Here is a 121,896-nt window from a genome sequence, read left to right as displayed (position 1 = left end):
TTAGCATAATTATAGTTTTTTTTTCTTCTTCGCGGCAACAATTCTTAAGCTTACATGACGTTAAGACGACAAAAGTTTTACCTCAGAATCCGATGCAAGGCACTGACTCGTGTTAGTTTAGGTAGGCATGTGAGACGATAGATTAATACAGTTTGTGATTACACAGAACCATGATCCCCTTTAAACATGGTTGTATGTAGGAATGTCACAAGTACCGGTACTTCGGTACCAAGTACATACTGAAATGTTAAAAATGTGACGATAGTATCTGTATCTGTATAGCATCGACTCACAAGTAGACTATATTCGGTCCCGCAGCTGAGTTCGCGTCACGCAGGGCTCCAGACTGTGTCTGTGTGTATTAAATACTATTTAAATATTACTCTTCCATGTTTTGCGTCTCTGTGTGAATGACGGGGGCGCGTGTCATATCATGAACACAGAGACTCAAAAGTCACGGCAACCCGTCAAAATAAAAGTTTGATTTAAACGTTAATACATTGACATAATATATTAGGTTTGTAGTTGTCATTGTTGCTAAGTTTAACCGATTTGTGTATTATACCATTTGTCAAGCAATAAAAATGATTGTTTTAACAGTCTAAACATGCATTCTTCATGGCACAGGAGATTTTTTAAGAACAACCCAGCAAGAATAACCCAGAATAGCAAATCCATTAATGGTAAAAAATTGACTACATTTTGGGTTTTCTCAACAGCCCAGCCTGCTGGGTTAAAATGCAGCATGTGTTCTGTCCGATATTTACCCAGCGCTGGGTTGCCAATTGGGTTGTTTTTAACCCAGCCATTTTTAGAGTGCTGGATTAGCTGGTTCAGGTGTGTTTGGAATGGAGCTGAAGTTTTATGTTTGCAACAGTTTTAATTTTTTTGGGTGAACTATCTCTTTAAAATCATACCTTAGCAGAAGTGCCTCAAACAAACTCTAGCCGTGACAATCATAATAAACAAATCTGCCATATCCTGCTGCTTTTTTCGTGTGATGTCCCTCTAGTCGGGCTTGTAACAGACTAGAGGTCAGCTGGGACTGTCCTGCTTGGCGGTTCCTGTTCTCCTCTCAACAGTGACAAGCAAGGCTCCAGTGTGACTCTGTAATCCATTCATCCGTCATCCCGTCTCGCTCCATGTGCACCACCATGCATCTCTCGGCTCTCTGCATTACTCATTTAACTTCCCCATCCATCTTCCACTGGCAACTTTCTACATTTAGGCCTACGCCCAACAACACGATTGTCCGATTCACCCAAGGTAGACCGAGCGGGGTGAGCCTTCATTTTAACTTTTGATTCAGCGCATATAGCATTGAGTGATTTCCCTCTCAGAGAGGAGATTTGAATGAGATCAAAGGCTGTGCATTAATGGGGCTGGGATGAAACAGTGGAGGGTGCCTTTGTAAGAGAGAAGTGAAATCAAGAGCGCATTAGCGCGATTCATACGCATCACCCGTGGCGGTGCAGGAGAAGAGGCAGGGGATCTATCTTTGTCACTGCACTGATGAGCGCGCGTGATTAACAGGCCTCCGCTCTCTGCACAGACCGCAGAACAGTGGGAGCAGCTGATGAGCCAACTCACAATTACAATGCTCTTTTCTCTCTCCCTCGCGTTCTCTTCTTTCACATGTGTACGCAAGCATGCCTGCTCTCTCTTTTGGTCTATCATTCCACCACTCCCACTCATGTCTGCCCCCTTGTAACAAACAAATAAAAACAAATCAGACCTATTACAGAAACCCCTCATCACAGAAAAATGAATACAGTGTTTCAGATTTTAATTAAAGAGATAGTTCCACCCAAAAAACAAAACTAAACTACAATAAACAGGAATGCATTGTTTTGCTAATAATTATGCAAGTGACATATCAGTAGTATTTCAGTATAATAAACAATTTCTCTTTGTGAGCTGTGGTTAAAGGTGGCTGAAATGCAACTTTACGCACAACTGCCAGCCTGCATGGAGAGGTTCTTGAGACTCCAGCAGCTTCAAATTGCCGTTTGCTGCTCAACAGTGTTTTTTCCCCATCGCGGTCCTTTTAATACAATTACAATTTTTTGACAGAAACTTTCCTTAATAAGCCTTTTTTCGACTGAATTCTCTTGTGCTTTACTCACAAATCTTAGGATAGTTTGATGATCTCAATTCAGTTTTTACGCAATATAAAGTGTTTTATGCCTTTTGCATAACACAGCAAAATTTTCATCTGTAGAAAAATTGTTCTTTCTCCTCATATTGCATGAGAACTGCGACTTGCTTAATAAAGTGGAACAACCTCTTTGGGTAGCGCTTCTATTTACCTAAGTAAACCTGGCAAACTATTTAACAAACCTGTCTAAGATTGATGGTTATCTAAAGAGATATCGAGAAATAAATCAAAGAAACACTTTCTTTGAAAAACTAAAATCTGAACATTTATTGTACTGAAATCCTACTGATATGTCACTTGCATCATAATGTAGAAACACAGTGTAGATGCTATAAAGTGTCAAAATCACAATACAATTTGTCTAGATTACAGTACAAGCCTTAGTCATATGACTATGAAAGCCTATTTCACTACAAATTTTTTTTTTTTCCGTAAACCAGTCAAAATTAGGAAGTACTACGTCAATGAGTCATAATTGTGAGATTAAAAACTATAATAAACATATAACATTAAAAAAAGCCTAATTATGGCAAACATCTTCAGCATGTCATCATTTCAGATCTTTATGTCGCAATTATCTAATAATTTTGTCTATTAAGCATCCCCTTTTTTTATGTGGTACAAATGGGCTTCCATATACAATACAGACATTACAGAATTTCGAGTTCTCGTGGACACAACTATCCAGTCAGCTAATGGCTTACTGGAGAGGAACATGAACAGTGACTTAAATTTGAGTATTTCCTCCCACAAAGTAAGAAGCCTTCGACTTATAATTTTTCGGTGCTTTTGCTTTAAAAAACCCAAAAGCTTCTAACCCATGTAATTGCATGGAAAAAAGCATGGAGTATGATTTGATCTAAAGGGAGATGACTTCATGTCATGTTTCATGCATGTTTTCTTCCTCAGACCACGTTTATCCATCCACCATGTACCGTGTTGCTCCGAGCCATTCTGTTTCTCGATGATGGGATGGTAGTGTCAGATCAGTCCCGGATCAAACATTCTGCCCCCTTTACTATTCATGATTAATATCAATCTCCGAGTCGAGAAGCTTATAGGCAGAAGACGACATGTCACTTAAGATATCCTTTGCTTGTATTTTTCATAGTACATCACTGCGGGTAATACATCTATACATGTTTGTGTCTGTATTTTATTGAAAATCTGGATGTAATGCCCAATGGTCTGAGACCCTCTGCTCAGATAAAAGTGGCTGTGACTGACTCGGCTATGGCTGGATTGTGCAGCTAAAAAGAAGAGAGATATATTGATGGGAAATAAATAATAAAAATCACAGGGAGGAGTGTATGAGAAAATAGCAAAGAAAGGCAAAGAAAGAGCGTGGGATTGAGGCACAGTGGCAGGTGTCATGGATCCTCTCATGGCGTCTCACACACCCACACCGTGTCTTCATTATGTATGCTGTTCATGCCCACACAATCACACACATTACAATGCCACAGTCACAGTGTGAGCAATCAAACATCTTAGGCTATCGGGAAGCATTCTGCTATTTTAAACTGCCTTAAAATTGAGGTTTTCTTTTATACTCTATGCTTTTTGATGAGATTTTTATTGCAGATGCAGGGGACCAGATAATATTTCTACATCAGTCAATTCCGGTCCTTCAATCTGATTGACTAAGCAGCATTCCAAGAGTGACTTTTCACTGTTTGTGTCACTTCGTTTGTCTGTGTTTGCGAGTTCCACAGACTAGAGAAATTGACTTTTCAGTGACAGGTGCTGACAAGCTGACAATCTTTATGAGTGATATATTAAAACATTTATTAAACCACCAATTTGTTTAAATAAACTGTAATTCAGGAATGAAACAAGACTGTCTTTATCTGTAAGCCACTGAATCATTCACTCAATCGATTTCTTCAAGTACGCTGACTCATTCAGGAATGAAACATGAATGTCTTTATCTATCCATCCTATTATATCTTTATTTAAATGTTTTTTGGCCCGGGTGGTTACAACAGTGCAGAGGATTGTGGGGAATCCACATCTAGACTTGGTGTATGCAGAACACCTCCAGAAGAAGGCCAGAAACATTTGGGTAGATAGCACACATGTAAGGTCTTGTTGGTTTGTTCCACTGCCCTCAGGGTGGAGATACAGGACTATGAAAACATGCACAAACAGATTGAGAACCAACTCTCTAATATTTTGAGTCTGCAGCGCCCATTTCAACCACTAGCTGTCAATATTATAGACTGCACCTTTAAAGGTCCCCTAGAATGAGTTGAAACAATATGTTAAATTATTCTCTGATATCTACATTGAGGGTATGTGGCTTATTTAAGGGCAAAAATTGTCCAGATACAGTTTTACAGGTCCATTTACAACCCTATAAATTGTCCCTTGAATGTAATGCTCTGTTTTTGCCTTATTTGGAAGAGTTGTGAATATTAATGTTTAGCTCTGCTCTGATTGGTTTATTTCAGCAGCTCACAGCTCACAGCAGTTCAGTTGTTCAGCGAAGCGGCTCGTGAGTCCTGGCTGTCCTGACAGAACACAGACCGACTGAATGACACTTTAAGCAGAACATCTCCAATGGAGATTGCTAAAATGCAGCCTACTTGTTTATTGGTGTTTTCAGATCATCCGCGCGCGAGAGAGAGAGCTCGCCGGCTTGCGGTTACCGGATTTCAGTAATTAAATCCCCCAAACAGAGCTTTTCTGTGAAAAGAATACATATCCCATCCAGTGTTTTACCTAAACATGTCCAATCTGGCAACCATATGCACGCGAGCTCTCTCTCGTGCACGGACGATCTGAAAACACCAATAAACAAGTAGACTGCATTTCAGCAATCTCCATTTGAGATGTTCTGCTTAAAGTGTGTCATTCAGTCTACATTTTAGACTTGTCTTTGTTCGTCAAAGATATTGCATGTATATATAAAGTTAGTCACAATGTAGGCTATGCAGTGACTGTGATGTACTCTGAAATACAAGCATGCAAAAACATCATAGGCCTACTTCAGTTCTCAAAAATATAAATATATAACTTGAATAACAAAATGAATAGCCTTGTCAAATTACTGTCATTTTAACTTATATGGTGACATTTGCTAGAAGGATCGAGTGAACGATCTGTAAGCAACGTATCTACGGTTGTATTTTGTAATACAAAATAATATTACCCTTTGTCATTAGACACACTATTTAGTTTTGTATGGTACTTGGAGTTTCCTGTTGTTCCTGTACTAGACTCTTGCGTCATCTAGACAATGCGGTCTCTCTAAGAAACTTTAATTTAATCAGAAATTGTTTAAACAGCTAGTCAACAAGTGGATAAATCACTACTTACTGCTTGCAAGAATACAGTTGCCACTTTCTTCAGTTTAAGACGCTGAGCGAAGCTTGCTTGAAATGGGCCGAACAAACGAACGATTTTGAATTAAATTGTTGTGGTATCCGATTATAATAAACCTCAACCATGACTGTTGACATATGAAAAGTCCTCACGTCCCCTGCATAGCCTGGAACATGACATGTGTCCATGATCTGCCGTTTTTGCTATCCTCAAGTGTCTTGTTTAAATGCAGTCCCGATTCGGCTCCGTCAGTCCCGCCTGACAATGAGCATGTTTGGACATATGCAAATGTTGGGGGCGTACATATAAAAGATCCCCAACGCTTGCGTCACGGTTGGCCTTATGTTGAGAATAACTTATGTTATTCATGTTTTTCATGCATGAGATTTACATATGAAGTAGGAGGCAATGGTGTTTGAGACTCACAGTGTGTGATGTTCATGTACTGAACTCTTATTATTTCACTATGGCAAGGTTAATTCAATTTCAAAAGGGCACCTTTAATGGATTAGTTCATTTCAAAATGAAAATTTCCTGATAATTTACTTACCCCATCTCATCCAAGATGCTCATGCATTTCTTTCTTCAGTCGAAAAGCAATTACGTTTTCTGATGAAAACAATCCAGGATTTTTCTTCACATAATGTTTTTTATTTGCAACCGACGGGTTGAAGGTCCAAATCAATGCAGTTTCAAAGGGCTTTGAAGGGCTTCAGAAGCTTTGCACGATTCCAGCCAAGGAATAGGGTCTTATCTAGCGAAACCATCTGTCATTTCTTCTGTGTTGTTGTTCTTCACTGTGTATGACGTTGTCGCGTTAGAAAGGTCACGTCCGTGGCGTAGGTGGAAGAACTGACTCAGTGCCATCTCATCTCATGTTATCCTTTAACTTTAAAATTTCCCGACATCGTTGGTTTACCTTTACTTTATTTATAAGGGCATTTTTGATTTTTGTCTTTGCACACTTGTTTAAACACTGGGTCGGTACTTCCACGTGCGTCCGGTACTTCCACTTCCACGTGCATCACCCTTTCTTAGGTGATGACATCGTACACAGCGAAGAATAAAAAAGGTTAAAAAGTATATACATTTTTATGTTTTATTTTTTAGAAAATGACAGATGGTTTCCCTAGATAAGACCCTATTCCTCAGCTGGGATCATGCAGAGCCTTTGAAGCCATTCGAAGCCCTTTGAAAGTGCATTGGTTGCAACCCGTTGGTTGCAATAGACTTGGCATTACTAGGAATGGCCACAAAAACGTCATAATGCCGCGGGGGAAAACAACCCATTCGAATGAATGCATGTAGACTGTGTTAGACGCTTTATCTTTACTTTTTGAAATGATTACGATTGATTTTTCCTTGGTACAAAGTTGCTGTGTGGTGTTCTTCAACTCTAATAAGTTAAATCAGAAGTTTTATACTGCCGAATAACAGACGGAGCCATTCGTCAATTCCGAATGCCTGTGCAGTATGTCCATTGCAATTAAACATTTACACTACATGATGCTGGTACTATTGTAAATATGAAAACGTAATATATTTAATTACTGCAATCGCAAAAATTTGTTCAACAAAACCGGCAATAAGTTTGTCATGGGACTCTCTCATTAAAACGGTTTTCACACAAAGCTATCACATAGTGTGTGAGGTTATTAATGTACAATACATTCAAAAGTTTTCTTTATTTTATTATGGGAAGAGATGGGCTTATGTTTGTGCTTCAAGCTTACAAGCTCATATAGTTGCATTACATTGCATGACACTTGAATATCATTTTCTCGTCAGAATGCATTCTGCTCCTCTGAATATAATAGCTTAGTTCATAAATCATCCAGTCTTTCAATGAAGACGATTGCTATAAAAAAGCAAAAAAAGCGTTGCTATTGTCAGTATATTTGAGAATAGTATTGTGACACTGACATGTCAACTCCAAATTTGCTTTGTAAAATGTAAATGCTGAACTAATTCATTTGTACATGGCTGTACTAACAACAACAAAAAAACGAATAAATAAACTTTATCTTAACCTGAAGTCAACAGCTCATCATATCACTGGATTTTAGGCTTTTGACAAATATTTAAATGTGGCACTGTGTTTGACATTACTGCTCATTTTACTTTCTATTCTAGCCCAAACAAAAAAGTTTTATGATAATTTAAAAACTTTAAATGTATATAATGTAAATGTAAAAATTCAGGAACAATGAATAAACGTCTTCATCGTAAGACTACATGGGAGACTTATAAACAGGCAAGCAATATTTGTGGGAGCAGGATGCATTTTGACGAAAACGACACCTCTGACCATTGGATTGGGTCGGTTTTCTAGTCACAGACACTGTACGGAAAATATGACCCAATACGGCTCAGTTTGTCTATGTATCTTGCTCTGTCAAGCAGCAGAAGTGATTCTACACAGGCTATACTGCATGGTTAACCCCATGCATTTCCATGCAGTGTGGGGGAATGGACTTTTTTCCCCAACGCCACGCCCCCAGCAATACCACGAGTCCACGACGCCTACCAAGTCTATATAAAACCATTATGTGAAGAAAAAAAACCTTACAAAATAACCCCTGTTTAAATCAGTAGCACCACTACTCTGTGTTGCTTGAAGACTTGGTTATTTTTCGGTGTCTTTGTATGGAATTATTGACAGAGCAAAAACAAATAAAGTAACTGAAAATATTGTTTCTAAACGGTCAGTTACTTAAAATACCTTTGTGTTCATTGAACTGTTGTAGAAAATCACTCTTCAAACCACATTTTTCCAAACATCAGCATGGTTATCATTACATGTGTCACAGCTTGCTGGAAATAAAAATGAATGAAAAGGTATATAAATGCAGCTGCCAGACTTTATTTAAACAGGAACTCGAATAAACACGAGGCAGGAATAAACTCAACTAAGCTAAACGTGGAGACAACAGACAAAGAAGTGAAATGAACACAGAGCTAAACACCAACCAGTGAACTAAATGAGAATCAGGCGCAAACATTAATTAACCCAAGAGTAACCATAGCAACTAATGAACACAGACAAAGGAAACCAACTCAAAGTCAAACTCAACCAAACACAAACACATAAAACGAGACATAACTGACAAAATGCAGTTTCAAAATTTATTGCTTATATTTTTTATATTCTCTCTCTCTCTCTCTCTCTCTCTCTCTCTCTCTCTCTCTCTCTCTCTCTCTCTCTCTCTCTCTCTCTCTATATATATATATATATATATATATATATATATATATATATATATATATATATATATATATATATATATACTCACCTAAAGGATTATAGGAACACCATACTAATACTGTGTTTGTCCTCCTTTCGCCTTCAGAATTGCCTTAATTCTACGTGGCATTGATTCAAGAAGGTGCTGAAAGCATTCTTCAGAAATGTTGCCCATGTTGATAGGATAGTATCTTGCAGTTGATGGAGATTTGTGGGATGCACATCCAGGGCACGAAGCTCCCGTTCCACCATATCCCAAAGATGCTCTATTGGGTTGAGGTCTGGTGACTGTGGGGCCATTTTAGTACAGTGAACTCATTGTCATGTTCAAGAAACCAATTTGAAATGATTCCAGCTTTGTGACATGGTGCATTATCCTGCTGGAAGTAGCCATCAGAGGATGGGTACATGGTGGTCATAAAGGGATAGACAACTGGCACTAAAGGGCCTAAAGTGTGCCAAGAAAACTTCCCCCACACCATTACACCACCACCAGCAGCCTGCAGTGGTAACTAAGCATGATGGATCCATGTTCTCATTCTGTTTATGCCAAATTCTGACTCAAATGTCTCAGCAGAAATCAAGACTCATCAGACCAGGCAACATTTTTTCAGTCTTTAACTGTCCAATTTTGGTGTTCTCATGCATATTGTAGCCTCTTTTCCTATTCGTAGTGGAGATGAGTGGTACCCGGTGGAGTCTTCTGCTGTTGTAGCCCATCTGCCTCAAGGTTGTGCATGTTGTGGCTTCACAAATACTTTGCTGCATACCTCGGTTGTAATGAGTGGTTATTTCAGTCAAAGTGGCTCAAAGGCATTTTTCGCCCACAGGACTGCCGCATACTGGATGTTTTTCTCTTTTTACATCATTTTTTGTAAACCCAAGAAATGGTTGGGCATGAAAATTCCAGTAACTGAACAGATTGTAAAATTCTTAGACCGGCCCATCTGGCACCAACAACCATGCCACGCTCAAAATTGCTTAAATCACCTTTCTTTCCCATTCTGACATTCAGTTTTGAGTTCAGGAGATTTATTTGACCAGGACCACACCCCTAAATGCATTGAAGCAACTGCCATGTGATTGATTGATTAGATAATCGCATTAATGAGAAATTGAACAGGTGTTCCTAATAATTCTTTAGGTGAGTGTGTATATATTATTATTATTTTTGTCTCCATGGCCTAGAGAAAAACCTTGTAATGATGTTCTGGAGGATCAAAGAAGTAAAGGAGGTTAACTTGTGTCACCCACCTCTGGGGAAATAAGAGACAAACCCAGATTTCATTGCCTGAATGCAGCTTCCCGTGCAAACGACTTTTCTCCAGTTTCACAATGGATAACAGGACTATGCTGAAAATGCCACATCTGACACTTTGCACAGTTTTTTTTGCACAGCTTTCATACTAAACTGTCCTACTTTAAAATGTAGCAGAACTGATTATAAATATGATATGCAAAACATTAAAAAAGAAAAAAAAGAAAAGAAATTCAGTCACAACAGAGGCGTGCCTATCATGTGTGGAAATACACAACAAGTAATCTTGACATAATTTCACAAATGAGTCCCCGGAGCACACATCACACATGTTTGTGAATAATATTGGCTACAGTGATAATGCAGTTGTGGTAAAGGAGTTTAGATTTCGAATGCCTTGATGAGACTTAAAATGCGATGTATGGCATCAGACCAAACAAAGAATTAGCGAACAAACACCTGTTTCTTTGTTCCATATTTTGTTAACATCTCCATAATTAGAGCCACGAGGCATCCCAATTAAGTCCTTCCGTTATTTCTACAGGGGAGCTCAAATTGACGAAGATTAAAGAATTAATAATTCCTAAAATGAATGGGTTTAAGGCAACATGTGCTCACTGGTTAAACATCAATAATTATGCTCGGGATGCACCTGTAGGTAATTAAAACACTCTACAGTGAGTCAAGCTCTAAAGATCTACAGTGGGAAATATATTAAACACAAATCTTTCAGGACTTATCAAGTAATGAATGAATAATCATCCTGCTTTTAAGCAAATAAAATAACATTCATAGCAATACATCTTTTTCTAAACTGAATGCATTCAAAAATAAATTCACACCTAATTAATTAAAAAAACAACAACATAAAACTAAAATGTAATTTATTTCCCATTGTTGAAAAGCAACGACCCAGCTCTTGATGATTGTGATTAGAAAAGTTTTATTCATTATTGATTGAATGTATTTCCAGTAAAATTTGAACCACACCTCTCCTTTACGATAAAAAACAATAAGATCCCAAATAAAAGGCTAAAGTTTGTGGAAAAGTATGTGAGCATGAACAATACATTTTGCATTAAAATAAAATACCCCCAAAATAAGAAGTATCAACATTGTTAAAGCAGAAACACAACGACTCTCAAAGACCAGATTTCTGTCTTAACTAATCAAAATCATCATCCTTATCTGTGAGAATATCCGTCACTAGAATATGCGTCAGCAATGTGTAAAACACTAGTTCAGTCAACTCTTCAAATCCTCACAGCGGTATAAATGGTAAATGTCTCACTTGAACTTTACAAATCTTTTACTGCTTATAAAATACTGCTCTCACACAGGCCATAAAGGACCGCAGTGTTCTGTGCCTAATAAAACACGTCAAGAAAACGGAAAGAAAAAGCCAGAGAAATATAAGAGTTTCGATGGCCACACAGTGTGTCATGTTTCACGGTACAATGGCAGTGTGCAGGGGAAGGCTGAATAGGTAGAGCTGTTTATGTCGAGCTGGAAGCCACGTTCTGAAAGCCTGCAAAGACGAAGCCAAGAGCTCTGAAAGGTCAGCTTGGCCCCAGAAGCCAATCAATGATATCTCCACAAACATCATCTCATGAGGAGCCTTGTTGCACAGTGTGTGTATAGGACAGACCAGCTTATGCTTGGATCATGCCTAGCTGATCTGCTTTGTTCTATTAACAGATAACTACTTAAAAGGATAGTTTACACAAAAAGGAAAATCTATTCACCCTCAATTTTTTAGTACTAAACCTGCATGAATTCCTTCTGTGAATGTCAATTTTTTTCTCCATATAATGGAAGTCAATTGAGTCCAAAGTAATAATTTGTTTCATTTATGAAGGGGGAAATCTCCTCATCCACCACCAATGTGCAGAATCCACCTGGATGATGCAATGGCAGTCAAAATGGGAAGCCATGATGATGGACAGACGCCAATGGGCAAATTTGGCCTGCTCTTTTTTTTGACGGACATACTGGGATTTTTAATGAACACAGAAAGTCAGGGCTACAGGGAGGAAGGTGTCAAAAAAAGTTTTTTTTTAAAAGCATTTTAGTACATGTCTGTGATCTACAAATTGTGTCATTTAGAATGACATGAGGGTGAGTAAAAGATGATCATTTTTGCATGAACAATCACTTTAGGCCATGTCACATGGACGCCCAAAAAATATTTTTATTTATTTATTTATTACAATTTCTGCACTGATTGAGGGGGGAATGGATTTCAAATTAAACCGAGAGTGTTACACTCTTAGCATTATTAAATTAGCCAAATTTGACAGGGGATGTGTAAAAAACTGATTTGGCAGGTATCTCTGGATATTCAATGCAGGCCTAGTACATGAACGGATCATTAACGAAGTATCATCATAAGTCCCTTTTTGTTACCGCACCACCATTCAAGAATAACTCATAATGTAAAGTCAATGGCTTCACTTCAATGAGATCCGGGGGTTTGTGTTGGGGACAAACTAGCTCATTAAAGCACATTTTGTCCATAACTGAGGTCAAATTTTCATCCTTCCTGGGAGAGCTCCCAATGAAGTGGCAATCTAAACATGTGGCGGCTCGCTCCCAGGACTCCAGTGAGGTACGGTGCCTGAAACGAGGCGTAGCAGCTATGCGAGGTCCATGAGGTGGGAAATCACAGAGCAAGATTATCAACAAGTTCATTTCAGCTATGCTATACCAATCGACGACAAATCAAATGTATCCCTCACTCAGTTTCAGATTTACATCCGAGTATTTACACTATCGACAGGTCTCTAAATGAGCTGATATGTTTCTTCAATATGCAGAGTGACGGAGAGAAATAAGCAAAGTTGGTCACGGGGCACTGGATCCATATAAATGAGTGTGATCTTGCTCAGTTTACTCTAACTTTTTTCTAGTAAGTATAAGGAAAAGGAACTTACAGGAATGCTGTATTTGTCATATCGTAGAACGTATCTGTGCAACAAAAAAAAAAAAAAACATCTCTGTGAGCTAATCCTTTTAAAGAAAACCAAGTTAGAGACAACATTGCCAAACACTGATATGAACTAAAATATTGCACACTCAGACAGAAGTAAACAGGTTTATAATATTGGCACAGCGCGAGTGTCGAATTGGACACGTGACTTCTCTTTTTGTTTTCTAAATTCATGACATAAACGAACACTTTTTTTCCCCAAAAGAGTCCCACAGGCTTGTTATTGCAGCACTTTTTTTTTCTTCCTTTTTAAAATGTTTCGTCTTTCTTTAGAAAAGAGTTTTATTGGTGGCTATTCACTGAGAAGTGTCTTCGAGTGCATTTTGGCAGTACGATGCGTCTGTTGCGGGCGGGCAGACAGACATAGGGGCAGACGGCAGGTGAACGGGAGGTCCGTGCGTTACATGTGACGCGTGCCGCTCCGTCAAGATGGTCACATGCCAGAGGCTCCCAGGCCCATGCTGGCCGCGTGGCTCATGCACGGCAGCGTCTGCACAGCTTTGGGGAAGTCATGTGTGACGATCCGCCCGTTCTCCCCGCCGCTACCGTTCCCACTCATCCTGGTCAGCGTGGAGCAGCGCATGGCGTCGTTGATGGATTGCTGGGATGGAGACACAACAGCGTTAGACAGGAAAATGGGAATGTTTAAAAGATGCTCAATTTTAGTAGGAGACAGTAAAATATGATTTAAGCATCTGCCTAATGGAGTATGCACATAAAATGTTTTGTCATGTGATGACTGGATCATTAGTGAGACAACATTTGTGAGCTGAACTAATCTGCAGATTTCCATCTTTTGGGTTTCCTGACTTAATTGATCAGCACGGTGGCTTGGAGGGCGCGACACGGCGCCTTTAGCAAAGCAAACAGATGAAACACTAATGAAACTTTTCTGATAATGATGCATTTCAGAAAACAAGCAATATTGTTATAATAAATAACAATAGTAGCTCTCTATCCCATTTGAAACCCTACCAATTCCACAACATACTATAGGCTTATTGAAAAAAATTGCATTGCAATTCGTTATAGTTAATATAAACACTAGTGGCAATAAAAACAACAATTTGAATTTCTTTTTAAACACATATGATTACAGTGGCAGATTATCGATTAAAGACAGGGGTTTTCTTGATCATGTTATGACATTAAAGGGTTAGTTCACTTAAAAAATGAAAATTCTGTCATTAATTACTTACCCTCCGTTCATTTTCAAAACAAGATATTTTTGTTTAAATCCGATGGCTCAGAAAGGCCTTCATTGACACCAGTGTCATTTCCTCTCCCAAGACCCATAAAGGCACTAAAGACGCAGTTACAAAGTCCATCTCACTACAGTGATTCTACAATCATTTTATGAAGCGATGAGAATAGATTTTGTGCGCAAAAAACCCAAAATAACGACTTATATGGTGATGGACCGAATTCAAAACAAAGCTTCGATCTGTTGTGAATCAGTGTATCGATTCATGATTCGGATCGCCAAAGTCACGTGATTACAGCAGCTTGGCGGTTTGACAAAAACTATTCTCGTCATTTCATACAATTATTCTAGAGCCACCGTAGTGAGATGGATTGTAACTGTGATTTGTGATGTGTGATTTGTAACGACGTCTTTAGTGCCTTTAATGGGTCTTGAGAGAGGAAATGACATTGGTGTCATGGAGCCATCGGATTTTGACAAATTATCTTATTTAACAAAATATCTTAATTTGTGTTCCGAAGACGAACTGAGGTTTTACGGGTGTCAGACGACGTCAGGGTAAATAATTAATGACATCATTTTCATTTTTTGGTGAACTAACCGCTTTAAACCACTTCTACCACAGTGCATGATTTTAAACTAATACATATTAATGTTTACATCACATAACAAGCTCCATATGGCTCTTCTGATGTAGTAAACTTGCTCGATTGCTCACCTGGTCCAGCATTGCACTTGCGATGCTGAGCACTCGGGTACAAGTCCCGCAATACAATAAAAGAACTCAGGGACATGTAGAGCAATATAAAATGTTAAGCAATTTGATATCTTGTTTGCTATTGTTAATTGTAGAGTTCAGTGTAGGTGCTACGTTATATTCAAACACATTAACCTTTTAATACCGTAATGAAAAAGGATGGTCAGATTCTCATTCATCTGTTTTGAATAAAACTGAGTGCACTTTTGGCGCCACTCACTGGACATTTCCCTTTGAAAGTGTTGCAAAACGTACGAGCAGCAATGTAACATCGTTTTGCAGAAATTTCACCACAGGCGCGTTTCTCCCATGAGCCTGTGTTGCAATTCAATGCTGTGTTGTGAGCTAATGCTGTTGTGTTCAACTTTTAATTGCTTTGCTCATGTCGTTGCATTGTGCCCCCCAGGACCACCGTATTTAAGCCCTCAAAACCAAAGCTGACACTGTAAAGCATCTCTGACATATGAGTAGACAGTAAACAGTCCTGATAGGCGTGTAACATGAGCTTAATTTGCTACGGTGGTGGGGAAGTGAGAAATGTCATCGTTTTATTGCTGCTGTTGTGAAGAGCAACCCGCTATTGTAGTCGCAGGCAGTGGGCCTGAAACCAAGGCTAATGATGTGTCCCTTTAAATCGCATTTTTCCAATCTAGGAATGATTTCATTGCCCTACACTTCAGCGCGTTGGGGGATGAAGCTATACGCCTGATGCAGACTAATTAGTTTGCCCATAATGACTCAGATTTCTGCTCGCCTAGAATGAAAAATGGACAGCTGTGAAATGTGACTCCTGTCAATTGAATTAACAAAGCAAATCAATATTAATCTGTGCTATTATAGTATTACACGAGTGTGTAATACCCAGCTAAACTTACTACAAATCCTACTTTGGGTAATTGTCTGTCATAAAGATAGTTATTTCAAAAATCACACTGCGGTATCTGTATATTCAACAGTATTTGTATATATATATATTAACAACAGTATTCAACTGTATATATAATTTTTTGCAACAGTGCTTTGATTTGTCATTTTGGCCTGAATAAAATAATTTATTACCTGATAGATACTTTTAATTAACTATACATTAGCAAAAGTACATTTGGTAAGACCTGATTTGGGTTTATGAGGGAGCACACACGTAGAATGATGCAAAATCATAAATCTAAACGGACTATTTTTGGAGTCATGGAGGAAAACAGAGACCTGCAGTGTCTCCGGGAAACACTTGCTCTGTTTCATGAATGAACAGAGACACGATGCGTATAAACAAAGCTCTAGTCTATGGACAGAGAGGCTAGCAGCCAACCAGAAACTGGGGGAGCAGGAAATAGAGACAGAAAAAAAAAGAAATAAAGAGAGATTAGATTAAAAGTATTAAATAGGGCTGTCAAGATGCTGTCTGCATGTTTACATACACTAACAATTAAAAATAAATGATTAAAAAACTCAAATTAAACATAGTAATAAAAAGTGAACTATTTTACAAATATTAAAATAAAGTAAAAAAATGATGCATGATTTATGCAGTCAATTTTGATTATTATTCTTATTAAATAATCATAGCAATTTTTTCTTTATCACTGATTTTTGTGTGTGACAGCCCTAGTATTAAAATAACAGTGTAAAAGAGACAGAAAAAGAAGAGGTGGAGGAAAAAAGGATGATATTGAAAGTGGGCAGCAGAAGCTTTGATTCTGGTGACGGTTAGATGGGGGGCAGCTTAGGCTGCTATGTGGGCAGGATGTGGCCTAGTTCTCCGCGATACTTGAGGTTCCTACCCCAGAGAGCTTTATATCTTAACAGTGTCGGCACCGTACAGGCCGTAACTCTGCAGCTCAGTGTAGCTGCTGTCTAAGGCGGTGCAGTGAAAGGCCTGAGCGGCCCGCGCAGACACCTTCATTCTGTGGGACTCGGTTCTGGACTTGTAGCAGAACTCCACCAGGGCCACCAGCATGGCCAGACCTAGACCGCCGATCAGAATGTAGAAGACCCCAGCCACATTGCTGAGGCTAAGAGCACTGGTCTTGTCCTAAAGGAGAAGGAACAGCGTCTTAGATGAGAGTTTCTGTATACAAAGTTAACAAATGTATATGGACAAAGACGATACAAGCATTCCTGTACATTACATATACTCTTGCATCCATCCAAACATATAAACACATACATTGAATATAAACGCTAAAATAAGAACTCATTAATCTTTATCATTAATATATAGATTCATATATTTAGTTTTGACAGTTGAACTTATCTTGTATATCCAATTATATTAGTAGTAGCTAATATAAATAATATACTATATTAAACATTAACAAGTAAATTATTAAATAAATGTTAATACGATTGATATTAATTTGATATAAGCAACATAATAGTAACTGTTTAATAATGAAACATCTTAAAGTATACATAGCCTACATCTTAAAATATGGCACAGATTGTCATTTATGACTTTGGAACATGCATTCATGCATTAACACAGGCAGTCTGTATTAACCTTTGACTAATTTAATACGAATTTAACTTGCTAGTTAGCATCTCCACTATTGTAATGTATCATGTATCACAGCTGCAGAAGTTTATATTAGTGGTTGGCACCCATGCAGCCCAGGCCACGAATCTAAGGAGATTTGGATTTGTAGTTGTTTAAAGGAGATATATTTCCTTTATGAGGACAATAACAATCTAAGGAGCTTAATTGGCATGGAACCGGTTCCCTATGAAAGGCATATAAGGGAAGTGTGATGTCGTCTGTGTGTGCCATGCAGGTGGGTTTGGTGCGGTGGGGGTGTGTGGCGGCCGGGGCCTATGACAGCACAGACAGCTGTCCACTGGGTTTGCATCCAGATACATGCACACTCCAAGGGCAGACAGAAGGGAGAACACAGAGGCTGAGAACCACAAGGGGGGCTTGACTCTTACGGATGATCAGATCAATATGACCAGTCTCTCTCCAGAGCTCTATTCACCACCAGACAATTTTAAACAAAGTGAGTGTATCATACAGTGAGTCATCTGGTCTATAATAATGGCCTTTTTACCTCACGACTCCTGGATAGACAAACTATTTCCATACTTACACTTTGAATTAATAATATAAAAATCATATTATAGAGTATAATTTTTAAATACATTTCCTCACTAAAAAACAACAACCCCCCCCCCAAAAAAACAATATGCTTAGTATTTAATCTAATTTAAGATTAGTATCTAATCTATTTTACAAATACACAAGCTTGTAATTTCTGACAGGACAAAAATAATGGTTGGAAATATTTGGAATATTACACTAACATACTACTCTTAAAGGGTTAGTTCACCCAAAATTGAAAATTCGGTCATTAATTACTCACCCGCATGTCGTTCCAAATCCGTAAGACTTGTGTTCATCTTCAGAACACAAACACAAAGCTCTTTTTGATGAAATCGGAGAGTTCTCTGACCCCTCTATAGACAGCACTTTCATTAACACTTTCAAGGGCCAGAAAGGTAGTAAAGACGTTGTTAAAATTGTCCCTATGAATCCAGTGGGTCAACCTTAATTTTATGAAGTGACACTTTAAGAATACTTTTTGTGTGCTAAAAAAAAAAAAACAGTGCAGTAGTGTGAACAGAGCAGCGCTTCCAGATTGCTGGATTACCATTGGCCAACGTTGTTTACGTGAGCACCAGGACGCATGTGCACGAGTCGTTCTGCCATAGAACTATAGGACTATAGGCACTGTTTACACTGCTTCAGCGGCGTAACAAACGGACACAGACTAGAAGAAATTGTTGAATCAAGTTATTTTTGTTTAATTTTGCACACAAAGTATTCTCGTTGCTTCATAAAATTACGTTTGAACCACTGGGGCCACTATAAAAAAATACAACTTATGTTTTGTATGACAAATTCAAGTTTATTTCAGTTTATTCAACTATTTAACATGAAAAAAGTTGTGATAACTCAAACGAAGTTTGTACAACTAATTGACCCTAAGTTGAGAAAACTCAAAAATGTTCTGCAGCTGGTTTCCTTTAACTTTTAAGTTTTCTCAACTTGATCCAAAGATGATTGAAGGTCTTACGGGTTTGGAATGACATGAGGGCGAGTAATTAATTACAGAATTTTCAGTAACGCTTTTGATCACGGCCCGGAAAGTACCACATAATTAAAGTGAATTTACAGCATAACTTTCGTTAATTATAGTGTAACTATAAAGTAAGTACGTGTAGGTATATGGGAACGCCATGAAAGCTTGAAGCGTCTCATGCACGCGCTGGTAACAGCTGATCGGATACGAAAAGATTACTAAATTATGACAGCATTTCTTGGCGTACTACTTTTTCTTTTAATAAATAATAATAAAAAAATTCAAAAAACATGGGATTCCCCTGAAGATCCATCAATGGAAATAACGAAAAAGAAGAAGAGAAAAAAGAAAAGAAAAGAAAAGAAAAGAAAAGAAAGAGAAAGGGACAAAACGTGCCTCTTTCTGTCAGGACATTATATTTATATTATATATATTTTTTAATTGTTATAAATAACAAGTGTTATGAATCAGTTTTGAATTAAGTTGTTTTTCAAATAAATATTTCTGAGTGATATCAGATTGTATTTGTGTTTTTATTGTACTTACCCTGTAACTAAATGAAACAGTATAAATAATTTTTTTAATTTTCCTAATAGTTACCCCTTTATTCCCTGAATATTACATATTGTTCCCATATACCTACACGTACTTACTTTGTAGTTACACTATAATTACAGAAAGTTATGCTGTAAATTCACTTTAATTATGCAGTATATTCCGGGCCGTAATCTTAAACAAATTTTTTTTGTTGTTGATTGAACTAACCCATTAATACATCTTTTGGCAGTGGCTTTTTACACTTAGTGTAAATAGAATTTAGTTGCTACTTACACTTAATGCAAATAGCGAGAGATGCTATTTACACCAAATGTTAACAGCAACTAAATACTATTTACACTCAGTGAAATCAACATAATTTCTTACCGATAGATGATATTTACACTAATTGCTAATAGCTGTAGATTATATTTACTAAGTGAAAATAGTGATATATTCTATTTACACCATATAAAAGTTGCAGTTCTTTGTAATATAAATAGTAATTACATGTAATTTATCATTTATTTTGAAAGATACATATTCTTTGCACCTTAGTATTGTTGTACATTAACAGGATGCAATAATAACAGTGTAAATTATGATTTTTATTTTAAATTATTAAATGGATGTCGCCTTAAAGGGCCAATAAAGCCCTCCCTACACCTATCCATAGCCCTACTCATGCCCAATGAATGATTTTATTATTATTATACATTTTGTTAGGCACTTTATTTCCACATTTAGAACATTTTCTTAATTTTTTATTGAAAATAAATGCCTTTCCGATGTTATTTGTGATGAGAAAGGAGAAAAGAGCAAGCTTTGCAAAAGGTGGATTCAAACCCATGTTGATTGAGATAAAACAGTGATCTATTAGCTATACATATGCTTTACTGAGGATGGTGAGTTATGGGCGTTTTTAATCTTGTTTGGCACAGCCAGGCATTTTTAGGTGGAGCTAGTGCGAAAAGCACTTGCCAACAAGTATTGTTGGCAAGTGCCAACAGTATTTGCACGGTGTAAATAGACACTCTGTTTGTTTTTATAAATTTTTTTTTTTAACAGTTTTTTTTTAACAAATAAATGCATCATTTGTGAGCAAATTCTTTCCACAGCAAACTTTTGATGGGTAGTGGATCACACTTCAGGGTGTTTAGTGTCTACTACCAAAATGCTAACTGAACACCAGACACAAGAACAAGGACAGTGCTGTGTACTTCAGTACTAGCATTGCCATTTTAAATCTGTAAATCAGAAAGTAGTGTTCGAATATTCTAGTCTGAAGTATTTTTAAAGTATGCACAACATTCAAAACACCATGTATAAATTCTAAAGCCTTTAAATTTGTCATCTGCCAGCCCAAATGAAAGAATACAACTCTGGAGAGAGAGTAAGAGCCGCCCATGTCCAGATTCCTTACTGAACCTCCTGAAAGGGTTCTGGGAAGGCTTAACTGAGGGGAACAGAGCAGGACCAAATGTGTGAACTGACCTTTCTTCCGGAGTCCTTGCTTCCACACTCCCCCTTATCGTACCACCATTTGTTTTTCAGTTTGTCTAAGACGGCTTGCTCACTGAGTTTCAACACCGCTAGGTTAACTGGGATTCTTCAACCAGGGAAATAACATAAATAACATTATCCATGTTATTTTATGTTATTCAGCACACATTAAACACATACCCATCAAAATCAACTCAACTGTTCTGTGTTTTTTTAATTGACTGCACACATATCAGAAACATGTTGGTAGTTCATTGTAAAAGTGATATGGGTTAATACTCCATCTAGCGATGCTTCCTTGCTCCCTGCTGCGAGATGTGCATTATTATATCACTTTGGGTAACCGGCAGACCGCAAACACTCCGCCTGAAATAACTTGAATGCGGTTGGCTGTTATTGACTATTTGCCATGGTACGCCATAATTTGATCAAATATTTATAATTGCTATTAATCTAACAAGATTTGCTAGTAGTAAGCTCAATTTACACCAGATTGTTTTCGTTTAGAGTGTTTGGTCGGCGTGAGTTGCCGGTTACCCCCCCATGGTAGTGGTGGTTTTACCCGTTGGGTTTGTCACATTGGGGCTGACCTTGGAATCACCTCCTCCGCTGCCACACTCTCCTTTGTCGTACCACCATTTGTTTTTCAATTTGTCCAACAGGCCTTGTTCATTCAGTTTTAACACTGCCAGGTTTACTGGGTTTCTTGAAACGATAATGAAATAATACTTTGGTCAGTGTCAGCCCAGATAAACCATTTCAGAGACAGTGTAATGGGAGAACAGACTCAGACCGGTTTGAACACAACAGCCACTGCTCTATGTAGGTTGAAATGTTAAATGCATGGCATTCGCAGTGGTTTTGACCTGAGTCTGTATATAAAGTATGTTAACATGTGTTTTAATGGAGAGCAATGCTTTTGTTAGTGGCCTTTGTGAAAATCAGGCTTTATAGAGCCAAGAACAAGACTTCTTCAGACAGAGGAGGAGAAAAAAGATGTCCTTGGCTTTTGCTGTCTGCTTTTTGCTCTTCCCTTTTGGGGAATTGTAATGATTTTAATCGAAAACAACTAGAGACATTAGATTAATTCTTAAAGTGATAGTTCACCCAAAATGTCATTTTTGTCATCATTTACTCACCCTCAAACCAAACTCTTTCCTTTTATTTATTTATTCTGTTCGAATACAAACAACCTTTCTATGAAATTGCTCTTTCTAGTGAACGTGAATGGTGAAAAAGGGCTGTCAAACTATAAAAACAACAAAAAGTGTCATAACAGTGGTTACAGTATGTATGTATGTATGTATGTATGTATGTATGTATGTATGTATGTATGTATGTATGTATGTATGAGTATATGAAAGAAAATTTTTATATATAAAGGAAAACAACAAAATAGCGAAGTATAGCTCATAGGTGCCATGCTCATTATTTACAGGAATTTTTTTTTTAACATGAATTTGTTCTGATTAATTGTTAAATCGTACTAATCCATTAGCAGTAAGTTATTAGTTTAATGACAGATCTATATCATTGAATCAATGAATGTTGAGTGACAATGTTACTACGATTTTGGAAAACTGGCCTGCTCGTTCATTCCACCAGCAGTGCAATGTGCCATTTTTTAAAAAATGCACAAATGTAAAGTAAATATAATATTTTTAGAGCTGCAGATAAGATTATAAATGACCAATGACATACATTTTTGAGCTGGGTCACCATTCACTTTCATTGTTTGGAAAGGAGCAGCATGGACATTCTCCTAATCTTCTCCTTTTGTGTTTTATAGATTCAAGACCAACAAGAGAGAGTAGATGATGATAAAAATATTTTTATTTTATTTTAATCCCCCTGCGGCCCCCTGTGACTGATATCAGGAACCACATCTGAAGCATGTGTCTCTTTTCATCTTCTCCTTCATCCTCAAGTCTTAAGCACCCCATACAGTTCAAAGGCACAACTATACATCTCCTCACAACCTACAGAATCGGCTGGCCGATCTGCGTTGTGAGCAAATGACGTCTGCAGCTCTGCATCCATAGGGAGTGATTCTTTGGCTAGATAAAACCCAGGAATTCTTTCTAATCCCAGAAGTACCAGACAGAAAGAAGTCAGAGAGTGTCTCAGGAATGAGGAAACAAACAACTACATTCACTTTGATGAGCATTTGCTTCAGGAGGTGGCAGTGCTTTGGGTGAGATGATTTCATTAACTAAACTCAGAGAATGGCACAGATGGATAGAGATAAAAGGGCACACACATCAATCTTTAGGGCTGTTGCATCTTGACTGCAAAACAAACTGATTTAAGTTATCAGTTTGAGATAAGACAAAGAAAATGCGGAACAGCTGTTGAAATGCACCGAAACAACTGATTATTCCATCAGTTAGTAAATTAACCTAAAGTGAATTAAGAGGTAAAACAAGTTCAAAAGCTCAATTAACATCTTTTTTGTTAAAAAATACCTGATCATTAAGGCAAGATGCAGTTAGCAGACCGTAACATATGAGAAAAATCATCTCTATTAAAGGCTTTGATCAGTAGCCTATAATTCAAGCTGCATTTATGTACATTTATACACAATGCACAGAAATCCCCATCTAAATCTTTATCCTGACTGTTTGCTGACTTATGACTTGATTATGACTTGCTATGACTTAACTGATTAATAATTCACCAAATGCGGTAAAAAAAGCAATACAGTTTTTGCATTTAAAATGTATGTATAATTTTTTTTCATTGTTTCAACTACATTTGAAACATTTACGCATAAATACGGATGAATTACGCATGAATTACTATTTGTCCGTTTGAAAGGTGATTTTTTATTAAAATCACAACAAAACAAATATATTTTTTTAAATTAGAGGATTCATTTTAATTAATACATGCTTAAAAAAAAGATTTAGATGTAAAAAAAAACAACAGTTTTTGCACCTAACAATATCTGATCTGTATGGAAGCTTGTTTCCATCACTGAATAAAAAAAAAAAAGAAGATAATTGTGACTTTTTATCTCACAATTCTTCTCACATTTTTTTACTTGCAACAGCGAGTTTACTGCATCTTGTAATTCAATTTTTTTCCCCTTCAGAATGGCTGGATATAAACTCACAATTACGGGTTATCAAGTCAGAATTGTGAGATATAACCCAAACCCCAACTGCAAGTTTATATGAAGTAATTCAAGGAAAAATAATTAAATAATAGTATTCTGAGATAGAAACAAGCTTTAATAGGTCAGTGCCAGATGTCTATAAATGATACAATTTGTTGGCAGTGTAAATAAAGCCATAACATGATAAATTTAGTATAGATACACAGGAGCATTATTACATTTCAACAGCTGCACCACAAGGTTAGTTCAGCAAATCACAAACAATCTAAAAATATCAGCTTTTCAGCATCTACCGATTTTAACAGAGAGCGCAAAATCTTCCATTGTCTTTCACATGTTGAAATCATGCAGCAGATGTCCATATAATCTATCAGCTCATGTAAACCAAGTAAGTAAGGGAGTTGCTCTCTCTCAAAATCAGATATACACCGCACAGCTGGTAACTCAACAGACAGAGAAACACATTTATGAATTCATTTCCGAGCCTCTTTCGCTCTTGCTGTCACTGTAATGGCTAGCAAGTATTGAATTTAATTTGAGTCCTGCCCTAGGTAGCAAGATGGAAGTCAGTCATTAACATCTTGTATCTGATGTCTCTCTCTCCCACTTCATCCACCCTCTCCCCCTGTTCGCTTTGCTATAAGGTGACCCAAAAAAATGACTGTACAATTGCTATGAGGTCGTTTCCCCAAGGAGCTTATCTTATTAGAGAGAGATGGAGTTATTGAGGTTATTTCAACAGCTCCAAATTGCCCTTGCGAGGCCCTTTGCACTGCAATGAATGTAATATCATGTGGGCCATGGTGTATTAGTCAGATGGGTACATTCAAGCACAATAAATGTGATGTTAATGATGGCGGCATACAATTGAAATAACAACTGTTCACCTTATATTGCAGAGAATATAAAAGAAACATGTTAATGTCGACATTCATCTTTTAGAAGTGGCTTGCATAAGAATAACAACTGATTGCCCAATTTCTTTCATGCATGTGACTCCACTCGGTGAGGATAGAGCTTTCGTAATTCGGAATGAAGGAGAGAAACTGAAATTAGCATCCACTAGACCTATAGCTTCAAAGTGTCAGTCGTGAATAATGTCTGCGGTGTCTCAATGGGCTCTGCAGAGCAGCGCTGCTGTTTAATGATAGGACGGCCAACACGCGCTTCCTAAAGAGCTCCTGAAGGGAGCGTGTCATTTTTCCTGTCGTTTCTTATGCAAGTACTTCTGGTGGAGCATGTGAAAAATCCTTCAAGCAACATGAGGTATGGGAGGGATTTTGACCAGCTCCAAACACACATATGTACACCCACACAACAACAGCATGTTCTGTTATAGCAGAGGCTGCTTAGCACTGCGCTTCTACCCTCGCCCTTGGTTCAAATGATCATGTACAACATCATTAAAAAGTCCTTCAAAAGAGAAACCAGAGGAGTTCACTAAAGTCCAAAAACATGCACCTTATTCAAAAACCACCTGAAATACAGGCGCTAAATATGCTTTTCTTTTGCATTTAATTATGTTACTAACATTCTCATGCAGCACAGACATGTTGTTTTGCTTTAAATGCGTCCTATTTGCAAAACTCAGCAATTTTTTTCCTGCAATCATGTCAGCAAAAAATCATCAAATGATGGAAAAAAGCACATATTGACTCAAGCACACTTGGCATTTTAAAGAGCTCATTTAGGTGCCTGGACTGCAGTGATGGAGTAACGCAACACATTTTAAGTAAAGTATAGCAGATTGCATTAGTTTGCTGAGTCCTTCTTAATCTAATACTCAGAACTCGGTTGCAAACATGCAAATATCTATTTACTAATTTTTTGGCTATATTTGTGCTGTGACCTCATTTGCATACTTATTTTAATGAATTCCCCTCAGTTTCTCTTTTTCTCTTTTCATTTTTATTCATCTAGTAGATGATGTAAACTTAGATGTGAAGTTATCCAAGGTGATCATAATCCCTTTAGTTCTCTATCCAGCCTCTACTATAACTGAACCACCATCTGATGTTATTTTCGTAATAGTCAAATACAGTTAGCATGCAGTGGACAGCTGGTTTACCTGAGAGGCGACCCTTTGGGGGTGGCGATGCCGTAGCCTTTGGAGTCCAGATTCCCTCCAACCTTCATAGTGTCACAGGGTTTGCGCTGCTCGATGTACTCGTTCATGGTAGACTCCAGCAGATAGGCATACTTCCCCTTGGACTTCCTCACACGTATAACTCCTTCATCTGTGGTTTTTACAAACACTGAGGGGTCTGCTGATTTCATATAGGACCACATCTTCTCAAAGACCGCAATCTTTGACCTCTAAAAGAGGAAAAAAATTTAAACATATGCATTTGCACACTGTAAAAAGTGGTAACGTGTAATTGTTACTTTATAAAGCTATTTCTTTCAGATCGAACCTTAAAGTGCTCTGTTGCGGTTTTTTTGAGATATTATCTTTTATGCAGTGTTTAATATAGCTGTTTGTTTATGTAGAAGGTCTGCAAACTGTCAAAGATCAAAGTACAATAAATGGAGTTTTAAAAAAGCAGATTATGAACTGCCTGAAAAGAGTTGTCAGTAATTCTACGTAGGTTGATATATATATATATATATATATATATATATATATATATATATATATATATATATATATATATATATATATATATATATATATATATATATATATATATATATATCAACCTACGTAGAATTACTGACAACTCTTTTCAGGCAGTTCAGAATCTATTTCATCGCGATTAATTGCATGATTGTCATGACTTAACTCGCAATTAATCGCAACTTAATCGCACATTTTTATTAGTAGTAAATGTATCTTAAATTATTTTTGTTTCAAGTTGTTAATAATCAACATGGGTATGGACAAATATGCATGCTTTATGCAAAGTGAAACCATACTCAGAGCATGAAGACTTGACATGTATCAAAGGTCACAGATGTTTTTCAAAGACCTTGTTCATGTCTCTTAAACCTAAGCTTAAAAATTCTGAATAAGCAGTGATTTCTCTCATTTTAAGAATATAAATAAAGGGAGTTTTTACACTGACAGTTTAGTTCAGAACAGGGCATAGTTCATATGAATTTTTTTTTTATGTGAAAGCTGTCATGTGGACTCGGGAGCGCTCTTGTTCAAAAAAATAACCTACACATTTGTTTTAGCTGATTCTAAAGTTTTTAGTTAAAAACCCCACATGTACTGTAAGTGGTGATGGTGTTAATGATTTACATCGGACATGAGCAGGAGTGAGCTTGCAGTGCATTCGTGCATCGCGCTCGGACTGCAGAGAATGTAAGCTCAATGTAAAAACACACTTTTCTTTCGACCTGGAATCTAATAAAAGTTCAAAAGAAAATATGGTAGCTTATGTGGGCTATAACTGCACTTGTTTCAGAATAGTAATGTTAATGTTAACCTCTTTTTTCCCTATTTCTATTTGTTGCTGTATCCTATTTATTGCGTCTATGGCTTATCTCAATTTCTTCAACTACGGGCTAGGCCACGGATCAAACAGAAAATGCGCACAAATGCGTTAATTAATGCGTACATTTTGCAACCCAGGCTCATTGGAAATATGTGACTCTGCCTACATTTTTGTTACACCCAAATTATGTACCTCCAGGTACGTTTACCTGCACTTTTTGGGTGAAACGTCCACCAGAGGCGCTAAGTGGTAATATTTTTAAATATAAAATATAAAACCATCATCTCCACATATATATATATATATATATATATATATATATATATATATATATATATATATATATATATATATATATATATATATATATATATATATATATATATATATTAGGGCTATTATCTGCCATCGCTCTCTTTCTGTTCTTGCTCAGCCAATGTCCTACCTTTGTTGTGTCTTTTGAATAATGACGTGCACTGAGCGCTCTCTTCTCACCATCATTAGTAGACATGCCTAATGTTTATTTGGCCTGTGAGACTTTTATAAAGGGTATTTATAAATCATTTTTTAAATAACACTTTACCTATAGGTATATTCAGTTATGGAAATAGATGTTTCATTTCAGACATGCACTTCATGTGGTAGACCAATCCATCAGACTGGGCCATCTGACCATCAGAGCAGAGTAGGCTCTTGGAAATGATGGGTTTAATGAGAATGAGGTGATGTGCAATGTATTTTATGAGAAAATGAAAGTGTTTTTTGACCTTAGATGTAAAACTATCAAACGCACCTCCAAAACAAAATTAGAAACTTTAAAAATAGCATAATAAATAGCATTTTTTGTTGGTGCGATTCAATGATGCTGAATAATATTTAAGATGATGTGAAAAAAACTATATGTAGGTTAACATTTCCCCTCGCTCATTGCTCCTCTCACCCTAAAGAACTCTTTGGTGGAGCCGGCGTCTAGAGTCCCATAAGCAATCTCAGTCTGTTTGGCCAGATCCTCTGCACTCTCGATGGGTGACACCATCCTCTCCACTGTGAGAAAAGCAGCTAGGTTGGCTGTGTATGAAGAGATGATGATTAAAGTGAAGAACCACCACACACCACCCACGATACGGCCAGAGAGAGACCTGTGGAAACATACACGGATATGTGAAAAATGGTTTTAGTTTATAGTGTTTTATTTTTAATTAATTTAGACTCCACTACTTAAAAGTTTGGGGTCAGCACAATTTTTTTTAAATACTATAAGTATTGCATTTATTTTTAAAAAAAATACAGTACAGGCAGTAATATTGTTAAATATTATAAAATAGCCTAACTATTTAAATATATTTTTAAAGGCAATTTATTTATGTGATTGATTATCAATGTTGATAAAACTTGAATGGTAGTGCATATAGACAAAACGGTAACACTTTAGTATGGGGAACACATTCACTATTAACTACGACTTTTACCTCAATAAACTCATAATTTACTGCTTATTAATAGTTAGTAAGGTAGTTTTTTTTGTAGCATTTCAGTTTAGGTAGGTTATTGATTAAGGGATGTAGAATAAGGTCATGCAGAATAAGGCATTAATATGTGCTTTATAAGTTCTAATAAACAGCCAATATCCAAGTAATATGCATGTTAATAAGCAACTAGTTAATAGTTCATAACTGAACCTTAAAATAATGTGTTACCGACAAAACCTTAGAATATTAATATCAGTCTTTATTGTAAGTAAACAAACATAATTATCAGATTATGAGCATTAGCCAGCATTTTAATCAGGAACTGAATATTTAGTATTTTTGCTGCTAAATAATTCAGAAAAACTAATAGAAATCACATGCTCAAATGGAGATCCATTATGAGTTCATCAAGTGTACTCATTCAAAAAAATCTCATTCTGTGGAGCACTGAACATTTTCTAAACCCTAACTGCATTACAAATGCTGGCCCGCATGCAGCTTCTCCATGCACACATTGATGCTTAAAGTGGTCGGTCTAGTCTGTTTGATACACTCAGCCCCACTCAGTTATAAACTCTTAGTGAAATGTGCTGAAACCAGATAAGGACCATCACAATACAACTCACCAGGAGAGCATTAATCTCACTTTTAGAAAGTTGCCTGTATGTTAAATGAATATATGCATATGAATGGTCAGGGATTAATGGTTATGAGAGTACTTTAATCAATAATAATATACTACTACTAATACTACTAATAATAATAAAACCTAAAAAATATCTAAACTTATCTAAGCAGTACACAACAAGCTAGAGTGTGTGAAAAAAAGGTTCTAGGGAAAATAGCTGTTCGATATGTGTGGTGGATCAGAAAAAGCTGCTCTGATGAAAACACATAAACAAAAACAAATGCACGGTTTAATCGTTTAAGCTGCGAGGGAGGCGAAGCCCATCGTGATGAAAGGCTGTCGAGATTGCAACAAACAGAAATATAAAGGCAAGGACCCGTGAACCCTTTCAAAGGGCAGAGATTGTCAAAAGGGTGAATAAATATATATATTTAAAAGAAAGAGCATAACGGATACTTGATTTTATTCTTCAAAGGCTGGACTGAGATATCTCCGGTCACAAATTCCAATTTTACAAGGTTAAAAAAAAAGGAAAAACAATTTCACCCCTGGCTAAATCCGGGCCAGAACACAATGTGACAAGAATATTTTTTAAACATCTTAGTTTCTGCCAGATCTCTAGGGGTCGTCGCTAATCCCATGGCCTGAATGAAGCTCAGACAGGCATATGAGATCAGTTTAATGTCTCTGAGGGAGTTCTTAATGGTCTACCTGCAGGAGAAGAAGGCATAAACTGAGTTCCTGGCAGCCGGGCTGCATAATCTTCTCTCTCTGCTGGAGTAAAGAGCAGGGTTAACTGTCTACATGGTGAATCCACCTTGATAGAAGATGGCTAGGATACACTGAAAATATTAGGATTTCCTTTGAAAAAGTTTTCACTCAGAAATGTCTAATGCATTTAAAAAATAATAACAAAAAACAGTAACACATGAACTCAGTCAGTCAAGCTTCCGTCAGCTGACTCTCAGCTGTGTACCTATAGGAATTTGACGCCTATCACAGCATCCCTATATATGCAGCAGCTTTATCAGCAGCTTTATCATGCCACTCAGGAGCGTATTGACCTCCTCCATCACCTCTGTTCCTCCTCTTGTCCAGTCAGGAATTGGCCTTCTGACATTCCTCTTTAATACATTTTTCTTAAATTATGTTGTACACTAAATTACTGAACAATTATGATATCTGCGTTACCCTAGGGGGGTTATCACTGCTTTCCCTGCTCTTATCTATAAAGGAGATTTTTTGCCCAGAATAGAACCACTAATCCAAACTATACGTGAACTGTCAGTCATCTTTGATGATAGTATTATATACTAAATAGTATTTTTTGTATGTAAAAATCTATTACATTTATAAATGTAGAATATACATATTTTGCACTGTATATAAAATGTTGTGGTGAAAATCTAAATTCACTTCTAATATTTAAAATAATTTTAGTTTATAGGGTTTTATTTTTAATTGAATCCACCATTTAAAAGTTTTGGGTCAGCACAATTTTTATACTTAATTAATTTAAATACTTTAAGTATTGCATTTATTTGTTAAAAAATACAGTAAAAACTGTAATATTGTTAAATATTATAAAATAGCCAAGCTATTTTTAGTATATTTTTTAAATGTAATTTATTCATGTGATTCTGTGATTATCAATGTTGATAAAACTTAAGGGGGGGGGGGGGGGTGAAATGCTGTTTCATGCATACTGATCTTTTTACACTGTTAAAGACTTGGAATCCCATACTAAACATAGACAAAGTTTCAAAAGTTAAGGTGGACGTTTGATGGGAGTATTTCTTTGTCAAAAATACTACTTCCAGTTAGTCATAAGTTTCGGCAAGTTTTTTGCGATCATGCGTCCACTTGACGTTAATGGGGGCGGAATTTCCTTGTATGGGCCTTACGGACAATTCTACCGGAAGCGCGTGAGAGAGAGAGAGGGAGAGAGCGAAAGTAACAGGCTACGCCCATCAAAGTGCTGGCTTGTAGAATGCGCTGCACAGGTGATGTGCACAATTAACAATGACATCAAAAAAGTGCGTTTTTGGTTGCCAGACCAAGACAGTCCTGCACAGATTCCCCAAAAACCCCGCGTTAAGGCAACAGTGGATGGAATTTGCTTTTCCGGATCAGCAACTGAGTTGCGCGAATGTTTATATCTGTTCGCTGCATTTCGGTGCCGACTGTTTCATAAACAAGGCCCAGCTCGACGCCGGATTTTCCGATCGCCTAATGCTGAAGGATGGAGCAGTCCCAACGATAAAGGTCCCAACGTTAGAACCGCAGGCGGTGAGTGAGACTGCTTCAAATGTCTGTGATTTGCCTATGCTCATCAAGTAGCCCAAACATGATCACGTATAGTTAATTGATCAATGGAGCATGCGATGTGTAGTGCGTGTACATTTGTTTAGCTGGCCACTATATGTGTAACTTTATGTTTGTGTATTGTAAAAGCACTCCAAACAACAATACACAAAGAGTGGGGAAATATGTTGAATTAAATAAGCACGCGTCTTCATTCAAATGCGCTCCTATTCCGTGTCTTTCTATGTAAACACTAACTTAGCCTGCCGTGCAAAACCAGTCCGCTTACTAACGTTACAATTGTCTACACAAACCACGCGTAAACACACACACACACGTGCACAACTGCACTTCCCACATGTACACCTTCAAAGACAAAAATACGACGATATAATTCAAGTATTAATATGTAAATAACACAAGTCGCTAAGCATATTATATAGTTAGTGTATAACTTGTACCACATAGAGACGTCCTGCTCTAGTCGTTTTTGCTGCTGCTCCTGTTCAACTGCAGCCTCTGGGTCTGATTCCGGATCATAGATGTATGGCTGTATCTGATTAAAAGCCATATTTTTATTTTGAATAAAGTTTTTTTCCCGCTGTTAGGGATGACACAGCTTTACGACGCACTCAACACAATAACAGCGGCGCGCACACGTCATTATTTAGCTCCGCTCACACGACACGCCCCCACCCGCTCGGCTTTTTTCGGAAAGACTCGGAACAGCGCATCTTTCTTATATAATTATAAAAAAAATAAAGACTTTTCGGAGATATGCAGGATGCAATGCTACTCTATAGGTACTCAAGATTGACATGACACTGACTGAAACTGAGTGTTTCACCCCCCCTTTAACGGTTATGAATCAGCGTATTGATTCACGATTCGGATCGCCTGTCAAACTGCCAAACTGCTGAAATCACGTGACATTGGCGATCCGAATCATGAATCAATCCACTGATTCATGACCGTTTGAATCTTTATTTGAGGATTGAAAACAAACCAGGAATAGATAATGACAATGCTGAATAAAGTCGTAGTTTTTGTGATTTTTTTGGACCAAAATATATTTTCGATGCTTGAAGAGATTCTAATCAACCAACTGACATATGGACTACTTTGATGATGTTTTTATTCCCTTTCTGGACATGGACAGTATAGTGTGTATACACTTGCATATGCTCTCAGACTAAATATAAAATATCTTAAACTGTTTTCCGAAGATGAGCGGAGACTTACGGGTGAGGAACGACATTAGAGTCAGTCATTAATGACATAAATTTCATTATTTGGGTGCACTAACCCTTTAAGTACACAGTTTTGTACATTTGCATTTCTGTCCGATTTTCAAACACTTCTGCACTTCAAATCAAAGTTTGTTGTCTTGTGACTAACCTTGTACCTGATTGGCTTGGTTTATGGCTATTTTAAAATCCCTATGGGGAAAAAAAATGATTGCACTTGTTGCACTCTATTGAGATTGATTTAAAAATACGAGACTCTTACTCAACTCTATATTTCATTTCCATGTGCTCTCATTGCGTGAAATGTGTTTACAAATCTAGCTGTGTACCGAAAGCCATGTAAGCACCTACTGTAAGATGGGAAATTTATTAGCTGAATGGTTTAGTACACAGCAGTATTATAATGTAATGATGCTGGTTAATCAATATTCAGTGTGACTAGGCTACACCATAAAAATGATTCACAACAGGACTTGCCGAAGTGTGTTGAGTTAATGCTAAACTGGTCTGATGAATATGATGATGTGTTGTGTTGCTGTTTATACAGCGTCATAATTCATATTAGCTAATTACCCTATACTTTACCAGTACACTTTACCATATACACTTTATATTATGACAAATACAGAATGCTATATTTACAACACCAAGTAACGAGAATCAAATGTGGAGGCATACTGAAGAACATTTATTTGAGAAAATAAAGTGGATGATGTGATTTTAATCACAGCTTGATCATTGAAACACTGCAGAATGCTGCACACAGTAAATGTGAACCATCTTACTTTACATGGACAAATGAGGAACTAAAGTAAAATATAAATATTACATAAAAAACGTAAGAATTGAAAAAATTAAAGGAACATAAGAAGTGTCCGCTAACTGACAATAAATGTAAGAACTAACATTATTAAAACTAAAACTGAAATGAAAATAAATCTAAATAGAAATAAATGTATAAAAATTAAATCTAATAAAACTTAAACTAAAATTAAAAAGAAAACAGAACAAAAAAAAGCTATTTCAAAGTAATAATAAATATTATAATAATATTTTAATAATACTAAAATTAACATTGCAACTATACTATTGTATGCTATATACTGTTTAAATAATAATAATTAGTTATTGCTTATTTAAATAGTTAAAATGCATTTCAAATTAAAGAATATTTTTCCTCTTCTTTACCTACATAAGCACATTTATACTGAGTTTAATAGACACACCATTTTTTTTTGTTTTTGTTTTTTTGGCAACAATCATTATTTTTAAAGAGCTTTGTTTTGCTTGGCCGCAGTGTAAAGAAAAAAAAATGTAGCTTGCGGCGTAAAACAACAGATTTAAGCTCAAGCAGAAGCCTTTGCCAACTGTCTGTATCAGCATTCGACTGAATGAACGAAAACACATTCAATAAGTGCTAATCCTTATATAGCCAGCTAGTGCCCACTTAAAGTATGTGCACATAAAGCAAATCATTTAATCACTCAATTAATATTCACGAGCAAAGCTAATAATATGCATTTTTCCTTCCCAGTTTCAGATAATTCCTACACCCCTGAAAAACACCAGCAGGCTGTGAAAAATCCCCAAGTCAAACTGCAAATATACCACAGGGAAAATGTGCACAGGAGGCTCGGGCACCAGAAATCTGACGCTGACAGAGGGAATTGCAGCTCAGTGCTCTGATGTTGTTTGACATCTTTTGCCGGGCACCGTTTGAGGGGTGTGAAGCTGACACACTGATCTCATTCCTGGGCACATGTCAGAATCTCTTCTTGCTTAAATCCACGCTGCCGCTCCTCTTTCTCACAAGGTCAGTATTTACGCTCTGAGATGATTATGCAAATGTAGTTTACAGCAAACGACTGCAATTAAATGAGAGTGATTTGCCTAATGTCTGCAAAATATGCTCACTGCAGAGCACATGTATGCTCCTCAATGCTGTTTTTTAATATGTTGTGCACTTTTCCTTTCATAAATCTCACAGATCTTTATAAAACACACTTGGCTCAGAGTCTCTTATTTAGATGGATGTGTAAGTGTCTTATGAAATCCATTGCTGAGCTAGAACTGCCCTCCCGTGTTATATAAATTATAGCCATAATCTTTTGCTCTGCCCTGTTCAGATAACTCACTACTGAAGGTGGCCCAGATATTTGTGGCTATTGACTCTCTCTGCACCAACAAACACATCTAGAAGCAGCATTATACAATATGCATCTAAAAAAACACAAATAACCCCTCATAAATCATTACAAGCAACGAAACCATACTTTCTTATGCAAATGATCACTTTACAGACACCAATAGGGCACACAGACCAGCTTAAAACACACATGGCTTTCTATAGTGGGGACGTTTCATTTACATAAGCGCTAATTACATTTTCTATAACGAAACCTATCCGTCACATAAACCTTTTTGAATTTGACATATTTATAATGAAGGCTAAGCCCCCCCCCCCCCCCCACACACACAGAAGCGGATGGCGGTACTCAGTCAGCAGCGCTCTCACACTGTGAGCTGTGCCACTCCAGAGGAAACACCCATGTCTTTCAGCGTTGCCATGGCAGCACTCTCTCCTCTCCAAACAGGCGGCTGAGATTGGTTTTGTCACCGAGCAGCTTTCTCTCGACACTCAAATGACTGAACCCCGTCTATGGCCAGCATGCTTCTGTGTAGCTTGGAGAAGCCCACTGTTTGTCCGCTGCATTTTTTTCTTTTTTCATCTGTCTAACATTGAATTGAATATCTTTTATTCTAAACTCTAAACTGTCTCTACCCATCTGACTGAATTTCGCCTGCGGATAAAGTAAAGCAGACGACAAAACTGTACATCTAAAATGTGTAACACCATCCAACAGAGGAACAACATTATTGTAGCTCTGAATTATGTCATTAAATAAATAAATAGCCAATTTTGGGGGTAACCAGCTTAATCTGTGCCATAGCAAGCCGGATCCAGCACCTCTGAAATCCAATCCGGCATTTCGTTTCTGTGATCCGATCCCCCAAATCATACACCATAGAAAGATATTTATGCTGTGTACATTTGTTCAGGGAAATGATAACGATAATGTTATAATCATTTGATATATGCATTTAAAAGTGGAAGAAATGCCCCAGCAAAAGTGGTCCATGCCATGTTTTGGCAATGCTCTATTGGATTTGACTGCTATCCGCATATTCACTAGTGAATAAAAATAAAATAAACAATACTGGGTCTTTATCCAAAATGTTTCACATTTTGTATGCTCTTTTCTGAATATTCGACTAAAGAAAAGGTAAATCATTGTGCGTTTAAATCTACTGCGTTATGCGCATTGAAGGAACATCTTTTTATAATGGATCATGGAGCCCATTTGGTTTTAGTTGTTTGTGTTGTTGGACGGCGTTTTAATAAATGCTGTGAGTCGTCACAGAAGAATTGATGAAATATCTCATATGGGGGCTTAAACCGCTGCTATGCCTATTCACTGCCTCAGCAACCTCCACCTGTAAGCGCCCACGCACAAATTACTATGGCTTGAGCTTTCCGGGCTATGTTGGAAGAATCCTAAAATTCTCAAAATGTGCATTGCAATAATTGGACAGAAACCCGACTGAGATTGTGTATATATAGGCCTTACAGTATAGGTATATGTTCTGTTATCTTTCCCTACCCCACTAACTTGCCGGATCTATCCCTTCCCGTTGTTCCAGGGTTTCGGGACTGGGGGTAACACATTTAGCTGTTTCTTGGTTCGGTTCTGTTCCTTGCCATTTGTATGTTGACCCAGTTTCCCAGTGTGTGCCTGTTAGTCACTAATTAAGTTCATGTTGCTCATTTAGTTTCCCCATTTCCCCCTGTGTATTTATACCCTGAGTTCTGTCTGTTCATTGTTCCGTGCTGTCTTTAGTTAAGTGGTTGTGTGTTTTCTCCTTGCGTCATTCTCCTGTGTATACCCGTTTTTTGGGATTATTATATTAAACACTGTTCGTATCATCTCTGATAATTGTGCAGCTCATTACAGCCACAGTTTAGCGTGAAAATAATAGCATATAGTACGTTATCAGATTACCTTTTTAATATAAAATGTTTTTTTTAAAGTAATGCATATTACTTTTTACTCTAAATGCATATTACTTTACTCTTTTACTCTTACTTTTTACTCTTTGCATACTAATAATTATACTTACAATACATTTTCATTATTATATCTTTAAAGAGTATAATAAAAACACACAGCAAACAACAAAATGTATGTGTGTAATCATGAAAGTAAGTATTAAAATAAACAAGTATACTTTTTTAAAGGGATAGTTCACCCTAAAATGAAAAAGTCATAATTTACTCACCCTCATGTTGTTCAAAATCAGTTTGAATGTCTGGTCTCACTTTATATTAGGTGGCCTTAACTATGTTCTTACATTAAAAAATATGAACAATGTCCTTATTGTGTTTATATTGTATTGTAAAACTCTTCTACTGATATTGAGGTGGATACAGGTGTGCTGGTATGGGTAGGGTTAGGTAAGGGAAGGTTCAGTAATTATAAATGTAACTACATAAATTAGATGTAATTACATGCAGGTCATTTTTAAAATGTTGGCATAAGTACAATGTAAAAACATGTATGTACACAATAAGTGCATTGTATGAAGTGATTAATTTAAATGTTAGTATATAGTAGTTAATGCCACCTAATATAAAGTTGGTCTGTATGTCTTTCTATTGTAGAATACAAAGAATGCCAATGCCAAACAAACAACATTCGGGATGACATGAGGGTGAGATAATAATGGCAGAATTTTCCTTTTTGGGCGAGTTGTCCTTTTAAGAATTTATATAATATTCTATTACATATCGTTTTGTTAATGCTACATGGAAAATATAAAATGTATTAGGTAAAGGAGGATCTTTAATAAAGCCATAAAATCATACATTTTGCCCATGTCTTCATGTTATTTCCGTTATTTCAATAATTGAACAAAGTTAATAGAGCAGGAAGACAGTTGTTTCGGTGGAAATAAATGAGCTGATGTGAGGCAGATCATGAAGTTAACACGCAGAGCGCTGGACAGTGACTCAGGCAGTTTCTCTAAATAACTAATAAGCGATGTAACTCCTCAGAGGAAACGCAGAGAGAACTGCAAAACAAAGTCTAAGTGGGACTGCTCTAGGGACTGCTTCACTGAAGATAATTAAAAAGAAAACTGTTGCTGCTCCTGCTCTAATGTTTGTTCTTTTATCTTCAGGAGGACTGTTAAACAATGCATTAAAAAACAGACCTCATAAAACTTTTATCTTCTCCTAAAAAACGTTTGATAGTATCTTTTAATTTGGTCTGTAAGGGTATTTGACTATGATGTAATAGGTGTAACTAAAACATAAAGAATGACACGCATGTTGGCAAACAAAGAATAGTTGTAAAGGAAACATCAAGGAAACTTAAACTTAAGCGTTTAAACTAAAATGACAAGCTGAATTTAAAACATCAATCTGAATTGCCAAGCATGGCTACAATCTGACGGCAGGCAAAAGTAGCCCAAATCCAGTTTCTTTGTGCTCTTTTTTTTCACTCCGATGTTTATTTTCATAACCGTGTGAACAGGACAAACCACTAGGAATCGGATCTTTTCAATTCTGATTTGGGCCACTTCCAAATGTGTTCAATATTTTGCAATGTGACCTCAGTCTGAACATTCATATCAAAATTCATGCAACTTTTATGCCACTCTAGATTGCAGTTCTGTGCTGATGGGAGTCACTTTCAAATGTTTGCATACTGGTAGTTCTGTGGTCACTGTAAATATGGGAGACAGTTGTGAAGGTGGTCAGTGGAGGCACAGTGAGGTGTTAAGGCCCTTACATACTTAAGGCACAGTTCTTTTTGTTCTTTCAACAAAATTGAGAAAACAGCAAGCATTTTAATAAAGCAAAAGAAAAGCATCTGTTCATAGCAACGTGGATATGTTTGCACAAGCTACGGCATTCCAGTAGTCACGCCAAGTTATTTATATATCACTTTATACAATAGATAGCTTAAAATCAAGCAGCTTTAATGTTTTAACATGAAAAACAGTGTCAGTGTTTTGTTTCTCGTTTGATATAAAGTCACAATTGTGAGTTATAAAGTCATAAATCTGAGAGAAAAGTATTTTTCCACCCTCAGAATTAGACTTTATATCTTGCAGTTCTCACTTTATAACTTGCTATTGCTATCTCGAAATTCAGAGAAAAAATTCAGGTAGTGTAATGAATGGCTGTGTAATTTAATGTCTTGTGTCTTCAAAAATGTGTCTTTAATAAAATGTCAAACTCAGGAGAATAACAACCACGTTGACCACACACACAAAAAAACAGACACATAGCAAACTGAAGAGGGAGTATGTATGCAGGCAGGGGACAATCAGAAACTAAATAAGATACAGCTGATGATAATTAATCACTGGAACAAACAAGAACCTAAACAGAAAAGAACATAACCATGACAGGCTGGGGATTTTGGTGCGCAACAGATGCTGAGTATCATTGACAAATATCTTATCTTCTACTCCATAGCCTTTGCATCATTGCACATAAAAAAAAATAAAAATACTCTCAAAAAAACACTGGTTTACAACGTGAATGCCGCAAAAAAACATATAAATCCAGGACCCGCGTCATGTGCTGGGGATCAGGAAGGCTTGGTCACAGACACCATGGGTATCTCTGTGCCCCCCTCTGGGCCGAGGGGGACAGACTTCATTATAGCGTGCAATTTTCTCACTTAAACCAATGCCGCCTGCTGCAAAAATACACAAAAACTGAAAATCATGAAAAGAGCAATATTTTATCCTCTAAAAAGTTAACCACTGTAGCAGGTGTGATGTGGGCCACTAAAGTGTAGCTGTGTGTGTGTTGGTGTAATGACACTAGATGACTTTTGATATGCTACTGTGGGCAGAGCACTGGGAGATATGGGATCCTCGTCCTGTGAGAGCCATCATCAGTGTAAGAGGGTCCATCAACCACTCAACTTTAGGTTCTGCTGAGTACAGACCACCTGAACCCACCCACTGCGTGATTCTAGAACACAAGAAACAACACGAAATAAAGACTAAAGGATCAGGAGTGAAGGAGGCACAGCAGACGTCAGAGGAGTAAACCAGAGGAGTAATGAATAGCATCTCAATAGATTTTGAAGGCTAAAAAAGTGCACCCATCCATCATAAAAATATTCCATACGACTTCAGGGGATTAATAAAGACATTCTGAAGCAAAGTGATGGGTTTTTGTAAGAAAAACATTTACATTTAAACCTTTACAAACTAAAATAAATGGCTTCCGTCAGCGTGCCTAGGCAAGTCGACGTACGCCAAAAGAGTAACTCCTGACGCGATGTATGTAGGATGTAGGATGTAGGAGTAGTAGCCTGACAATGCAGAATCACATGAGATGTTTGGTCTGGAAACTCACCATTGACAGGGCTCAATCCGAGGGGCGGGATAAACGGTTGTCCTTCAATGTCCCTCTGAATGCGATAGGATAGCGCTACAACCAACCAGAGCAACGAAGGTGAAACGGAGCTTGTTGACAGATTAAACATTCGCCATATCCGGTCAGCAAAACTCCGAACACATCTTCCCTTCTTAAGAATGACTTTATTGCCGTTCTTTGTTCTTTTCTCAGAGAAAAGCTTAACTCCAAGTCTTCCAGAGTCGCGGTCAAAGCTGATTCGAAAGACCGCCGCCGTTCGCCAGTTTCTGTCTTTACTAGAAGCACGCAAAAGCGACTCGGCCGTCGTCATTATGGCCCCGCCCACCGACTCTATACACGATGTGATTGGCCCGACAAGAGTTCGGCGTTTACAGCTCAGAAGGGTATTGAGATTTGCTAGACGACACTCGCTGGCAGATTAGATTTGCTGCCGCTAGGGTGCATCTAGATTTCTAGGCTATAGGAGTAGCATAAGTTTGATGCCTCTCACGGGTTCAAACAAATAGTGCTGGGCAACAAACTCAAGCTCCTCCACTCTTATATTGAAATCCTCCGACAATTCTCTTTAAACGTTCTCGTTTTAAACTTCTAATTGGTGATCAGTGTTTTGTTTTGCTCTATCCTCTGTGCTTCCGCGTTTATTAATGTGTCATGTATGCGGTCAAAGGTTACTCTTCTTCTCTGTAAAGCGGCTAAGTGAATACACATTTTTATAAACTAAAATAGCTTCCTACGCATTTGTAGGCCATCTGTCAGTAGCTAGTCATTTTAGTTTATACAATTTTAAATATGGATATTTTTTTTACACAAACGTATCGCTACAGAAGGCCTTTATTAATCCCCTGGAGTCGCATGGATTACTTTTATGATGGATGGATGGACTTTTTTGGGCTTCACAATCTCAACCCCATTCAGTGCCATAATAAAGTTTGGAAGAACGAGGACATTTTTTAAAATATAGCTCCGGTTGTATTAGTCTGAAAGAAGAAAGTAATATACACCTTGGATGGCTTGAGGGTAAGTAAATCATGGGGTAATTTTCACTTTTGGATAAACTATTCTTTTAAGGATCATGTGACTGAAGATTGGATTAATAGCTGCTGAAAATTCAGCTTTGCCATTGCAGGAATAAATTAATATAAAGTAGTTCCATTTAACTGTAATAATATTTCACAATATGACTGTTTTTCCTATTTCTGATCAAATAAAGCAGCCTTACTGAACATAATATACTTCTTTTAAAAACATAACAAATCATACAAATCTTACAATACATATAATTTCATTTATAGAGGAGAAGAGTAGCGATATGAGACGGTGAGCGATAAGAGACTGCGGGCCCACCTGTGTTAGGAGATAAACATTATCTTGAGTGGCTTGCATAAATTAGGCCGATGGGGAGGTTTGAGTGACGGCTCTGACATTTGAACAAGGATTTTTTTTCTCCCAAAGAATAAATAGCACACGAAGGGGCAAACCATAGTCTGACTGTAACCATCGAGCGGCCAGACCACTCACTATTCAATCTATCAGCGCTCATTAGACGGGAGGAGTAAGTGTGTAAATTCAGATGCAGATGATCACAGAGGAAAGGGGCTCCGACTACCCATGATTAAAGAAGCATAATGGAAGTCGTTAATGCTGCTGCCGCACTCGCTCTATCGTCCACTTTCTCCTTTCGCCACTAATTAAATGTCATCACACAAACAGAACCGGGAAAATCCAGTCATGCATGTCTGCTCATACAGCAGTGTCTAAGGTGACGTGTTCTAGACGGTGAAACATGTTCAACCGCAATGGAGCATGCCATCCATAACCCGTCCTCTCGTTTATATAACATCAGTGACATGGAGAGAGAAGGTATAATCACTACAACATTGTCGATTCCACTCTGCAGAGTCTGAGTCTCAGCCGAAAAAAAGGACATGGAGAAATGACATAGTCTAATTAAGATCCTCTGATGCCGCTCTGTGCCCCATCACAGGAGAAATCCACAGAAAAGTGAATGCTGCTCTCTCTCACACCGCTGACATTTCAGCAGCACTGCAAAGACAGTACGATCAGTTCATAGGAGCTCACAGAGACATACATTGTGTGTAAGTTCTGACATGCTGGATGACAGACTGTACACTGCAGGATTGTACACAACATCACTTTGAATCAGTGTAGGTTAAGGTCATTTTCCATACCAACTCAGCAAACTACCTGTCAAAAATATAAGTAAATAAAAAAACATAAATAATAATATTGCACTGCATTGTGGGACAAGAGTGTAAATAGTTGAATTGAATAATGCCGATTAGTTTTCCCTTTGGCTGGAATCTTAGAGCTTTCATACTTTTAATCCTTTTTCATACTTAAATTAATCTTTTCATTTATCAAAGATCCTGAAAATAATGTATCAACAACTATTAGGCAACCCTGTTTTCAATAATAATATTTGATTTTAATTCAGTATATAATATATATTACATCAGCATATGAGAATCAAATTGGACTACAGGGACTCATCTCAAGATCACTCATTTAACAGTTCATCTATTGCCAAAAGTATGAAAAAAAAAAAAAAGATAAGCCAAGAATAGAAAATGATTGAACATATTAAAATCAGCAATGTCAGAATCAGAATCTGTAAGGGATAATCTGAGTTTGTTTCTGTTTTGGGTTGGTTAGTCAGGCGTTTTAGTTTTGAGTCCTAGATTTCATTGTTTGATTAATTTGCACACCTGTTATTCATTTCGTTGTTTGGTTTGTTCTGTGTATTGTTAGTTCTTGTTGCGTTACATTTGGTAGTTCTGTTTCTAGTTCCTGAGTTCGTTGTAATTAAAATCTAAAGTGCCTCATTTAGATCTGTTAATTCCTTGCTGACATAATCAAAATGTGTAGTTTGTGTATAAAAAAACATCCATCAAAACCAATACATTTAATGATGTTCACTAACCTGGCAACGTTTTTCAGTTGGATTGGTGTTTATTCTCTTTAGTAAGCGGTGTGAAGCACGCAGTTCCCTGATCATTACGATTCCATTTCAGTGAGTGAAGAACAAATGAATTCTCACCTGTTATGCATTATGCATGTTATAAGTCTCTGACAGACAGAATGTTGAAGTCACTCAGAGTACCATTTTCACCCTCTACTAGGAAATCGTGGTCAAAAATTCTGGTAGTGTGGGTTTTCCACAGAACCTCTGCTTCTTGTAAATGCTATGTTGTGGACATATTTTTTGACAGACATCGATGTTGTGATATTCAAATGATGTGGATTTGAAAATAGATGGACTGTAGGGTAAAATTATTTATTTATTAGCTGGCAAGTATTCAGTGAAGAGACTAATATCTTCTAAAGTTCTAATATCTTGATAAAGTGTGTAAGGGGAGAACTATGTTTCTGGAGATGGTTTTAGCTTAGTTCATTATACTAATTTTACAGAATGTTTATTTTGTAGCTTAAAGACGTGATATGTTACTCAGAGACTGATACGTTTAGAAAGTGGAAAGCAGTGGTTTGGATGCATGAAGTTGATTTTACTGTCTCTTAAAACAAAAGACTTATTTGAACTTATGAAAATGGAGATCCTATTAAAGGGATAGTTCACCCAAAAAATGACATTTCTGTCATCATTTACTCACCTTCAAGTTGTTCCAAACCTGTATGAGTTTCTTTGTTCTGCTGAACACAAAGAAAAAAAAAAGAAGAATGTTTGTAACTAAGCAGAGAGAGAAACCACTGACTACCATAGAAGGGGAAAAATACCATAGTAGTGAATAGTTGCTCTCTCTGCTTTGTTACAAACTTTCTTCAAAATATCTTCTTTTGTGTTCAGCAGAACAAAGAAACTCATGCAGGTTTGGAACAACTTAAGGAGGGAGTACATTTTTGGTGAACTATCCCATAGTAAAAACTATTTAAATATAGTTTAAAACTACTGTTTAATTATTACCCCTTAGCAGATTTTGAGTACCATATGTGTGTGTGCGTGTGTGGACAGTGACACCCAAACAAACTAGCTTGTGCAGGGCAGTCAGTTATAAAATTTTTGGGGAAAATCTGCCTTTGAGAATTCAAAAAAAGAATCAACATAATTGCTCTCATTTTTTCTCTCTCTATCTCGTATACAAATCAACTTAATAATAATAATAATAATAATAATATTAACACCAAAAAGCAAGTACTTATGGTACGTAAAGTGCGTACTGCCATACAGATGCTGCTGAACATAAAACCCATGTTAAAATGTGTGTGAGATGTTACCTATAAAACTAAACTCATGATTTACTCTTCACATCTCTTTTTTTAATAACTCCCTGCCAACATACCTATTTGTAATTATGCTTATAATAGTAATTGTCAGCTCCAAAAAAGGAAAGGTACAATTATTGCTATGTTGATGAAATGACATCCACAGGCAAAACTGAAATTACAAAAAACAAAACAAAACAAAAACCTACAAAAAAAAAAAAAAGACCTCCCTTCCAAATCACAATGAGTTCCCTTGCTCTCTATGGTACACAGACAAATGCTTTTTAAGGAAGAATTGTAATTAAAACCCAAGTTCCAAAGTGACCAAAATGTCCAACCTAGGCCCCAATTTCATGTCATACAAACAGCTCCTCACATAAAAGCGCATATAATTGATCCCAACACAGTTTGGCGTTAAATTTTGCTAGACTAATGTGGCGATATATTTGAAGTCTTTCAATTAGCCTTCTACAACACTGAACTATTTCTATTGATAATTTTCAATACTGAATGAAATGTGTTAATTAACAAATCATTATTTCTTCCACATTGGCCACCAACTGAAATTGTTACAATAACAATGACAGGAGGATGTGATATGGGTGATCCTGCCTCCGATTTTGACCAAAATTAGATATCTTAAGAGGCAAGTTTAGAACAGTCTATGATACATAGAGTACATACATGAATGGATCAAACAGGCTATATATCTTGAATGCAATTTAAATCACTATATGTTGGAACAGAACACAGCCACACATTTTAAACCCTCTTCAACTTTTTAAAAGAGACTCACAGATCAGACAGACGTTTAATTATATCTCAGAGCCAGGAATCTAGGATATCCATCTGGAATGTATAGCTTTAAGCATCAGCGAGACTTCAATGTGTTGCCCACAGGTGCAAATGCTGTCTGGAGCCTGAACTCAGCCGTTGACATTTCTCTCTCTGAGACATGCTGCACTTTCCCCTCCCTATGCCCTTAAAACCCACAGCCATTGACCTCATGTTGCCAGCTTCACCCCCTATTAATTAGGTTTTTAATTGGTGACCTTTGAGAGTCCAGCAACTGTGTAGAGAGAGGCACTTAATTTCTGGCCCTGCGCACCAGCAGCACAGAGTGGAAGGCTCCAACGTAGCACTCACAGCACTTTAATCTGCCTTTCAAAGAGCTGCTGTCTTCCTCTCATTAGACACTGTGGCATTAGGCTTGCTGTGTCCAGTCCAAGTGGATGTGCAACTGATCTTCAGAAATACTGCCATATACAACAACCCAGCTGTGCAAATGAGAAATTACTAATCTGCAAACACAAATCAGTAATCTAAGAGCTACACAGCAGCAGCGCCACTGAGAAATCACTAGACTCCAAACATTTAAAAAATATTCAGCAAGGGAACCTATAAATACGATTGCTGTGAACCGTTGAGTCATTTGAAACTGAAATCGAAACATAAAATGAGACATGATGAAGAAATCATTATAATGAAATGCAACTAACCATATAGTAATGTAGCAGAGCAAAATAAACAGCTTATCAAATAATAAAAGGAAATTGCTTTCCCTTTCATTTTCTGCTGATGTCAAAGGCTGTGTGTGTGTGTGTGTGTGTGTGTGTGTGTGTGGGCATGCTTTTGTGACATATGAGGACACAAATGTGTATGATATGGATTTAGCATAGGTATTACAAGGAGAGGGTTAAATATGAGGACATTGGCCATGTCCCCACTTTTAAAAATGCTTATAAATCATACAGGATGAGGTTTTTTTGAGAAAGTTAAAATGCAGAATGTTTCCTGTGATGGATAGGTTTAGGGGCAGGGGCAGGGGCAGTGTAAGGGGATAGAAAATACGGTTTGCACAGTATACAACAACCATTACGCCTATGGAATGTCCCCATATGTCACAAAAACAAACATGTCTGTGTGTGTGTGTGTGTGTGCAACGTTATGGTATTTTGCCAGAATTCATCTGTCACTTGGTACTTGTAGAAGCCATAATATGCCCTTATACTACAAGGATTATAAACAAAATTAAGCAAAAGAAAAGAAAATACAACCAAATACGACACAACAGGTGTTAACAGTGCATGAACCAAATCAATTATAAGCCAATTAACAAATATCTAGAATACAATTTTATTGATCTATTTTACTGTTTTTCCTCAGGTTCTGGAAAGTTTTTGAGTGACTCAGCTGCTGTAAATTTGAATGACAATACAAATGATGAACCACCTCACACATTAACCCGCTGGGTCTGTGTAACACAAAGTTAAATAATTGCCGAACCTGTTAAAACTTCATAGATTTGTCAACAGTCATTTTGTGTTCTGTTCTGAGAGAAAACTTCCAAAGGAGTTCAATTAAGGTTTGTATTAAATTGTTTTCAATTGTGTAATCAAATGATCACTGTAGAAATGTCTGTATAGTCTTAAATCGTAGTCTTTTTTTTGTTTTTGTTTACGTGTACTTCGCAGCTATCACCTGCTTGGAATGCTAGCCTTTATCAAACTCAGCATATATACTTGATTTACACCCCATAGACATGTCATGACAGTGTAAATCGTTGATATATAACAAAGTTGCCAAGCACATGCAATGAATACAGCTCTATTGACTACAATAGAAGCTCTCTATTGATCTAGATTGTCATTTAATGAACTGGAACGGACGTATAGCCTATTATATTTTATCAGTTTTCTTCCCACAGATTCCAGAAGGTCTGCTCTTTCTGCTTCTGCCACTTCATAAAATATTTTTCTAAATGAGTACTTTATGAGTAACACTAAGTTATTAGTTAAGGATGAACTAATCATTTACAAATGACTACACAGTCATAAATAATAAGTAATATTCTTACATTTTATAAATGTTTTGTTAACTATATAAATATACTATAAATATACTATACATGACTATATAAATATAACTTACTAAGTATGTTAACGATATACAAATTTGCTGTTTTCTTAAAAAAAACAGTAGTAAATGGCTGATAAGTTATTAGTTAATAAACTATTTATTACTTATAAATCAATTAAGTATTTATGTCAAACGTTTTTGGATCATCTCAATAAACTTGCTGTTAAGATGCTAATCTTGAACAAATTATGAACAGACCATTAGTAAATGATCCGTATAAGCTGGTCTGTGTTCAAAAGCACGAACATGCAGGAAGCATGTAAGAAGAGTAATGTATTTGTTTTCAGGAGGATAATATTTATAAATGGCTTACAGTCAGGGTATATTCCAGTGGGTTTAACATCTGGAATATTTGACCTGTGATAAAGTGAACCAGTTCCACCTTCTACTGAAGATCACATCAGCTGCAGCGATTAAAGACTTTCAAGACTTGCTAAAGATTCATAATTTCCTAATAACATATAAGTGACTTATAACTGAAAGTTATTATAAAGTGTTGCAATTGTCAAACAGTGACCAATTGAATAAAAAATATTTTACATGAAATGTACCTTTCATTATGTCCAATATAAAATCCTAAAGCAAACCCAGTCAGAACTAAAACGCATATTGCCATCTCACCTGGGGGAGATATCACAGCCCTGCTGCATGAAAGCTCCCAATGAGAACCAGAGGCTGTTGAAGATGCCAAACTCGTTGGTCTGCTCCTGACTCTGCTGGTTCTGGTTCTGTTGGCCCTGACCCGGTTGGGCAGATGACGAGGAGTGCTGGTTAGGGTTCTGCTCGGTTCCTTCCTCACAGTCCTCTGCGTGCCACTCGTAGGGACTGAAGCGACTGACTAGGAAAAGCACCACGCTCACGCCGATGTAGGCAAACACAATACACATCCAGATCTCATAGGCCAGAGGGTCCAGGAAAGAGAACACACCAGGCTTGGACTTGGTGGGCTTTTTGATCATGATGGAGATGCCGAGGCTCATGAAAGGCTTGGAGAAATCAATGACTTCCTCCCTGACAAGGGTTATGGTCAGCGGGGCCACAGCTACGTCAGCTTTCTGCAGAGGAATATATGATGTTAATGAAGTATATATTGTTAAATATGTTATTACACAACAAAGTTGAAGAAGTCAATCTGGGGCAAAGTAAATGAAGAGCGGACCTGCTCTTACCTCTCCTCCATCTTGTTACTATTCTGTTTAGTTTTGTTCAGGGACTTTCAGTTTGTTTTCATTTTTCACATGTTTTTTTTTGTTCTGACTCCTACCATGTTATTATTAGTTCATATGTTTCAGCTGTGTGTAATTGATCAACCTAGATTGTGTTCACTACTTAAATTGTTCCTTCTTCTGCACTCCTTGTCCAATGTTTACATTAAGTGTGTGTTGCTCCTGCCTGGATTTCAGATATTAAATTCGTGTTAGAACTATAATCTTCGTTTTTGTCTGCCTTCCTGCAACAACCCGTGAAACATCTACAGTAAATGCCTTTCCAAGAGGATTTTTTCTCTCATTCTGTGTTATCATACTTGAGGTGAAAATATCAGGTCTTTTACTAAATTACTAAATTACTAGTAATTACTCAAACTTTTCTAACGAGGTCTGGGTTTCTCAGAAAAACTGGTAAAAACGCTATTGTGTTCTTTGGCATTTGTCCTTAACACTCTGATATTCAGGTCTGGATTTATGTAGCAAGAAAATAAGATGTAGCACTTACACCATAGACAAGCTCTCCCACCATCCCGTTCCACATCATGGTCTCAGCATCTCTGGCTCCATATTTCCCATCAGCCACTATCTTGAGTATGTAATGGTACCCCACATGTTTGGCTATCTCTGCTGCCAGTTCAACACAGTAACCTTCATATTTATCATTTCCTGTAAACTGCTCATGGTTCTTCTTCAGCATGACATATGGCGATTCCTAGTCAGGACACACAGGTAGAGCGACATATATAGTGAACAACAAAAAATAACATTATTTTTGTGAAATTGACCTGATATTTCTTTAACCATTGGGGATTCAAGAATATAGAATAACTATATCCTACAAAAATCCTATGATTTACAAATGAATGTTTGAATATTTTACATTATATATTTTATACAATTACATTTGAATATTAAATATACATATTATGTCTGTAAAAACACTTATTTTAAGACAGACAAGGCAAATAAGATAAAAAAGACAGAACTGAAGGCGCACTACACCAAATGCGAGAACTTCTGATGTCGACAGCTCCATTGATTATAACAGCAATTTAGTTTTAATCTAATCCAGTAGACACGGTGTAAGCACTATGTAAACCATATTTTAAGACTTTGAGAGCTGGGGAGAGAAATAGTTGACGAAGCAAATAAGAAATAGTGGTTTGTTAGAACTTGACAGGTTTATTTTCAGTTGACTTTTCTTGAGCATCAGGGACAGACTTGGCAATCAATTGTGTAGAAAGTGTAGGGTGATTCTATTTGTGGAAAGTCTGTAATATGAGTTAGCAGTTCAATTGTGATATTTCAGAAAGATTGGACATCCTGAGGAGATTACAACACAAATGGCACCTGAGGCCCTTCTGACAGCTCACTCAGTAACAGGACTTTCCTAAGGACCTCACAATGAAAAAGCAAGGGGAAGAAAAATAGACAATAGAGGTGAATAGAAAAGAACAAAGAATAGAAAAGAACCCCTTGACACTAAAAGCAAAAAGAGGCACTATATATATAATTTGTTTTTATATATATTATATTATTTGTTTTTTTTTCAAACACTTTTCCAGAAACAAACCTCAAAATGCTTGAAAACTGTCATATCTGCAAATATTTCAGTAAAACAAAACATTTGAACCCAACTGTGCTGCAATGCAGCTTATAAACAGACCTGAACAGCAACACCACATTACCTGCTAATGCAGACCTCTAAAATGGCCTACAGTACATGCTGTCTTTCAGAGAAATAGATGATTCTTTAGAGCACCCGTGGTGATGCCACTATTCCCAGCCTCTCTGATAAACAGTCTCTGTAGGACAAACAGCATAGCTCAGACTATTTCCTGCAATCCATCCTAAACCCTTGTGAGCGCTTAGCCCCTAACCCACACGCTGATCCATTACTGTTTTCCCCCCTCTATCACCTATTCCCCCAACATCCTTCCATCAGGAGGCCAGTCCACTCACTTTGCCCTTTCTCTGGCTGGGAAAGAGATAGGCAGTCCACATATGAAAGGTTAATAAATGCCCTCTGAAGCCTCACTTGCGACAGAATCGCTAAAACACAGTCTAAGCCCAAAGATCTCTGCCGAATGGATAAAGAAAAGGAAAATTAATCTTTTGTCCACTGCAGGCAATTCAATCCACGGGTCGCCTTTAAGTATAAGATGAAAACACTGTGGCTGGCAGAGCAATAATGTCTCATTTATAGACAGAGAACAGAAGAGCCGTCACGCTTTTATCAGCACAGAACAGCATTACCATCATCATACTGAGGGATAAAAACATGGAGGTGATGCATCAGCCATTGTAAGATATAAACAATGGAGAAGAACAATCGTGAGATGGGGGGGCTGTGTCTAAATTCCGGTATTTGCAGTTGACCAAGGGGCACTGTAATGTGGGGGAAGATTAGGAAGATTCTAAGGGCCCTGGTCACTCTCGACCACCATTTCTATATAAATATATTTAAAAATGCAGTTTATTCCTGTAATGGCAAAGCAGATGGCAAATTTTTAACAGCCATTATTTTTCAGTATCACATCCTTCAGAAACCATATTCTGATTTGGTTCTCAATAAAGATTTATTTGATTTATGTAACATAAATATGGGCTTTAGCACTGGGTAGTTGAACTTAGTTATAAAAACTAGTTACCAGGGTGGTTCACCAAGAACTAGCTGTTCCCCTTGGGCCATTTTCTTGGTTGCATTCACACTGTTAGTAGGAACTTTTTTTTCTAGATTTACAATCTGTTTAACAGTCTTGTCTAATATGCTATTAGACCTTTTATACAAAGAAAGTAGACATTTTGTGAAAAAGTATTAGTGTTTGCCTTGTGGTTGATGTCGCTAGCTGAGCAGAAATACATGTTTCACTTTGTCCCCTCAGTCACATTCTCCTTAGCATAAAAGTTTGAGAGGTCCATCTATCACCGTTTTCCATGTTTGTAGTTAGTTTGTAGAGTAAATATATAGGCTATAATATGTGAGTGTGCACAGCTTTTTTTAAATGTCAGGCGCTGGTGTTTTGCATGCTTTTGGCATATCATCATACACTTACATCATTGGTATTTTCTATTATGCTGGGTTAGACACTACTCTGAAGTAGGAGCTAATTTAGTTCCCACAAAAGGCGTTCCTATAGTTCCCTGTTCCTGTGGTGCAAGCACGGCAAAAAGCGGGTACTTCCGTCATTAGCTCTAGGAACTATGTAAAGATTCATCCAGTGTTAAAGCTCCTAAAGTTGTTACTGCCACTTTTGATCAGTTTAATGCATCATTGCTGAATAGGGCTGCATGGGCTACTGTACTCCTGTAGGGGCTTCTGGTTATCTAAAGGCACCCCTGTTAATTTGTTTAAAAAAATCTATGAACATTTTATAACAGTAGTATAACATTGATGTTTTCAACATGTTTTCAAACCAGCACAAGTTTGAACCAGTAAATCACAAAAATGATTTGAAGACATACCAGAATAGTGGTCACAATATATGTGCGGTTCTGAAGTCCGGAAGTCTCATTACTGCCTGGCATGTAGGCCGCTGTGCTCACAAATTTCTCATCCTCATTCCAGTAACCCACCTGAGAAAAGATCAAATCAGGGACAGGAACTTGAGCATCATCAGTAAAATTCCTGAGATCTCCCACAGGAGATACTACATGCTCATTTATGGCTCATTTTCACCGAACGGTACAGTATGATTCGGGACGATTCTTGCGTTTCCACCACCAAAAGTATACCCTAATTTGATAGCCATGGTGTATGCCGTAAAGTAGGGATCGACGTCAATCTTGTGCGAAGAAAAAAACACAGCAGATCTTGTTCCTGCTTCTCGGCACAAGAAGTCACAAGAAGAAGACAAGCTTTGTCTTGCATGTGATGTCATTCCCCTTTGTAGCACACGCAAGTGATGATTCTCTTTCAAAAAAATCAATGTTCTCAGTCTTAATGAGTCTAGCTCCACCTCCAATGGAAGGTGAAAAAAGGGGTACGGTACGGTATTTTGGTCCCATTCACAACTTCTGACAAACGAAACAAACAAAATAATTGCGTATACCGTACAGTAATGTGCCTTATTACACGGCTCTGAGAAATAATTGATTCTGATTGGTCAAGCGTGCATTCCAGCGGTATGTTATTCCCAGACAACAACCGCCAAAGTTGAATAACACACCAGACTTCAAGGTGTTTTACTCATGATTTACTCACCCTCGAGTTATCCTAGGTGTATAGGACATTCTTCTTCCAGACAAATAAAAACGGAGTTATATTTAAAAAGTTCTTGCTAATCCAAGCTTTTTAATGGCAGTAGATGTTGCTCTGTTTTTGAAGTCCATAAAAACTGCATTTGTCCCTCAAATAACGTGCTCCACACGGCTTCGGGGGGTTCATAAAGGTCTTTCGTCCGATTGCATTCCTTTTTAATTTATGGGAAAAGTGCTGAAAGTGCCTCTGCAGTTCAAAAGGCCGTACACATCTTGAATTGCGAGAAGGCACTTTCAACACTTTTTCCACGGAAGCCGACCGGTTTTCTTACACAAACGCAGCCGGTTCGCTTCAGAAGCCCCCAGAGCTGTGTGGAGCACGTTATTTGACAGACAGATGCAGTTTTTATGGACTTCAAAAACAGCTACAACTACTGCCAAAGCTTGGATTAGCCAGGACTTTTTAATCATAACTCTGGTTTTATTCATCCGAAAGAAGAATGTCATATACACCTATGATGACTTGAGAGTATCATGCGCTAATTTTCATTTATGGATGAACTATCCCTTTTAAGCTGTTAATTTCAACATGTATAGTAAAAATTTTATATATATATATATATATATATATATATATATATATATATATATATATATTTTTTTTTTTATATATATATATATATATATATATATATATATATATATATATATATATATATATATATATATATATATATATTATTGTTTTATTTTTTTTCCAGCAATAGATAAAGGCTTAAAGCACTTTGGAACAGTGTTTCTTCGCGGAAGCTTTGGGTAAGAGTTAATAAAATATTTAAACTCAAGACAGTATTTTTTGTCTAATTTACTTGTGTAATAAGCGGGATAATGTACACCCAGCTGGTTGTTATCGCAGAATAAACCCCTTCAGAGTGATGCAAGACTCCTCCGCTTTGCGACGGGGTCTTGATCACTCTGTCGGGGTTTATTCTGCGATAACAACCAGCTGGGTGTACATTATCCCTTACTTGCCACTTAGTAGGAAAAAGTAGTTTGCTGAAACAATAACCATGGAGCTTATAAAGTCTGTGAATGTTTCATTTAAATTATAAGTGAAAAAAAATCCATCTGAAAAGTGTGAAACAGTCTGTCACATCAAGAAGCTTCCTAATCCTTTTCCTGATATTTAAGTACTTACTTTCTTTGGTCCCGTCGGCCTGAGCTCCATCACGCTGACAGTGTAGTTTGTCCTTCGTCCTTTCTCGTTAAACTGAATGTGTCCCGTTAAGCCGTCAATCCGAACCTGAGTAAAAAACACAGAGAAGATGAGTCTTTCTTTCTTTCTTTCTTTCTTTCTTTCTTTCTTTCTTTCTTTCTTTCTTTCTTTCTCTTTCTCTTTCTCTTTCTCTCTCTCTCTCTCTCTCTCTCTCTCTCTCTCTCTCTCTCTCTCTCTCTCTCTCTCTCTCTCTCTCTCTCTCTCTCTCTCTCTCTCTCTCTCTCCCCCTCCCCCTCCCCAGAAGTACTCCTCCCCAGAAGGGTGTACATCTCTCGCAGCGCCTCTTCTGTGTGTACAGTACAGAATGACTCCCAGGCCGAATGATGGAGTTAATTGACCGAGTTGAACATCAATCTCCACGGCCTCCCAGCAGATGGACCAAATTGCCTCAGTCCAGCACACATCAGATTCTCATCAGACACAGCTGTGGGCAACTGTGAGACAGAGTCTACCTCTGCAAGAAGAACGCTACACACTGAGTTTACTATATTGTTTGAACCTCCTCACACTTATAATTAAGTTAAGTGAAATGGAGAATCGGATGATATGGCTGGAAGAAAATACCAGTGTGTTTACGGCTTCTCAAACAGAGGCATGTCTACATATTTCCAATAAGTCACATTTGGTTTAGGCTAACAAATTCTGCTTAACCTTGCCTGCCAAATTCTATGCTCTGCATTTAAGTGTTCAGACACTGCCTAAAGTGAAGATACAAACATCTGCCTAAGGGTAACACAACAAAGCCAGGTGTTGTTCTCCTCTTTGTAAATATAACTTGTCATGTGGTGTTAAGACCAGCATAAATGTTTATCGCCAACAGGCTTTATTATCTGCAGTGTCACATTTGATTGTGATGGTCTCTTTGGTGAGCTTTACGAGACAAAATAAAGACGTAATTTGCTTATTGGGGTTTCATTTTGTGCACTCAGTATAGATTAGAACCAGTGTCAGTCTTTGTGAACAACGAGTTCTTTCAAAAATAGTCTTTGTGTAGTCCCTACAGGGCAAGCTACCTGCTGAAGTGCTCTCTGAATATCAATGCCCTGGCCCCAAGGTGCTGGTGGGTTGGCCAGACATTCTCCAGCATTTCCACGGCGAGATATATCTATCCTCTGCCTGCGGAGGTTCTGGAAGGCTGTGGACATGACTTTGACCCCATCATATGTGAGAGCTCCAGTGTACTGCATACGAAAGGCAGAAAGACATATGAGAAGTACATTTTATGTATTTAGTTTTATGTAATGTATATACACATTATATATTTAATCTATACACAACCTAATTGTTATTTTTGTGTATTTCTTTGTCAGGTTAGAATCCATCCTTTACATTGAGTGCCTCACCTTCAGTCCTCGCTTGGGAACTTTGGCATCTTTGTTTTCAAAGTCCATCCACTGCTGCACTATCCTACTGACATTAGAGTTTGTGTAGTTTACCAGCTGGAAGCCGGTCACGTTCGCCTCACCCTTCTTAAACTCTGTTAAGTCAATGTCCAGAAATCCCTACAGGAGAACAGATAATATATTAGCATGACATACTGCGATTTCACTTACAGTAAAGTTTTTCATAGTCAATAAAACGAAGATTACAATCCAATTTCAACCAAATGTCAACCATTAAAGGCAATAAATTGACTAAATTGAAAAGGGAAACCAATCTGACATAGAATACGACGACGAACCCCCTGCGATTGTTCCAAAAACCTTGAAGACCTCGACAAGAAATGGAGGTTGAATTCGCAGCAGAGGGAGTCATTTCCACAGTAATGGTCAAGTGACACGAGAGAGCAGGAGGCCGGGCCTGTGGAGTGCTGTTAAATGTAATTCAGGGTTTAAAATTATAATGGAAAGAATGGTTGGGTCAATCACTTAATGAAAAAGGCTAATCCCTCACATCCACTGAGGCTGGTTATCCAAGAAAGCTTGGTTGTTATCCGATATGGTACTGGAAAAATGCAGAAGCTGTGAAAAGGAATTTGAAGTAAAAAAAAAAAATGTGGCACATAATGAGAGTTTGCTGGAGGTTTGTCTTTAATCCGAATGGCTCTACCCACTAATTCAAGGACTTTTCCCACAATCCAATCAGCTGAGGTATAGGCTGCCCCAGAGCAGCCCACACACGCTCCGTACCTGAGATCACACTGAACAGAATCTAACCTGAACTATTACAAGGAATCTTTCACGAAGCTGTCAATTTACTCCTATATGATCAAAAACAAATGCGTCGGTACTAAAGATCTGTTTGTGTTCAGCTCAACAACAAAAATATGTTAGTGTGTGTGTGTCATACTCCGTTATGAGTGTAATAGCCCTCGTCAAAGCTGTAAGTGTGTTGATCTTTGATCTTTTATCCCTTAACACGCTTGGTCCCGCAGGAGCAGTAACATGTCCCTGTGTGCCCTGGGAACATCTGCTGTGTAGAACAACGAAGAAGACTCGCTACCCTTCTAACATGACCTCACACTTGTGTCTTACCTCAAATACCCTCACGCACACATAAACAAAAGTCTATGGAGTATGCTTGGCAGACCATGCAATATCATAGTTTTTTATGTCAGACTATATAAATCTTAAAGACATTTGGTACATTTGACAGTTCGACTGGGCAATTAAACATAGTACATTTTGACATGCTCACCGACGGGCAAAAAGGAAATAGCAAGTCCCACAATTTAAATATGCAGGAGGAGGGGTTGTCAACCTTGTCAATATATATATATATATATATATATATATATATATATATATATATATATATATATATATATATATATATATATATATATATATATATATATATATATAATAATTAATCATTTTATAATGTTACAAAATATTTCTATTTCAAATAACTGCTGTTCTTTTCAACCATTTATCAAGGAATTCTGAAAAACAAAGTATCAGTGTTTCCACAAAAAATAATAATCAGCTATAATCAACTTATTTAACTAATAATAAGACATCTGTCTTGAGGAATTTTACATTGAAGACAGGAGTAATATATGCTGTAAATGAATCTTTGCCATCACTGGAATAAGTTAAAATACTAATACAAATAAATAAATAAATTGAAACATACGTGACGTTTTTAAAAAAAAAACTTTTTTACAAAACAATGAAAAACCTTACTAACCCCAAATATTTTGAATGGTCATGCATATTTTGTATAACGACCCATTTATACAAAAAATATATTATTATTATTATTATTATTATTATTTTTTTTTTTTTTTTTACTCATTTTTTCTCCAGACCCCTCAGTATCCCCTAGGGGGATTTTAGTGTGAAAACCCCCCTGACCAATATAAAAGTCTCTCTACTGGAACCTACCATTCCACAAGGACAGCTCAAAGTATCTTGTAACGTCAAATCAATTCTTGGAGGGAAGTGCTATCACATGGCTGGCCTCAGGGCTAAAGCATCACGCAACCTCGTTTCACAGCCTCATCACTCTCTCCGGTGAGAGTGAACAAGGCAATCAGAGATACACAGGCTGTCTGCATCACTGCACATATTATGCCATGCTGTTACTGAGCGCACAACTGGGACGCGTCATCACAAGCTCTCAAGTCTGAAACACGGCACATTCTTCCCTCAATCAACAGTCTTTGGAGGCAATCAACAGCTCATTCACCAAACAAATGTAAACTAAATTAAAGGAGAAAACAAAGTCAAGCAGTTCGCAGAAAGAATCTTTCACTGATTTCAAAAAGCAAAACTCTCATGGCGACACTTCAGAAACAAAAATAAATAGTCAAAATGTGTTATTTTGACAGGTTATATATTTTTAATCATTCCCAACTCTAACTTTATAGGGACAGATACATTCAAACATCTCACATATGAACCAAAGGTCAATGTATTGGAACACATGGACTAACCACTAGCTCATAGGTCCAATAATGGCAACTATGCACAGCACAAAACTTATTGGAGCAGTGTTAACTAAAACCATTAAAATATTTTTTAGTAATTGAAATAAAGCTGAAATAAAACAAGATAAAATAATTCTGATTACGTCAGCAAGTTGCTTTCTGAAGCACTGCCACTGCTCTCTCATGATTAGCCTCGTCTTTCAGTTTTTTTCCATTCAGTGGCACGTCTTTTGGCATTCCTTCTCATGTCAACTATCTGCTCTCATAGCAACAGTGACATCCTGTTTCCTGGAACAGGGCACCACCGATGATGTCCTTCACTTGTATGTGACTGATGGAATTGATTACAGGTTTTTGAAGGATTTCGTCAGTTTTTGCCAGTCTGGTTCTCTTGGCTCAGCCTAATTATTCTCAATTTCAGGCGTAGGCGGTCCTCCCACTCTAGAACTACAGTGAGGGCTCTTGCCCATCTGATCCTACACAAACTCACTGTAAACCAAGTGAATGCTTTAAGGAATGCAAGATTTTGGGTAAAGACACCTGTATTCTCATTACAAGTTCTCAAATCACATCAGTCAAGCACAAGACTCGAGACCCGCAGTCAAAATGTGAGCTATAAGGGACGCGCCTCATTAACACGCATTATGATAACCTGCCTGTGTCTGTATTACACCATTAGGGGCCAGTTGTTCAAAAGCAATGTGATTGGATCGGATCAAATCTTGAAAATGGGTTGTTTAAAAGAAAAAAGAAAATTTAATCAGGATCAAATTATCAGTTTATGTTGTTCAAAACATTTTAGTAAGATTTGTATATATGATATATGACACAAAAAAAGAACAAAAAAAAATCAGGATTACTTTACACTGGGTGATTGGGAGTTAGGTGCCTTGCTTAGAGGCACCTCAGTCATGCCCTTACGAAAATGAACCATGGTTTTACTACAAATAAAAGCAAAAAAAAAAACATGGTTATTGTAAACCATTAATCATGGTTTTGCTACTCTAAACATAGTTTAACTATGGTATTAGTGGTAAATCTGTGGTTATATATAGTAATAAGTTAGCCAAAAAACCCATGGTTACTACACTTTTACTACAAGAAAACAATGTTTTTTTGTTTTTGTTTGTAAGGATGGGTATTGAGGCTGGAAAAGAGTGCTGTTAATTCACTCCCCCACCTATATTTTCCTGAAGATCTACATTTATTGTCAGACCCGCAACCTTTGGGTTACCAGACTCTGTAACCATTAGGCCATGACTGTTGACAATTGTGCTTGCAATTTTACCCATTATCGTGCAATTTCACACAATTTCATGCATTAGAGAATTATGACCCAAGCTATACAGTCAAATACTGTGAATAAAAAATCTTTTACAGTGGTGCTAAAGATGGAAAGGTCATTTTATTATGCAAATATATATAGAGTAGCCAAGCATCCTCTAAAAAAAAGACTTTGAATAAAAGATCAATCTTTTAAAGAATAAATATCTAGAATATCTGGATATTTCCCCATTGTCTTATGTACCTGTAGCAGGTGTCCAAATCTCTCAAATGAGTAGATGGAGTTGTATCTTTTTCCGCATGGTGTCCCTGTAAATGTGGTGCAGTGAGTTGGTGATGTTACTATAGAAACTAGCCTTCACCCAAAAGGCTTGGACACAGAAGGGAAGCTTACACGGGCATCCACTCAGATACAAACGGCCATGTATGCACACACACACACTCCCACACTTGCACGCACGCACACACGCACGCACACACACAGTAAATAGAAATGAGCTCCCTGTCGTAAGACACTGGGAGTAATTTGCTCACTTCTTAAAATTTGTCCATTATGGAAATGGCAGACAGTTGCAAATCTTTCTTTATTACTTTGCACCCTTTATCATTTATCATTTACAATTACATCTAACAAACCGACCAGACCGGTTTAATTTAAAATCCTCAGCAGTGTGCCGTCCAGGAGCACACCACAGCATATTAATGCTGCGATTATCATCATTTCTGTTTAAATCAATTTAGCCCTCCATTCTCATAAGTTGAACGCACCTAAAGACAAATACTGCAGAAATCACTTGTAGGTTTTCATATTCACAGAGCACTTCTCCAGGCTACATTTATATAACATCTCATCTGTTAGTCATAGTGAGCAGCTTCTTACGATTGGTCAGTAGTGGAAAATATGCAAATCACCTGTAATATCAAGAGTAGCAGTGGCATTTGAAAGCCTCATGCTGGGGCTTAGTCATGAAATCTCTCGTAGTGCTGAAATGGGTATTTTTTTTTTTTTTTTTTTTAGCTTACCAGGTTTGCAAGGATGTAGTGGTAACTCTTTACGTTCTTCCCCAGCTCGATGATCTGAAATACACCAAATTAATGTGTATTAATTTAGACAGCACAAAACCTTTTTTATAAAAGTAAGCCCACAAATATTAATACATCACACTGCGATATAATATTTATTGTATTATCACACACAACTGCAAAAAAGCATTTTATTGTATCTTTCACTGCAATCATCAATTGAATCAGTAGGTGGTTAATGTGTAAATGTGTTAAATTATATTATCACCAGTTCTAATCTGTGAAACGTGAATATATTGCATTAAGATAATAACTCTTTCCCCGTCAGTGTTTTTTTTTTTTAATTAACAGCACCACTAGCATTTTTGATCATTTCACAAAATTGTAATGGCCCTCATAATATTTGGTCATATGACCATCTGAACATGCAATACATAAAAAGAAAGAACAGAGCCTCTGCTTTTAAACCAAAACACATTTCATTCTAGCTTAATGCATTCTGTTTTATCAAAACTTGAATGTGGGTAAATTTCATCAAAAAAAGCAACATTGAGCTAAAAGCTGAGAAAATCCAATTTTTTGTCAAATACTACAAAAAACAAGAACGATGATCAAAACATAGATGGGGTAGACTGAGTCCATCAAAACCCCTAAAGCTCCCAAAGTTTTATAACTCGTCCTGGGTTGACCTTTTAGTTTGGCAGTTTTCCTTTATAAGCTGTTTAATGTTGATGATCACGTTATTTTACATATGTATCTGCTTATATATGCTATCATTTTTTTTCTCCTGTGTTTTGATCTGGAAATGCTGTAGGGTAGATAACACTTTTGGTTAGATAAACTACCCCTTTTTTTTTTTAGCTACAGTACATGTCTGAAACTTTTAGGCAAAGTACCCGCATTTGTCTACTACAAAATGGCAACAATTTAAATTTCTTCAACTATATCACAGACTTTGTATGATTACAAATACAAGGTGGTTCTTTGTTACAACCTACCCCAGGTTAGGTTGGGAGTTGTAACACATACTGGGGTAAGTTGTGACAGGTAGATAAAATGCACAAAAACTAAGGGCACTCCAAGTGATATGACACAACAAGAGTTTGATTTTAAATGGCAGCAAATAGAGATGCACCGATAAGGTTTTTTGGGGCAGATACAGATACCGATTTTAAAAAAACAATTATTGGCCGATTCCAAAAACCGATACCGATATTTGTCACATGTCCTTTTATTTGAAAATGTGTAATTAAAATAATGTTTTGATGCTGATGGTTGGAAATTGATCAAAAAATGCATTGGTGCATCCCTAGCTGCAACAATAATATATGTGAATAGGGAGTATATGTGCATATTGTGTGTGTAAACATAGCAACACGATCTCATGGTAATGCGTACCAATATGAGTGTGAAATCTCGTGGAATAGATACGGCAAAATTTGTTTTTAATATACGCAGTTTTTCGCGTGCATATGATACGCACTTTATGGCGTGCATATGACACCTATTGGGTAGGATTAGGGTGGTGGGGTTGGGGGTTGGTATGTATAATACGCCATAAAGTGCGTATCACATGCACGCGAAAAAACGCGTACCATATGCACCCCAAAACTCATTTTGGCGTATACATTCCAGATTGCACACTCGTACTATTTATATGGATTTTCGTGAGACCGGGCTCAAACATAGACATTCTGTTGAATTATTAAAATCACACAAAATGTCCAAGTTGTATGTAAGTGGATGGTTGTTTCAAAACATGTTACAACCTACCCCGTCACTGTCACATTGTAATTATTTTTATTATTATCATTATTATTTACTTTTCATTTACCTCAAACAGTATACACCTAATTTAAGGTTAATAAATAATGATAATCGGTTAGGTATGGTAACCCTCGTTCCCTGAATGAGGGAACGGAGACGTCGGAAATCACAGACTGAAAGGGAATTATAATTCACATCAACAATATTATGTATTTATCAGTGTTCCTTTACTTCAAAGAGTACACATCAAAGTTATAGTCTAGATTCCTAGCAAATGCATGAGCTGATAAAATGTGAACCTTAAATGCAATGCAGATCACTTTGATGAAAGTGTCTTCAAAATGCTTAAAACATGTAACAATTGAATTACACCAACATCACATTACCTCTAAGCATATATCCACCAACCTCCATAAAATGACTACCATTCTGGGCAATCCGAGTTCAGGGTGTTTCACAATCAATGTTTTCAGAGTAACAAAGGAGAGGAATGAATTTGTGATGTACTTTTTCTTTTGTGTGGCTATAGAGATAACAAAGCCTCTGCAGGCATGAAGAGTACAACAGTGGTGAAAAACAATGAGTCATACGCTGACGGGGGAGGAACACATTAGCAGTTCTGTTTGGTACACACTGACCGAGGATCACAGCTTTAACCTGTGTGGATGTACGTGAGTGCGTAGTGTGCAGTTTCAATGAGTACCAAAGACTTTGACACCATCAAACTGTTATGTTGTTTTATGGCTTTAAATAAATAAAAAAATCCTCTGCATGTACTAGGGATGTGCCGGAGTAATGGGGTGCAAAGAAATAACAAGGAGTGATCGTGAAGACACAATTTTGTGAGCAAATTGTATGTATGTGAGTAGATGTTCACTTGCACAAATTTCTCTTGTGAAGTTGTGAAAGCTGACATTAGCTTATGGCCATGACAGACAGTAGCATTAGTTATTAATGGTGACCCCAGTAAGATTTAATCCGGCAGGCTAGCCCAGGGCAGGGAACATTCTTGTCAAGGACATAGCCTGGTCTTCTTGCGTATTTCAATGCTGTGATTAACATTAATGGAGGAGAGTTCCTCCAAAAATGTAAAACTCACTGTCACATTGTTCCAAACATGTATGGATTTTCTTCTGTAAAACATAAAAGAAGAGTTTAAGAAATGTCTCTGTGTTTTGACCAAGTCAAATGTAACCAAATCTTCAAAATATCTTGATTTATTTTATGCAGAAGAAAGTCATTTATTCAATTGTAATGTTGCATCCCTAATATATATATATATATATATATATATATATATATATATATATATATATATATATATATATATATATATATATATATATATATATATATATATATATATATATATATATATATATATATATATATATATATATATATTAGGGATGCAACAATACAATTATTCCACGGTTCAATACATACCTCGGTTTTTAACCACAGTTTTTGGTTCAGGTCGTTTTTTTTGCTATTCTATTCTGAGGCGACAGGAACAGAATTTTTTTTACTATACAATTTAAAGAAATATTAACATAGAGTAATAATCATGAATATTTCAAATGGCACTCGAGTGGACTCGGAAATAAGTCAGAGTCCTAATATGTTTGAGTATGAGTCCATTCCGAGTCCATGACAAGATGGAGACCATTAAAATATGGTCTCGAGACCGAGTCTCGAGTACATTCACTGGCCCCGCCCACAACATTTGAGATCGGGCAGTTCGGTCTGGACATGATCCATAGGGGAGTAATTATGCCCGAACAGAAACTGTTCGGACCAATGAAAATGTCAGGGCGGGCTTTAGACGATAATGGACAGATGATCAACAGTAACATAATCATTCACATCATCAAAGGCGCTTGGGTTGAATTTGTTCTAATCCTAAACTGATAACTTGTTCATATATGCATTCACCTTTACTATTTCTCTCAAAAATGATGATCGTGTTGGTAAGTACTCCGTGTATCCTTAAAATCTTTGAACACCGACAAAGATAATTTACATTCATCTTTTTCTTCTAATGTTACTTATTCCAGCGTGCGTGCAGACAGGGTTGCCAAGTTGTTTTAACAAAACCCCCCAACTACTAGCCCAAAACAAGCCCAATAGCCGGGATAGCGTTTTCGGGGGGATGTGTGTTATTTTGGCAAGGTTGCCTGCTAAAATTCGCATTCCTGGGTCTATATATCACATAATTGAGGTCGCTTCAACCAGCGGAAATGGAAAACATCCCTCGGGAAAACCGCAAACTTGGCAACACAGTGCAGTTGACTTCTGTTGACATTTGACAACTACGGTAACGTTATGCATCGCTCCGTTGCTCTATCCAATTGATGTCTTTCCTGGTTCGGTTGAAATACGCCCCACAATTACAGCCCAAATGGAGCAGTGTATCAGAATCATATTCTCACTAGAATTGAGTATGACGACGTCAGGCTAACATACAGTAAGCTTAAGGCAATCTGTATGATAACGTTCCAAAACCTGTGTGGTCATACAGAAAAGTGGACTAAAAATAATGATGATTCATATCTTACTAAAAGGGGTAAACTACCTGTGTTTGTCAAACTATTAAGACCTTTAAAACAGGAAATATTCTTAACCAAAAAGCTCCACACAACACCTTCCATGCTAAGAAAGCGATGAAAAACACGCACAAAGCGATTTTCCTCAATTAAACTGTCTGGCCCCCGGTGTTAGCGGAAGAATGTGAATCAAAGTGGGGGGAAATTACACCAATGTATGATGGATGCATGGTGATGGATGATTGCTTTCAGAGAGGAAAAATTTGTCTAGACATGCTGTGCAAATTGCCACCAAATGATGCAAGAGCCTTAACTGTGGGCACTGTGCTATCAATAACATAACATGGCCTGTTGAGGGTCTTCTGTTTGAGTCATGAAATAGAGGAAAAGAGAAAAAGGGAAGAAAAGACACGCTCTCATTAATTACAGTAACAGGGTGCTTCCTCCACCTTCAGGCAGTGGAGAGAGGTTACAGAGAAAGTGACACGTCACTACGGCTCTGCTGCCAACCCTAAATGTCAGCCCAGTGTTATTTATCTGCTCCATCCTTGGTGCTCTATGAAAGAGAGAAGAGAGAGAGAGAGAGAGAGAGAGAGAGAGAGAGAGAGAGAGAGAGAGAGAGAGAGAGAGAGAGAGAGAGAGAGAGAGAGAGAGAGAGAGAGCATCTTGGGGCCTGTTGCACAGAACCCATCTGATAAGAATGGCCACAGGCTTCATCCAAGCACTCAAGCTCAGAATTGCATTTTAAGTTAAGTCATCTATGCCTGCTGATGATTACTGTGACGGTTATTGGCGGCATTACAGATGACTAAGTAGCTGTTTGACTTGGTTAAAAGACATACGGGTGGTCTTAATGTATATTTAAAGCAAAGAACATGCTCCATTTGGGTTGAACATTTGAATTCCAAATTCATTTGGGGCATATGACAGCATGTATGGCTCCAACAAGACTGGCGAGAGACAGTTACCTTCTTCAGGATGGAGGTGAGTCTCTCCAGCTCACAGTCGATGATGATCTGGCCCTCCTTCCTTTTGTCCAGGTCCTGGAACACTTTGAGGAAGGATGCTTCGGTCATTGTCTCCACGTTCACAGAGGTCACGAGCCAGTTATGTTCCGCTGCTGTGTCCAGAACCTTCTGCAGGACTGCCAGTCCTTGAATACAAATGAGAAACCCTAGGTTAACAGAACTCAAAAAAGTAAATAAACTGTACATTTACTAGAAATTTTGAATTTCACAAGCAAACTACACTCTCCGAAAAAAAGGTACAGTGCTGTCACTGGGGCGGTACCCTAAGGTACAAAAGTGAAAAGGTATATCTTTGTACCTTACTCACCCCTAAATGGTACATATTAGTACCTTAAAAGGTAAAAATCAGTACTTTAAGAGTGCATGTACATATTAATACCTCAAAGGTAGATATTAGTACCGTTCTGGTTTTGTACCTTAGGGTACCGCCCCAGTGACAGCAATGTAGCTTTTTTTCTGACAGTGTAACTGCTACAGCCCTGCATTTATGCCCGAGCCCGACGGGCCCCGACTTTTTTACACCCCTCGGGCCGGGCTTCGGGCCAATTTTCATGTCATACCTAAAACGCGGGCCGGGCTTCGGGCCTTTTTATAGGCTTCTCCTTCGTTTTATATTTATTTTATCAATTAAAAGGAACAATGAGTTCTGCGCTGGTGGAAACAACACGAGACCATAATAGCTAACGCGACTGTCAAGATGGCTCGCACAGTGTTCAGAGCATAGGTTCAGAGTCCGCGCCAGCAGCAGCGTGCGTTTCTTCAGCACGGAGACACACTGCAAGCGTGGTGTGAGCATGGCGTTTCTGTTGCGTGTCATCCGCGGGGCGTCTGGTGCTATTAATGTACAGGGAAGCCCTATACTTCATGTTAAATATAAATATATTGCCTATTGATACAGCAAAGACAACTTCGGCAGTAGCCGGCCCATGCCATATCCATGGTATTGACGGCAAAAGGCTACAGAATAATTCGTTCTGTATTGACTGGTTTAATATTTCAAAATCGATAATTAGGCTATGTTGTCTTTTATTATTACAATTAGGACTATCTGCATTTATGTTAACCTACAGACTTTCAAACATGTCATTATGTGTCACAATGTTTTATGGGCTATATGTTGTAGTCAGATAGATATGATGGTGCTGCAACACGATCGCCGCAAATGACTAATGCAAGCCAACGCAAATGGCCGTAAATGAAACTTAAAATAAGTCTAAGATAGTCAAAAACACCATCATCTTCAATAAAAATGAATGAGATGAATGAGATCATTATCTTACCAGTGCGTCGCGCTCTCTTATGTGGTATTTGAATCTGAAATAAGCTGCTGAATAAAATGCATCTTGAATCTTTTCCTTCCGTTGCTGTAAACTCCGTTAAATGAGCATATACCCCGGGAATTGAAGATCGGATTTATATTCATTTGCGTAGGTGTAAGGTAGGCTATAAGACAACCTGCATGTGCTTTTTTTATTTTATTTGTTTAGCTCCGTTTGCGAGAGCCGCGAGCAGAATCAGCCTGCCTCAACTCGTCAGAAATGCCTTTTAGGCTACTGGTGGTAATAGTTGGCGAAATTAACTAACATTGTGATGCTTGAAGTGTTTTATGGATTTTATTATAGGCAAGACAAGTCAAGAGTTGATTTGAGAGACTAAAATAATTAAATATGCGGTTAACTCACTGTCGGCCGCTGGCCGCTTTTGGTCGTCACTTAAAAAAATTAAAACTTTAATTTAACAAACAAAAAAATGCTCTAAACATTTTTCTAAATTAACGTACTAAAGAAACGAAACGAAAAATAACTACTTTGACATTAAAAACAAAACAGAACTATTTTAATGGCTGCAACAATGTAAAAAAAAAAAAAAAAAAAAAAAAAAAAAAAAAAAAAAAAAAAAAACGGGCTCTAGTCGGACTCGGGCCGAGAATTTTGATAAGCTGTCGGACACGGGCCGGGCTAGGGCCTCAGCGTCTCGGGCCCGGGCCGGGCTAGGGCCTAGATTTGAGGCCCGTGCAGGGCTCTAGTAACTGCGCTTAACTCAGAATATTGAGTAAACTAACAACTTTGGAAGAAGATGTGACACTTAATGTGACAAGTTGTGTGAAGTGCAATGTGTAAATAATGACATGTGAGAGTGCTGAAGCAGGATGACCAGATTTCTCATGGTGGAATTTGATAACCTCTTTTTGAAGATAAAATGTAGACACACATTTCATTGACATTTGCGTCTGACTAGAACTCTGCGCTCAATATCCCGCCTTCACTAATTGCAAATTAATCAATTATGAATTGTTGTGATTGGATGTTAATTTTTGTTCTTCAGAATATACTATGAATATACTCCGAGATTGGCTCTTTGATTAGGTTATTCACATGTGACAGACAACTGATACTTACTTTTATGTGATCACCTAGCAAAGATAATTTAGGAAATAAGGGGAAAAACATGATTTTTTTCCATAATAAGTCAGGAAACTAAAATAGATCTAAAATACGGGATTGTCCCAGGACAAACAGCATGTCTGGTCACCCTTTGCCTAAGCTTATTCATTAAGAAGTCATTCTAAAGCAGCTTGAGTGCTTGGAGGACTATAGTATTGACACTCTGTTATCTCCAGCCACCTCTGACCATCTGAATGCCACTTTATTGGCTGTGAATTCAGAAAAACCAGCCAGGAAGATACAGAACAGTGGAGAGTGAGAGCCACACTGTTCACAGACAGGAAATGGGGTTCGATTAGTGGAGACATTGATCTTAGCATAGGATTCATGTACGCAACCCCCAAAGGACCAGTCAGCTTCTTCCCCAGACACAGACAAAGATCTCTCTAGTTCAAAAACAATGTGCTTAGTAGCCATCAGAGCAATAATATCAACTTTTTGGTGCAGCCTTCAGTAAGAACATATCACATAGTGATAATGTCTACACATGACACAAGCCACATCTCTCATATTATACGAAATGAGCATTTGTGAAGGATTATATGATCCATGACATGATGACAGTTAAAACCTCCAGCATACAAGATTGCTCTTATTATGCAGCTGCTGAGAGCAGCTCATGCTTCTTCTGTTCTCAGTACTTCATCACCATGGCCAGCTCCTCCAAACTCATTAAAACCTCTCCAAACACTCAACTGCATGCTTTCACAGCCATCTCTGCTTTTTGCTGTGCGAGTATGTCACACAACAAGCCCAAGTTCATCCAGTAATCCAGTTTTCTGACTACGAAAGTATATGGCTTCCTGCAAATTGTGCCAAGCTCAACAAAGAGACATAAATACAGTAACTCCCTTGCGAGCATTTATATGGGAAATTGTTCATGAAATGTTTAATGGACTTTGGGTGCTGTTCAAAACATAAAACAAAAAAGAAAATGCATGCACTTGAATTTTACAGCCTTTGTTTAATGCAATACCACACAGCTGTTGCGTGAGCTGTAATTAAAAGGAGAGCAGCAAGGATGCACGCTTTATAATTTATGGAACCAATGGATCCCGCAGCAGTGATAACCGGAATAAATATTTCATTTATGGGGTGGGATGGACCACAAAATAAATCACAGGAAACTGCGACTGTGCCAGAACTGTGTCATTCTGTGCCCTAGACAATGAAGACTACAATAAGGAATAAATACTCAGAAGTTAAAGGAATGAAAATGCAGTCATCTCTTATTTAACGTCACACCATTTTACCTATACACCATATGAGTTCATTTTAATTCTGGGATACTAAAATGAGAACTTTTGGTCAATGATGTGATGAAAAATATACTGTGTCAGAAAATTGTTAACTATGCTAAAATTGAATTAAATTAAATTAAATTAAATGGTCCCAAATTGTGAGCCTCCAAGTCAGGAACACATGCCCTTAAAGTAAAATTCAATCATATGACTTTCTTGTGGTGCAGGTATGTTACACTTTTTAGGCCAAAGATGTGAGTTAGCATTATAGTTTTCTTTTTAAATGGGGTTTTGTTTAAATGGCTGAAATAAGGTCTGTGGTGAACACAAGCTCAAGACACTTTCATGGTTAATTCTTAAACATAAAATACATCAGTATTACCCCACTCATGATTTCTTAAGCTGGTATGTGTCTTTGAAAGTAGTAGTGTGAATGCCAGAACTAGTGTGATGCTAACCGCTGGTTGGCCTACAAAGTGACGTCATACCTCCACTCCACTGAGTGACACTAAACTGAGGAAATTGAGGAACTCTACCAGTCACTCTTTTCATGAAATTACAATGAACAAGGACTGTGGTTTTCAAGCATAAAAAATGATGCAAACATCATAAAAGTATCATAAAAAGGGACTATTAAAGTCCAAAAAAAACCTTGACGTCTGCCCTAACTCACCTTTGGCTTGTTCATGAGAGAGACAGTGTTATCCATTTTGCCAATGAATTTCATTGAGTCAGTTATTTTTAATGAATCAGTAGTATAAAAAATTCATTCATGAATATAAACATCTCAGTTCTTGAGTTCACGGTCTTAATGATTCAGAAGCAGCGATTAACAGGCACCAAAGGGGAAATAATCAGCGAATATCTCGCTCGAATATCAGCGCTATAGTTTCTCACACAAAGCTTTTATGTGTCTTCAGATGATTTGAAATATAATGCATAAGTCAAGTGAACTATACGTTTATGATACTTAAATTGAGCTTTCATGTCTTTTTAAAAAGAAGCTGGAATGGGGACTAAATACATAGAAAAAAACAAACAAGTACAAATATTCACAATATTAAATAGAATACAGAAAGATTAGGAACAACATAAGGGTGAGTAAATAGTCACAGAAACTTTCTAAACATTCTAATTAGACAACAGCAAATCATATTTATAGTACAGTTTAAAAAACAAGTCTATAATAGTTAGATTCCCATGTAAAGATTGTCCATATTGACAGCAGGAGCGAGGAATATTGACTCCCTCCTCTGCTCTGTTTTGAGCACTTGCTCTTTGACCCCTCTGCATCTGAGCCAGTGTTGCTTCCTATTTGACTCAGTGTGAGTACAGCTGGACCACTTTAAGACTTCAGGGTGATTTGACATTAAGGAGCTCACGCTCCCAGCAGGCTGAACAAATGGCTCACGATGCACACAGAGAACAGGGCCAGCGGGGGAAGATGTCTCTCCTTAGCCCCTTTCTCACTCATCTGGGGTGGTGTGGTGCCAATGGAGTACTACGCTAGCATGCAAAACAGCACACGGCAGCGGGGCCCATTTTACACACATAGGAAGCTTACAGTGTGGCTGGGTTCACAAACGGGCTACGTACACTCTCACACATATGTCCTTAAAAGGCTTAAAATAACCCTGAAGACAGTGCAGCGCTGTATCTAGGCAACAAGAGGATGGCGATATGGATTCCTGCAGTTTGGTTCCCCTCAGTCACAGAGTTAATGATCCTACAATCTTAACCCAGAGCCCTCAGCACTTCCACAAGATAAAACCATCACAGAGACACCTGTGGCGTGCATATAGGCAGGCATCAAACCTTTTGTGTGTGTAGAGCGATGACAGAACTGACAACGACAAGGCAAAAAGGAGATCCGGAAAGAAGAGAGCTGGCATTGTGGGTAACTACATTTCTTAAAAAAGATCTGTAACATGCAGATCCCGTCATGCTCCCATCATGGTCGGCTGAGCTGAACGTCTGTGACAGATGGTGACACATTATGGGGACACTGCAGCCGATTGGCTAGGGTGCCGGGAGGATTGGGGAACGCACACCTGGTGCTGACAGGTGTGTCAGACATTACCTGCTTGGGGAGCAGAACCGGATGCCCATGACTTTTCTAGAGCAGATATGGGAATTTCAGGTATTTATTTTGAATCGAAGATATGCAGGAGATTTAAAATTCCTGTACTGCTGTGTTGGGATGGTTCGTGGCAACAGAGTCCAAAATTAACTCTCACCAAGCTCCAAATGCAAGTAAAAATTGGGTTAGTCACCACTTGTCTGGTAATTTTCTAAGCAATTGTGACATCATTTCTATCAAATTAGTTAGATATTCTAATTTAAATCAAATTAGAACGATAGTCTGTCTCTCCCTGATGTAAAAGACGTAGATGATTTCTACGCCATCTGGGTGATTTGTGTCTTTTCAACTTTGCCATCAGGATTTATTTTTGCTTAAGCAGGATTTATTTATTTTTCTAGAATTATGTGACAAAAACGTGGAATTTTCTTCATAAAAAAGCCACCAAAAATAAATTATTACAGCTAGCCCAAGTCATCACTGTTTGTTACATGATAATTCTGTCCTTATTTATTCACCTTTGTGTTGTTCCAAACCTTTAAAGAGATGGTTCACCAAAAAAATAAAATTCTGTAATCATTACTCACCCTCAGTTTGTTCCAAACATGTATGAAATTATTTCTTCAACTGAACACAAAATAATACATTTTGATGACCATGGGTAACTAATCTCCATAGTATGAAAACAATGGGTCCCATCAACTATTCAGTCGCCCAAAATTCTTCAAAGTATCTTTTTTTTTCTGTTCGTAACATGTATTCCACTGGAGGCAAGCTTGAAAAACCCAAGTGCAATTTTTATTCAAATCCCAAACATAAAAAAAGACGTGGTAAAAACAATAAACAAAAGACTTGGCTAGGCTAAGTAGGCTTGGCTTGGCATTAACTAGAAACAACGACTTGCTGAACATAGCAATGTGTAACAAAACCTCACCAGTAGCAGTTTACAACATGCAATACAAGACAAGGGCTGAATCCAAAAATCTCCCCCTAAACCCTCATTCACAATTTCCTACGTTATTCCACTAATATAGTTCACTTGAAGGAGTGAATGAAAACGAGTGCGTGACACGAGTCGGACAGCCGTTGAGTGTACATCGGCTGTATACTCATTACTGCGGTGCAACGTGGGATTAAATGAGCGCACTTGAACATGTCCACTATGGTTTCGGACACCACTACAAATGGCTGTTTCCCCTCTCAGATAGTCCCCTATTTGAGGGTATAGGGGGTGATTTCAGATTCAGCCAAGGACACATGGCAAACATGAGGGATTAAATACACAAGTACTAATGATAAGACAATGGACACCTGTGAACACTGATGAAATCATGAACCAATGACATGACATGAGAACAAAGGTCACATGACAAACCTGGATCCTGACAGAGAACATGACTGTGAACATGATAAACTGAGAAACATGACAGTGAACATGAAACACCACCAAAACACACTGTGGACAAATTGGAACAAATTGCAAGCGAGTAAATTATGACTATCCCTTTAAGAATATTCAGTGCATTCTTCAAAATATCTTCTAATGTTAAGACAAAAACTGAGACATTATTTTTGTGTGCCACAGAAGAAAGAAAGTCATGCAGGTTTGGAAAGACATGAGGCTGAGTAAATAATGAAAGAATTTAAATGTTTTGGAATTTTGGGGCAAACTCTTTCAGGAAAAACAGCTAAGTCATTTCTAAAGGGACTTTTTTGTAATAAAAATAAACTAAAATAAAACACGCAATAAGAAAAATATTTAGGTTTGGAAAAATTCTCAAATCATCGCCCCTGGCATGTGCGGCAGAAAAGTTAATTTTGGACCCTTCTTGGAATAACAATGAAACCATGTGCAGAGCAGAGGTGCTTTGGAATTGGGATTTTCTTTCCCCAGCCTTCAGCTGGATACATTTTACTCTGGCACAATGGTTTCATTCTGGCAGATATTCATGGAGAAAGATGCTTCAAATGAGCTCCAAGTGCAGGGAGAGATGCAGCCACTCAGATCAGAGCACTATATTGTTCATCCCAGCAACACACAAGCAAGCAGCTCTCTCATGAGTCATATCTATAACTGACATCACACACTAACATGTTCACAAACAAACCCAAACCGGGAACAAAAGCTGACTCTATGTGCACACCAGCAATGTGGTAAATACTGGGTCTCAGAAAACCAACCAGACTCAAAGGAAGCAAATTCAGTTTAGCGCATGCTATTTCAGCACAAAAAACAGTATCTTATTCACTAAGCACACTCAAACCAGTTTAACCAAGTGGTAAATGCATCGCTCTAGCACTATGAGTATGTTGCATATTTTAATTCTAATGAGCGGCAAACATGCCTCTGTCCTATGCAAATGAAGTTTATTAAACATTGCACATTTTAGAGCACTTTTAGACAGGGATTTAAAGGGTTAGTTCACACAAAAATATAATTTCTGTCATTAATTACTCACCCTCATGTCATTCCAAACCCAAACCGTTCTGACACCTCCATAGACTGCAATGTAATTTCAACTTTCAAGTCCCAGAAAGGTAGCAAAATCATAAATAAAAATTGTCCATGTGACTCCAGTGGTTCAACTTTAACGTTATGAAGTGATAAGAATACATTTTGTGTCCAAAAACAAACAAAAAAACGACTTTTTTATACAATCCCTAACACTCACTTACGCTATTCATTTTGTTGGGCTATTCACAAATGTACAGTGCCCCCGTGTTTTACAGCAAAACGCTGGCTAACTATTTGCTGAGCACGACCACATGCTTGCGTTGTGGCGCTTACGTGAATCGCGCACTATTCTGCCTTCACGTGCTATCAGAATGTCCTACTTCCCACTTCAGAATTCGTTATTACGAGCTTGTTGCATTCAAGTGCTTTGTTGTCAGAATTAACAGGAATCATGGAACCATGTTTATTATCTCTTATATTTATTGGGAAAAATGTAATAAACCCAAAATGATATGTAGTGTCACATAGCCTCCACTGACAAAAAACATTTATGATGTTAGATTCTGCAATCTCTTTCAAATTTTTGTTGTGTAGCTATAAAACGTAGGCTACAACAGTCTATGCTTCAAATGATAAGTGTAGCCTATTTACATATAGGCCTACCCTAGCTACAATAAAAGACAAGACTACAGACGATCTAGCTGTTTTGGGGTAAAAGCTTATAAATCATAGCTACCTGTCAGCAGTAGGCTAGTTCTCCCCGCCACCATGTTTAAAATTTATGGCATGCTCATCTCGGGAATTTGGGTATCACAATTATTTCCGAACTTCCCATTGGTAAACACGACATCAGAGGGCATTCAAGTGCACTTTTTACCTCGCAAACTCATATTTACGATAATTCCGATAGAATGTGAAGGCAGCATTAAACTGGCACAGAAGAGAAGAGATTGTAACATTAAAGGGATAGTTCACCCAAAAATGAAAATTCTGTCATCATTTACTCACCCTCATGTTGTTCCAAACCTGTATGAGTTACTTTGTTCTGCTGAACACAAAAGAAGATATTTTGAAGAATGTTTGTAACAAAGCAGATAGAACAACCATTCACTACCATAGTATTTTTCCCCTATGGTTGATCCATCTGCTTGGTTACAAACATTCTTCAAAATATATTCTTTTGTTTTTCAGCAGATAAAGAAAGTCATACAGGCTTGGAACAACATGAGGGTAAGTAAATGATAACAGACTTTTCATTTTTGGGTGAACTATTCTTTGAAGTAACACTTCATAACATTAAGGTTGAACCCATAGACTGTAAACATGGACATATTGTCCGTGAAGTCACCCATAGGATTCCAATAAGCCGTTCTGAAGCGTTAAGTAGAGACGAGCTGGCGGTTGCCATCTTGGTAACGCGTCATCACAAGTCACGCCCGATAACTGAAAATGGGCAAAGAGGCGGGATGTGGGTGGAGCTATAGACGCCAGATAAATGGCTATCCACCTGCCACTCAAAGTAACCACGCCTTTAATTATGCGGAACTTTAAGCCTTTATATAATGTAAACGAATGAGTTATAAAAATTCACCCCCTCACAGCTGTCATGAAGGGCAAAATTAGCCATATAGACCAAAACCACAATTTGTACCAGGCTGTAAACATGTTTTTTTTTTCTGCTGTAAAGTTGGGAATTTTAACATGGGGCTCAATGAGATTCTGCTCCCTTCTGGAGCCTGTCCCTAGTGGCCAGTTTAGGAATTTCAGTTTATGTTACTTCCGTATTGGCTTCAAGAGAGATTGCAGGAGGTTGCCGCTTGGTTGAACCACCGGAGTCACATGGACTAGTCACATGTCTTTGCTACTTTTCTGGGATTTAGGCTGCAGTCTATGGGGGGGATCAGAATGGTTTGGAAAGATATGAGGGTGCGTAATTAATGACAGAAATTTTATTTTTATGTGAACTGACCCTTTAAAGAGACTTTATGTGGATTATGTCAGGGGTTTTCTAACTTTTTGATGCCAAGAAAATATGACTACCTTACCATCTCTATATACTGCATGAGACAATACTATTTGACAATATTATTATTTAAATTTACATTTACACCCATTAATATTATTTATATAATTATTATTATTTTTAATGATTATCTATAAACACTAGATCATGGAAGAAGTGACACATCAAATAACAATCAAGTGCAATTCATCCTTAGTAAATTCCCCTCCGAATCCAAAGATTTCGATCATAAAAGCAGTCCTCACCAGAGTCCGAGCTGTACATGTAGACGAACTTGGACCACTTGTAGTGCTCGATGACGGCCACCAGAGCGTCCTGCAGTTCAGGTCTCAGCTGGATGACAAACTGGTTGGAGTTTTCCATGGGGAAGCTGGGCGTCACAAAACAGACGTGTAGCGCACCGCAGAACGACATCAACATGTTGACGGTCTTCCTGTCGTACACGCCGATGATGGCGTAAACTCCTTTTGAGAACTGCGAACAGACTAGAGACGACAACAGAACACGATTTACAATACAGACATCATTCAAGCCGCGTTGTTAGCATCTCGCTGGTTTTATTATTAATTTCCGAGAAGCAATTAGTAAACGTTTCTATATGCATCACTGGACTGGAAATGGTGCGGATGGAGTTTCTGAAGAGGCAGATAATCAATGCACACAAAGGGTCTCGCTGACATTTACAAAACAGCAGGGCGCTTTTCTATCTCTGCTGCCTTGAACGTTGAATATCTTTTCCTCTCCCTGTTGGTGGCAAAATGGCCTCAATCGGTTTTGAACCAGGTTTCCCTGTGTATTTTAATGCTGCATCATACTCTCTTGTTGCTATCTTTGTCCTGGCGGAGGTTATTTTTCACTGCAGCTCCGGCCCTCACGTTTCAGTCCCGCAACTAAACAGATTGAAGTTGCAGTCTGTTCACTGCCCAAAGCCCAAATCCCAGCAGGGGCTGCCTGAGGGGCACAGGGGGAGTAGGAGCGATAGGCATGGCCATCACCCAAACTGCCTGCCCCATCATGCAACAGCCCACAAGCAGTGCAGGGTGCCAACTCCTCCAGCATGTGTGTTTTTATGTGTGTGAGTTTGTGACCACTGGTCTTCATCACATGCACTATGACTCATTTGAACATCCAGCCAAAACATAAACACTTTATCTGTATGATAGACATTGTCTCATTCTGAGCAGATTACATCTTATAATGAGAACGTGATATTCAACACAGACACACTCATTAAACTGTTCTTCATGCACTCTAAATAAAAGTCACACGCTCGGTGATAAGCAATAATGAGTGTGACACGTCTATAACAGACGCTGCCATGAGCTCTGAGGTAATATTGGGGGTGTTCTTATCACATGGCTCTGCTTCCTCTGTGACTGATGACTTGCACATTAATTCTGTCTGGGCTGAGCTTTGTGGACCCGGGGAGGGAGAGAACGAAGGGGAGAGAGAGAGAGAGAGAGAGAAGAGAAAGGAAGGGTGGGTGGGGGGTGGGGTACTGCATCCCTCTGTGTTAGCTATTATCGAAGACATATGGCATATTGAATCGAGATCCTCATTGTACCATATGTGCTTTTCTTGAATGGTTTCACTTTTTTGGGGTGATTTTTGTCAATGCATACAATGTTAATTACCTGTGCTCATTCAACTGGTTCCTGGCAACAGTCATCAGCAGAACATATTCATTAACTTTATTTGATATAATTTGACATATGACTTCATCCTAAATGACTTAACTTTAATTGCAGTGATGTATTAGCCTACCGAGAACACAGCTTTAGTGCCTTGCACAGGGTTTTTAAACTTGCAATGCTGTCAGAGATTCACATTGATGCACTTGAGAGTGATGTGAGTGTGAGTCACACACATTTCCTGATCCTTTCCCTTCTAGATTCTGTGCATCATTAGGGCCCGAGCACCGATGGTGTGAGGACCCTATTGGAATAGCTTCTCCTATCATTCTTCTTTTCCGAAATGAATCACTTTTTTTGAGGGCCTGACATGCTCGAAAACTTCTGAAACTTTGCACACGCGTCAGAAGTGATGCAAATGTGCGTCTAATATGGATTTCAGAATTAGGTTTGGCAAAATGGCTCTAGCGCCACCTAAAAAATTTAAATTAACTGTTGTTTGCACTACGTTTCACTTACAGGTATGAGATTCAATAGACACATGTAACAGCCCAATACCTACAAAAAAGTACATTTGGGAGCAAAATCTGAAAACCCAACAGGAAGTACTCTAACAAACACCTCCTAGAGATTTTATCAGATAAACATACATCTTTAATCTAAAGGCCTTTGCGATGTTAAATTTCGAAGATTTCTTGAGTTTTCCCAGAAGGGCATGTCTGCGGTGCCTCACAAAGTCTGATGTTTCACCATAAAACAAGACGTTGTAACTCATACAATGTCCGATCTGCCCCAAACTTCACGTTTGATAAGAGTCCAGGTCTGAAGACATCTACATGCCAATGTTTAGTTACAGTAATTGACACCACCTGTTGGCAACAGAAAATATTAAGCCAGAACAACATCATATTTGGTCTGTCTAATCTTAAGACCTTATTGATGTTAAATTGTGAAGATCTTGAGTTTTCGCTGAAGGGTGGGTCCGCGACAGCCTGAAAAAAAGTCTGTATCACCATGAAACAGGAAGCTGTTGCAAGTAATTCAGTTAGTCATAGTGCCACCTGCTGGCAACAGGAAATGGCATGCTTTACACTGTAATTTACTCATCCATCCATCCATCCATCATCTTCCGCTTATCCGGGGCCGGGTCGCGGGGGAAACAGTCTAAGCAGAGACGCCCAGACTTCCTTCTCTCTGGCCACTTCCTCCAGCTCCTCCGGGGGCACCCCGAGGCGTTCCCAGGCCAGCCTGGAGACATAATCCCTCCAGCGTGTCCTGGGTCTTCCCCAAGGCCTCCTCCCGGTGGGATGTGCCCGGAACACCTCCCTGGGAAGGCGTCCAGGGGGCATCCGAAATAGATGCCCGAGCCACCTCAGCTGGCTCCTCTCGATGTGAAGGAGCAACGGCTCTACTCTGAGCTCCTCCCGAGTGACCGAGCTTCTCACCCTATCTCTAAGGGAGCGCCCAGCCACCCTGCGGAGAAAGCTCATTTCAGCCGCCTGTATCCGGGATCTTGTCCTTTCGGTCATGACCCACAGCTCATGACCATAGGTGAGAGTAGGAACGTAGATTGACCGGTAAATCGAGAGCTTTGCCTTACGGCTCAGCTCCTTCTTCACCACAACAGACCGGTACATCGCCCGCATTACTGCAGATGATGCACCGATCCGTCTGTCAATCTCCCGTTCCATCCTTCCCTCACTCGTGAACAAGACCCCAAGATACTTAAACTCCTCCACTTGAGGCAAGAACTCTCCACCAACCTGAAGTGAGCAAGCTACCCTTTTCCGACTGAGAACCATGGCCTCGGACTTGGAGGTGCTGATTCTCATCCCCGCCGCTTCACACTCGGCTGCAAACCGTCCCAATGCATGTTGAAGGTCCCGGTCTGAGGTTGCCAACACGACAACATCATCTGCAAAGAGCAGCGATGAAATTGCGTGGTCCCCAAACCGGACACTCTCCGGCCCTTGGCTGCGTCTAGAAATTCTGTCCATAAAAATTATGAACAGACTGTAATTTACTCATTGAAACAAATTTAAATATGCCACGAAGTACCAAACATGCTAGAAACAAGTTAAATTCTGCAACACTTGGCTAAGCGCTGATGTATGTGATAAACGCCATGAAACAGGAAGTTGTTATAACTCAGACATACTATGTCCGATCTGACTCAAACCCAAAGTGCCCTGGCCTGAAGTCAAAGTGCCCTGGCAGGCGTACACGGTGCGATTTTTGCTGTCGTACGAACTCGCAGACGATTTTTTTTTTCTCGGGAGAAATCGCGTGGACATCGTGGATGCTCGTATGGTCGCGGCTCGCACCATGTGAGAGGAAATACGAGACGAGCCGAGCACGTTAGGAGCACCTCCCGACCCTACGATCATTTTTAAACATGTTTAAAAAGTTTGGGGAGTCGGCCCGATTTTTACCAGCATATGGCTGTCCCCTATTGCCAAATCATGCACAAGCTCGTCACATACGCTCAATCTATGACTATTATTAGCTCAGTGGCTGCCACATACTGCACGTACACACACACACACACACACACACACACACACACACACACACACACACACACACACACACACACACACACACACACACACACACACACACACACACACACACACACACACACACACACACACACACACACACACACACACACACACACACACACACACACACACACACACACACACACACACACAGACACACACACACACACATACACACACACACACACACACACACACACACACACGCACACACACACACACACAAACACACACTTTGTCTCACGTGCACTCTTCTCTTTCCCTCTGGTTGTTTCGGTTAAAAAGAATGGCTACTACCTTTCTCTGCTTTTCAACAAATCATTTGCACACCTTTTTTATTTATTTTTTGTATCTGAAGCTATAGCAGCAACATTGAAAGCTCCGGTGTCTGTGTTACACGAAAACTCGTGTGATCGCAGCCGGCTCGCGGTGCAAACAATCATGCCGTGTACCAGCTGATTTGATGCGATGATCAAATTAAATGACTCATAGCGTCTGCAATATCTCACGACCTTCCGAGTGTCCGAATTCGCACAGTGTACGCCCGCCTTTACAGTATTCAGTTGCAGTCAAAGCACCACCGACTGTCAACAGGAAGTTTGGCACATCAAAATGACTTTGCTATTTTTGCATATTTACCTGCTAAAATGCATGTTGCCCACAATTCCCTGTTTTCCTGAGGTCAGGAAGGGTGGCAGTAGCCCGGCCCGGCCGCCAAGACCCTTTCATACCTGCTTGCAGCTTTATGTTTTTTTTCTATTTTCCTACCAATAAAAAGTGGCAACCAAGCTTTACGCATACGCTAACAAAGACTGAATTTATTTGATAAAAAACAGTAAAGACTGATATTGTAATTTAAAATAACAATTTACATTTAATAACTCAAACTGTAAATCTATTTTAAATTGTAATAATTTTTAGCAGTCATTAGTCCAGTTTCAGTGTCACATTTGATGACATTTTGTGCTCAAAAAACATTTAATTTCTTTAAAAAATAATCAATCAATCAATAAATAAACTAAATCTGTTGCAATTTATTCAGTGAGTGTTCCTTTGACTATAGCCATTTTTGGCCCTGTAGAAAAGAAACTCTCCTAAAACACTTTTTACACTCTCACTACTTTAGGAAATGTATTCATCTCAAGTTTTACACTAACTTTGAAGAAAATGTACAAGGAGAAAAACTGTTACACAAGTGAAGGGCAACCATAATTTGTAAAGTAAAAATAAATATCCAGTGAAAAAAAGTGTACAGAATAGTCACATAAACACATTTGTTTTTAATTAGTAGCTAATTTACAAAAAATTCAAAGGAAACCATTTGCCACACAGTCGTTGCCACTCCCCATGTGTGTGATAATGTGGAAGCAGATTGCAAGTGTGCGGCTCTCTCTCACTCACATCTGCTTTCCTGCTCTGAAAAGTTCCTTCTGACAGGGCGCACATGGCCATGTCATCCAGCCCTCTAATGACAGGAACACACTGGCCGCCTGCAGTGGTTTGTGTTAGCCTGAGTGGAAGCGTAAAACATGATGTGAACACCTCTGGCCAACCTGTGCTCTCTGGCCCTGCTAAAGATCCTGGCAGCATCTGCCCGTCCTGGCACTATCTCACAAACAGATCTACAGCACTGTTTGGCCCTACCAGACCCTCGGCAGGGATGACTGATGACTGATGATTAGCTTGTCTGTCATGAGACTCTTAAAACATCAACCAAACTGATGCTATTAGCTTAGAAGCTACACTGTGAAAAATATCCTGTTAAATCCATTATAATAATAATAATAATAAAGAATGAAAATGGCAGCTGTGGTTGCCATACGATTAAGGTAAAAACATGGTGACAATGTTTTATGCTACACCACAAATCTCTAATTCTACCCAAGCTTCATATGCCATATGTTATTAGTTCAAGGAATAATTTATCAAGAATCATTAATGTGTATGCTATTTCAAACATCAACACACACACACACACACACACACACACACACACACACACACACACACACACACACACACACACACACACACACACACACACACACACACACACACACACACACACACACACACACACACACACACACACACACACACACACATACATATATATTTTTTTTTGTTTCTTTCTTCTAGCCTAGAAATCTAGACGCACCCTAGCGGCAGCAAATTTAATTTGCCCGCAAGTGTGGTCTAGCAACTATCAATTCCTATCTGAGCTGTATTCCTCAGAATCTGGACGGCCCAATCACATCGTGTATAGAGTCGGCGGGCGGGGCCATAATGACGACGGCCGAGTTGCGTTTGCGTGCTTCTAGTAACACAGAAACTGGCGAACGGCGGTCTTTCGAATCAGCTCTGCCCGCGCCTCCGGAAGACTTGGAGTTAAGATTTCCTCTGAGAAAAGAACAAAGAGCGGCACTGAAGTCATTCTTAAAAAGGGAAGATGTGTTCGGAGTTTAGCCGACCGGATACGGCGAATGTTTAATCAGTCAGCGAGCTCCCCTTCACCGTCGTTGCTCCGGTTGGTGTAGCGCTATCCTATCGCGTGCAGAGGGAAAGACAACCGTTTATCCCGCCCCTCGGATTGAGCCCTGTCTATGGTGAGTTTCCAGACCAAACATCTTGATGTGGGTCTGGCTTGTCAGGCTACTAGTCTTCATCTGTCTGTCCATGTATACATGACACAATGGGTAACTGAATATTTACACACTATTATAAATACACACTGTGCATCCCTTCTGACTTTCAAAGAATGTGCACAATGCAGAGATCAAGAGTAGTCATGCTGAGCATAACACAGTGAATGAAACCCATCTACAGTCGCATTATCCGCTAGTCTAATTTGACAGGAAACTGACTAGTATGTTTTCAGTTTCATTATTGAAATGCTTTTTGAAACTTTTAATGTTTATGTAAACACTCAATTGCTCCCTTTATTATTCCCTTGTATCATAATCAAAAGAGCAGAACAAGCAACCTGCTAATATTCTCATTTTGTTCCCACAAAACAAATAATGTTAGAGAGGTTTGGAACAAAATGAGAGTGATGAGGATTTTCATTTTTTGGTTAACTATTCCATAAAACAAGAAATATTTAACTTTCTAATTCCAGAATCAACTGACAACAACTGAACTGGCTTTTCCAGTGTTTCTGTTTTTGCTCATCCTAAATTACATCGGTTCCACTTAATATATGTGAACCCAGTCTATTTAGAAGACAGTGTGTCTGAGAGGCTCTTGCCAGGCAGAACTATTGAGTAAACCTGCTTTAAACTGTAGTCAGAGAGCAGCCTCAGGTAGACTCCCTCAGGAGAACTGTGGAGACTAAATAGCCATTTCCTTTTCAATCTGTTTCACTCACTCACCGTTTCTCTTTTCCCCACCCCTCCAATCGTGAGCAGAAAACCTGTGGATTATATTGGAGCCTGTGTGTCCTTTCATGTGCTGTTATTTGGTTTATGTTGATGCCCGATAACGGGTCTGTATTTGAATTATTTGAATAACTGTGCAGTAGACTAAATTTTAAAGGACAGTGAGTTCTACCTCTCCCATCCACATCTAGTGCTTTAATGAGGTGTTCTGCTCGCTCCTTTGGCCTCCAGTCCTCTGTATAAACACACACACACACACACACACACACACACACACACACACACACACACACTCACACACACACACACACACACACACACACACACACACACACACACACACACACACACACACACACACACACACACACACACACACACACACACACACACACACACACACACACACACACACACACACACACACACACACACACACACCATATCCTCTGGCTCACTCCAACATGCACATACAAGCTACATGCCCTCACTGTTAAAATATAGAACACACATACACACACTCAAAATAAATTCAGTAATCTCATTCTTGCTACACAAACGTCTGCAAATATTAGAGTAATTACACACAGTCTCTCTCTCTCTCTCTCTCTCTCTCTCTCTCTCTCTCTCTCTCGCACACGCACACGCACACGCACACGCACACACACACACACACACACACACACACACACACACACACACACACACACACACACACACACACACACACACACACACACACACACACACACACACACACACACGCCTGTCCATACTCATTGATGGAAGTTACAGGCCATTACCCTACACATTGGAGCGTATTGCTCTGGGTGCTCAAGGGGATGTGTAGTAATAATCACTCCTGTATCCTGCTGTATTTATGCCCTAAGTGGACAGTTCCAGGTCAGCTATACATAATGTGTTATTTCCAAGGAATTCAACCTTTACAAATACAGTACTGTATGTGCATGGTACGACAACAAAAGCCAGGACAAGGGCTTCTCATCATCTGCATGTACTCAATGTATGCTCATATCTTATGATACTGCCATACAATCTCGATGGCTGATTATTTACTAATGTCGTACAAATGTATTTTTGTCTAAAAAGGAACTGAACATATCTAGGAAAAAGGAAGCCATATCTAAACACGATTCAGAAGTGCAGGCATTTTCTCTGGGCCAAGGCTCATTTAAAATGGACTGTGGAAATGTGGAAAACTGTTCTGTGGTCAGACAAATCAAAATTTGAAGTTCTTTTTGGAAAAATGGGATGCCATGTCATCCAGACTAAAGAGGACAAGGACAACTATTGTTATCAGTGCTCCTGCATCTCTGATTGTATGGGGTTGCATGAGTGCGTGCACTGTCAGAAAAAAAGGTACATTGCTGTCACTGTGGTGGTACCCTAAGGTATAAAACCAGAAAGGTACTAATATGTACCTTTAAGGTATTAATATGTACCTTTAAGGTACTAATATGCACTCTTAAAGTACTAATATGTACCATTTAGGTGTGCGTAAGGTACAAAGATGTACCTTTTCAATTTGTACCTTAGGGTACCACCCCAGTGACAGCAATGCACCTTTTTTGGTGGTATGGGCATCTAACACATCTGGAAAGGCACCATCAATGCTGAAAGGTATATCTATATAAGTTCTAGAACAACATATGCTCCTATCCAGACGTCGCCTCTTTCCGGGACGCTTTCAGGGAAGACCTTGCATTTTACAACATGACAATGCCAGACCACATACTGCAACAATTACAACATCATGGCTGCATAGAAGAAGGATCGGTAGTTAAATAGCCAGCCTGCAGTCTAGATTTTTCACCTGTAGAAAACATTTGGCACATCATAAAGAGGAAGATGCGACAAAGAAGACCTAGGACAGCAAGACAAGAATAAGACAACATTCCTATTCGTAAACTTGAGCAACTTGTCCCCAGACATTTGTAGACTGATATAAAAAGAAGAGGGAATGCTACACAGTGGTAAACATGGCCAACTTTTTTATGATTAAAATTATACATTTTCTAAGTTAAAATATTGAAATTTGAAACTTCCACATCAATGCATTTTTTAAATTCACAATGTCTACAGTGTCCCAACTTTTCTGGAATCGTGTTTGTAAATAGTTTTGAAAAAAAATATTTAAGTATTGAGAAATGTGTCCTATAGCGATTGTAAAAAACTAAATCAATACACCGAGTAGTAGTTTGTTATATTATATTTTTTATGTTCATATAAAAAATGTTCGTTTTTATAATAATAGTAGAATAATTATTCATTGTAATAATAATAAAAAATATTATAAAAAAAATATGATCAATTATTATTTGATATTATTGCATTTTATATAATTAATTACACTTTTTATAATCATAAATATAATTACTATCCATTTATATCATTTATACTATTAATATACATCTTCTTTTATGGCATAATATTTTATAATTGGCATGAAACGAAAATTGTGATTTTCATCCCTATTTTGACATATCATTGAAATGGCTTCTCCAATGAAAACAAATGTAGAATGGTACTTGTTTTGATTAGATCATTATCGTTTGCTAATTGCTGTGATCTAATGCAAGTTACAAGTTGCTGGATTAATAATAATTTGAACCTCTACACATCCACATGTCATAGAAGATTTAAGTTTTGTCATTGCAGTAGGATACACAATCTTTTTATTGTGGATAACAGTAGTCATGTCTTGAACCTGTCTGCTGACAAGGCCTCCCAGGGCGGAAACGGCTGTTATCACTCCTGCAACAGGAGAACAAACCAATTTAGTGAAAGCCAGCAGCAACCTCAGAAAAATGTTATTTTTTCTATTACCCAAGCACAACAAATAGCCTGAGTACCACATCTCATTTTGTCCATCATGTTTGCTGCAGTAAAAGAGAATACAATGCTGACAGTTTAAGCTTCAATGCAATGTTTGTGTCATTTTATGGAAGCAGCTACATTTTCCTGCCTGGTATCTGACATTAAGAGTTACTGCTGTGGCCCTAAAGCATTATTTAAAAACACATTTGAACAATTTCTAACAGCTATCTCCTTACAGGTATACGGATAAAAGTCTGTCCAGTATTGCCTATTGTCCATGTTAGATTTAGAAGTGTTCGAAACAGTGCAACAGCAACCAAGCCATACCTCTCATTGTGTTGTTCGACCTTAATGATAATGATATACAGAGTTACAGGTCCTTCATAGCCTACTGAAGGCTACAAATAGCACTCAGTGCCGCAAAAGTGATCCAGTGTTTGGTGGGCGAAAGAACCCAGGTGCAGAGACCGCTGGTCAAATGAGTGTTCACTGCCTCCGACTGAGTCACTCGCACAACCCGAGCATGAGAGTGTGAATCCGATAAATAAGGAAGAGTATAAAATACACAGTATGATGGCAGACATACTGGGTGGCACAACTATGTACTCACACAGCACATATCCAACCAATCATAACCCAAACTGTATAACGATAACATCATAAAAGAGGGCAAATATTTGTTTGATAGGAATGTGTTTATCATAGCTCAAATAGCTCAAGTAAAGACTTTTACATTACAAAAGTTGCATTTTAAAGCATTAGACATTCATGGAATGTCTAATATCATAAACAAAGTAAACCATAGTTATGCAGAATTGTCTGGTTAACAGGTTGTTTCTGACGCAACTAAGGATGTTGATCAGACTGTGATGTGGAGAAACTAACTAAAAATAGCAACACAAATAACAGCAGCTCAGATGGTTCTAACAGCATTTTTGTAGGAACAAGCTACTCTTCAAAGTAGAAGTGTTGACTGATAAAACATAATTACGACATTTTTATGCCACATTCTACAGTCAAATAGCATATTTGGATATATCCGCAAGCACTCACACACATATTCCTTAATACATGTGAGTACAATATTAAGTTCCCAGCTGAGAACCCTTCTCCTCGTATATGGATATACTCAAGTCAAGGATCAGAGCACTAAGTAGGCCAGAAGAGTGTAAGGCCAGGCTAACCAGAGAACTTAACACTTGGGTCTTGGTGTGCAGGGGATGAACAAAACGGTCACACTTTCAAAGAGTGCTAATAGTGCTGTGAGCCTGTGGCTGCTTGGCTCAGTATGAGTCCTTGACATCACAGAAAGGACAAACGCCATTCTCTGACAGGCATTAGTAGCACATATTAGCTCTTGTGCTTATGCAAAGTAGCTAGGGGTAAAAGAAGCAAATGTCAGCTGATATTCAAGGACAGGGCTGGTCTCATTCTTTCTCTTCCACAATGATCTTAATGCCTATTTAATCTGATAATAGAGAAAGCCAGACCTCCGTTTCATTCACAAGGCATCTTAAGAGACAACATCCTGGCACACAAACATGGTACAATTTTGATGGTAAACTCACAATTCAACTAAAATAAATTTAGTAACATTGCAAAATCGCTAAATAGCGGTGTTTTAGTGTAATTTTGCATTAACATTTGTGGGAGTATGCTAATGATTAAGCAAAAAATAAAATCGAATGTCATGGAAATTATTTGGTTTGCTTGTTAAGTTAGTTTAAGTAGAATGAGTAACAAAGTTCTTAAACAATTTGCCAGAGAGTGACATCCATTTAACTGTGCAAAACAAGCTTAAAGGGTTACTGCAGCGATATGGCTTTGTATCAGTAGAAATCCTGCAGTATATTTGAATGATTGTGCATCCCCCCTCATATTCCCTTGAGACAAGAGATTTATGCATTTTATTTCTGGAAAAATTCCTCTGATGACGCAAATATCGTCAATTTGCGTCATCGGAGGAATTTTTGGCCAGAGTCTAAAGACTACAGCCAGCAGAGGGAGCCATTTCCGCATGTTTTCAACTCGCACGTAGGGGATGGGAGATCATACTCAGAGCTCAGCTCGCAGCTGCAGCCTCTGGCATTCATGGAAACGGTGCGGCCAGCGGAGCAAAGTAAGTCTTTCAACTTCTCAAACTAATTCCTATGAAAGTTAAGCTTCCAAAGGCATGAACTGAAAAGGCGCCAGACTGAACATGCGCTGTGAATCTGTGACGCGGACGCGTTTACCTCAGCTCTCATCACAAGCTCATCCATGACTGACAATGTAATCTGACTCCTGCAGTTTTGGGCTGTGACACTCCCTCAGCAGCTAAATCACATATTGAACAGACAGTTTTTAATTGTAGTGTCTGTTCTCTAACTGAACTGATTTTATGAAAATGAACGCGTCGCGGTGGGAAAGTGAAAGTGATTCAGTAATCTAGTAGCGGTGGCTTTGGGAGTGGCCTCGTAGGACAGCGAAGCATTCTAGGAATTGTTTTCTTTCATCCCCATGAGACAAAAATAATTTTTCTGTCTTTTCTCAGTCTAGAAAGCACCAAATTAAAAAATAATTTTACATTTCATTTAATGACCCAGTTTAAATAAAGATTCATCTTCCCAGCGCTGTAGTACTCCTTTAATTTATCAAATTGTGTTGTAACTACTGAAACTAAATTAATATTTGTACAACAAATTTGTTAACAAAAATATATGTCTAAGGGTTTTGTTTAGTTCTGTTAATTTGTGTTTTAGTTTGGTTTTGTTCTGTTCCTGTTTGCCTGTGTTCGGTGATTGTTATTTTAGTTACTCACTAGTTCCACACGTTCTTAGTTCTGTTGATTACTCTGTGTACTCTCAAAACTAGAGCCTTCCACATTAGAATTAAGACGCTAAAGGTACCCCTAGGTGTCATGGTATCGATGAACAGGGTCCTCCATTGATTTCAATGAGAAACCTTTGGCACCATACACAGACGAGTTGGACATGGGAATGTTATCATCATGATGCAATGATATATTGGGTTATATTTTTGCCATTATGAAATGTTGGGTTGTGATTCACAATTTAATCAGCCAACATCAAATTACTGTATTATTTACTTATTATTATTATTATTATTTAAATGATTTACATTAATTTATTTAAATGTTTACTTTTGAAGAAGCATTATGTCAGCTTTGATTGTGAAATAGCATTGGCTGTTGTGTGTCTCATGACTGTCTGCTTAAGAGTTGGTGTATCTTTTAAGTTAGATGTGACTGCGATTAAAACATTAATATCCATTCCGTTTTTCAAATAAAGATATTGTATGGCTTCAGAAGACTTGAGCTGAGTTATTTGCAATACTTATATAATGTGTTTGGTCAGTTTTTGCACAAAAAATAAAAATAAAAAATTGGTTGAGAAGTAATGGGGCTAGATTAAAAATCTAAAAGTATAAATATTTATGATATGCAAATGCTAAGAATCATTTGCGTTTTGAACAGATTAAATCAATAGAGTACCGTCTTCGTCATTACCATGACGCCTATTGATTTAGATTTTTTCCCCTTTAGCGCCTTAATTGTGAAACTTTTGACCATGCTTCAGTTTCTGATGCCTTGGGAGTGAGAATGAGTATTTCTTCCCTGTTCTGTGTTGTTTACATTTATGTCAATGTGGTTTATGCATTTTTCGTGCAATCCTGGAGGATGTTTCTGTTCGTGCGTGTTGCTTACCACCCCAGCCGTGACAACATGTTATCTTGTTGTTTTTGATAGGCTTTATTTAATTGCATAGACAACTTTTCTTCAGTTTAATTAGGATTCTTAATTAGGTTCAATGAACCCTTCATTTTCTTAGTGTATTTTGTGATTCTCAACCCTACACGAGCCTGATCTTCCCTATCATAACACATTTTCCTAACATGGATAATACAGTCCATGATTACGTCTTCACAAGCACTACAGGGATTAAAATTAAAAAACCCTTCTTAAATTCTCTATGGTGATGTCAGCCAAGACAGACGCATGTGTCCTCATTAGGACAGGAAGGCTATATGGGGCATCCTCATAATGAAGCATAATTGGACCGCTTCCACTATTTAAAATGGCACTATATGATGGTATGGGGACAGTAGAGTTTCTTGCACTAGATAATGTCTAGGCAAGATTATGCTTCAGTTGGTTACAGTCTTTTTTTTTTCTTTTTTTTTCTTTTGTCATTTGCAGCTCGGAAATCAAAAGACTCCCTTAGTGTTTTACCACCTTTATATTCTTTGTTCTAGTTTTATATATAAAAAACAGCAAGGTAACAGTTGTCATGTTTTTGAAGAGAAGACAGCTGAGAGCAGATGTGGTTCTCTCTGTCTCTCATTAATGTAAAGGACTGTGCAAGACAAGGGAGTCTCTGTTCATCTCAGACTGAACATGACAGCTCCTCTCTTTTACTCATTGAGGAGAAGTACATCCCTTGCTCGATCCTTTTTTACAGCTCTTATAAAAACCAACAGCTATAGTACATGAGAGATAGAAAGCCCCCATTTAAATTCCCCACACAGTAGACTCAGTCACCCCCTATTATCATTCTGAATACCCAAAATGTATAAAAGGTCACAGTAAACAAGAGGTCCACATTTGGAGTACTGTTCCGGTTCATGATTGGTTTCATCTAGGGCTGTCAATCAATTAAAATATTTAATTGCGATTAATCGCATGATTGTCATGAGTTAACACGCAATTAATCGCAATTTAATTACACATTTTTATATGTTGTAAATGTATCTTTAATTAAGTTTGAATTAAGTTTTTAATACTCTAATCAATATGGGTATATGGACAAATATGCATGCTTTATGCAAATGTACGTTTATTTATCAAAGAACTTGTGTCTTAAGCCTAAGCTTAAAAATTCAGAATAAGCAGGGATTTCTCTCATTTTAAGAATATAAATAAAGGGAGTAGCAGGGCACAGTTCGTATGAAAAACTGGTAATGTGAAAACTGTCATGAGCACCTGAAAGTGCACCAGTACCACACCATACTTGGAGGAGGTCTATATTCCACGTGTAGGAATATACTGTGGCCCCAGAAAGGCCAGTATTTTGTGTGTGCGAGCGCCTTTTTCGAAACATGCTCGTCGGACCAAATATTGATGAGGCACTTCCTCGTTGCTCTACGTTTGCCCTCTAACGTACATTATTAATTTTGGATACACTGATCTTTCAGTGTCTTCAAATCAGCTGACTATGCGTCGCATCTTGTGACATTACGTCCGTTTATTGGTCCGTTTACATGTCTTTGGTCCGTGTTGCGTTCATATATCAATCGAACCGCACCAGAGTTCGTTTGGAAGCGGACCGAGACCCATCTTTTTAGCAGCCTTGGTCAGCTTGTTTGGTGCGCACCAGGGTTCGGATGGCAGCGTTCACATATGTTCAAATGAACCGCACTAAACGAACAATCGCACCAGGGTTCATTTTAATCGAACCAAACATGACAAGTGTGACAAGTGCACCCTTAGACGATTGTAATGCATTTAGTTTAATAAAACACATGCACTGTAAGTGGTGATGGTGTTAATGATTCAGCTCAGATATGAGCGAGTGAGCTTTATTAATACTCAGACTGCAGAGAATATGCTGGTGTAAAAACACACTTTTCTTTCGACCTGGTGTCTAATAAAGGTTAAATAGAAAATATGGTAACTTATTGTCACGTCACAGACAAGGGAAAAGGGTGCGAGGACTCAAGTGCAGAAAAAAGATGATTTATTTACAAAAACAAAACATAAACTCAAAACAAAACCCACGAGGGGGAAAAACAAATAATAGAATAATATAAATACAAACTTAAACAAACCAACAGAATCACGGGGAGGACGGAAGACGCAGACATTACACAAGGATCCAACACAGACTGACAAACACAAGGAGATTATAAAGGGAACAAACAAGGCAGATAATGAGGGAGAACAGGTGGGGCAAATAAACCAATAATCAGATAACAAGAAGGGCGGGGTTGACAGTAGCACATGCAAGACATGACAGAACCCACATGTGCACACAAGACAGGACAGGCATGTGACATTACCCCCTCCTTAAGGAGCGGCTACCAGACGCTCCACTAGGGACGGGCGGGACAGACCAGGGAGGGACGGGAGGGACAGACCAGGGCGGGGCGGGAGGGACAGACCAGGGCGGGGCGGGAGGGACAGACCAGGGCGGGACGGGAGGGACAGACCAGGGGGGCACGGGAGGGACAGACCAGGGGGGCACGGGAGGGACAGACCAGGGGGGCACGGGAGGGACAGACCAGGGGGGCACGGGAGGGACTGACCAGGGGGGCACGGGAGGGACAGGAGAAACAGACAAGGAAGGAACAGACAAGGGAGGGGTCAACAAGGGACACATGAGGAAAACAAAAAGTTCAGGCACCCAGGGCGGCGCACGGAGAGCAGGACGCCTCAGCGGCGCACGGAGAGCAGGACGCCTCAGCGGCGCACGGAGAGCAGGACGCCTCAGCGGCGCACGGAGAGCAGGACGCCTCAGCGGCGCACGGAGAGCAGGACGCCTCAGCGGCGCACGGAGAGCAGGACGCCTCAGCGGCGCACGGAGAGCAGGACGCCTCAGCGGCGCACGGAGAGCAGGACGCCTGGGAGGCGCGGTGAGAGCTGGACGCCTGGGAGGCGCGGTGAGAGCTGGACGCCTGGGAGGCGCGGTGAGAGCTGGACGCCTGGGAGGCGCGGTGAGAGCTGGACGCCTGGGAGGCGCGGTGAGAGCTGGACGCCTGGGAGGCGCGGTGAGAGCTGGACGCCTGGGAGGCGCGGTGAGAGCTGGACGCCTGGGAGGCGCGGTGAGAGCAGGACGCCTGGGAGGTGCGGTGAGAGCAGGACGCCTGGGAGGCATCTCCGGCCCAGCGGCGTCCACCGGAATGCGATCCACCAGCACAGGGACCACCGGAACACTATCCACCGGAACAGAGACCACCGGCATCGGGACCACCGGAACACGATCCACCGGAATAGAGACCACCGGAACACGATCTACCGGTACAGGGACCACCGGAATAGGGACCACCAGAACACGATCCACCGGCACAGGGACCACCGGAACACGATCCACCGGCACAGGGACCACCGGAACACGATCCACCGGCACAGGGACCACCGGAACACGATCCACCGGCACAGGGACCACCGGAACACGATCCACCGGCACAGGGACAACCGGCACAGGGACCACCGGAACACGGTCCACCGGCACAGGGACCACCGGAACACGATCCACCGGAATCGGGACCACCGGAACACGATCCGCCGGTACTGGGACCACCGGCATGCGATCCGCCGGCACTGGGACCACCGGCACAGGGACCACTGGAGCTGGGACCACAAGAACAGGCACGGAGGGAGCCTTCCTTCTCCTCCTCCTTTTAGAGACCACCGGAGCTTGGGCCACTGGAACTGGGGCCACTGGAACAGGAACCACCGGAGCTATCCAGCCCCTGGTCCTAGAGGGACTGGAGTCCAGCTGTTCCACAAACTCCCAAAAGTCCGGGGTTCCCATTCTCTCAACCTCCATGGGGCTGAGAGGCATGTCCAGGCAGAGGTTAAACACCTCTGCCTTCTCTGTCTCATTGAGGTACAGGTGATGCACCTCAATAAGGAATTTGCAGGCGAACTCTCTTACACCCGCCCCCTGTTGGCGGATGTATTTAGAGTTCACCTGCCGCATCACCTGTACGTGCCTGGTTAGCTCCATAGTTCAAAGAGCAAACAACAAAAATAAACAATCCTCTTGCTGAGTCCTCTATGGTTGGATCCTTCTGTCACGTCACAGACAAGGGAAAAGGGTGCGAGGACTCAAGTGCAGAAAAAAGATGATTTATTTACAAAAACAAAACATAAACTCAAAACAAAACCCACGAGGGGGAAAAACAAATAATAGAATAATATAAATACAAACTTAAACAAACCAACAGAATCACGGGGAGGACGGAAGACGCAGACATTACACAAGGATCCAACACAGACTGACAAACACAAGGAGATTATAAAGGGAACAAACAAGGCAGATAATGAGGGAGAACAGGTGGGGCAAATAAACCAATAATCAGATAACAAGAAGGGCGGGGTTGACAGTAGCACATGCAAGACATGACAGAACCCACATGTGCACACAAGACAGGACAGGCATGTGACACTTATAGGCAATAACTGCACTTTTGGTTTAGAATATTAATGTTAACCATTTTCTTTCCCTATTAATATTTGCTGCTGCATCGTTTATGTCTATGGTTTATCTTGATTTCTCCAACTATGGGCTACACAACGAATCAAACAAAAAATGCGCAATGCGTTAACGCTTATACAGCCCTGGATTTCTCCTACATTTCTCATAAATTAACAACTGTTTAAAATTTTGATTTTTAAAGTTATTTTTGAAAGAAGTCTTATGTTCCCCACACCTGCATTTATTTGATAAAAAACAAAAAAAAACAAAAAACAAAAACAGTGATGTGAAATATTATTACAATTTTAAAAAGCTGCTTTCTATTTTAATAGAATGTTTAATAATTTTTAATAAAATTTTGAGAATGTAATTTATTCAGATGGCAAAACTGAAGAAATTTCTTCAGAAATCAGTCTATCATTATATGGTGCTAAAGAAACATTTCTTATTTTGTTAAGGATTCTTTGATGAGTTAAAAGTTTAAAATAAAAACATTTATTTGAAATAGAAATCTTTTGTATTTAAAAATGTAAATGTCTTTTGGATCCTTTTGATAAATGTAATACATCAAAAATATACATTTTAAAGGGGTGGTAAAACACATTTTCATTTTTTTCATTTCATTTTTCTTTTTTTTTTAACTTTAGCTGGTGTGTTATGTTGCTGTTTGAGCATAAACAACATCTGCAAAGTTACAACATTAATAGTTTAAAGCAAAGGGAGATATTTGCTTTTTTAAAAATATATTTCTAAGGACTATAGCAAACGACCGGGTAGCTTGACATCACTAAGCCCTATATTTACATAAACCCCTCCTCCGAGAATATTAAATAAGGGGGGCGAGGCCATTTTTTATTGCTGTGGAGAAGAGTTGTTGTTGTATAATAAGTAGGCTGGAGTGTTGTTGTTGCAATCCCAACGAAATGCTGTTATTTTCATCCAGATTGCATCAATGGTTAAAATTAATTTTTTAACTCTGTCCCTCATAATTATTACCCAAATCTCGCTTTCTGTGCTGCACATTTTACGGAGGAAAGCTTCCACAATCTTTGCGAGTTCAATGCAGGATTCACACAACGGCTTGTCCTGAAAGATGTAGCAGTTCCAACTTTAAAAACAGACGCTGTTTACGGGCCACAACCTGTAAGTATGATTTATTTTTCGTCAAAGTGTTTTCCTGTAATAGTTTGTATTGTTAATTGTACATTGTAGCAAGGAAGTAAACAAATGACAACACTGTTTGGCTCTGCAAACCAATTTGATAAACGCTCATTCATACATAACGTTATCCGACAAACACCTAAAGTTTACAAACTTTTTAAATCTCAAGAAAATGAACTTGGAATTAGTGTAAATGATTCTTTGATTAGAGCTTTTATATATTGTTTATCTACATGGTTGTTTATCTACAGGGATGTTAAACATGTTCTGTGTTTGATTTGGCTAATAGTAAAGCCAAAGTTTAGTGTTTGTTTTGGGTTAATAGTTCTTGCGACAGATATTTTCTATAATCACTCTTAAAATACAAAAGTAACGGTGCCATTTAGTAGTGATCACTGTAGATCCGCAGTCTTTACAGACTTTTTCCAAAAAAAAAAGAAAAAAAAAAGAAGTGCACTAGGCGGTTAGCGAATCACAACACACTGGGCCAGCTAACCAATCTGAGCCCATTACGTATTTGAGGGACCACCTTCATAGAACCTGGAAACCATCAGACCGTTTTTTACAAGGAGGAACAGAGCAGTGTAAAATATATGAAAAATACACTGTAAAAAAATTCAGGCCCCAATTGAAAATTTTCTAGTGACTGATCACATCTAAATTTTTTAGTTGGCCTAATTGAATTTCTATGAATTAAATTGCATCAATTCACAGAAATTCAATTTGGCCAATTGAATTTTTTTGATGTGATCAGTCACTAGAAATGTTTTAATTGGGGCCCGATTTTTTACAGTGTAATGAATTCTTTTTTATAAACGAAGCATGAACACATGTTACAGTGCAACCCACAAACACAATCAAGCCTTCGAAAGAATGTGTTTTACCACCCCCTAAAAAAAGCTTAATTTTGAATGATTGTATAATTATAAAACATTCAAATTCATACAGCATAGGTGACACTGAAGCTGACAAGGTGCCTTTACACTTCCAGTGCCATGCGACAGTGGAAATATGTCAACTGCTAGAAATTCTTCTGTACGATTACATGCATGTTGATTATGATGGAAGTGATTTAGCTGCTAACTGTAGGTTGTTAAAGGTTACCAAGCAACAGCACAACCTGTAATAGAAAATTTCACAGATGTGCTGTACCGCATATTACAATGTTATTATTTTGTGGTTTTGAAAATTATTTTTCAGACCTTTTCTGGGAAGAAAATTTAAAGACTGAACCTCTCTGCGCTTTAATTGCATATCTTGCTTTAGGGAATCCCATCCAGGAGATTCTGTTCTGATCAGGATTTGGAGGTCCTGCAGTGACTGAGGGTCTCTCCCCCTCTTCGGTCTCTAGTTACACAATAACACAATACCCTGGAGCCATTTCTTCCAACACTCACAATCGCAGAGGTTCACTACCCTGCTACATGTCTCTGTGACTGTACGACACGTAGAAAGACTTGCTACAGAGGGTTATTATTTTCTTCTCAGTGTGAAGCGCTGAAAGATATTTCAGGCTTATGACAGAAAGCTCTGCTGTTTTCTGAGATACTGTGATGCATGTTTACAGGCATCTCCCAAAAGCAATCACATCAGATGCAAAGATGTAAACACCTAATAAAATGAAAACACATGTGCATACTACTCTACAGAAGCAGAGCAGTACAAATTTTTTTTTTCAACAACAGTCGTTTCATTTAGAGCAGTATATTATGAGACTTTGCTCAGTGCAGATCAAATTATAGCAACTGTAAATACGCTTGATTCAGTTCTTTGTACTGAAGCATTCTTCTGGCCTGGAGGCCTTCTTTCTTGGAGGTCTATGAATGCACACTTTCCCATAGATCTTTAAGTGGACTCTTGAGTCTTTGCATGCAGGAATCGGTGAGAATCTCATATCGATTGTGGAGCCTTTGCATTAGGTTCCAGCTATTGATCAGCTCTAATTCTGCTCACGGATCAAATAAAGGAATCCACCATTAACTGTGAGGACTTCAAATGTCAGCGAGGCAGTTGGGGGTCATTGAATAAATTGCATTCCACCTTCATGTATATTCTTCTGAAATTGAAAGCGAAAAGAATTTTGAAAATAACACTGTCTGCCTGTTTAACAATCTATGAATCAACTATTTTAATTACTTGTTTACAATGAGGCAACCTGATTAACACTCTATACAGGATATCTAAATTTACTCCAACTTAATGTAATTAGAGTTATCAGCGACCACAGAAAACAGACTACAGCAGCAATTAAATCAAACGTGGCTTTGGGAAATCAACAGAGATATTATATTCAACTGATGCTGTATTTCATATAATAATGAAAAATAGAAGCACACATAATATTCTAAAATTAAAATCACAAAATATAGTCTTAACCCTCAGGTTCTTTTAAAAATGATTTTTAAGGTGTCATGAATTGGCTTTTTAATTTTTTTATACTGTTGTCTGAGTAACTAATGACGTTTGTGTGGTTTTCACATTCAAAAAAATCATAACTAATAAGTAATAGGCTATGTTCTGGTTTTGAGGCTGTCTTCTGAACACTGGGTTTTGATGGGCGTGCCGCACTGGAGACCTGGAAATAAATGCCCACGGCTAGGATTGGATAATATTTGCATATTTAATGAGCTTCAGCTCCGCTGTCATATCTAGCGACAGTGTCAGTTCACATGAGGCAGAGATTATTTTGAAAGCGACAACTGCAACTTGACTTTATCAAACAAACACAATGATTTATTTCATATCCACCTGCGATTGTATTACATAGCCCGCACCCGCACGATCGGTCGGTATAAGCACGAACACACACACACATGTGCGCACCCAGATCAAGAAAGAATTTCCTGCTGACGGGCGTAAGTTTAGGTAACCCGTCTAGAAAACACACAGTCCCCAGACTACTATTAGGTGGCCTACATATAAAAAGGACGTTTTACTCACAAAAGTTTGTTGTACCGTTCCTGTCGGATCCAATATAGAAGGCACAACATTGTGTCTGCAAATCCAGCACTTGAGACTACATTGGTGCCGGGAGGAAGGAGGGACATGCTGTCGAAGAGTCCTAGCGGGATCGTGATGCTGAAGAGTTTGGGCAGTGTGGATTAAGAAAGACCGCGAGTGGCTGCCCGAGGCGATGGTACTGAAGCGAGTGAAGACCGGTGGGATGGAGAGCTCACTTGCGTGCCCATGGGTCGAGGTAGAGGTGGCGGCCGTCCTGGAGGGAGCGGAGGAGTTGCCGGTGTCCGCCGTGGGCCGGAGCCTGCTGCAGTCCACCATGATGGGGAGAAGCAGGAAGCATGGGACTCGTTGTCCTCAATCGGAGGAGCCACGTCCGGCTGCCAGGGGGTGGAGGACGATCGACCGTCCACCGGGTGTCCAGCACCATGGCATAGCACCGTGAGGGAGAGCCTCTTGGCTGGTGAGGACCGAGCGGCAGTGTGTCCGTGAACCGGACCAGAATTTTTTTTCTCCTCTCTCCACTCTATCTGTCTCTCGTCTCGTCTGTCCATATCCCAGACATGTGAGACGCGGAGATTGGGCCCCCCAGGGGGGAGTAGGCGCCATCTCGGGTGTACCCCCCGGCCTGCGAGGGGTGATGGGGGTATGTGGCGGGGTGGACGAGCGAGAGACATGGGAGGAAATGAGCGAGACCGTGGTGTAAGTGCAAATGATTGTCACCTGCGAACCACACCAGTCTTGAGTCCTCTCATGAGGGAGTTCGGAGGCATATAAGGACGAGCGTCACCAGTAAAGGACGAGAGAGGACCAGGCCCGGACTTTATGTTATGTTTTGTTTATGTTTTATGTGTGTGCGAGTAGTTGTCCTTGAGGGGCTGCCCACGTTACTTTCGTTTTGTTTATTATTTGATTAAAGTCTTTGTTGAACGTTCGCCGGTTCCCGCCTCCTTCCTTCCCATATTTATGAACTGTATTACAGGCATATTATCATTTATTGTCACTTCTCTTAAGATTGGTAAGTATTAAGATAAGAGCAATGCTAGGAATAGGTGTGCTCTCATTATACTTTCCATGAATCAATAAAACTGTGCTTTCCTAGGTGCCACACCATTTCTTATTTAATCAACCTTTGCCCCAGAACAATTCGACCCCTTTTTCTGTGTACTCACCCCCCTCTGGTTCTCCCCGGCAGGTGCTGACAGGGATGGTTTGCTCTAAGGATTGAGCCCACACACAGAGGGGGGGGGGGGGGGGGGGGGGGGGGCAGTTGAGGGTAACTTTCCTCAGGCGTCTCCGGACACACATTCAGTTCATGGCACAAGAGGCCATTCAGCATTACGCAGAGTCTGGGCCTTCACAGCACCCCTCTCACAGCTCATTGTGCGAGGGCTGCCCATTCACCATGCAAAAGATCGGGATGGAAGCGCAGCCACAGAGCAATACAAGAGACCTTCGATTATCCAGGACAAACTGCTGCAGCTTTTAAATATGACTGAGCTTCATAATGGGTCAGTGAATAACAAATGTCTTATCTTGAGGAAAAAAAAAAGGAAGACAGTGAGGGAAAAAAAGTGCAAGAACATCATTGACTAATGAGCATGTTGAATTTTCCACCTGAGAGAACCCTATGAAATTCATAGAGGGACCGATTTGTCTCTTCACTCCATTACAAATCCCACCGCACACCTCCAGCTCTGACAGAATCAGTGGATGGAGTTTAATTACACTGTTTGGGGACCCTCACATTAGTGTTTGGATCTGCATTCCAATATCTGTTAATAAGGCCATTACGCAGTTGTTTTCATTTCATCCGATTGGTTTTCCTCAAGACCAGAGAGAAGGCATGAGGTGCTGATGGGGGATTGGTCTGTCCTGACACACACTGAATGCATGAAAAGAAGATGAGGCGGGAGATGAGTCTATGCATATATCAAAATTCACATCAAGAAAAGAAATATTGGTAGCCCTGGGGAGACGAATGCTTGGATTTAATGTGCATTTCTTTGATGTGCTCTCAGTAGTATTACAGAACAAAGAATATTTAAAACATGCTGAACGACATCTGCACACTGGTTTTCATACTCAAGTGCCTAGTCTGCGTCATAGTTTTAAAAACTCTATTCTTAAAACTCTATACACCCTTAAAAATAAAGGTGACAGGAAGAACCAATATACAGGGTTTGAACGGCGATGCCATAGAAGAACCATTTTTGGTTCCCCGATGAACCATTTCATGAAACGTTCTTTAAAGAATTCTTTTTAAACCATTTTATATGCTAAAGAACCTCTCTGCGCTACAAGGAACCTTTCATGCAGTGGAAAGGTACCTGCATCATGCCAAAGAACCATTTAAGAACCTTTTTTTAAGAGTGTATATTCTTTGATGCTTTCATGAGAAAAAGAAACCGAGAAAGACTGTTATTGAGTAGTGCCTCCCAACCTTTTTTGTCTTACATTTCCCAGTGAGTAAGGCTCAATAATCTCCTCAGTAAACCAAAAAAAAATTGTTTTTATACTGCAGTGATATATCACTTAGCATTATTATTGCAATTTTAAGTGACTGTTTACATTGATTCACTTTCAAACATACCATCGGCAATACTGTAAAAACCTGAGATTGTCTTTAAGCATTTCTAGTTGCACATACGAAAAGCATTCTCAAAGAAAGGCTGAACAATGAATTTATCTATTTATAAGTCAGTATGATTCGTGGCTTGCATAAGTCATAATTTCTCTTTTATGCCTTTAGAAAAGCCAAAATCAAAATCTTCCCAAGTAGGCTACCCCTGATTGGGAATCACTGATACAGAGAGAGAGAGAGAAAAGGAGACATTTCACATCCCCATTTCTATATCCTAACTATATTGCTGCTGTTAGACGTCTACGTGAGGCTAAAGAGCTTGAAAGTCATTGATGAATCAGTTCGTTGCTATTAACGCTTGTTTTCTTTATCAGCGCTTTGATCCTGTGTTCTGCACAACGGAAGCTGCCACACGTTGTGCGCTTTGAGACTAGAAATACAACATATTTCATACTTAATCAAAAAATGACCCAACATAACCAACACCATTCACCATTATCAAAAAAGAAGAAGAAAATAAAAAGAAAAGATAATGATCAGCATTATAGCATTACAGAACGGTTTCATGATGTATCAGCAACGGCGCGCGCGTCCATCATGACGCATAATTTCGATAAATTGTAGGCACAGTAGAGAAACGAAAAAAAAAAAAAAATGAGAACAAAAAATGTGTTTGCTTTGATTATTATGTTATTTCTTAACGACATATTCCAGGCGTAACACGCATTCGGCGTAACGCGCGGTTTTTTGCGTCTGAACCATGCACTTTCTGCACTTGTGAACCACGTATCACTAATACATTCAAAAACAGCACATTTATCATGCTAGCTATATTAGTGTTTAATACAAAGAAGAACGCGATTTTATCTCCGCGTGGTATGCGCAACAGGGAGACAAAACTTTCACATCCAGACTTCTTCATTTTATCATTCTGCCACCAAAGCAACAGATAGACATGAACAGCAGCTGCAGTGCGTTGATATTCACTACACGCATTTTCTCTACACTGTAAAAATGGGTTGTACTCACAAGCATATGTCATGGAAAAGCTATTCCCCATTTTGACCATATCCACTTGAGGTACCAGTTTAGGGATATCCTGGTGTTGCGAGAGTGCAAACCGAAACACTTCATATTCGTGTGATTCGGTTGGGAATAATCCTCCTGTGGGAAAAGATACATTCCACAATACGTTAAAACCCAAGCCGATTTCTGTCAAAATAAGTCAAATGACTAAAACCATACTTATGATCCTTTCTCCATTTTTTTTATTCATAACGCCCCATTCCACACTCTATCCTTCACTTTTGTAATTCACTCACCTATGTTGATATTACTTGGAAAACTGGAACCGAAGCACAATCCCAGAAAACTGGTGAAGAGCAGTGTGAGGCTTCGCTGCATATTTCCTTTTGCATTAGCGAAGAAAAAGAATGCCAAATCCCAAGCATGGGTATGTGCGTGGTGTAGGATAGCTCTTCTGAACGCTCTCACACTATCCGCACATCGGCGACCGAGCAGCGTGGATTACAGGTGCACCTCTGCGCGTGCCGTCCTCTCTCGCGCTGCGTCCTTGTGTGTTGCGCTTCCAGCCGTTCAGCACGAGCAGCACTTCCTCTGAGAGCCGCGGACGCGCGCGCGTGCGAGAGAGTGAGTATAACCGTACAGTTCCACTCAAGCACAACAACGTGTGTGGACTTTCTTCTCGCGTTCACAATAAAAACACTTATAGTAGGATTAATCTGCCACGTGAATTAGCATGATACTGATTTATAGATGTATCTATCGTTTACATATTTAAATACAGTTTACTTCATCAGTTTCAAGGGAAGACGTAAACATTTGCATAAGCATAAATAATAATAATAATAATAATAATAATAATAATAATAATAATAATAATAATACAGTTTATTTGTATTGCAATTTACATTTGGCACAAATCTCAATGTGCAGTTAAGATCATTAAAAAAAAAAAATCATTATGTCCATACCACATCATATCTCCCAATAAGATACATTAAAAACTAAACTATTTAAAACTATTTACAGCTCTTGGTTCAAGACTGCATATATAAATGTTTTGTGCGCCATTCAGAACTGACTGGACAATGCATTTTAAATTCCAATCCAGTTTCTCAATTTGAATTGAGGTAGCAACGAGGATGTAGAATTGGAATTTGAATGCAAGCAAAAATAATTAAAATTAATAAATGTTTGTAAATGTTTACTTTTTGTTAAACGTTCAGTAGACTAACTGAATGTCATCATACAAGAAATTCTCAAGTGTTGTCATGTCTGATCATGTTGCAGGGGATTCCATGTGAATTTAATGGATTAGTTCACCCAAAAATGAAAATTCTGTCAAAAATTACTTACCCTAATGTCGTTCCTCACCCGTAAGACCTCCGTACATCTTCGGAACACAAATGAAGATATTTTTGTTGAAATCCGATGGCTCAGAAAGGCCTTCATTGACACCAATGTCATTTCCTCTCTCAAGACCCATAAAAGGCACTAAAGACCCACTTAAAGACTACAATCATTTTATGAAGTGACGAGAATAGTTTTTGTCTGCAAAAAACAAAAACTAAATAAGGATTTATATAGTCATGGGCTGATTATAAAACAAAGTTTCGAACTTTATGAATCAGCGTATGGATTCATGATCCGGATCGCCAATGTCACGTGATTTCAGCAGTTTGGCACGCAGAACCATGAATCAATATGCTGCTTCATAACCTTTCGAAACTTTGTTTTGAATTCAGCCCATCAATATATAAGTCGTAATTGAGTTTTTTTGCACACAACAACTTTTATTGTCGCTTCATAAAATGATTGTAGAGCCGCTGTAGTGAGATGGGCTTTGTAACGACGTCTTTAGTGCCTTTATGGGTCTTGAGAGAGGAAATGACATTGGTGTCAATGAATGGGTGCCTGAGCAATCGATTGCAACAAAAATATCTTCTTATCGAACAACTTTAGGGTAAGTAATGACAGAATTTTCATTTTGGGGTGAACTAACCCTTTAAAGGCCCACTTTATGGTTAATCTGCCTTGGTTCGCACAGGCCCGGTTTCACAAACAGGACTTAGATTAAGCCAGGATTAGACCCAGTGGCATAACTTTGTTTTAAAAAGTGGGTGGGACATAAATTGCGTATCATATGCACAGGTACTCACTTGAACTTGCATACTCATTTTGACGTATGAGGGGGCGCTCATACGTCAAAATGAGCTTTGGCGTGCATATAGTACGCAGTTTTTCGCGTGCATATGATATGCACTATATGGCTTATTAAGAGGGGTAGCATTGCTGATACAATGTTATATCAGATGTAAAATATGTACAATAACAATTGTACAAAAGAAAAATTTGTATTAAGATGTCTGGAAATTAATATTTAAATTCAATTAAATAGTGCATTTATTGATATAGATCTCATTTAATTATTGCATTTAAACACAATATAGCATTGTGCCAAGATTTTTCACGTGAATAAAGGCATATAGATTTGCACACTTTGCTTATAGGCCTAATCACTGGTCTAGTCTGTTAAACTTGTCAGAAGTTCTCATTTCTAATCTGCCCTCGTAGAATATTTTTTCTCTCATCAAAACCGAATACCATCAGTGGTTGTACATCAAGAGCAGGGACAGTTTTTGTGCATTTTGTTTGGTGATCTGACCGGAACAAATAGAAAGTATCTGTAACGGTGTTAAGCCTCTTATTTAACAAACAAATGAAATTATACTCTTCAAGTTAACCAGAGATGTTTTGTTTGTATTAGTTAGGTTCATCCATGAAGCAAGATGTTTTAAAAAAGTGGTGGGGACATGTCCCACCTCACGAAATTGCGTATAAATAGTACAAGTTTATTAATCTCGTGTAATGTATATGCCAAAATGAGTTTTGCGTGCATATGATACGCACGTTATGGCGTATTATACATATGAACCCCCCACCCCACCACCCTAAACCTACCCAAGAGCGTGTCATATGCATGCCATAAAGTGTGTATCATATGCATGCAAAAATCTGCGTAGCATTTGCAAGCCAACTCATTTTGGCGTATCCATTCTACGAGATTTCACACTCGTACTATTTATACGCATGACCATGAGATCATGTTAGTCCCACCCGTACCACCCACAAATTACACCTATGATTAGACCCTAATTAGGGCATTTAAGTGTTTTTTTTTTTTTTAAAGAATTAAAAAAAGATTGTGAGACAAAACAATGCAGTGCAAGTTTCTTTAAGTTAAAACAGCTAGTCTTGAGCCATGTCTTTGAAACTAGGGGGACACTATTTCAATTTGGAATTAAAAACGTGATAGTTGGTAACATGCAGAATCGGGCATTGAAACCATTCTTTATGATGCTGCTGGGCAATCTCTACCACTTAAAGCTGCACAGCCGGCTTCACAGCCACTTTGAGCTGGAGAGAGCAATGACAAGATTAGAGCTTTCGGGCTGATTCAGAACAACAGTGGGTTATTTATAATCCACTGCACTTTCAGTGCAATAGAGATTACCTGCTGGCAAACACTGCAAGAAAACAACATGCCAGTCACTGTCGCAGCATCACTACAGTAATTCTCAAACATGAGCCCCTCAAATATGCTCATATTAGTGGATCTATATCATGCCTCTAGGTTTAGTTATCACATGCCTGAGGGTACAGTAAAAATGCATTTGTATTTGTCATAACATTAATGCTTGTTGATGAGCAAACCTATCTGGGCTCAGCTCAACCAACCATAGTTTCTGCAGTGAAACTACAGTCAAACCAAAGTTTATCCAGACACCATTCACCACTTTTTCACATTTTCATAGTTTATTTATTATAGTTTAGAAAATGGTACAATTGGAACAATCAGCTGTCAGCTGTTAAATTTATGTAGGCAATTAATAATACCAATTTAGATCAACCAATTACCAAGTAATGCTTCATTTTGTTCAGTCTGTGGTGTAAAAGGTTGCATTAGCAATTAAAGAATAAACACTTAGACAAAACAGGGTCGGGTCAAAGTGTCTGAATAATTTTGGTCACAGAAATTGTATTAATTGTACTGGTAGTGCACTGTAAGAATAATTTTTAGGCATAACATGTCACAGTTTACTTTATTTTACTATCCCCAATTATGTAAATTAACGATAGCGTCCTGCACCTTTTTTTTGACTGTGTATTGGCATCAGGTGTTTTAAATGCAATGTGCATGGGCTTAGCTGCTTATCCATATTACTTTGTCAAGTCTTTTGTGAAGTTCCCTACTTGTTTATGAAAAATGGCTGCAAATCCTGCCTTTGACATAATTAGGATTAAGGATAAGCTCATTTATCAGACCCTGGCAATTTGGATAATGAAAAAATTGCTTTTCCTTTAAGCATTGTCTCATGCAAAAAGAGGATCCAATTAGCATATTTTCACTGAATAGAATTTAAGCGATTAAATAGGTGTGGGGTGAGAAACTAGAGTCTTTTTTTCCTGTCTTCGATTTAACACGCACAATGCGCAAATGATAAAACATGATAGATACAGTATCTGCCTTCTGTGACATCTTTAAGACTAGAGGAAATCTGGTGAGATGTAGCACTGCAGAAAATGAAAGAAAACATCTGAGAACCTACCATCATCTGCAAAGTGTAAAAAAGAAAGTATCATTTATTATGAACCAAGTTCAAGAGAAAGGCACACACAAATGAGGCAAGATGAAGCATATGGGCTGCAATCCGCCACACCAGCTTCTTACCATGAAGCTCAATTACTCATTGGAAATTGAGAAGGTGAGGAGGCCTTTCTCATTAAGCCTGTATCATATTCAACCCAAAAGACCTCTATTAGACATCAAGGCAAAAGGAGCAAGTAGTTAGAGGCTTGGAAAATGAGTTCCACACATTACGTAAGATGTTTTGATTATTGTACACACAGCTTGTTCTCTCTGCCCTGTGCACACTGAGGCCTACATAATTAATATATCTCTATTTTTTTCAGGATGGTGTCCACTGTCAAAGAACTCATGGTTGATGCTAGCATATGTTTTTTTCTTTCTTTTCTATGTGCATTAGACATAATACTAATTCTCAGAATCATATTTAATTTACATATTTTCCTCCAGTTTATTCCTCCAGCATTTGGTTTCACAGGGAGACTCAAACATTTGCATAAGTTTAGCATTATGTCCATACCACTAATCACATAACAGACAGGCATATTATATTAGATGTTAAATGACACCTTTAGAAATGCAGTTTATATTTTATCCATCATATTTAATAAATTAACAATTGTGGCTTAGGGTTAAAGAACACTTTATTTCCCATAATGCTTTATCAGTGTTGAATTTATTTAAATTACAATTCATTAAACAACTCAAAAAAGACCAAAGACTAAATACCAAGCAAAATTTCTCGCATAAGAGAAACTGCAATGCACAATATGGTGGAATAAGTCCCGTCTTCAAAATAAAAGAGACAGTTGCCACTTAGTAAAGTTATCACGTCACTGCAGCTGCTGTCCCATAGAAACAGTCAGTGTCCACGTTGATTGGATCAACCTGAAATATATGCTTTTTTAAATGCTATTTGAAGATACAAAATTACATTTTTGGGTCAGTTCATGTCAAATTCTTTATTTTGTGTGCAACTCCAATCAACTGATACAAAGTCTCTGCACATATTTTTTCTTTTTCGATAATCCGTTACACTCAGATGTACGTTATAATATGGAAGAAAGATATCTTGCTACTTCCGTTTCATTGTGGCTTTAAATACAAAATTCTGTCATGAAACACTAGATGGCACAGGTCATTAACTCAGTCTGATTGCAATCACATCATTCTCTGTGAACAGATAAGCTCACTGTTCAATCTTCAAATACTTGGTAAGCATTTGCTGGAGTAGTTGCAGCACGCTTTCAGAATCCCTTCACTTTCCCCAGCTCCACCTGTATACATCTGCTATGGGTAATTAATGTAGCAAGAATGGTTTCTACTCAAAATCTCACGATACATGGCCCCATTAATTTTTTTCCTTTACATTGATCAGTCATCCCTTTGCAGAAAAACAGCCCCCAAGCATGATGTTTCCACCCCATTCTTCACAGTAGGTATGGTGCAACTCTGCATTCTTTCTTTTTTAAACACAACAAGTTGAGTTTTTTTCTATTTTGGTTTCATCTGACCATATGAAATTCTACCAATCCTCTTCTGGATCATCCAAATGCTCTCTTGCAAACTTCAGACAGGTCCAGACATGTACTGGCTTAAAGCAGCTCTAGGTAACTTTTCAACCTTCAAAATATATTTTCAAGACTCTTGTGATGATACATCAACTTACAATAGGTTGAATGACACGTCTGCCATAGCTTGATGGGGTCTGTACTGGTTTTAATCGTACTTTTAAACTTCGGGTTTCGGGTAGTAACCCGAGAAAAAAAAGAACTACAAAATTCGACAGCTTTACGGCATATACGTCACTTCCACCAACACCCACACTTCCTTACATTCGGACGTGCGAGCCCAACTTTGTTCGCCGGATAATATAGTCATGTCCGAAGCAGCACAGACAAATAAGAAAGAAAAGGTTTTGTTGGAGGAAAGCAATAAGAGGAAACGAAAAAGTGATGGGATTAAAGGCAGGATGAGGATCAGCATTGGACCAGCGTTTGCTCGTTGGCGTGAGCTGAAGGAGGCGTGCCCGACAGATGCTGTCATGCTTGTTACGGTGAGCTACCACTCAAACATTGAATTGAAGTATCATATAGATTCTGTAAAACGGTAACAATAGACTACTATAATGATGCTGGCTTGTAAACGTGAGCATCGTGATTATTTGGCATTTGAAAAAAATAAAACCCATGAAATTATATTCATATGACATGCTGAAACATATGCCACTAACTGTACCTGGGATGAAGACATTTCACACGCGACGCCAGAAGAACACCTGCATGTGAACTCCTCCTGCAGTGTTAAACTGTTAGTGCTGCACCAACCCGCGGGGACGCTTTTATGAAGTTATTTGGCCCGCCCCGCACCACTGTATATAAAACCGGCCCCGCACCCGCGACCATTAAATAGACATACGGGGTCCGCGGGTTATGAGACGACCCACGCATCACTAGTTCAGGGCTATCAGGGCTGTCATGTCAACAAATGCATGCGCGATGGCATCCCCTGTTGTAGGATGACAGAGCTTACGACAGTAGTTGAGGACATTATTTTTTCCCAACTGTAGGGGGACCCCGAGAGCAAAAGTTGCCAAGTCCTGCTTTAAGCAGGGAGAATCGTCTGGCACTCCAGGATTTGAGTCCCTGGCGGTGTAATGTGTTACTGATGTTACTGATAGCCTTTATTACTTTGGTCCCAGCTCTCTGCAGGTCATTCACTAGGTCCCGCTGTGTTTTTCTTGGATTTTTCCTTACCGTTCTTGTGATCATTTTGACCCCGCAGGGTGAGATCTTGCGTGGAGCCCCAGATCGAGGGAGATTATCAGTGGTCTTGTATTTCTTCCATTTTCTGATAATTACTCCCACAGTTAATTTCTTTACACTAACCTGCTTACCTATTGCAGATTCAGTCTTCCCAGCCTGGGGCAGGTCTACAATTTAGTTTCTGGTGTCTTTGACAGCTTTGGTCTTGGCCATAGTGGAGTTTGGAGTGTGACTGTTTGATGTTTTGGACAGGTGTCTTTTATACTGATATAAAAGATACTGATTTTATACCCACTATTGTATACTCATAGCCAACACACAATGTAGACAACACAGTTTCTCAAAATTACTTTTGTGTATTGACTAAGAAGCCTTGTTTGACTTGTTGGACCAATCTCTCAATGATAAAGATCTTTATGATGCAGGGAAGCATGTTTAACTTCAAATCTGTCTTATTTGTGAGTATTTATGTGAAACTTAATTAGACTTTCTGATCAATTATGGTGGGAGTTTTTCTAAGGATAAAGATCCACATGTCTATATATTCGACAGAACATGTAGAGATAGACAGGCAAAGATTTATTATTTACAGCAAGTTTGCATAAATTGTTGGTAATGATATTATGAATGACTTAATTATCATATTTTTTGACTGGAGAGAATTGCCTTATCAGGCTGAGATTATTTCAGTTTAAATGTCTCTGGATTCCTTTGTTTGCATGTGGCACACAACATTTACCCTTTTTTTGAATATTCTGAACCATGGCGGGTCTATAGGGACAAATTACACTGTTAAGAACAACGACTGACACCAACTGATGGAAAGGTAGAAAACAAGTGAGTCAAAGATATGTGTGCTTGGCATTTTTTAAATGCCTAAAACCCCCATCTGTCTCTCTCGCTCATTCCATGTTCCCTGTATAATTGTCTTTCCATCCCGCTGCCTACCGCTGGATGTAGGGCTTTCAGAACGTTACCACTGTAATACTGATTGATGGAGTCGATACCTCGCCAGGTTCCAGAACATCGAACACCCCCGCACACAGACATGACAAATTTCAGGGAACAAATTATAATCACTTGACTCATGATGAATTCCTTCAGGGAAAATAGAAATATTGTGAACACTTATGAACTTTGCCTGCAACATGGCCATTCAATTGGTACGCTTATGTAGGAGAGGAGGAGAAAATAAAGACAAGGTGAAGAGGCAGAAGCTCTCACCGATGAGGGTGGATAAAAGAGAGGGATGGAGGGTATTCGACGGATATATATATATATATATATATATATATATATATATATATATATATATATATATATATATATATATATATATATATCTGTATATACTGAAGAGCAGCTATGACTTCTGAACTGCGTCTAGTCTTTGATCCACAGTCGAAATACATCTAGTACAACAGTTATGTAACAGAGAAACCCTCGCCCTCGCTAATAAAAGGTGCAGGAAACACAGAAATTAATGTGATCTGCTACAGAGACGTGCAGGTTAAAGAAAGAGACCGAGACAGGCTGGGATTGCTTCAGCCCAAATGGGACTAGCTGACAAGCATTAAAAATCAATCAAAAGAAATTAATGGTTGACAGCAATAGCTGGGTTAAGTTAAATGGAATTGGACTTGGTTGCAAAACAGTCACAAGGCTAATAATGAGTGCCAGTCACCACGGCTGCCAATCATTGGCTCTCTCCATCCTCAACAGTGACCTCAGTAAAGAGAAGGGTAAATATGTATTTGATGGTCCCTAAGGTATCGACAGACAAATACTATAGACACCTGTGACATAGCAATTGAGAAAAAGGAATACAATTCTTGCAACCACTCCCATACATTTTCTACTTTAGAAATTTCCCACTTTGAGAAATTGTAATTATGTGTGATGTGCATTAAAGTATTTTGGTCAGACAAAAAATAAAAAAATAAAAATTCCCCAAGAGAAGCATAATAAGCTTTATATAATTTTATAATTATTTGTAAATAATTTATAACAATTCGAATTTTTTAATTAAATAAAGATCAAAAGATGCACATTATGTGGTAGACACCTTCATATATATTATATTATATTATTTTTTCACTGTCATACTGCCCTGGAAATTTATTGGATTACACCACCTCCCATATCACCCTCCCGCAAAACTCAGTCTCCTCATAAACAGCAAAATGATTAGCATTTTCTGGCAGACTATTCTTCAGTAACAGTAAACAAATCTGTACTAAGTATGCACAAACTGTACCATCACTTATTATGATTAATTACAGTTTATTTACACCCTAAGGCACCATTTACACAGAACACATTTTTGTGTAGAAAAGCAAGGACGCAGGGCAGTGGAATATATAATTTTGTTTTAAATACTGCACATTTTTTAACTTGAGCACCGTGTTTTTAGAATGGAGTGTCATGTGTGAGACACAGAGAAAGTCAAGTCAAGTCAACTTTATTTATATAGTGCTTTTACAAAAGATGTGACATGAGGACAATGGTCAAACACGTCAGTCTAGTGGATGCTTACATTAATGAAAAAACAACAGCTCCTAAATCTGTAATTGGCATAGCTAGTCAACTTTAAATTCGGGTTCATGTTTGTTCAATTTGTGAATATGACGATTTTTATATGACTCATATGCACCAATAGCAGTACAGGCATTCATGCTGCCTTTAAAGTCTAGAGGAAGCCATCTTCATTGACAAGATGTTATGCAAATATTGAATTGCTTTTTTTAGGATTTTCATGTCACTTAAGGCTGGAATACACTATATGACTTTTAATATTGAAACACATTTGAAAGTGAATAGCTAGAGGACATACACACACTTGGGCCTCATACATTAAACACCTAATATGAAAGATAAGTATTTTTGAGATGTTGCATTCCTAGTGGTGAATCGTCAATCACCCCACACACACATACACACATTACCTAATAATTAATAACAATAAGTAAAAGACAAAATAAAATGCTATTGTGAGGGTTACAAAAAAGTAGAAAAATAGGATATGGACAGTCAAACCAGAAGATATAAAACCATGTTGTATACAATACAGCAGCCATTCCTCATTTCAGCCATCATACCATCACTTTTCAAGCCCTGACTGTGATATAAGAGTCTCCGTGGCAACAGGCGAGAATGCTGGGAGGCCATATGAGGTAAACAAAGACGCTCTTTTAGCGTTGATGGATTTGCGTATCATGCCTTGTGCACTGTTTATGCTGTGCTAGCACCTTCACAGCCACCTGAGCTGACGGCTCGCATTGTGGAGGTGTTGGGCCCTCATATATTTATCCGGGGAAATCACTGGCTGAGAAATCAATTAGTGCCTGTCTGTGTGAGTATCGCACACCTGCCATGGCCAAGCAGGACGCTTCCTGTTCATTAAATCAGTTCGCTTAATGATCTCAATCGTTTGGCTGTCTGATGCAATTGCCTTAATGCCATACAAAAAGTGAATGACAGGATGAAAAAGTGAAGGGAATTAGAGAAAGAGCAAAAGACCATCAGGACTGATTTGATCCTTTTTTGAAGTCGTCTGATCTATAAAACTATGAGAATAATTATTCTGAAGCTGCAGGAAAATGATGCCATGATGAGATTTTATTGACATGAAAGAAAGACAGGGAAACATAGGGTATGTTTACACGACAACATTTTTATGCGTTTTGGCTGATCATTTGAAAAACGGGTTTTAAAGTGCCAGGTTTGAAAACAGTACACACACACACACGCACGCGCACGCATGCACGCACGCACGCACGCGCGAACGCACGCACACACACACACACACACACACACACACACAAACACACACACACACACACACACACACACACATACACGTCTATATTACCAAGAGGGGACTATCACTCTACACTATCCAAGAGGGGACCTGTGTTTCTAGTCATTTTGAAGAAACAAAAATCACATACAAAATTTTCTTTTAAGGTCCTTATTCATAATATAATTTCAAATAAGCATTTTTTTATTTTTTAAAAAATATGCCAAGAGGGGACCTGAACGATGTCTACCTATCCAACAGGGGACCTCCATAGACTCTAATGGAGCTGTGTGTGTTTGTGTGTGACCGATGTCTACCTATCCAACAGGGGACCTCCATTAGTCTGCAGTGGAGCTGTGTGTGAATGTGAAGTGAGCTGGCAGTCAAGTCTGTCTTCATTTTATATATATATGCCATCTCCACCATTACATGTCTTTACAAATAAATAACATAAATGCAGTTAAGCTTCGTACAGACTATATAATGTGTCAAGTAATAATATGTCTTTTTATAATAACTGTGTTCTTTTGAATGTACTGAGAAGTATTTATTTGTAACCTAGAATATACTTTAATACTTTAATTTATTTTGAAGCTTATTTTTAAATATATTTATTACACAGTCGCAATAAAGTTACAAGATGTAACATCAAGTAACACACTACACTTAGTTAGTCCACAAGTCTTCTTGTGTTTTAGTATTTTAGTCAACACATTAAAATAAGTTAACTTGTTTACTCAGGCATCTGGTATCACAATAGGCACACACACACACACACAAACACAATATACCTTAGACATAATACCTAATACATTACAGAAAAGTCATTTCTTTAAGAAATTCATTCTCTGTTGTGTCTTCATAATTACAGTATATGATCAGTCCACATCTCTCATTTAAGATTATTGTCAGGTACACCAATGTATTTACATTATTGAATATTACAGGTCATTATTGAATAGTGATTACGTTACACACACACTGACTCAGGTCCCCTGTTAGATAGTAAATCACGACGCCTGTGTGTTTGCTGTGACATTTCTTATCATCATAAACACACTGTAAAGATTTAGAGTTTTTACAGCAATACCTGAGTTTAAAGGGTTAAATCAAGCAGAAATAGCTCTCTAATGTATTAATTGCAGGTCATTATTGAATAGTGATTACGTTACACACACACTCACTCAGGTCCCCTGTTAGATAGTAAATCACGACGCCTGTGTGTTTGCTGTGACATTTCTTATCATCATAAACACACTGTAAAGATTTAGAGTTTTTACAGCAATACCTGAGTTTAAAGGGTTAAATCAAGCAGAAATAGCTCTCTAATGTATTAATTGCAGGTCATTATTGAATAGTGACTACGTTACACACACACACTGACTCAGGTCCCCTGTTAGATAGTAAATCACGACGCCTGTGTGTTTGCTGTGACATTTCTTATCATCATAAACACACTGTAAAGATTTAGAGTTTTTACAGCAATACCTGAGTTTAAAGGGTTAAATCAAGCAGAAATAGCTCTCTAATGTATTAATTGCAGGTCATTATTGAATAGTGACTACGTTACACACACACACTGACTCAGGTCCCCTGTTAGATAGTAAATCACGACGCCTGTGTGTTTGCTGTGACATTTCTTATCATCACAAACACACTGCAAAGATTTAGAGTTTTTACAGCAATACCTGAGTTTAAAGGGTTAAATCAAGCAGAAATAGCTCTCTAATGTATTAATTGCCGGTCATTATTGAATAGTGAATATGTTACACACACACACTGACTCAGGTCCCCTGTTAGATAGTAAATCACGACGCCTGTGTGTTTGCTGTGACATTTCTTATCATCACAAACACTCTGCAAAGATTTAGAGTTTTTACAACAATACCTGAGTTTAAAGGGTTAAATCAAGCGGAAATAGCTCTCTAATGTATTAATTGCCGGTCATTATTGAATAGTGAATATGTTACACACACACTGACTCAGGTCCCCTGTTAGATAGTAAATCACGACGCCTGTGTGTTTGCTGTGACATTTCTTATCATCACAAACACACTGCAAAGATTTAGAGTTTTTACAGCAATACCTGAGCTTAAAGGGTTAAATCAAGCAGAAATAGCTCTCTAATGTATTAATTGCAGGTCATTATTGAATAGTGACTACGTTACACACACACTGACTCAGGTCCCCTGTTAGATAGTAAATCACGACGCCTCTGTGTTTGCTGTGACATTTCTTATCATCACAAACACACTGTAAAGATTTAGAGTTTTTACAGCAATACCTGAGCTTAAAGGGTTAAATCAAGCAGAAATAGCTCTCTAATGTATTAATTGCAGGTCATTATTGAATAGTGACTACGTTACACACACACTGACTCAGGTCCCCTGTTAGATAGTAAATCACGACGCCTGTGTGTTTGCTGTGACATTTCTTATCATCACAAACACACTGCAAATATTTAGAGTTTTTACAGCAATACCTGAGTTTAAAGGGTTAAATCAAGCAGAAATAGCTCTCTAATGTATTAATTGCAGGCCATTATTGAATAGTGATTACGTTACACACACACACTGACTCAGGTCCCCTGTTAGATAGTAAATCACGACGACTGTGTCAGTGGCGTAACTTACTAATGATGGGCCCCAGTGCAGGCTAAGCAGTTAGCCCCCCCCCCCCCCCCCCCAACAAAGCATATGTAACACTTTAGGGTCAGGTTTCATTTCTATATCAGGATATCGGTTGTTTATTATTATTTACAAATCAAATATTAATGGCTTATTCTGTGTCACCGTAGGGCCTACATCCCTTAATCATAAAAAAGACACTCTTTTATAATCAGTAAGATTCCAGATGTGAGTTATTTAGGGGGGTTCGGGGGCATGCTCCCCTGAGAAAATGTAGATTTCTAGGATCTACATATGTGTATTTTAAGATGTTCTGAAGGCCAAAAAAAGTAGATAACAATATTACTAGAGACTCATCAAGATGGACATGTTGACATACTTTTTTTGTGGGTTTGTCCGTTCAAACGCAAGACTTGAAAGAGAACTCTATTTGCGCGCTGTGAGACTGCGCGCTTTCGGGATGAGTGCACAGAGACAGATGTTCTCATTCGCGTCTTCTGGCACTACACGCGGGTGATGATGGTGAAAATCAGGGGTGTTTCTATGATTATCATTTTAGGGGGGCTCAGCCCCCAGTGAGGTTAGGCCTGTAGAAAAAATGTTAACACTATTTAGTTCAGGGTCCAAATTGCGCTATTAACTAATAGCTTACAAACATGCATACCCCTAAGATATTGGCTGTTTATCATTACTTATAAAGCAAATATTAACACCTTACTGCATGGCCATACTGTACATGCATTAATCATACCCAATAATGTAGGCAGGTTTATAATCACCAAGATCCCAAATGTTAGGGGGTTCTAACATGCTCCCCCGAGAAAATTTTGATTTCTATGATCTACATATGAGCATTTTAAGAAGTTCTTTTAAGATAATCTACTTACTTAATTTACTATTTATCAAAGTTTTAAGTTTATTAAAATCACAATATGAACACATTCAATACTAATCTTATGCCCAATACAGGCTGAAAAAGCTGAGTTAAAAAAAAAATATATATATTTATTGAATGTTAAAAATAGAATTATATTAATTTACAATATATACACATTTATTATTAATCTTATGCCTAATCTGATGAAAATGGCTTTGTTAATATTTCTTGTTCGTTAATTAGGCCTACATTATGAATCACATAGGCATATTTCCAGTTAAAAATGTCTAAAAATTAGACACAACAAGTTTATTCATTCGCCTAAATATTTTTTTCTTTTGATTAACATTTCTGACTTAAAGCAGCAGCTGTCAAACATGAATGTTTAGTTTAGCTGCATTTACTTGACGTCGAGTTGCGCTCCTAAAAAAAAATTTGCGCTCAGCCTCAGCAGTTTCTGTGTGACCATAAAGCCCGCCTTCTCTGATTTGATTGGTTTTATCAAATATTTTGACATTGACGAGCGGTGACAGACCAATGACGATTTACACACACACACACACACACACACACGCCTCTGCTTCTGACGTGCGCTGCGCTCTGCTCAGAGCCGCTACGGATTGGAGAGACAGGCTATAAAACGGGACGAAGCCCACATTTCGGACGTATTGTTTCGGTGATGAAAGTCTTTCGGCCAAGAATGCACCGAGAGAATGCACATGGTCCATTTTCGCCCGAATATTTGATGCATCCCTAATTAAAATAATTAATAATAATAATAATAAATTATATAATGGGCTATTATTTAAACATAAATATGAAACTAAATAGGCTACGGTTTCTTTAACCCTCTGGCTGAAGAACGCACGTAGGCCTATCGGCTGTTTTTTCCCCCTCACGAGTCATGACGGGGGATAGCCTATAACTCGCAATACTCCGTAATTTTTGGCCATACAGATAAATGTGAGACATAATTATAAATATTAATTGTCCACTTTTATTTGTGTATACTCACATAACAACAAAACTTTGTGCTTTAGTAAAATAAATAAAAAAGGTGCGCTTTCTATCTGCGAGAATCTGAAACTCGGTGAATACATGACAAACATGAAACATACGCCTAAAGAAAACTTGAAATCGCTAGATTTAAATCAAATAATTCACATTTTATAGTGAATTGTGAAGCTCACTGGCATAGAGCGGAATATCTAGCGGATCGAGCGTCACGCAACTGTGCTCCGCTCACATGCTCTGATGAAAAAGGTGGTCACGTCAGTATATCCTAAGCGTGACGGTAGAGCGCGACAGCCGTGTGAAATCTGAAACCAGTGCTTTTCATTTGAAATGTGAGTGTCACAATATTCTGCGGAGTCACTTTGTCGCCATGGGCCAGTTTGCAATGTGGGCATGGGCCCGTGTGCGCTGCGGGCCCCCCTGCCGCACGGGCCCCAGTGCGGCTGCACTGCCTGCACTGTCTGTAGTTACGCCCCTGGCCTGTGTGTTTGCTGTGACATTTCTTATCATCACAAACACACTGTAAAGATTTAGAGTTTTTACAGCAATACCTGAGTTTAAAGGGTTAAATCAAGCAGAAATAGCTCTCTAATGTATTAATTGCAGGTCTTTATTGAATAGTGATTACGTTACACACACACACTGACTCAGGTCCCCTGTTAGATAGTAAATCACGACGCCTGTGTGTTTGCTGTGACATTTCTTATCATCACAAACATACTGTAAAGATTTAGAGTTTTTACAGCAATACCTGAGTTTAAAGGGTTAAATCAAGCAGAAATAGCTCTCTAATGTATTAATTGCAGATCATTATTGAATAGTGACTACGTTACACACACACTGACTCAGGTCCCCTGTTAGATAGTAAATCACGACGCCTTTGTGTTTGCTGTGACATTTCTTATCATCATAAACACACTGTAAAGATTTAGAGTTTTTACAGCAATACCTGAGCTTAAAGGGTTAAATCAAGCAGAAATAGCTCTCTAATGTATTAATTGCAGGTCATTATTGAATAGTGACTACGTTACACACACACTGACTCAGGTCCCCTGTTAGATAGTAAATCACGACGCCTGTGTGTTTGCTGTGACATTTCTTATCATCACAAACACACTGCAAAGATTTAGAGTTTTTACAGCAATACCTGAGTTTAAAGGGTTAAATCAAGCAGAAATAGCTCTCTAATGTATTAATTGCAGGTCATAATTGAATAGTGATTACGTTACACACACACACTGACTCAGGTCCCCTGTTAGATAGTAAATCACGACGCCTGTGTGTTTGCTGTGACATTTCTTATCATCACAAACACACTGTAAAGATTTAGAGTTTTTACAGCAATACCTGAGTTTAAAGGGTTAAATCAAGCAGAAATAGCTCTCTAATGTATTAATTGCAGGTAATTATTGAATAGTGACTACGTTACACACACACTGACTCAGGTCCCCTGTTAGATAGTAAATCACGACGCCTGTGTGTTTGCTGTGACATTTCTTATCATCACAAACATACTGCAAAGATTTAGAGTTTTTACAGCAATACCTGAGTTTAAAGGGCTAAATCAAGCAGAAATAGCTCTCTAATGTATTAATTGCAGGTCATTATTGAATAGTGATTACGTTACACACACACTGACTCAGGTCCCCTGTTAGATAGTAAATCACGACGCCTTTGTGTTTGCTGTGACATTTCTTATCATCACAAACACACTGCAAATATTTAGAGTTTTTACAGCAATACCTGAGTTTAAAGGGTTAAATCAAGCAGAAATAGCTCTCTAATGTATTAATTGCAGGCCATTATTGAATAGTGATTACGTTACACACACACTGACTCAGGTCCCCTGTTAGATAGTAAATCACGACGCCTGTGTGTTTGCTGTGACATTTCTTATCATCACAAACACACTGCAAAGATTTAGAGTTTTTACAGCAATAACTGAGCTTAAAGGGTTAAATCAAGCAGAAATAGCTCTCTAATGTATTAATTGATAGTTAGATGTTAGATAGTAAATCACGACGCCTGTGTGTTTGCTGTGACATTTCTTATCATCACATACACACTGCAAAGATTTAGAGTTTTTACAGCAATAACTGAGCTTAAAGGGTTAAATCAAGCAGAAATAGCTCTCTAATGTATTAATTGATAGTTAGATGTTAGATAGTAAATCACGACGCCTGTGTGTTTCTCTCCTCAACCCCCACAACCCCCCACTCACAATTTACATTTCATTAAAGGAGACTTGAAAAACCAGTTTGTGAACCACAGGCCAATAGAGCTCCAACTACCATGTGGCAGAACCCTTCTCAAATAAACTAGAGAAGATGCTGGGATTTGCCCTGCCAAATTAAACTAAATTACAGTTTTTACAATCGCTAGGCCACATTTCTCAATACTTTGGTCATTTCAAAATCCTTCACACAGTTCTCCAAACCAACTTTCTGCTCCACATCAGTTATTTCACATTCAACATCCACAAAAACTAACAAAACACTTAATTCATGTCTCAAATCAAGTGCCAATGATCCACAGTTTAGCTTGCACAGACTGAAGTTGTGATCGCTGTGTGAAGAGTTGAAAAAGTTGAAAAAGTGTGTTTATTATTGAGAAATGTTTTGTAAAAGAACATTTTATATCACAGCTTAACTGTGGATCAACATTGCTTTAGCAAAAAATGCATTCAATGGCAACATCTTTCAATTTACCTGAAATCTTTTCTCACTTTGACACAAACACAATCAAATCTTTGTTCTACAGGCCAATTCGCACATCCTTACATGCTGTTTTCAAAAGTGTTAAACTTATGGACAAAACAATAACATAATACAAAACTGAATGAGACAGCAATTTACAACATGTATACCGTAATACTGTAATGCAATTTATACTGCTAAAAAAATCAAACACTATCAAAGCAACTTTGATGAAACTGAACACCAACACCAGTGTTAGGCCATTACCATCCATTCAAAAGAGGAAACTTAGGAATAATGTTGTACTGTACTGTAAGCATGCAGTGAATTATAAGCAGCAGAGAGTGTCATTCTAGATTTGTAAAGACATTTTAATTGTATAATGTTCCTGATGTTAGTGTTGATGTAAACCTGCGCTGCTAGTGCTCTGGAAGAATGAGTTGATTTGTAAAAGTAAAATTAACTGCTGTGAAGCTGAAAGTTGGTTAGCAAATTTATAAACTCCTCACTCAGTTCTCCTAAATATTGGGAAATATGTCCTAGCGATTGTAATTTCATTTCATCATGTAATTTCAATTTATTTTTGAATGTATGTATTTGTATTTGGTCTAGGACACAGGTAACAGTAGTGAGGTTCTGTGTCTCACCTGTGAGAGTCTTCATGCATTGAAATGTAAATTACTGGTGGGGGGTTGAGCAGCAAACTCAACACACACACTATTCTCTATTCCAATTTCAAGAACACATCTAAACCACTAGCCCAAACACATTACAAGTGAAAGCACAAATAAATACAAAAGATATGATACAC

The 121,896-nt window shown here is 38.4% G+C and overlaps 1 protein-coding gene across 8 annotated transcripts; it reads right to left on the bottom strand.

Annotated features, from left to right (window-relative positions):
- Positions 1-10,910: 10,910 nt before the first annotated feature.
- gria1a (glutamate receptor, ionotropic, AMPA 1a) lies at positions 10,911-103,262 on the bottom strand. 8 transcript variants are annotated; one of them, XM_067457510.1, is made up of 16 exons: positions 102,959-103,256; positions 102,666-102,800; positions 76,574-76,813; positions 66,026-66,210; positions 60,745-60,798; positions 55,907-56,065; positions 55,577-55,744; positions 54,486-54,590; positions 52,553-52,663; positions 49,593-49,799; positions 48,501-48,934; positions 28,552-28,750; positions 26,240-26,487; positions 21,045-21,159; positions 16,835-16,969; positions 10,911-13,577 (listed from the first exon to the last, which is right to left on the bottom strand). In XM_067457510.1, the coding sequence occupies exons 1-16, from the start codon at positions 103,038-103,040 to the stop codon at positions 13,410-13,412; spliced, it is 2,745 nt and encodes a 914-aa protein (XP_067313611.1). In that variant the 5' UTR covers positions 103,041-103,256; the 3' UTR covers positions 10,911-13,409. The 8 variants fall into 8 exon arrangements, 5 of the variants coding, with proteins under 5 accessions (XP_067313611.1, XP_067313610.1, XP_067313613.1 ...); XM_067457509.1 differs by lacking the exon at positions 21,045-21,159 and adding an exon at positions 21,644-21,758 and having other exon boundaries at positions 102,959-103,252; XM_067457512.1 differs by having other exon boundaries at positions 13,438-13,577; positions 16,719-16,969; positions 102,959-103,262.
- Positions 103,263-121,896: the final 18,634 nt, after the last annotated feature.

Source organism: Pseudorasbora parva, chromosome 11 (assembly GCF_024679245.1).
Source record: "Pseudorasbora parva isolate DD20220531a chromosome 11, ASM2467924v1, whole genome shotgun sequence".
In the NCBI taxonomy this organism is placed as follows: domain Eukaryota; kingdom Metazoa; phylum Chordata; class Actinopteri; order Cypriniformes; family Gobionidae; genus Pseudorasbora; species Pseudorasbora parva.
Note: the sequence above shows the minus strand (reverse complement) of the source record. Positions and strands in the feature narration are given on the sequence as shown.

Bases quoted from the DNA above. Each gene is read 5' to 3' on its own strand.
- gria1a (XM_067457510.1), bottom strand. From the start codon at position 103,040: ATGCAGCGAAGCCTCACACTGCTCTTCACCAGTTTTCTGGGATTGTGC. The intron at 56,066-60,744 runs GTAAGCTAAAAA...GTTCTCCTGTAG, and splicing joins ACTACATCCTTGCAAACCTG to GGATTTCTGGACATTGACTT. The intron at 48,935-49,592 runs GTAAGTGCTACA...ATTCCTCTGCAG, and splicing joins TGGGAGAGCTTGTCTATGGT to AAAGCTGACGTAGCTGTGGC.